This window comes from Amblyomma mixtum, chromosome 1, assembly GCF_055824585.1.
Source record: "Amblyomma mixtum isolate Tamu chromosome 1, ASM5582458v1, whole genome shotgun sequence".
NCBI lineage: Eukaryota > Metazoa > Arthropoda > Arachnida > Ixodida > Ixodidae > Amblyomma > Amblyomma mixtum.
Window position 1 is genome coordinate 15,573,374 of NC_143012.1, and position 144,179 is coordinate 15,717,552.

The 144,179-nt window shown below is 47.0% G+C and overlaps 2 protein-coding genes across 4 annotated transcripts; one reads left to right on the forward strand and one right to left on the reverse strand.

Annotated features, from left to right (window-relative positions):
- The first annotated feature begins 4,452 nt into the window (after nt 1–4,452).
- Nucleotides 4,453–62,103, forward strand: LOC149365553 (apolipophorins-like). 2 transcript variants are annotated; one of them, XM_089544148.1, is made up of 39 exons: nt 4,455–4,609; nt 14,922–14,960; nt 15,619–15,764; nt 17,199–17,420; nt 18,072–18,227; nt 20,923–21,124; nt 22,151–22,397; nt 23,503–23,665; nt 24,757–24,942; nt 25,822–25,968; nt 26,349–26,496; nt 27,530–27,813; nt 28,527–28,703; nt 28,851–28,994; nt 30,125–30,321; nt 31,095–31,277; nt 31,942–32,194; nt 32,945–33,101; nt 34,808–35,065; nt 36,124–36,392; nt 38,242–38,478; nt 39,724–41,072; nt 42,315–43,212; nt 44,967–45,138; nt 45,568–45,728; nt 46,122–46,290; nt 47,856–48,043; nt 48,770–48,972; nt 49,769–50,159; nt 50,830–51,118; nt 52,462–52,688; nt 53,367–53,606; nt 54,556–54,723; nt 55,747–55,894; nt 57,216–57,417; nt 58,219–58,489; nt 59,267–59,381; nt 59,968–60,308; nt 61,985–62,103. In XM_089544148.1, the coding sequence occupies exons 1-39, from the start codon at nt 4,558–4,560 to the stop codon at nt 62,003–62,005; spliced, it is 9,420 nt and encodes a 3,139-aa protein (XP_089400274.1). In that variant the 5' UTR covers nt 4,455–4,557; the 3' UTR covers nt 62,006–62,103. The 2 variants fall into 2 exon arrangements, with proteins under 2 accessions (XP_089400264.1, XP_089400274.1); XM_089544138.1 differs by lacking the exons at nt 54,556–54,723; nt 55,747–55,894; nt 57,216–57,417; ... (2 more) ...; nt 59,968–60,308; nt 61,985–62,103 and having other exon boundaries at nt 4,453–4,609; nt 50,827–51,118; nt 53,367–53,630.
- Nucleotides 62,104–78,741: 16,638 nt separating this feature from the next.
- Nucleotides 78,742–86,987, reverse strand: LOC149365554 (uncharacterized). Of its 2 annotated transcripts, none has more exons than XM_089544170.1 (3): nt 86,632–86,987; nt 81,580–81,871; nt 78,742–80,542 (listed from the first exon to the last, which is right to left on the reverse strand). In XM_089544170.1, exons 2-3 carry the CDS (start codon nt 81,836–81,838, stop codon nt 80,181–80,183), a joined length of 621 nt encoding a protein of 206 aa, XP_089400296.1. In that variant the 5' UTR covers nt 81,839–81,871; nt 86,632–86,987; the 3' UTR covers nt 78,742–80,180. The 2 variants fall into 2 exon arrangements, with proteins under 2 accessions (XP_089400296.1, XP_089400287.1); XM_089544161.1 differs by having other exon boundaries at nt 78,742–80,545; nt 86,632–86,976.
- Nucleotides 86,988–144,179: the final 57,192 nt, after the last annotated feature.

Below are 144,179 nucleotides of genomic sequence, written 5' to 3' on the forward strand. Positions count from 1 at the left end.
GGCCCTGCGCCGACAAGCGGTCACCGCTGCGTGCCCTGGTCAAGACAGCAAAAGCAGCAGCGAAGAAGTGTGAGGGAGGGGTGGCAGCGGACGCTTCTTTTGTCGGATGCCGGAGGACGGCGAACACTGTCCTCTCTGGTACCGCGCCTCACTCGCCTCTTCGAGTGGCGTCCCTTCCTCTCCCCGCATCCTTCTCGGCCTCGGCAGGAGGTAGTACAGCGGGTCTGCTCCAAGAAGGGGCATCGTAGCCGTGGCAGAGAAGACCTGATAAGATTCACCCTCCCTCCCTTCCTTCCTCCACCTCCTCTTTCCTTCCTCCACCTCCTCTTTCCTTCCCGCTCTTCCACTCTGTTCTGAGGTGGCTGAACGGGAGCCAAGGTCATTCTATCCTGGCACAAGCCACCGCCGTCTCCGCTGTGTCCCGTTTCGTTTCCTGACCGGAGTTGTCAGGCGCGTGTCAACCGCAGGCGAAGAGGTCTTGTGTACGGCTACGAAGCTGTGCGCCTGCCCCTGAGTCAGCTGCAGGCGACGAGACCCTGTTGCTCAATTCTTGTCTCTCTCGTACCCTTGTCTCTGGGACGTTCGGGGCGGAAGTGGGGTGTGGAGAGGTGTCTGTTTTTCTCGCATCTGTTCAGTGCCTCCCGACTTGTATGCAGGGTCGCACGCTGCTCGCAAATATGCAACGACGTCCCGGAAAAAAAAAATTTAGCGATGGCGAAAGTGCCTGGAGAGGACGAGACAGATTACAGCGGGTGCTTCGAGAGCCGTGGCAATGCCTTCCCAACGCTCTGTCACTGAGCAGTGCTTCGCTGAATAACCTCGTTTACTTGTACTTCATGGTATCACATTGTTCTCTGAGTAGCTGAAGCACAGTCAAGGATTTCCTTTTTTCTGTAGTCACTAAACGAAGTTACTGGGATAGCTGTTCTGACCCCCGTGAAAAAAGTCTTCTGAAACGGGTAGCACCAAATTTTTAATATGAGGCAATACGGTGAATTCAGCTAAATGAGGGTTTTTCTCCTTGGCCAGTTGTGTCCGTTGTCGGCTCGGTATGTTCAACCAAAATGGTCTCACGCTAACCTGCTAGTGAAGAAAGGATGAAACCTAGAAAGAAAATACTGGCTCAGTGAAGGACATACGCTTTGTAAGAGGAGGACTAAGAAGATCATTTATTTATTTTACTCTGTGCGTGTCTTACGGGCCAGAATCTTCCCCTTATAAATACTGCACCACTTACTCGTCCTGTTTCTTCTTACCGAGTGTGCCAGTGATGACTACGAGCGTGCACACGTTATACTTCTTTACTGTCAATAGGAAACTAGTAAATCGGGTTACAAGGCTGCAAAGTGTTCAGTTTGTTGTACATTTTGTAATTTGTAATAAAACAGCGCATGGGCACAGGACAAGAACGGAGAGAAGACACACACGGTTGTACATTGAGCACGCGCATACCCATCCAAATGGCAACTGGCATTTCACGGAAGCAGGACCTCCGCAGTGCAGTGACTTGCTACGAATAAAACTACGTGCAAATGCGGACAGTACTGTCAATGGCATCCGGGACTCTTGAAGCTGCGAGTTCAGTGTTTATCTTTACACGCTCAGAGGCCGCTCTGTGTACTCGCAGTGGGATGGGAAAGAAGTGGTGTCTAGAATGAGCCCTGTGTCGTCATGTGATCCTATCTGGATCCCGGCATGCCTTCCCTCCTCAGTCGGATCTTATTTCATTTCAGCAGCAGATGATATGCGAGGCCTGCTGCCGGACGGTGGCTAAAGGCTGTTTGTGACTGACGGGGGCTCTGACCCTGTGCACTTCAGCGGCACTGTTGCAAAACATACCTCTTTCAAAACACATATTCAAAAGGAATGTAAAGATGCACTTCCTGGAATGACGGGAGTTATATAAAGTGGCAGTAAATGCAGTCCTACTGTTAGGTGAACTTATTTATAATGAATCTTTTACAATACCTGCCTTTAATATGTTATATAATAACTCTTTTACTTACCTAAGGAGAAGAACGCACCTGGCACTTATGCAGTGTAAAAAGCTCTCACATGTTAGTTATCATTATTTGCTTGAACACAACAAGAAACAAAAGAAAATATTCAGTGCACTTACTGTACTCATAAATGCTCTTTTTATACATCAAAAGAAAAACAGGACAGTTAGAGAAACAAACGCCACGTTTTGATTGTGAATATATTTCAGTCTAGAGGAGAATAATACCTGCTTAATATGGTGTTTAAGTTTACCTGCAATATACTCAAAGTTCAGTTTTCTTTACAGTTTGTTTCGGGTGGCAATATCTGACACATGTAATTGTTTGTTTCCATAATTTGTCCTTGCTTTTTCCTCTCTGTTTTCGGTGTCTTAAAAAGTATTCAAGATTTTCGGTATCATTCGTTCCTTTAAATTTCTTCTGATAATGGCTTCGAACTGGTAGCCGCTTTCTTCCAGCACCGGTTCCTATCTTAGTGATCTGTTTGTCATTCAGTGATCGTTAGCTCTTGGAGTGGGGTGAATAAATCTTACAGCCGATTTTTGATGATCGATACAATCATAATGTAGGGTAGATACTGCGCTGTTGAGGCGCAAGACAGAGGAAGGACTCATACAGGAGGCGAGTACAATCTCGAAGTTGAGGAGGATAATGTTGACAACCTTTCAGGGACGTGTCGGTGTGTTGTGACAGATGCACAGGTCCTTGGCGTAAAATGAAATAGTGAAAGTGCAATGAAAAGGTGTAGAGACATTGACGGACCAAACAACCGATATGCTTGACGCAGGCTTAACAGACCTGGACGAACCAGGACGTGGTTTTCTGTAGCAGAACAAGGCTGGCGGCCATGATGAACTGTAAAGATAGACGAATTCTCCTTGATTTCTGCTGTAGTTCGGAAGCCGATGATGATGCGTACAACGGTGAAACAAACTGCCTGTGAGTCTGTGCGCAAAATCATTTCACTTCTTAAACGGTGTATGCAGTTATTAATGCTTGATGAATAACATATCAGCAGTTGTTTCATGCGCCAAAGCACGTTCTGACCGCGGCGCTCAGATGCACCAGCATCATTTTTCCCTCCATGGGTTTTTTTTCTCCGGAATCCTTCCTGATCGCGGTCGTAGCATGTCGCATTACGAAACTCCCGAGTTGATTTACTGTCAGATAACTGCTCGCTACATTTACATGAGTCATAAATAACGGTCGCAGAGAAGATGCTTCAGGAGTGGGCCATTTGGGGCCATGTCGGCCATATGAGTATGATAATGATTGCATGCTGGGTTGTCGGACCATACAGCCATCCCTATTCTTCTTCGTATCGAGAGAGGGTGATCTGTCTGGAAGATGCTTTGTTTGGCTCAACAGTGTACTTGCCAGAACGTGTTATGTACTATCTATTAAAAAAAAACAGCAACAGGGTTTGCTTCTCAGTAGTCTAGTGGGGCCCTTACGCTACCCCTAACAACCAAAAGGTCTAAAAAGGTGAGGACAAAGGTTTTCCTTAAGTTGCAGTGATATAGAGCTTAATGGGTACCATGAGTGCTCCGCCAGAGGGCTAAGAAGCAAACTCTGTTGACTGACAACTTTTGGAAAAGACGGTACACTCATATAGGCCTTAAAACGCTGGAATTACAACAGGAAGTTTCCCCTGATTTCACTTCAACCAACAAGTAGTAATGATTGTCGGAAGTTTCATCACACTTGTCTCCGCCAAACACATCCGCAACACATTACTCGAATGGGGAGTGGTGAGAAGTCGTTCTTGTTACTGAAGAGGGTACAAGACGCCACTCGTATCTGGAAAGGTCAAAGCAAGCCGTTCATCCAAACATCACGAAGATAACTTCAAACTACTGTCATTTGTCGCATGCCTGCGGTCGACATGTCTGTACATAGTTTCACTTTGAAGAAGGGTAAGCATGCTTGAACTCTATACATCTCTGCCTATTCGGTGGCATAAACTGCGGCTCCGGTGCCTGGTGTACGTAACAACGGAACACAAGGACTAAGGGTTGCAGTCAGACGATAAGATCACGAGCCAAGCATCGCGTAAACTCTAGGTTAGTGAACCCTCGTCGTTCCTGTCCAGAGATTCTTCCGAGGCCTCAGTGCGGGCCGCGAAGTCTTCGCCTCGCTATCTCAGCGTCTCTCCTATAGCGCAAAAATAAGGGGCGAGGCCATCTTCGGTCACGTCACTGACCAATCGCGTGAGACATCAGGGGCCACGTGGCCAGCGCAACTGGCCAATAGCGTCGAGCGTGTACGCGTCGCTCCAGCTCGGCGCGGTGCGGTGCCCGTTTTAAAAGGCGCCGCGTGCCGTCGGCGGGGGTGCCGTGATTGAATCGAGAGCATCCTTGTTTGGACATGCCCGAGTAAGCCGCGTTGCGCAAGACTCAGCCGACTACAGCAGCAGCGGGGCCGACGTGAGCGCCGTCTTCTCGCCTAGCGGCCGCTCCGTTCGACGTCGTCGCGGCGAGAGCTCGGGGGTGCGATAGCAGGGTGGGATAAGTGGCTGCGGGCCAGCCGCTTGGGCTCAGTGGACCTTTGAAGCGCCATGCTGATCAGGCTCCTCGCACTGTCCTGTGCAGTGGCTACCTGCTGGGCAGGTAAGTTCCAGACTATCATTGGGCGGGCTTTTTGCCCCTTGAATTGCCGAAGACGTACCAAGGTGGGGCAGAATGATGAATGAATGTTAGAATAGTAAGGGAAAAAATGTATACGAATGGGAATTTACTGGCGGTAACTTAGTCTCAGTTTTCACTGCCAGAAGAAGCTGAAAATTTGTTGACGGCTGAAGAAATATTACCCAAACCTTGTGCGGTCGACATAGATGAAAAGGAACAGAATAGACGAATCTGCAAAGGTTTCCGGCATTTTTTCACGGCAGCATACCTTTAGCTAGACACAGCCTTGAGTGCCATCGACTGTGGTAATTTAACTCGGGAGTGAGAATAGTTTACGATCGGTTGCAACGCGGGGACGACTTTCTTAACCTCGGACAGTTCTGCGAGAGGCTATGCAACAAGTCGCTTGGTTTCTCGAAAGCGTCAAACTTCAATTTTCAAGCATTGTCGTTGACACCATCCAAAGATAGGACCTACTTTTAGGCGTAATTGTTTTTAAAACTTTAATTGACGTTGTGATTTGATCTCTCTTGCCTGTTTCCCTTTTAGCTAACGTTGACTTAAAATTAGAGGAATTCTAAACGGAGATGCTGCCGACTGTAGATGTCGTGGCGATTAGTGCATGTTTTCTGTATGACGGTAGAAGATAGAAGATATACAATATTCACGAAAAGAAGCAAAATATAGGCGTCTTTTTCTCAGGTAACATGTATTTTGCAGCACAGACAACAAACAAACAATCATTATCCCCACTAAAATATTTCCTCAAACAGCCGCCAGGGAGGCGCTTTAACATCTGTTAAGCTAAGCTTTCATAGGACTGCTAGCATGTAGCAAAAAAAAGATTACGAAACTTACCACTGTTACTAAGGGTCCAGTCAATGACCAGAACTTGGCCTTACATGTCAGAGTGTGCAACGGGTGAATCGCTTCTCTAGTGGGCTAACATGGCTGTGGAGCTAAAACAATCGTGTCAGACCCCAGTGATCATCTCATTTCAGTCAATCTCGGTTGTATTAAATCGACCTACTTTCGACCACCCTCTTCGAAGAGAGAGCACGAAACGGACGCCTGAAGCTCAAGAAGTGCAATTTCAGAATGTCGCTGTTGTTTTCTACAATCGGGCAAATTTCGCTGCTGTTTTTTACGCACGACAACAAGCTTCGATTAAGCGTAATTGATCTTTCGCAGAAATCACTCATTTATTTGCTTTTTTCGACCTTTGTTGCGCATTATTCCTTAATCCAGTTCAGTGCATGGACGCGCTTGGTAGTGGTTGGGCCAGAAATATATCCTTTTCTAGTCTTAGTAGTTTGAGTATCAAAAAATAGAATTAAGACACGGTTACCACTTGGGCTTGTTAAATTTAAACGGATTACTCTGAGATAAGGCTACTATAGAGCTACAGTAAACTCACGTAGCTGTACTTGAGGTGTACAGACATGACGGATTATTCTGAGATAGGGCTACTATTGAGCTTAAGTTAAGGATTTTCACCATTATTGGAAAACGTTTGTTTGCGTGGGCACGCAGTTTCCTGTCAGCCTATAGAGCTACCAGTCTTTGTCAAAAGTAAACAGGCTGCGTGGTTTGATTCTAGCTCGTACAGTGGAGCCCTTACAGCTTCCCTGAAGCTGAAATGGTCGTTGAAGGTAAGGACTGGGGGTCTTCGTACCTTCCAACACGTTTTGATCTTTAGGAAAGCCACAAGGGCTCCACTATACAAGCTACAAGCAAACCATGCAGCCTGGTTACTTTTGACAAAGACGGTACGGTAAACTGAGGTAGCTGTACATGAAGTGTAGAGACATGACTTTTTACGCTTCAAAGGTCGCTGCACCATTCGCAGGGAAAAAAAAGAAATAGAAAAGGGTAGCTGAAGTTCGCATAACCTTGTATTCTCAGATAAGCCCACAAGACGCGAGCCCAACATTTTCTCGAGTATTCCTACAGGTCGCGAGTGTGAGGGGCCCCTTTTTATGCTCGCGGGCGCGATTTGTCTCTTCAACTGGATTGTTGTCATCGGGACACGGACGCCTGCGGACGCGACGCCAATTCTCGATGCTCTCGTGCCAAGTGCTGTCGTCGGCGGCGGACGTTTGATGGAGATAAGCGGCCCGACGATTGCCGGGTGCACCGAGTCCACTTGTCCTTTGCCGACACGAGCGCTGTCGACCCGGCGCGTGTGAAGAAATCGGTTCGTCTTCGACGATGACGACTGCAGGAAAGAAAGTAAAAGATAAAAGAAGGACACCTCTTCAATTGGATTTGGCGCGAGCCCTTATCGGACCCTTTGACGGCGCGTGCGCAAGACGATGTTGTTTGTGTCCTCTGCGCAGATTACCATATTATGCAAATGTTATGGCGCGTCCATGGGTGCGCGTTTGTAAGTAATTCTGCGTCCCGTTAGGCAAGTGTCACAGGCGGGCCCGTTCGCGCGGCTTACATGCTTACAGAGGGTGGAAAGCTGAAGAAAGCGTACGGGTTTGTCTGTGCATTCGCCCACGCTGTTGGCGCATGCGCATAGCGATGATGACGTTTGACGGCTGTGAATTGATGCGTAGGAAAGGTCCTGCTGAAGGACTTGCGGCCAGTACCGGTTTAAACTGGTTCTTGCTCTCTGCTTGCCCGTGACTACATACAATGGTTGGCTGTTGTTATTTGACCGGCTGCTCGCTGCAGGATCCTGGCGCCTCTAAGAAATTTATTAGACTATGAATAAAATTTTTTCATTCTCGCCCTATTGTCATAAACCGAAGGGTGAAGGGCGCTTCTTATGATCTCAAACTGCTCTTGCAATTTCAATATCATCCTGGCCCAACCAAATTTCTTAAATTCAATACTCTATATGCAAGTCTTATCTTGGAACTAATTTCTAAGTCATAGAATGCACATGGCTTGACTTAGGCTGATGTTATTTATTACGCGTATTAGGCGATTGGTTGGTTGGTTTATGGGGTTTAACGTCTCAAAGCGACTAAGGCTATGAGTGGCGATTGATCCTTCACCAAACTTTTGAGCAAATTTCATTTCGTTCATGATATATTTTAAGCCCTATAGTTGAACATTTAAGCTCCCGTTCCTTAAACACTTTAAAATTAAATTAAATTTTAATAAGATTTAATGATTAACTGATGAAGCTTGTCTGTGTCACTGACATCAATGAACGGTGGTCCGGAAAAGAAACATCAGACTGTTGTTCCATCGTTTGAGACGATTCTGGAATGTTTTCACACATCGAGAAATGCAGCTCTACGGCTTTGTTGCCTAACAGCGCTCGTTGACACCAGCATCACAAGGCGTCCTGCTCTTGATGGAGTGTTAAGCCTCATTAAAAATTCTTTAGCACTGCGGAATCGTTTTTGGGAATCTCAAGAAACATTTTCGACAAAAATTACGTCATTCTCAATTAGGAAAGCAAGAACCTAGCATTTATAGCCACTGAACAGGGCTGCTTTCAAAGCTGGGAACCCAGCAAGCACATATAAAATTGTTGTACTCAAATGTAGAATGCTGGGCTAACATCTGGTAAAAGCTCCTAAATAAAGTGCCGAATTAAGGCACTAACCGTGCTGAGATCCTGAAGACTGCAAAGGCAAAAAAAAGGTAATCAAAAACGCGAAAGGTGGAAAACAGTTTCTTAATTAAAGTAGAAAGCAGTAAAGTAGAAAGCAAATTTTCTTCCTGTCATTCAACTAAAGAGCTATTATTTGAAGTCTATTAACAAAAGCTCCCGACCCTTGACTGTACTGAGAAATTCTCGCAGTATCGGATTCCTTTCTTCCCTGTCTTAGTTGACAGTAATTTAGATGAGGCGAAGGGTTATCTTACCGGTACTCACCTACGGGACAGAGACGTGGAGGGTAACGAAAAGGATTCAGCTTAAGCGAAGGACAACGTAGCGATCTATGGAAAGAAAAATGATAGGTGTAACGTTAAGAGACCGGAAGCGGGCAGAGTGGGTGAGAGAACAAACGCGGGTTAATGACATCGTAGTCGAAATCAAGAGGAAGAAATGGGCTTGGGCAGGGCATGTAATGCGAAGGCAAGATAACCGCTGGACTTTAAGGGTAGCGGAGTGGATTCCAAGAGAGGGCAAGCGTAGCAGGGGGCGGCACGAAATTAGGTGGGTGGATGAGATTGAGAAGTTTGCGGGGATACGATGGCCGCAAACCGGCAAAGGACAGGGTTAATTGCAGAGGTATAAGACAGGCCTTTGCCCTGCAGTGGGCGTAGTCAGGCTGATGATGATGCCGATGGTGATGATGAATTAAAACGCCTATTCAATGATTGTTTCAATGTACAGTCTTTGTCAAAAGTAACCAGGCTACATGGTTTGCTTCTAGCTAATATAGTGGAGCCCTTGTGACTTTCCTAAAGACCAGAAGCTGTTGTAAGGTAAAAAGACCCTCAGTCCTTACCTTTAACGACCATTCCAGCTTCAGGGAAGCTGTAAGGGCTCCACTGTACGATCTAGAAGCAAACCATACAGCCTGGTTACTTTTGACAAAGACTGTACGTGTAGTAGAATGTGCAGAAGACGTGACTTTAAAATGAAGGCACAGCCTCGGGGCCTCTCCCATCATATGCACTGCCGCTTTGGGACGGAAAAACCCGCATTTACATTTGCTTTGTCTCGTGCGGCTCAGTGCGGCGTGGCGGGAACCACTCGTTACGAGTGCGCCAGGACTGCAAGTCATTCTGCGTCGCTGCTTCTCGTTAGAGGAACAGCGGCGGAACCATGCGGGCTGGGCTTCGCTGCCTAACCCGGCAGCGGTGCGCTCTATGCCTGCAGTTAAGTTATACCGCTTGCCACGTTAAGACGCGGAAGAAGCTGTGAGGGACATTAGAAGCGCGGGGAATTCCGGCTAACTCGCGCCGCAGGGAGTCCGTAATTAGAAAGCGGCGAACTCCTTAGTGTATATGCACTGGAGCGTGTCGTCAGCAGTCCATAGGCACGTGCCACCGCGGGCAGTCGAACTCGCGACCTCGTCAGGAACCACTGCAGAAAACACGCAGAGCAGTATCCTTCACGTGCTATTTGTCCAGCATTCATGGTGCGTTCCACAGGTTTTTCATTAGTATTTTTCGATTATTCATGCAGCGGCCGTATTTCCACGGAGGTGCAATCGAAAAAAAAAAAAGGCTGTTCGCTGCGCGATTTCAAAACATGTTAGAGAATCCCAGGTGGTTTTAATAAATTCGGAGTCCTCCAGTACGGCGTTCCTTATTGCCCATGTGTCGCTGCAGAAAAATAAGAACGTAACTTACAATTAAAAAAAAGATGAAAAATTTTTGCCTGGAACGTTTTTGCCTTGAACGCTGAAAAAAAAAAACAGTTTATTGATTTGCTTGTATTTGGGCTAGATTGTTTTAATTAAATGCACATAAGGGCTATTCAAACATTTTGCAAGCATTTTAGAGCGTTTGGAAGACGCATGCGGTGCCAGCAGTGATTTGCTAGGGGAGAGACAGTGCTGGGGAGAGGCTGAGAAGGAGGTAGAGAGAGTCCTCCCGAAAAAAAAAAAGTCCCTGATTCTAATAACACCAAAAAAGTACATGAAGTGCAACGAAATGAACGGTAGAGGATCAGCACCTATTACTTCCAAAAGTTGGCACACAGCGATACAAATACTGTTACAATGTGACAAGATGATCGAGGAGATTTGACACATCATCCATCATGCTGCAACCGTGGGATACGTCTTATTCGCTTAATAGTTACTCATGTTGTATTGCTATAGCAACAAAACTCGTTCTGAAAAAGTAGCTGATATCCATATTTCGAAATTATAGGAATACGTAGTTATATAGTTTACGAAAACCCTTATGCCTTTAGTACGTCTTTCGTATCACATGTTTTCCTTACAGTTTCCCGACGTTGTCAGCATGACGCGCATGACGATGCCATAAGGAGTCCGAATTAGTTGCTCGTATACAATCGGCATAAATTCCGCACGTTCTGAACAAGTCGTGCGGAAAACATGCGGACTTACGGGAGTCGTCTCACGGGATATTTTACAAGGGCAAAAGCTACAAAAAAAATACAGGGATGACACTGTGAATGTTTTCTGCAGACGTTATAAGGGCTACGGCTCATCAAGAAGGGGTACTATAGTCGGGTCCAACACTATCCGAGCCCCTTCAGCCAATGGCGTACACGGATTCTCTCTTGGCTGATTCTTCGCCTTTCCCCTTGACCGATCGTTTTGGACCCGCTAGCGGGCAATCACAGGGGGTGGCCTATGAATGGGGACTGACTACAGCGTCATGAAAATCGGCCGACGCCATTGGCTGGAGGGGCATCCGCTGCTTCGTTCTTGAGTCGTATCCTACTATAGTACAGAGCAACGCCTTGCACCATTTCTTCACCACTCTTTTGTTAGTTTTTGTTTGCCGAAGCATTGCACGATCAAGACACGTGCGGAAACAACATCCTTGCTGTGTCGTCGAATGCCGACTCTGCTAGTCCCGCCATACCTCACGTTCGTCGCGTAGACAACATTAGACTTGGAGATGGGCTCGCATGCGAGACGACCTTGCCGGCGGGCGAGTGAGCGAGCGATACCCCGTTCCCACTTTGCGCGACAGGCGTCAATAGAAGGGCCCGCGCGTTTCAAGGCTGCGGGGTTCTGCCGATCGCAGGGCCTTCTGGGAAAAAAAAGAAACCGCCTCAGTGGGCAGGCGCGCTCGGGTTGAATGGTCCCGCCGCTGCGACAGGATACGGGTGCGCGAGAAAGGCGCCTACGATCACGCGGTATAACGAACTCTCGATTGAGTGAATGATCCTTGAAACGAAACGCCGATTGGTGAGAAGTTGCGGAGGTCTGGGCAATAGTTGTCACGTGATCATCCCGGCGGAAAAAACTGGGAGGCGCTTTTCGAGGCGCCACCACCTTCTTCGTCAGAGATTCTGCCCGTTTGAATGGATCGCCAGCAGTTGCCACTACCATCGAGCTCAAGCTAAAGACATGCTGAAAACTAAACATGTCCAGATAATGGAACGCGTCAGCTTACCTTTACCGCGTTCGGGACGGTGCATGAGCAGGCAGCATCCGGAGGACTCCTAACGTCAGCAATGGTAGCAAATTTTATAAAGGAGTAAAAATTTCTCCTGGAACTTCCAGCGCTATTTGTTGACCTTTTCTTACCAATCGATACCTGTCCGTCATTTATTCTGCGATGTCAGCGCTCGCCAGCAGCTTACATACTCTTTCTCTTTCATCGTGCAGTGGTGTTAACATCTGTTCGTCGCTCAATTCGTTGCGTCTGCAGCTCAGCCAACAGTTTTCTCAGTTTCATTTTTAAATATGGCATTTCTTAAACTCTGACTGGCTAACATGCCTCGTTAAGAAAACGCAAGCAATGAAATGGGCGTTAGCCGCTTATGATGACGAAGTGAGTTCATGCGCAACGCTTCGCAGCTGTTACGCAAGTGTACACTGTTCAAGGTGCCAACGTCATGCTTATACAAAAGGAAAACCAGTAGCGAATAGTTTTGCTGCAAATGCTGCAAAAACAGTTGCAACTTAACAGAAACTAACACGTCTGAAAGGCTAGCGGCAGGTAACCAAAGGCTTGCTGTGATTTTGCAACAATACACCGACTTTTACCAGGGAACAGCATAACAATACACACACTTACAGCTTTGTATAGCATAGTAATTTACGTTAATGTGCAACGATGCATAACTTATGGAACAATGTACAACATCATAGTAGTGTACTCCGATGTACATCAATGTTGCACGTCACTGTACATCACTGGACAACGCTACTGCACTGTAGAGCACAAAAATGCACAGCTGCGCAGCAATGTAGATGGTTTATGGAGGTTTGACGCCCAAAAAGTGCCTCAGGCTATGAGGGACGCCACAGTGACCGGGCTCTGGAAATTTCGACGACCTGGGGTTCTTTAAAGGGCTCTTACATTGGACAGTACGCGGACCTCTATAATCCCGCCTCCATCGAAATTCGACCGCCGCGGCCGGTACTGAACCCGCGTCTTTCTGGTCATCAGCCGGGCTCCAGTGCCACTGTGCCACCGCGGTGGCTCAGCAGTGTAGAGTGTGCAGCAATGCAGACCACAGGAATGTAGAGAAGTGCAAAGCAATGTACAGCTTTGCAACTGTGCGTACATTTACGGCAACTTTGCAGCAATGATTCTCGGTGTATGAGAGCTCTGTTAATGATATACTGTATATGCCATAAGAAAACGGCATCCGAAAATCGGCGAATCGCCATATCGACGCGCTCAAGTTTCACGCGAGACGTGAGCTATCGTTACAACCTTTTTTCTTGCTTTCACTTTCGTCTTTCTTATACAAAACCGTGGTCGGTACCTCATGCGTGCAAGTCATCTCCTGCTTCTTGAAAGATAAAACAGGCGTCTAGAGATAGAAGCCAGAAAGCAGCGCTGCGAAATCACGTGCAGTCGGCGTGAATAATTTCGAGTGTGGGCAGGGCTCCCTCCCAAGAGTGGCTCTTCTCACTAAGCCTGCCAGACCTGCTTTCCTGCCTGCCTACCACTTAAGTTTCTCATGTTCTCGTGGCTTCCACTCTCTGTATCTTCGCCTTCGTATTTTTTCGTTTTGTTTTCTCGATTATCCAGATATTTTTCCTCCCTCTTGTCCATCTCAGCGGCTGACACGCGCCCCGATATCTTTGGCACTATCGTTTTTGCTATCTCGTCGCGGGTCGTGTGGAGGATGCGACGTCTTTAGTGGCACGGGGGGACGGGGGGGGGGGGGGGGGGGGGGGGGAGGTGTTGATGATGACACTTCTCAAATTCCGTTTTCTTTTCTTTCACGTTTTCTTCTGCTTCTCCTTCTGTTCTCTTCTCTTTTCCAGCTGTTTTTTTTAGTCCACTTGAGATTGTTCGCACCTTGTGACGCAGTATTTTTTTATCTTGTTATGCACTTTTTGCACTCCGGTTCCTCTCTCGCTGGCGTCCTGTCTCTTTTCGTTTCTTTCTGGCTTATTTTTTATTTTTATTGTTTTTCGTCTGCTAGTGTCAGAAGATTGGAGTCCCCTTCTGAAAAAACCGTATCTCTGGAATCCAAGAAGCCGTCCTCTCATGTTCCGTGTTTTCCCAGGCATGCATGTGATGTTGGTGAAGACCAGACGACGCACAAGACCATTACAAGAAAACTCGCAGACTTTTTTTGATATCCCCTGAGGCGCAAAAGCGACACCGATAACAGCGTCTCACCGCTGGTCTGCTTGGCTCGTAATTTTGGCACATACGGTTGATACATGTGTGTCTAGAAGTTGGCTGCTTCTAGGACAAGTGCCTAGGTTTAGGGTTAAGAACTGTTAGGAAAAAGGGTGATTTGGCACGGCGTAAACAGGCCGAAGAGCCCGAAAAAGAAACAGCTGCGTCGGCAGCCTTTCAAATAACTACAAAAGGATGTTTGGAAACAATAGTTTGCCGCATTCTATATAGACTTAGGTGTTCGCTGAAGCAGGCAGGTTGATGCATAAAAAAACAAAACTATTGCTGAGAGAAGGAACTCAATAAACTAATGATCAGTAAATGACTTTAGTGTTTTAAACATTTCAATGTTGAGTTCACGCTTGGTACCGTTTTTAATTTCTCAGAGTGGGCTACCTAGAGGGAGCTGGAGGCTAAGCATCCATTTCGCTGCAGTGCGTTACTGATATAACGGGATGCTACTGCTGTTCATGCCTAGGACAGAACGTGAAGATATCTTTCTTCGTGTTCAATTTGCGTCCAGTATTGCTTGATTATGGTTAAGGTAGGTTCTATCTTTAACGTCACGGTGCCGTCAGACCAAGGATTGCACATATATAACTCGACCCTCTTCGACCTTCTGTGCTGGCCAACAGACAAAAGCGAGACATCAACGCATTCATTATATTACCTACAAAGGCGCAAACCACATGTAGAGGTAGCGCAAGATTGACAGACCTCGGCTTGAAGTGTCCCAAAGGACACTGTCCCGAATGTCCCAAAAGGACATTTCAAATGTCCGAGCACTACCGAAGCCGACCTGAAGCCAGTTATAGCCTAATTTGTGGATGCTTTACCGAAGGAGCTATGCAGGAAAGGCGCATACCCATGCTGATTAATAGGTTTTGCTTTACGTATGTTCGCCTCCTTTCAAAATTTTCAAACCTGCGACAGTGCTCTTTAGCAGTATGGATAGCCATAAATACTGAATATAGTTGAGGCTACTAATATATAAGTAATTATTTCGTTAAGCTTTGCATCCTTGCCGCATTTTCAGTCGGATGACCGTAATCACCGCTCCACTGTTCTCTTTTCATCGCAGGGCCACTGCGTCAGGATGGCATCTCTTGGGACTGTAAATGTGAGTGCTTCTACTGACTATCAAACCAGTTGCGTTTATTAAACTGGCATCGCTTCCTCCCTTCGCGTACAACCGCTCTTCGAGATCGCTTGTTTTTTTTTTTTTGTAATTCCTTAACAAGCGGTTTTAACAGCACTCAAGAACAGCAAATAAAACGCTTACTTCATTGCTTGGGAACCAAATTTATATTTATGCGACTCAACTATAAACAAAAATTCTCTATAAACTAAACAGCTAACAACAAAATCTGCAAAAATCATAAGCATTAAATCACCAGAAAATCTGTAAACTTAACTGTAAACTTAACTTAATCTGTAATTAACTGAATTTATATAAACGAAATTTACCCTCAGTCTGTTACTTCATGGCAAGAGAACCATATTTTTCGTTTATGTGATTCATCTGTGAAGAAAAGCTCTATATAAACTAAACAGCTAATAAAGAAATTTGCGAATTATAAACCATAAATTATCTGTAAAATATAACAATTGCATTTATATAAACATCTATATGAGAAAGTTTAACCTCATTTCGCCAAACTTTCGAGGCAGCTAGTGGAAGGAGATAAGATATCCTTGGAATGTCCACGAAGTATTTTGTGTTGACGTAAGGCGCTGTAATGCGCTGCAGCAACTTATGCATTTTGTGCGCGTTGCAGCCCCATCACCCCTGACACCGCAACAGACAATCCTGTACACGTACGTTGGTGAGAACCGCATCGAGAACCAGGACGTGCAGCATCATGTCCAAGTGAGAGCCAACGTCGAACTCGGAGTGATCTCACCATGCCTCTTCTCGTTCAAGGTAAGGAGAAGGAGTCAGTGGGCGGCAAGAGCTGCCCCGCTTTATATATTGTGGTCGGATACAACATAACTACTCACTGAAGTTTCGCCTGCATACATGACTATCTCGGAGAATTCCTCCGCGACTAAGTCCGCTGTTGTAGTTTGTGACCAGAACCAAAAGCTTACCACAAGACAAAATTATAAGCTCAAGAATTTCGATGTCTCTGGTTTGTTTCATGTACTCAAACTTTAAAGCATGATTTAGTTTACTGTTGTGGTTGCTCCGTGGAGCAGACCCGGCGGGCCACGGCCCTGTGTTACCAACTGCTTTTTTTTTGGTTTTAATTGTAGCTTACTATAGCAAATTTGAATTCTGAGTCTATAACTTCCCATGGAAGTATCATAATCCGGCGCTCTGATTGGTTCAAAAATGGGACGTTAGCATAATGTCGCGGTACTTGCAGTAATTCAGTAAATTTTAAGATTAAAATGTCCCGTGGCTTTTTGGCGTCTCATTACCAGCACCCCTTATTGCTTTTCCCTTAACTGTGCGTATATGAGAGCGCAATCGACAATAGGTCAATCAATCAATCAATCAATCAATCAATCAATCAATCAATCAATCAATCAATCAATCAATCAATCAATCAATCAATCAATCAATCAATCAATCAATCAATCAATCAATCAATCGATAGATAAATCAATCAATCAATCAATCAATCAATCAATCAATCAATCAATCAATCAATCAATCAATCAATCAATCAATCAATCAATCAATTTTAGAGTAAATTAATCATACAGACAGCTACATAACTGTCCAATTAAATTGATATAAAACCTTATATTTTAAGAAGGGAGTAATTACTCATTGACATCCACCAGAGCGCAGCCATACGGCTACAAAGGAAAGCTATACAGCTTTCTCTGAAACTTCGGTAGCGCGACTTTGGTAGAGGGACTGCTCCAGTGAAGCGGTGGTCCCGGGTTTGAACCCCGGACCAGGAAGAATTTTTCTTTAACTACGAAGTTTCTGAGAAAACTGTATAGCTTTCCTTAGTAGCCGTATGGCTGCGCTCTGGTGGATGCCAATGAGTAATTACTCCCTTCTTACAAATCTACTCCACCTCGGGGGATTCCCCTAAACATTTGACCAACCTTATATTTTATACCTTGTTAATTATTGTTTCAGTAGTCCGCTCAGGGAGATAGTTATCTGCATTGTCACACTGTTCTCGGACGTATATGACTCAGCCATGACCCCGCCCCCTTATTGAGGAGTTGTTATTGGCGAATTAAAAGCTGCTACCTTTTGTTCTGGCAAGCATTGTCGCTATCCGTAACATCGCATGTTGGTCCCATGCTAACCCGTAACTTACAGCCCACTGCCCATCCAGTGTCTACGGTGGTCATACCCCTTCTGTTCTTGCTCCCCCTTTCTGGTGCGCAGCTGTCGGACGTGGACCTGCAAGGTGTGAGCGTGGCCAACCGGTACGCGTTCAAGGAGGCCCTGGAGCGGCACCCGCTGCTCTTCCACTCCGAGGACGGCATCGTGGGCGAGATGCGCCACGACCCGGCCGAGCTGCCCTGGGCGCTGAACGTGAAGCGGGCCATCATCTCCATGATGCAGATACCGCGCACCGCTCTCGACGCCAACAGCATCGTCTCCGAGGTGAGCGGGCTCTGCGTGGACGGGGTTCATAGCCCTGCTTTTGGCGAACTCGTTTCCGATTTCTTGGGGGGTTAGCAGAAAATACGAGTCGAGGGCCGTTCTTGTTTCTTCAATGAAGATGTTTAGAATGAGATGCGAAATGGCGGGGATATACTTTTTGCTGTTGTTTTCCCAACTTCACGCTGAAATGAATACACGCAGCCAATCATCTCAAGGCCTTGGATTGATCGCTTTTAAGTTAGCACGGGAAAGTTGGCACGAAGTGAGGAGGAAGCAGGGAAAGTTGGTTATGCTTTGCCGTTGATATAAAAGATGATCCCAGATTTTTGAGGTAGTGCAATAAATGACATATAGACACCGTACATACTTCTGCTGCGCTGCTTTTGACTTTAGAAGCCTATGATGTTGAGGCTCTGGAATAAATGGGGTGGATCACAACTTGCGACATTCGCCCAGCAAGAATAAAAAGAGCATTTCATATTTCTGTAATTGTTGGTGGGAAAATTTTGCCGTTTAGTTAAAAAAAAATAGGCGCGTCGTGAACTTTATTACCGCTCAGCTTTTTCCGTGTTAAACCTGTTGTAAGCAACTAACTGAACTAAAGGACATTGTTTTTCCAGAACACATTTGTCTTTCTCTTTATGCTCGCAGACCGACGTGTTCGGCACATGCGAGACTCGCTACACGCCTGGCAACGTTGGACGCAGCGGTGGCATTGTGACCAAGTCCAAGAACCTGGCCTCGTGCTTCGGTCGCTTCGGTAGCTCACTGCCCGTCATCTACACGCCGTACGAGTCCAAGGTCTCGGTGAGTACAACAGCCGACAAATTTCGCGTCCTTACTGCCTCTGAGAATTACGACGTTGCGGCAAGTAAAGGAAGCTGTAGAAGACAGGAGAGAGCAAGACGGATAGCCATGCGTGTTTTTGGTGTCATGCCATCGTCGCCACTGTCCAACATATCCTTTCATTTGGCTCAAATGAGCTGCATTGCGGCGTATGTACACATACGAGAAATATAAAAGGGAACGCTTCATTAGGATTCAGTCATCAACTCCTTTCTTTCTTTCTTTCTTTCTTTCTTTCTTTCTTTCTTTCTTTCTTTCTTTCTTTCTTTCTTTCTTTCTTTCTTTCTTTCTTTCTTTCTTTCTTTCTTTCTTTCTTTCTTTCTTTCTTTCTTTCTTTCTTTCTTTCTTTTTTTAATCTTTCCAGTTTTCCTTCCTTCCTTCTCCCTTTCTTCCTTTCTTTTCCTTCCTTCCTCAATTTCTTTCTTTCTTTCTCTCTTTCTTTCTTTCCTTCTTTCTTTCTTTCTTCCTTTCTTTCTTCTTTCTCTCTTTCTTCTTTCTCTCTTTCTTTTCCTTCCTTCCTCTTTCTTTTCCTTTTCCTTCCTTCCTCTCTCTTTCTCTTTTCATTTTCCCTCCTATTTCGATCTTTTCCTTCCTTCCACTTTCTTTTCCTTTCTTTCTTTCTTTCTTTCTTTCTTTCTTTCTTTCTTTCTTTCTTTCTTTCTTTCTTTCTTTCTTTCTTTCTTTCTTTCTTTCTCTCCTTCTTTCTTTCTTTCTTTCTTTCTTCCTTCCTTCCTTTCTTTCTTTCCTTCTTTTTCTTTCTTTCTTTCTTTCTTTCTTTCTTTCTTTCCTACTTTTTTTAATCTTTCCAGTTTTCCTTCCTTCCTTCCTTCCTTCCTTCCTTCCTTCCTGCTGCGACTCCAATCATACCATGGAACTTCCACTGCGCAGCCATTGCTGTAAAAGGCTCGTTACGAGATATAACTAAAAAAATGCCCCATGGGCTTGACGGTGGCTGCTGCTAGACGGGGCATCGAGCCCTGCACCGCACACGTTCCGTGTGCCATAGATAGCGGCGGCAGCTGCCAGCATGATGCTAGGGTCAACGGGCAGCGCAGCTCATCGGAAAAGCTTGGGCGCGGAGAAAACACGAACGAAGTTCAAGAGAGCCCGTCCGCTCCTCCAATGGAGTGTTTTCCTTCCGTTCGGGTATGCAGCCAGACAAACCGACGACCTTGTCACGGGCGCGACATTCCGATAACGCACCGAGCAGACCCCGCTCAGCTCCAGCTGACCGCTGGCATGGTGCAAGAAGACGTCGTTATCCTTCTTTTTTCTCCTTCCTTCACCGCTTATCGACGGGCGCTTTCAGAAGGAAGGAGTCGCCAACGATTGTTCGTTGCGCAAATGAACCTCCTTACGAGACAGGCGAATAGAATCCGAGTTTATCGCTTATCATTATTGTCATTTATCGCTTCAATGGAGTCATTTTGACTGTTTTTGTAAGGGTGAAATTTGTCTGTGACATGAACCGAGAGGGCAGTTTTTTATGTCGCATCTAGAACTTCCCACTGCTTGTTTTCAAACGATACTCGACTCATGTGCCAAGCAAAGAGTAGCTTCTCTGCTAGCCATCTTTTTCTCTTCGTAATTCTATTGCTTCTGTGGTCCAACACCTGAAATGGATCCTTTATTGACTAGCTGAGGTCTGTGTATTGTTTTATTTTGCAGATACCCCTTTCTCTGACCCTGCGCCCTTTCCATAGAAGGAGGGAGTTTAAACTTAGTCTTGACGCTAGCTGGTTATGCTTTCCACAGACTCTGAGAACAGCGCCGCTAGTATCGGCATAACCCATCATAATTTTTTTGCCTCCTTGCTTGATGTACCGCCTTCTCTGGAGAGCGAAGTGTTAGGACGGATTAGTTACGACTTATACGGTAACCACTCAACCGCGCCTCGGTAATAATATCTCTGAGAAGCTGGCCTTTCTGTTGAGGCTGCGTGTTGTGAGGTGAAGCATTTGCAAAGGGAGGCGTCAACGAGCGTACCGGGCCCTACCGACCCGATCTTTACATTGCGAGTAGGGGAGTGAAAGTCATTCACATAACACTCTGTTAAGCCATATTTGAGAACATTATTTGATTGAATACCTCAAATACTATCGGTAATATTTCTAATATTAGGTTACAGTAATGATGCACTACATAAAATGAAACACTCTGTATATATGAAAGCGCAGCTGTTTGCCGACTGAACCACTAAAGGGATAATGAGGAGAAACTGAGGTTGGCCTGAGTTCATAGGGTGTCGCGTTTTAATCTCAAAGATATCAATCGAGCCGTCAGTGGTACCTTTATGAGCAAGAAGAGTAAAAAAAACAAACGATATGCTGGTGTCGCCATCACCGCTGGATTTCGCAAGTAAAATGCGAGCATCGACACTGATTTTTAGGCTCGGATCCCAGAGGCTATGCTACACTGCCATTGACTTCAAAACGATGACAACTAGTTCTTTTTCTGAAACAACGTCATAGGTTTGAATCGACTGGTTGGAAGATCTTTTAATCCGATTTTCTAAGCGATATATGCGTATTTTGCTACCGGAGAGACGTTTACATACCCAGATGAAGCGTGATAATATATTTTTACTAAGGTCAACAGTTGGACGGAGGTGGACTCAGTGTCCCTTTAATTCTTTTTCCCGCTCTTCTTCGCACAGCCGTTCCAAACGATTCCGATGACGAACGGCAGCTTCGAATGCCAGCAAACGGTGGACGCTAACCGGTGGATCACCAAGGCCGAATGCAAGGAGAAGGAATATCTCCACCTGGCCGCCAGGGGTCTCGGCGAGCAGACCGCCATCACTTCCACCGGCGTGCTCATCATGCAGCAGATTTTTGGATCGGTCAAGCCCGTGCCGGGTGAGTTTATACTCTCCTGCTAAAGCTCAGCCCGCCAGTCCTAAAACATCATGCTTCTACAACACCGTCTGCGATGTCAAAAATGTCCAGTCCTTGTGAGAATTGCAACTCCTAAGGGGTTTGCGTCTAACCCGTGTAGTGGAGCTCCCGAGAAAACCTGTAAGTCCTAAGTTTCGCAGTGTCCAATTCGTTGGACATTCCTGAACGACGGAACGGCGGTCCTTCAATAAAAAATTTCTAGCGATCGCCCCTTTCCTTTTCCTCCCCCTCTTCCACCTCCCCACCCAAATTTACATTCAGCCATGACTGCAAGCCAAATGCCTTTCTTAATGCTCTTTAATCTGGTTCCACTTAGATCAAATGCCTCTTCCACCATCTGGGACACTGGACCACTAGGGCACTGTCTCCTTCAGTGCCCCAGCCCCATCGCAATCACTCATCACCTAACCACCACCCCTTTTATGTAGCGCTTGGCGTGGTGTGGTTCGGATCACAGAGCACATCAAGCATCCTTTATCCATCAGGCCCTCTACATCATCATCGTCACCAACAGTACCATAAGCAGCTGGAGCTGCCCAACTGCGTTCACAGCAGAACACAGAGTTTTGTCACTGGTCTCCAACTGACCCTGTCTTGTGCCATCAGCCCCCCCCCCCCCCCCCCCCCCCCCTTCCCCGTCCTAGCAAACTTCCTAACCTCATCTTTCCAGATTACCCTCTGCTACCCTCAGCTATGTTTAACTTCTCTTCGAATTCATGTAATCACCCTGGATGACCATCGATTATCTGCTTTTAGCTTTACATGTCCTGTCCTTACCCATTTTCGCTTGTTGACTTCAGACAGAATATCGTAGGACTTCAGCTGGATAATCATGGGAGGCACGTTACCCAAAAAATAATACAATGTCCAGCCCACAGCATTGCCTTGTGCCATTACAACCATTCCTGCCCAACCACCATAGATTTGAAGTGACATAAAATAAAGAGCAATTGCAAGACATGTCGGTGGTCTTTTTTCTTCTTGCAGAGACTGTGAACGTGAGGTCTACCATCAAGTTCGACCACAGCGTCACCCGAGCGGAGAAGACCGAGGCTCGGGAGGTGGTCGGCCTTCTGCGCGACCTTTGCCGCAGCACCGCCGAGGACATCCGGCCCGAGGCCAGCGGCGCCTTCGCTAAGCTCGTGGCTGCTATGAGAGGTCTGACGGCGCCCGCGCTGAGACAGGTCTACGGCAAGGTCTCCTCCGGCGAACTCTGCTTCGACAAGAAGATCGAGTGAGTCTGCAAGTGCAGATGTTATTTTAAAGCGATAGCGTTATGGAGCTCGTGTAGTAGAAAATCCGGCGTCATCGGTGCCGGTGTCGTAGACCGTGAGCGAAAAATCCTCTGAAAAGCAACCTAGGAGGCATCTGGGCCTCCTAGGTCAGATGACCTTGCGGCGGCATCATTACCTGTCCACCGGATAGAGATCGAACTGCCCACCGTGGCAGGTGGCAGGTAAATTAATGATTGGTTGCTCGGGAAGAGCAACCTAGCTCGCACAAGGCCCATCGGTGGCACCATCTGCACCACTGTGCAAGAAGTGGTGTGAGTACTGAAGTGGTGTGAGTACTGAAGTGGTGTGAGTACTGAAGTGGTGTGAGTACTGTAGTGGTGTGAGTACTGTAGTGGTGTGAGTACTGTAGTGGTGCTAGTACTGAAGTGGTGTGAGTAATGTAGAGAATGACCAATTCTGCATATATGGACATTAACTCACTAAGCTATAGCGTCATACTCTTAAGGCGGAGCTTAAGTGTCACCACTAGTTTTTTTAAATTTATTTTTGTCTGCCCACACAAATTTATTTAGTTATTTTTACTAATTTATTGATACCTCAAAGGCCCGTTTACGGGGTATTGCATGAGGAGGGCGTGGAGTACAGAAATACAGGTGATTTTACCGGAGATTTTCGATGGCGAGGTGGACGGGAATGTCGTTCCAGTCCTGGGCTGTTCGTAGGAAAAATGATTTCTGGAATGCTGTAGTGTGGGCGCGCCCACAGTGGGCATGGTGCTACCCTGAATCTTTTTCAGCAGAAGTTCGAGGAAGGGAGCAGCTTGTAAGGTCGCACGAAATGTGACACGGGTGCTCGGGCACATAGTGACTGGGCGATTTCGAAGCCAGGAGTCCGAAGAAGCGGGACCGTTCTGGGTAATGCCGTTGCCGCCACAATACAAAGCAAAATGTAAGACAGGAACAACAATGAACGAAACAGGACCGGTCCTGTTATGAATCGCTACTTTTTCTTCCAGACTTTTTTCTCGTTCTTTTTGAACACATAAGAGCACGAGTACGAGCTGGTTAACCTCCACTCCTTTCCTTCTGTTGTTCCTCTATGTAGGCATCTGTTCCTGGACGCTCTTCCTCTGGTTGGAACCGAGGCTTCCCTGAAGTTGACCGTCGACCTCATCAACAAGGCCGAACATGCGTCCCGCTCCACGGCGTGGATCGCCGGAATCAGCTCCATCAGCTACCCGACCGAAGGGATGATCTCCACCCTGCTTGTAAGTCCAGCGGGCATTCACTGACACAGTGTGCATAATCACTATTGGAATCACCATGAACGCTAGTTAGGGTGACGAAGATACAGCTGTTTGGAGACGAGCGACCAGCGCTCTTTTTCTGTTTTTCAAGCGCTGATTCAATGATAAGAAATTGAATGAAGGTTACGCCTCCATGCATAGTTCTAATAAGAGTTAAAATTTTTCTACTGCGGCATAAATTAACGAGTTTATACGACGGCTCTGAATGCTTTATTTCCGTCATATTTGGTGCACTGTTCGTACCGGGTGTATAGCCCAAAGTACTCAAATATGTTGAAAAAAATTTCTTAACAGGCTTCCTGCATTCGGAATATAGGCCACACCCGCTACATAAAATCGCATTGGATACTTCATGCTAGATGAGGCCATACTGAAAAAGAAAGAAGTGTTTAAATTGTCCGCGAAGCGCAAAATTGTGTTAACGTTTAAACATGAGCAGCCCGCGGACTGCAAACCGGAACTAACGGCATACGCGCCGAAGCAATGCCAGAGACATTAGGCAAGCTGCGATGGTGCGATTCTGATGAACTTTTGGATAATCTGGGACTGCATAACATACAGTAAAGTGTCAGCACAGTTACGATTTGGCAATTAGCGACATTCAAAACGCGGCCGCCGTGGGGCTTGTCCGTGCAGCAGAAAACGCCAAATGCATGATTTACCGCAGAAGGTACAGCAGCCCAGTTTGCTACGTGGAATGCACATCTCTTCGTGGAATAAAATTCGATTTGAGAACACAAGCCGATTGGTTGAAACAAAAGAGATAATGATGTATTGAATTACCTCGCTGACTTGGAATATATATGCATTTTCTAGACATGCATCCGAAGATAAAGAAAGAAGAAAAATCAGTTTGTTTTACCAAAAATAATTTCGGATTGGAGCCTAGCTCTTGTGGGATATGCTTGCGAGTTTTCGTTTAAAAGATTTCTTGCCATTGTTCAAGCGGTACATACTATTTAACGTCTCAAATTTCATTCGCTGCGAGTTACTTTGATTCTGTCTGTGTTTCTGGCGATGAAAGCGTATTGATTGTCTTGTCCGAATCGCAGCCCCTGGTGAAGAAGGGCAGCTCCCCAAGGAGCGCCATCTTGGCCGTGACGTCACTGGCTCACGTGTTCTGCCGCGGTTACCAAGGCAACTGCGACGAGGTTCCGGCTATCCGCGAACTCCAGGCCGCGCTCATGAAGCAGCTGGGTTTCAAGTGCAGGGCCGACAACCCGGACTCGAGGAACAAGGTGCGGCGACTGTCGAGCTTCGATCAAGCTCCTTCGACATCGTGCTTTATTGTGTTTCGTACGAAGACTTCATGGCGTCGAAATAGGGACGTTAAGGGGCTGTTCCCATGCTATTGGTGGTGGCTTAAAGGGACTGAAGACAAATAGAAGTTGGTCTGCATCGACTGGGTACTGCGTTCTAATCACAAAGAGAGCACTCTCACTGAAAACGGAGCTTCTATAGCCTAGAAAAGACCCCCACAAATGAAACACGGGTGTCGCTATCATCGGCCGATTTCGCAACTATAGTAAGTTGTCAATAAGTTTATTTTCCAGGTTGAACTGGATGGTTTCCTGGCTAAAATCTGGCTGGGCAGCTTGACTGGGTCCAGGAAACCCCTACAAGCAGTAGCACACGAGCGGCACAAGAAATTTGCCAAAACCAGTCACACATACAGTAGTAGATTAAATACAGAAAACACTCTACACATATATACACTGACTTGAATAGTGCAAAATAAAAAAGAGATTAGAACACTGAAATGGTCATAGATATGGTCGCACAGCACATGAGCGCCTCTGGCGTTTCGCCTCCATCGAAACGCGGCCGTCGGGTTCGAACGCGGGTACTCCTGCTCAGAAGTGAGTACAAACGTCAAATTATGGTACACGTAGGCCACGCTAAAACAGTCACTACAGTCAATACAGTCAATAAAATATGCCATCTATATCGACTCCTTTTGCAGAGTACATGGTTCCAACTATTCTCAAACAAATGACAAAGCGAGGTAAACATTCTGAATCGCATAAGCCTTTCATAACATCTTCCATCAGATCTTAGCACATACGGTATAAACGCAAAGCCAAACGTAAGTGAACCGATATACTTCTCCTTTTCAGGTGATAACTGCTCTCAAGGGATTCGGAAACCTGGGCTACTACGGCGACGCCATCGACACCATCATTGAGTGCGCGATTGCAGGAAGCAGCCCCATGCCCGTCCGAATTGCAGCCATCCAGGCGACCAGGAGGCAGTGTGCCCCCAAGGTATGGCCTCCGATGTACACTCGTTTTCGAGCCTAAAAATTGCTAATCAAGAGCTTCTCAGCCGTAGTTGATACGTACGTTTTTTTGTTAAGTACCAGATTACTTTTTGGAGCTAAATATTTTTGTTCAATGGGGCTAACCAAATGCTCCAGAAAGCTCATGGACTGTGAGCCTAGCTTTCTGCACCATGTACATATTCCATGTGATGACATCACAGGAAGGTTTCGAAATACCATTCGTTTTCGAAGTATAACTCCCGGAATGAACAAGCTTTGTACCTGGAAAACAGAAACAGCCTGGAAAACAGAATATAATTTTCGCTGTGTCCCAGCTGTTAATCACCTGGCAAGTCAATCATTCTTTGGGTTGTTATGTCGCAGATGCACCCGAAGCTTTCCGAACTCATGAGGAGCCCGAGCGACGACGTGGAAATCAGGATTGCCGCTTACCTCGGGATTATGCGCTGCCCCACGATGAAGGACATTATGGACATCAAGAATATGCTGGAGAAGGAGGAAATCAACCAGGGTAAGTGATGATCGCCAATACGAAGCCGACACTCCTTAAACAGAACATAGACATCAAAAGCATTTTAATGCAATGACATTAAAATCTTCATCGGAATAAAGGTGCGTTGTCGGTCATAAAATTCGCCCATTGGCTGGAAGGAAGTAAAGTCACCAGACCGAATAATTTCCATTGGCTGGAGGAAAGTGACGTCACCAGGCTGAATATTTCCCATTGGCTGGAGGAAGCTGACGTCACTATACCGAATAATTCTCATTAGCTGGAGGGAAGTAACGTCACCAGATTGAATAACTCCCATTGGGATGAAAGTGACATCGCCAGAGCGTATAACTCCAATTGGCTGAAGGGAAGTAATGTCGCTCCCAGTAAAGGTATCAATAACTTCTAATGCTATAACATTTCCAACACATGAGGTGGTTAGGTGTCCCTATGAATTCCTTTTAGCAACTAATTGTTAAGCGATTGACAGCATTGTCCGTGGCAGGTTTTTTGGCTAATGGGAATGTTCCATCATGGGCCACATGCTTGAAGCCTTTGATCTCTTGCTATGGTAAAGGGCATTCTTGGTGTCAGAGAGAAGAAGAGGTAACGGTGTGCTAGAGATGGCTCATGTTCACCTGTCCGACTTGCAGAAGGTTAAGAAGTCTGAGAGATTTTGAATTGATTAGTCTTCGAGGAAACGACATGGCGCAGTATCTGTCTCACATATCTCGGTGGACACCTGAACCGCGCCGTAAGAGAAGGAATAAAGGAGAGTGAAATAAGAAAGGAAGAAAGAGGGGCCGTAGTGGAGGTCTCCGGTATAATTTCGACCATCTGGGGATCTTCAACGTTCACTGACATTGCACAGCATGCGGGCACCTTTTGCGTTTCGTCTCCATCTAAACGTGGCCGCGCGCGGTCGGGTTGGAACCTGGGTACTCCGGCTCAGTAGACTTGCGCCTTAACCACTCAGCCACCGTAGCGGGGGAGAGATGTTGTAGATTTTGTTCTGTCTACGTGTGTTTTCATGTTGCGTCCGTTCTCCTTGCAGTGGGCTCGTTCATCTGGTCGCACATGAAGAACCTCCAGGACACAGACTCACCCACCAAGATGGCGCTGCGCTCGCTCGTCTCCGGCATCTACGTGCCTGGCAAGTTCGACAGCGACGCTCGCAAGTCCTCGCAGAACATCGAGTGGTCCAAGCTGTCCGAGAAGTACAACGTGGGTGGCAGCGTCGACGCCAACATCGTCTACAGCCCTAAGTCTTTCATCCCGAGGTCCATCGACCTCAACCTAACCATGGACCTCTTCTCACACTCCATCAACATCTTCGAGGTGGGCTCCTTTGAACATCTCTTCTCACTTGGTCTTCATTTAGTTTGGTTTATTGGAGTTTAACGTCCCAAAGCAACTGAGGCTATGAGGGACGCCGTAGTGAAGGGCTCCGGAAATTTCAACCGCCTGGGGTTCTTTAACGTGCACTGACATCGTACAGCACACGGGCCTCAAGAATTTGGCCTTCGAGAAATTCAGCCGCCGCGGCCGGGATCGAACCCGCGTCTTTCGGGTCAGCAGCCGAGCGCCATAACCACTGAGCCACCGCGGCGGGGCCTTCATTTAGTCTTGTCTACTTCGTGCGATGGGCCCAGAGTAGTCTCCATACAGAGCTCTTTCAGAATGCGCCCAACGAAGGTGTGTTATTCTGAAACGACTGAAATATTGTTGTACAAGCACCTTCAGTCTCGGAGGCCATACAGTAGCTTTTGCATATGCGTACTCTCGCGTATGAATAGGTATCCTTTCTCTGGCAATCCATTGTGCCAGTTTGTACCGTAATGAACCAACTATTATCTTCTCAGCACGTTACATGACCATCCAAATGCCCCCTTTTTTTCTCTTCACCTTAGCAGGTATATTAAGCTCGGCAAACAACGCTGTTCTTTTTCCGTTCTTTGACATTACGGCCATGAGTTTCATTTCCTGTTGTTAGAAGAATTTCCATTTATTTTCACTGTTTCAAAGACGGCTTCGTTCAAATTCCTCTTCAGATTGGCGGCCGCGCCGAGGGCTACGACCACATGCTCGAGAGCCTTCTCGCTCCGAAGTCACACCTAAGGAGGACGAACGAAGTCGACTCTTTCTGGGGTCGCCTGGGAGACAAGCTGAGCCGATCTCGCCGCGCTGCTTCAGCCAAGAACACTAAGGTCGACATCTTCGACGACAAGGTAAGCTTCCTCGGAAAGATTGTCTTCAGAAGTGGGTGCTAGTCTGGAATACGTTCGCCATATTAGCAGCTGTCGAGGCTTTCACGACGTTTCCTGTCAGGTCTCGGGTTTGCTGTCTCAACATGAGCACACTGCCTTCATATGCAGGTTAACATCGTGAAACCGAACGAGCCGAGCGGATCACTCTACTTCCGTATGTTCGGCAACGAACTGGCGTGGTTCGAGCTTCCCACCATGGATGACATCGCTAACTTCGCCAACGGCGTGCGAACGAACAGCTGGCTGGACCAGGTTAGTTTCGCGTGTTTTTCACTGACATGTTTGCATCTATTTTCCTAACATTTTGTTAACAGTGTAACGGTGGGGTTGTCAGTGTGGACGAGGCTGTTTTCAAATCGTAGCACTGAAGAGTCCATGGTAGCTTCGTGGGCTAAGAAGTGCCCTTGCGTGAAGTAAGAAACCGTAATGGTCTGCTCGCAGAGCAAATATATGGTCATCAGCTGATCCATTTCTGATTCACAACGTCAAAATCTTACAAATTTCACATGTGAGGTGGTGAGAAAAAAAAACATTTAAAAGCAGAACAGCTGGCCAGTCAGCTATGCATATGCATTGCTGCTGTCAAAGAAAAAAATTATTTTAGGCAATCTGAATACAGTTTTAAAGCGAGAATAAAAGAAACAAACTCCTAAAAAAGAATATACTCTCAACTGGCTACGCGTCAGCTGAACACTCCTACCGGCACTACAGCAGACCGACGACTGAAAAAAAAACAGCACTTGTCTGCAACAAATGAATAAAGCAATGCTATGCGAAATACCTTTTTTTATTCGAGTGACTTTTGCCTCTCAACTACAAAATTCGTCTTGGCCAGTTCAGGTCTGAGAACATTATTCTTGTATTTGCCTTCCAAAGTTTCATAAGTTTCATTACAAGTTTGCATATAAACAGTTTGAGACTACGGCTAAACGAGGATTGTGCCTTGTTCCTTTAGCTTTCATTTATTTACATGTCTATACTGCCTTGTTCCTTTTGATTGGTCGAACCCGTCGTAACAGGACTATACTGTCACATATTTGACAAAAAACGCATAGCAGTAGGACCATCAGCTTAAAAAATGATTTGAATGTGTTCATGCCCGTCTTGTGTATGCCTTTTTGCAACTTGTTTTGATAGCTCTGGTTTGCACTTAAGGAAATGAGGGCTAATAATACTGCCACCCTGACTTTAGAAAGGCAGAGTTCTTTGGATGGGGGCTATTCCAGGTTAGTTTCGTGTGAGCTGACGAGCCTGGAGCACCATTTATTGAACTGAGGTTCATCAGAACTACTCCTTTCAATAATAAGTGTGGCAAGGTTCTTCCTTCTTTTATGTGATGGAAAAGTTGACTTGTTCTTTGTTATCTTTCTCCTTTGGTGCAGATCATGAGCAACAAGCAGAACGACATTGCCCGCAGCGCTATGCTGGTGGACACTACGGTGACCGTCCCTACGATGACCGGTTTCCCCTTCAGGGTCGACCTCAAGGCGACCGTCACTGGTGGTCTGAAGACCGACGGCCAGATAAACATGGCCGGAGCGCCCCAGGATATGCTCATCGAAGGATTCATCAAGCCAAGGTGATGGGGCTGAATTTAATTTGTGCAGTCTTTGCTGCTCAAAACATTACTTCGTTAAAAAATTTTCACCCTCTGCTTCTTCTGTGTTCATTACCGGGCATTAAGCTGTTCTTCATTATCGCTTTCTACTTGCTGACCGTTTGAACAGTTTTGGCTGCGAAAAATGCACTTGGTCAGAGAGGCCAAATTCTGCATGCTGTACACGCTTCTGCGAAGAACCCAAAAAGCAGTTACTGGCAGTCTTCTTAACACTCTTAGACCACTGGCCTTTTCTACAGCGGCTGATTTATGCAGGTGGCCAGACGCATCAGGGGTTGAGGGCATTTGTGGATTACTTTTACATGATAGCAGGTTGGGCTTGAGGGTGCAAAAAATGCCTCTACTCAGCGTGCGAACGAACTCCTTGATCTTTGATTAACCCGTCATTGCTCTAAAGACCGTCTACCGAGTATTGGTAAATGAAGGACAAAAGCCCCCCTCGCAAATCTCTAGTTAATCTTATACTGCGTTAACTGTGTCCCACGTACCTAACTTCGACGTACCAGATATCAATATGACATTCCTGAAAATATACTTGCCTAACCTTCTCTCCCAGCCATTCCCCGAATGCCCTATACCTGAGCAGCTTCCCAACGCTTGATAAACCTGATTCAACACCTCATTTTAATAAACTCTCTACCTATCATTATTACACATGTGCTGGTGAGAGCAGCATGATCATCACAGATTTGTAATAAAGTTGACTCATCTTTCTTCTTTTTTTCTTTATTTAGCGCTTCGATCGACATGAGTGGCCTGATGTCCATCGACGCCGGTGTCGCCAAGCGTGGCATTCGCATATCCTCCACCATGCACACGTCGACCGCTCTGGACGGAAAGATCGAGATTAAGCCGACCGGAGAGATGAACTTCAAGTACAACATCCGTAACAACAAGCAGGAGATCCTCAACATGAAGTAAGCTTCAATGCACGCCACGCAGTCGGGCGCTGTCTGCGTGATATGCTTGAACAACCAGAGCACCATGCTTCGTGAAAGACACGCTCGAAACAATGCTAAACATATCGGATACGGGCTACTCTGATTGTCACTTTTCATTCATTCATGTTAGCTGAACGGATGTGGGGGCAAACAAAGAAGGCTATTTTTATTGCGAAAGCAATACTGTTCACAGTTTGAGCCCTTCAGCGTAGCGCGGCGGTGGACACGTTTGACCTTTAGCGTGACCTTAGACGTGACGTCATACTAGCTGCGAAAAACCAGGGCCCCAGCTCGGCTCGTCAGTGTAGAGCGGCGGTAGACACGGCGAGCGGTGAGCCTCTCGCTTCTCCCACTAGAGGCGCTGCGGTAGAAGTGACGTCACACCATCTGTGGAAGAGAAGGGCCCCAACTCGTGCCGTCGGCGGAGAGTGGCGGTAGACACGGCGGATGCGGGCTGAAGAAACGGATGAAGTTGCTTTCGCAATTTCCGGGCTTAACCAAGCTGAGCCTCTCCCAATTTTGTTTCTAATCGCAAGAGATAAAATACAGCAATTAAACTTAGTGCTATCTTCTGATTGATGAGGGAGCTCCCTGCTTGCAAAACTGCTTGCCTGAGTGCATTTCAAAATTTTTTTTTAAGGACGGAGATCTACTCGGTGGACGCGGAGACAGAGCAGCCCCTGATGGCTCCGGCGACCAAGGAGTTCAACGGCTGCACCCAGACCTTCTCAAAGGCTCTCGGTATGAGCCTCTGCGCCAAGGGCAAGGTGCCCAAGCCCTTCTACAACAGCCGTGGAATCAACCTTCCTTTCGACTTCAGCCTCATCCTGCAGAAGAACGACCTCGCGATGGAGGGATACGAACTCAAGCTCAAGTACCCCACGGACAATGAGGTGAGGCCTCCACGGAAAAGCAGGCGAAGCGATCTCTGTGAGAATACGTGAAATGCCACCAGTACTTCCTGCCGTGGGGGATACATTCTTATTATAACGCGGAACCGACGTCATCTAAGCTTAGCGAACGTGAACGATTATGCTCAGTTCGATTGCCCTGCGGCAACTCTGCATAAAAAAAAAACATGTGACAGCCCATTAAGATTGTTTTGCATGTGTATTGTAGCTGAATTTTATACAGCTCGATAGAAGAGAAAAAAGAAAAGGTGTTTTGGAACCGATTGCCCACGAGGGCATTTATGGAATATTTAAGAAGTCTAGCGTAGAACTGCTGTATTTCACTGCATCACCATCATGATACGAGTGGCTGAAATTGCGCCACTTTCTAGAGGCATTTGCTTGTGAAAAATGCACCAACAACAGAACTATTATTTGTTCTTGGGTAAAATATGGTGACGTGCGACCAGAAGACTACGCTCGATCTATGTGAACCCTCAAATTTGCACTTTCTGCTGATTGCTAGAGTAGAGATACGTTAGCTGGCGAGCGGAACTAAAAATTAAAGGGCCGAACAAGTCAAGTCAGTTACCTTGCTTTCCTGATATGATATGGTCCGTTTACTGATCATATACTCTAAAAAAAAAAACCTTCACGCTAGATTACCAGATGACTTCGTTTTTCATAAGTCTACCTGGGGCAAATATTTTTTGTGGAGTGGCTTAATAGTTTCGCGGGTTTTTTCTTCCGCAGAGGAGTGACAACCTCTTCTACCAGCTCATCTTCGACACTCCCGGCTCCACGATCAAGCGCAGGCACCTCATCGAGCTCAACATCAACAACCCTCCCGAAGGCGAGAAGACCATGCACTTCCTCTACCACTGCCCTATGAAGAAGTTCGAACTGTCCAGTGAGTGTCGACAGCTTTGTCGCAGACGACGGTTTTTATGCTGTTTATGGCTCTTGCTTGAAGCAACAAACGAGGCCAGAATACTATCGGCTATTGCCTGAGCGCAGGCCATGACCGAAAAAGATGACCGAGAATGGGCGTATGGGAAGGGCCGGAGAGCTTCAGATGCTTTTGCTTAACTAACTGCGTCATGTGACCTGCAGTGATAACGTGAAGACGAGTGTGTTGCGGCTGTGGGCGGGATGGCAGAATTGCACGTAACCTGTTCGAGGTCACAGCCATTATTTAGAAGCAACTGCCGAGAGCGAAAGCTCACCAAGGAAGCTATGACCAGCTTTAGTCTCAATGAATCAGCACAGAAGCTATATTTTGGATTGGCATGTGTATGAAACCCTGCTTATAACCCAGCGCCTGTACCCGACCTAAGGCAATCGTGGTCTTCTTTTCGAACTATTGCTTGAAATCCACCAAAGCTCCAGAGGTGAATTTCCGGAGATAAGCATCCTGGCTTTCGTCGTGACGGGGAAAATTTGATCGGAAGCTGTGCTGTGTGGTGCCGTTTAGTTTAGAGTGTCAAATAGCACAGCAATATGGTCTAAAACTTGTAGGTAATTCTGTCATCCATCTCTGCCGCAGAACTCAAGCTTTGGTATGATTTATGAGCGTATAACGTCCGAAGGCGACTCAGGCTATGAGGGACGCCATAGTGAAGAGCTCCGATTATTTCGACCACCTGGGGATCTTTTGCTAAACTTATTGAGTTATTTTGTTACAAAGGAGAGGGAACTGGACAAGGTAGATGCATCGAGACATTTGTACCACTATTATAGAGGTTATCAGAGCAGCGTCATCGGGAACTCGATGTTCGAGTGTTATATGGACAAATTACACACAGTACAAATGCAGTGCAAAAGAGTACAATTGCAGGGCAGTATCCTGGCAGTTGGAAGGAAGGTGCGTTCTTCTCAGGTAATCTGTGTGAGTGTAACGGCTTAAAAATTAAATGTAAACGTGACGATTCACAGTTCGTACCTATTCAGGGCAGCTGCACGCTTCGCCGAAAAAAAAAAAGCACTCTCAGAATGATAATGACACAGCGCATGAATCGTTTCCCTGCTGCAGTAAAACCAGTGCCGTATAACGAAATGATTGCTGTCTGTATCGACATACAGCCTTTGTCAAAAGTTTAGAACCTGGAGGGGTTGCTTCTAAGTTGTGCAGTGGAGTTACCGTATAGTGTCAGTGGAAGTACTAACCTACGGAAGTAGTAGTACCAGAGATCTTATTGTCGTTAGTGGCTATTTATTAATAGAAGTAAAAATGGAAGGAAAAGATGTTTCTAGCCGCGGCATCTGCCATTGAAACCTGAAGCGCCCGAGCTGCGGCTAGCGGGATTAAAAGGACAGGGAGAGGACAGGAAGAGGGAAAGAAATGTATGTGTACACAATGTACACATACAGGATAAACACATGTGGGGTGGTGCGCCGCACATGATTGCCAAGTGTACTCGGTGCGCGGGCGTGCGAATGAGAGATCCTATTACCTTCAAGAGATTTGGAACGCTGGGGGTGCATAAGGAATCACAAGGCATTCGCTATGAACAAACTCCTCTGGTCTGTAAGCTTTTGACGGAGGTGCACTTGTGAGTGGTAACATACTGGAAACAGAAAATGACGCAATGTTTTCTTTATTCTACTGTCGTGCAGCCGCTTTGACGATTGATAGCTCCCCGGCCCTCGCCATGCTGGAAGCCAAAGTGGACGACGCCCGCCGCTACTTTATCAAGTTGCATGTGCCCTACGGGGAGGAGGCCGGCGCCGTGGTGTTCCTGGAGCCCCGGCTGGAGATGAGCTGCCCCCATACGCCTCCCGTCATAGTGCAGGGACGAATCGAGGTGGGCCCGTCCGAGGCATCCATCACCCTCCAGTCCAACATGCCCAGGGAAAAGCCCGCCTACCTGAGGGGTGAGCCTCATAGGAGCCCTTTCAGTCTAATGGAACGGAGACGCAGAATGCAAACCGACGTACACCCGTGCTTACTTCTGATTTTACTTCGAAGGAATTGAAATTTATATGGTGTAACCATGACCAACTTGTGAGAAGAAAACAGCCGTCAAGACATTACTCACACATGAAGCGTAGATGAAAAAGGCGAAAAAATCTGGAGAAAAAGCGCGGGGCCCTCAACTAGTCGAAAGCATTTGTTATCGATTAGTGTTTCCCAGTTGAGATACATTATTCCGCGCGATCTTAAAACTTCGCGCAAAAGAAAAGCATGCAGCTTGGGGTGCGTCTCGCGTGCATCAAGACATCCTACAGTTGTCGAGTTCGCACTGCCTTGTGATCGAAATTTCCGGAGCCCTCCACTACGGCGTCTCTCATAGCCTTAGTCGCTTTGGGACGTTAAACCCCATAAACCAAACCAAACCAAACCAAACCATTTGTCGATCACCAGGACCGAGTGGTGACCGCTAATAATTAGCAAGCTGAACTGAGCAGTTGGTGTTGAGGAGTTCTCGTAGGGGCTCTCACCATAAACATCGGCTGCTCTGCATGCCTTACTGGAGTTTCTTGTGAGGCCTTTAGCAGCCGCATTTAGGGTGCGGCAATTACGTGTGGCTTCTTGTTACCTGCAATGCGTTAAAATAAAAAAAAAAAGCTCAAACGCTCATAATATCACCGAACATGATCATGATTTGACCGGAAGTTCAAATTTTGATGACAAATTAAAAATGAAAGAAAGGGCCTTCAGGGTCGCATTAAGATTTATTTCAGCTTTCGGACGAAGTTACAGCGATCAAAATTCAGTCGTTCAGATTATGAGCACAAATTTTAGACTGTAAAATGCGTCGAAAAATTGCGCTTAACCGCATTTTTTCCTTCGGTATTCCTATTGAATTATCTATTATTGCAATTACGTGTCCAAACTTGCATATTACTCTTTGTGTCCAAACTTGCATATTACTCTTTGTTGTTCTACTTTGTCAAATAGCTGACTGCTTTCTTTTCCTCTTGAAACGCAGCCAAGATGACAGTGGACCAGAACAAGAGGATGCAGATGGACATGTCAGCGAGCGTGCCGTCCCTGGATGTTTCCTTCACCGCACTGTCGACCAAGCCGCAGGAGCGTAGCTCCGGGACGACCGCCACGCTGGAGTACCAGTGGCAGGGACAGCGGAAGCACACTGCCAAGTTCAACTCCAAGGTGCAGAACCTCAGCACCCAGCACATCGCCAAGGGAGCCATGAACGCCGAGATGCTGTACAGCCAGTACCCAGAATACAACTGGAAGGTACGCCACTCTGGAATATGCACTAGCCAACGTGTAGAATGGCATTAATAAGCAGCTGCCTTGTGAATGTGGGCGGCCAGTTAAGCGTAATTTTGAGTATATGGTGTGTGGAAGTACACCTAGAAATTCATAGCCAGTGTGTAGAAAGGCTTTACTAAGCAACTGCCAGGCCTAGTAAAAAAATCTGTGGCTCCCGGTAATTGCGAAAGCAATATCCGTACGTACGCCATGGTACAGCTGGTAGTGTAGCTGGTGGTGGTGCTTGTGGTTAGACTTGTGGTGATGCATCGGTTATACAACCCAATCCAATTCAATCCAATGGAATCAAAACCAATCCAATGGAATCCATTCCAATCCAATCCAATCCATTCCAATCCAATCCAATGCAATTCAATCCACTCCAATCCACTCCAATCCAATCCACTCCAATGCAATCCATTCCAATCCAATCCACTCCTATCTAATCCGAACCAATGTAATGTAATATAATCTAATCTAATCTATTCCAATCCAATCCAAACCAATCTAGTCCAGTCCAGTCCAATACAATCTAATCCAATCTAATTCAATCTAATCCAATGTAATGCAATCAAGGTCAAATGAAGTTCAATGGTGGTCACCGCCACGGCGCGATGGTGGCCACCGGCCGCGGCGCGATGGTGGCCACCGGCCGCGGCACGATGGTGGTCACCGGCCGCGGCACGCAACGGCGTGAAAGTGCAAGTAGTATTTCTTTCGCAATAAAAAATACGACACAACCGGTCCCAAAATACAACAAATTTTTGTCGTCCTGTCGTTACGACAGATTTTTCTGTAGTACTGCTAAGTTGTCTGTAGTTGCGACACAAATGGCTCTGCCGTTACATCAGACTGCTCAATAGTACAGAAAATGCTGATGTTACAACAGGAATTTCTGTTGTCATGTCCCAGAAATACTACAGGAAAATGTGTTGTGACAACAGAAAATTTTCTGTTGTGTTTTTCGATAGCTGTCAACTCTGGCGAGCTGTTAAGCATAATGTTAGCATTTAAGCGCCTTAGGGGGAGTAATGTTCTGACGCTTTCGAATGTAATGGTAGTGGGGATTAGCAGCGAATTGTCTAACTTCATGACCACAGGCCACGTCACATGTTAAGAAGCACTGAGCCTAAACCTGGAACAAAACTTTGTGCACTATGGCAGCCGTGGGAAATAACCTTTCTTTTTGTGTTTAAGCGCAGGATGTATGCATATGCTTCTAGAAGCAGGCCAAAACTGCTAGGAAGTCCAGTTTTTTTCTTCTCACCTGCCATGGTCAGGTGTCCTTCGAGTTTAGTTTATGTTCGCCCCGATAGGACAACCCTGTACCGTCGCCATCTTTGCTGAACAGTAATAGAGGCAAAAGTAGTTTATGTCACGAACTGCCTCCGCGAGTGAACAGAACACAACACTAAATATATTGTAAAGAGGGAAAGTTTTCATGTTAGCCGATTCTGTCAGACTGTATAGACTTCGGTGCTAGCAGATATTACGATTGCTTGTTCAGACTTGTTAAGGTGAACCAGGTCGTAAAAAAACGATCGAATCATGTCAGAATTGCGACCGAATATTTTGTCGTTTTGTCGTAACGGCAGATTTTTTTGTTGTATTGCATTTTTTGTTACGCCGCAGTTTTTTTTATCGTAATTTTCTGTAGTCTGTAGTTCTGTAGTACTTTCCTGTAGCAACAACACTAAATTCTGTCGTTACTACAAAAATTTCTTTTTTTACTACAAGTTCATCACCAAAAGCATTACAGAAGATCTGTTGTGACCACAGAAATTTTGTCGGCAATCCGTAGATGTTTCATGCCCTCCCTCTCTCCGAACAGGTGACCGCTGATGTGCAGAGGGCTCCTGGAGCACAGCACAACGAGTACGACGTGAAACTCTGGTGGGGCGAAAACCTCGCTGACGACCAGCGACACATCCACGTCCTGGCTATCTCCAAGAAGAACGGCGAATACGGGGAGGGCAACAAGGGTAGCAGTGAGGGCCGACTCGTCATCTTCGCCCCTGTCTGGGACATTGACTTCATTGGATTCTTTAACGCCATGCTGGACATGCAGGTGAGCAGGGGTGAATTTTGGTAGAGTTCAGAGCTCTTTGATCATAACACCTGCCAAAGTCGCCATGTGGCACACGGTTTAAACTCCGGTGGTCTGATTGGGCCATAACTGGCAGGTTAGCAGTTTGTCATGCCATCTGCAGCGCTGAGACAAACTGCTCAGCGCTGCTCAAAACACCATTGTATTAGAGTAACACAAGTTGCAAGATGCCACCGATAGCTTACATCCCAGCTCATAGGTGGCGCAACCATCTGTTAACGGCTGTGAAGTGGCAGCAAGTAACAGCCGGGTTTCGAAGCGGGGTCTCGAAATCAGTATAATTACAAGGCTCTGGGTACGGTTTACAACCAAGAGCTTGACGAAAGTTTGTTCGATTAGAAGAGGTTTTATAAATGAAATTCAGATGGATAACCAGGCCACCCCAAGAGGTCAAGATCGGCTTCCAATGTATTATTTTCTAAAGCATGGTAATCCGAGGGATGATGAGCGGTGGCGCTGTGGGCATCTAAGAACAAATTTAAGTATATTTAGTCCTATGGGATCACTGAGACGCTTTTAAATCAAGGGTGACTTCAAGTGTGAAGCGTGATGGTTTCTATGCTTTTCGCGTATTTCTGAGTATTTTGCGAACCGTGCATGATTCAACCCCGTGCATAATGCACTGAGAGTCTGGCGCTCCCATAATAGCTTTTCATTGATTGATGACTGTCATTAATGATTATTAAGCGCTCACGTGCAGATAAAACCAGTGCGCATGACATGAGAGGCACGTTGGCAACGAGCATGGAATTGGCCATATGTAAAGGTTGGAATCAGCAACAGTCATATTGGTGAGGACCTGACCTAAGGAACGAACGTAAGCCTGGGCGCCCGTACAACGCTACGGGTATGATCAAAACAGCAGAAAGAAGGGAGCTTTTCTTTTTTTCGCCTGATATATTCATGCCTGTAAAGTGGTGTTGACGCCAAGAAACAAACTAGTGGGCGAAAAAATGCAATACATAGCTCTGCCTGGAAAATAGCCACTCACAAAACAAGCTGTTAACTCTTATGCTCCGCATCTTAATTCTGCGCTGTTATTTTAGGCCCCTTCGTAAGGTATTTTTGTTAGTGAATTTAGAGGGGTTTAAAAAGGATAATATGAACGAATCAGGGGGCGCACCTCAGACATTTCAATAATATTTTCGGTTTATGCTTTGTGGTTTCTTTCCACTTAGTCAGTGTTCTAAAACTTTGCTTTCCTAGGACACCTCCAAGGGAACTTTCAACGGCGAAATCCAGAGCCACGGCGAACGGGTGATGCAAGTCGAGATGAACCACAACCTCGAGTCCCGCTCTCCTCTACGAATGTTCTTGAACGCGCGGGTCGAGACACGTCACTTCCGCTTCCTCTACACGGACCAGCTGGAAGAGCGCAACCCGAACCAGTACGTGGGGCGTACCAACGTCGAATGGGGCCGTGAGGGCAAGAGCATCGCGACAGAATACGTCATCATGAGTAGCCAGACACGAGGGAGCAGCCTGCACGACATCGAGTACAAGATTAGCTATCCTGGAATGAGGACACCGGCCGTCCACAGGACCAAGATCAGGATCACCCGAGAAGCCATGGAAGCATCGTCGTCGACCGAAGTGGACGGCCAGAACTACTTGATGGTCTCCATCCAGAACACCCCTAGGCTCAAGGAGTTCCGCTTCGACTCGCCCCTCTTTCAGACCAAGCTCTCCAAGGCGATCAAGACCAACAGCCTCATCTACACCGCCGAGTTGAGACCCCATGCGTTCATGGTAAACTCCTTTGTCACGACGATGCAGATTAAAGGAAGCCTGCAGAACTCCATGGAGATCCAGGCTGAGCTGCTGTGGGACGCAGACAGAGACGTCAACCGGAAGCTTCGCTTCACGTCTAGCGTGGTCAAGACCGCAACGGACGGGCGGCCTGGATACCGGTACAGCGCAACTTACCAGAGGAGCACCGACATGAGCATCACCGCTAACGGTATTTACACCGAGGATATCATTCGCGGTCCCCACTCCATCGAGTTTGGCATTGGAGGCACAGGCCTCCCTCCAAGGACCGTCTCCTTGTCGTACACCCGCGGAGAGACCACGGCCAACGTCATGTTCGGTTACACCTTGAACGGAGCCGATCAGATCAGGATCGTGTACGACCGCAGCGAAGACCATGCTGTCCAGCAGTTCGACATCGCCGTCACGTCGGTCTACCCCGAACTGAACGGCAAGCGCTTGAACATCCAGCGCAGCTTCGAAGGGCCCGTCTCTTTCAAGATTCAGTACGACCACGCGGCGAACGAAATCTACGGCCTCGAACTTGCCGATTCGTCGGGAGGAAACCGAATCGACACCAACATGAAGATTCGCACTCCGTTCCCGCGCTACGCGACGCAGGAGTTTAGGATTACGGGTGACTACTCTCCGGCGGTGACGAATATAATAATCGAGGCCATCTCCTCGACGAACAAACTTTACCGATTTACTTACAATCACGAGCTTAGGGGAAGCAGCTCGTTCGTGGCTACCCTCGCCATGCAAACACCACACGAGAACGCTCGCAACGGAAAGATTACAATCAGGTACGTTCCTCCACTTTTTGTTATGGCAGCAATGCATCAATTAAGCATATACTGCACAATGCTCAGCAAGCTAGGGGACAGTTTAGAGTTAGGGCCGCTTCATAAGGCAAAAGAAGTCGTGTTTTTAATTAAAAACAAAACACTTAGCGCCTTGTGAATGGTGCAATTTGCAAGAAGAGGGAGTGAGGTCTCTGAGGAAATCGCCATCATCATCACCAGTCTAACTACACCCACCGCAGGACAGAAGTCTTTCCATACCTCTCCAATTAACCCGGTCCTAAGCCAGCCGCAACAAACTTCTGCAAACCTCCTGATCTCACCCGTACACCTAGCTTTCTGCCACCCCTGATTACGCTTGCCAACTATTAGAATCCACTCCATTAACCTTAAGTACCCATCGATTATCATGTCCTCGCATTGCATTCCCTCCCCATGCCCATTTCGTCTTGATTCTAGAAATTAACTCGCATTTGTTTCTTGACCCACTCTGCTCTTTTCCTTTCGTAACGTTACACTTACCATTTTCTTTTCTACAGATCGCTGCGTTGTTCTCAGAAACTAGCGAGGACGGCCTAGCTCGGTCTATAGTGCATTTTCATTACATTTTTTCCATGTGTAACCTACTTTTTATTGTACCTTAACTACTGCGACATAATTTAGCACACACTGTGGGAACGCATATAGCGTATTTTTGTGCCTCAGTTTCTTGCGCACCTTAGCTTATTTTACCTAATGAAGAACCAGGTGTCAAAAGCTGGGCCTTATTATATAGAGTGTGCAATTTTATTCAATACAGATGGTTTATGAAAACGGCATAACAGGTACAGTACATCGCTTTTGAAGTTGGTTTACGCTGCCAGGCGGGTGCTTCTCTGAAGCATATTTTTGAATATTAGTGAATTATTCACTTGTCTTCTGCTAACGTCTTCAAAGTTTGTTTTAGGGGGAGTTTATTTGAATAAAGTGGCACCCCTGAATACTTGCTGGCTAGTCTAGGCGTCGCAAAGCCAATATTTCTTGTTTCAGAATTATCCTGCGGTCTTGTTCTGAATTACGTGTTAACAACGTAAACTGGAAGCTAAGCTCCTGGTTAGGGCTTTGAGTGTTTTTTTTCCCTTACGCCTGTCTCTGTCCTTAGACCGGTGCTTTCTCCATATATCAATATGGTTCTCTGTGTGAAGGTGCCTGAAGTCTGACGTTGTCCACCGTGACGGCAATTAAGGTTTAAACAAAATATTTCAGGTTCAACAACAACGAGATTACGGACGGACAGATCACTATCGAATTCAACGACCGCACCCCCTTCGATCTCACGGGCAACGTCCGCGTGCGGTCCCCGTACAACTTCGAAGGCCGCATGTCCCTCAAGGCCGCTGCAACCCCTGACCTGGAAGCCATCATCTCAAGCCGCGCGAGCTCACCTCTGAACGGGGTCTACCTGCTTAAGTTCATCAAGGGGAGCGAAGAAATGCTGGCCTCCACCGTAACCCTCACCAGTCAGCCTCGCGAGTTCACGGGCAGGCTTGATCTCTCTGGAGCCATGTTAGACAGCAGCGCGTTCATTTTAGTCGAGAGGAAACTTCCCGAACGGGAGCACCACATCTACTCGATGACCCTTGGTGGAACTGAACCGGAGCTTAAGTGTGAGATCGAGAGCCAGAAACGAGGCGACATGCGCGTCACCAAGTTCAAGTACCAGCCGCTGAGGAGGCCTCAAGACTTCGAGGCGTTGACCATCGAGAACAACGACTGGACCGACAATGACCAGAAGCTCATCGTCACCATCGAGCCGAGACCCAACGTCAAGATCGGCTTCGACTACCTACACTACATGTCCAAGGACACTGTCAAGAGCAAGCTTATCTGGTCGCTGGACGAGAACAGGCTCGGCTACGAGCTGAAGAGCAGGACCGAGGGACAGCACGCATACAACGCGCTTCTCAAGATTATTTACCTGAGGCGCGAGATCGACATCCAGAACAACTTCGCTGAGACGCCCAACTCCATGGACTTCTCGATGAAGATTCTCCTGAACGCCGTCATGATGCCAGATCGCGCCCTCGAGATGTCGTACAGGCAGAACAGGATCCAGAACGGCTGGGAGGCCATGGCTACGCTCAGACACCCGACGTTCTCGAAGGTTGGTGGCTCTAACAAAAAGATTGGAAATCGATGAACCAGGTCTTGTTCGCGTTGAGCTTCTAAAGTAAATCAAATAAAGATTTCTTCGGTACAAGTGGGATGAGTACATAGACCTTAGTGTACAGGCGTGGGTACCAAAGTCAGCGGACTGTAACGGGATTCTCGGTAGATTAACAGTGAACTAGTTACTAAGAAGCAGCAGCATATTAAGGCAGAAGCTTAGGCTAGTTGGAAAGCGTTTGGAATCTTATTTGCTAGCGCTTAGTGAACACACGGGACACGAACACAAATACACCGGACAGACGCTAGTCTTCAACTGCCGTTTATTAAAAAAAATCGATATAAGACATCTAAAAAATGCCGAACTCACACACGAGAAGTAGCATAGCAGGTATTTATAAAATAGTAAAAATGCTAATTTACTTAGAGGAACATTATAACTGATCATAATAAAACAACTTAATAGATTACTAGGCCGAAAAATAAATATGCAGAACAAGAGTAACCGGTTAATAAAGCATGGTTTGCTGAAGAGAAAAAAGGTGTCCAGAATTAACGGACTATAGGAAGTTCAGGAAAAAAAGCTGTTAAGCCGTCTATTGTAGGAAAACAAAAAATGCAAAGTTAATTTACGGATATACTATGATATATTGGTGTTTTGAAACTCAGGGTAAAATTATTTCGTGTAGAAATACACGAGAAATAAGAACTATTTCCTCAATTAGTTAAGTCTTGTCAAAGCTAGTGAAAATCAGAAATAGTGAATATATGAGTCCAAGAGGCAGAGTCTAGTTGATTCATCTTCTTTCACCTAGCGACCCGCGAATTACGAAAAGAATGACGCTAAATGAGCTAAGTGCTTTGCTAAAAAGAACAAAAAACGCAAGATTGAAAAGGGCCCACTGTTTGCTTTCGGTCAGTATGCGTGCAGATGTGTTTTATTTCTTTATGTTACTCGGGAGATAAGAGGAATAATATTTTGCATTAAAGTTCTCATCTCCGTATTTGTATAGAGTCAAAATAGGAACCTGTCGTGCAATGTAAAGGTACATTGTTATGTAACTTCGGTTCCAAGCGCAAAAGGCCGATTAAATGCGGTGCTAATATATACCTGGTGTGTCTAGGCTGCCTATATGCATTTATAACTAGTTTGTCTATACATATTATGCACTGATAGATAGTCTATCTGGTTTGTAGGGAACTTCCCCGGTGGCTTAAAAGAACCTCAAAGCTTTTACTTCTTTAATGATACTTCACAAGTTTCTTGCATCTATTCGGAGTATTCGGAGCGGGAAAGACAAAAAGTACCATGGCGGTATATGGCCTTATTTGTGAAATGCACACGTTATTAAATAATTTTTTCGGTCCATTTTTCAGACCACATCTATGACGCTAAATAAACAAAATATTTAGAAAAGTGTTCTCATTGAGAAAAGTGATTTCTTTAGTCGGTGTGTCACAACCACGTCACTGAACAAAATGTGTTTAAAGGTGAGCTCTTCTTGCCTGATACCAGGCGCTCTTTTTGAACATCTGTTGCATAGCGCCCGCATGCTCACTCTGTTCACGACAGAGAAACGCCTGCTGCCGGAGACAATAGTTGAATATAGACTTTAAGCGTTTGTTTGTGAAAACCTGGTCCATGCGTTGAGAAAGAAATGATTATTTTCCCACCTGAAGGTTTGAAGCGTATTCCTTACGGACTGAACAGTGATAATCCTGGTTTATACATTGTTTTCAATTTGCCCGCAGGACATCGTCTTTACCGGCCGAATTCAGACGGGCATGGAATCCACTCCCCTCCTGGTGTCCGCCCAGCTGCAGCCTGGTGACGCCATGAACCGAATCTACTTCAACCTTGCCGAGAAGCTCGACGACATTACCGCTACCAACAGGTCGCTCCACATTCACATCCACCACGAAGGTAAATGCACTGGCGTTGCAGCCGTCGTTCTTAAGCTGCGTGCGCGCGCGATCAAGACATTACTTTGTCATCGCAATGGCAGTGCCACTCTAAAGCTGGAGTTTCTGAAATAATAATTTTCATTATTCTGCGTTGTACAACTGAATTTCTTTGTTTTATTGCATTTAATTTCAAGAATCCGGATTTCTGAAAGTGAACGGCATCGAAGTCATTGGCAAGGGGTGAACATTAAGTGTTGGTAAAGGCCTTCTCTTTCGCACAACTTGCTAAGCGCAACTCTGACCTGTTTAGGTGTTTCCGTACGGTGACACACTTTTTGTACCCCTCAGCGGCGTGGTCTCTGAACCCTCAGCACTGTATCCTCAGCGGTGGGGTTTCTGGATAAAAGAGTCAAGACATAACATTTTCGGTCATGTTGCCTTGGCTCAGATCGCAACCTGTTCGACGCAAGCATGACTATGTACCACACCATGACTCCCGCACGACCCATCTTTGCTGGTTACTACTGGTCCTGGACTACCCCGAGGTTGGGACCGAAGCGAGGACACGTCACATTCTTCATTGGCCGCAACGGAGTCGCACAACTCGAAGTAAGTACTTATTGGTAAACTAAAATTATAATCTCATGATTGTCTCGGTGTCGAGCTAGTTTCCTCAGCGGGATTAACATTCTCAGCTGGGCCAACCACGGAACAAGAAAACGCTGACTTGGACGGAGCCTTTGGCTTACAAAGAAAAGGCGTTTATAAAAACTCTCGTCAGAAATACATTCGTTTGTGTTTCCTAACATGGACAGCCCTCTTTGTGTAAACAATTTGTCTCGGATTCAAAGTTGTCATTACTCTGCCATTTGTTTGTTTGTCCTGTGGTTGATCCAGCTGTAAATTTCACTTATAGTCCCAACTGTAATGGGGTGGGATTTAGAGCTTCTTACCTGTGTGAATAACTTCAAATTTGTTTTCCATTGCGGCTTCTCGACACAGTACGACTCCTTCCTGGGCAAGTGGACCGCCTCCGGTCAGTCTCAGCGGGCCGCCAACGGTGATGAAACGGTTGACGTTATGGTGCAAGGCGAGAGGGACCAGTTCCGCGGACGCATCATCTACAATCTCAGGAAATACCGCTTCGAGGGCCTCACGTTCGACAGCGAAGGTAGTCATGGCGACGTATCTCAATGTCAAATTCAGCGGCAGGTGTAGTGCCTGCGCACTGTGTAGCAGGTCAGGCGCCGTTCGGGTGGAACTACCTATTTGTGTATAAATTGGACACTGAAGACAAATTTGAAGTTGGCCTACGCTGATGCTCTATACTTTTTAATCACAACAAGGCTACCTTCACAAAAAATGGAGCCCTTATAAGACATAGAAAAAACAAAATGGGAACTGAAGGACCGGCCTAGCCACGGCCAGCCGAACCCTTCCGCAAGTGCACTGCAATGGTGACATCGGCAGTGGAACTTTTGGGTAGATTTCGCTATGCTACAACTACAGCATATTTGGTAGCAATAAGATTAGATAACAAAGGAGGAGCGCATTAATTTAAAAGAGAAAGACATACTATTGGCGTCATCGTCATGAGTTTATCCGGATTTTTAACTAATTAACGCTGCTTTTGCTGCCAAGTAAACATTAGCAAGAGTGACGAAAGTCCTGTTTTTTTTTTGGACTGTTTTAACGAAGAAAGCTTGCAGAAGTGTTCACTTAAGTCCCTTGAAAGGAAAGCACGGAAATAGCGGTTACGGAAAGCAGTTGACGTGAGACCCCGATACATTCGAAAAGGAACTTGTGCTTCTCTGTATAAAGAGAGAGAGAGAGAATGGTGAACGGAAAGGCAGAAAAGGTTAACGAGGTGACACCCAGTATGCTACCCTACGTGCTGCTCTGTAGAAAAGACACGTGGTGCATAAGATCTAAGGAGGGGCTACCAAGAGAAGAAAAATGGGGTCAAAGGTGATGTAGATCAAGGGGGTTGACGAAATGGAACGATGTTTTGGAGAATAGTGAGGCTGCTCTAGACTTTTTGGCGACCAGTGGGGGAATAGACTGAGCGTCATGATGATGTTTGGTAAAAAGCGACGGACTAAACTGGACTACGAGTTTTTTATTATTCTGGATGTTTGCCGTTAGGCTTAATGAGAAATGGAAAGTTAGCAGAAGGAGTGTAAACAACTCGCTTAAAAAGAGGCAGAAGTTCTCGACACAGCGATTATCATGTGTCCACTTAAAATATTCAGAGAGAGCCGTGACGTCACTCTATTTTCTGCCTCTTTTTCTCTTCCTTCTTTGTTGATCTTTAGCTTTTTCACTTCTCTCTTCGCTTGGCTTGGCGTCTGTCTTCATCTTCGCTGTTTCTTTCCTTCTTCTCTTTTCTTACTTTTTTTTGTACTTTCTTTCTTGTCTTGGCTCTTGGGTTGCCTCGGCTTGCGGATTTATGCAACTACTACAATGGGCTTCAGTTACATGGACACTCGGAGTGGGGTCCCACTTACGGTTCTTGCCGCAAAAACAGCTGCAGGGGGCAAGTTTCGTAGGCGTAGCTGTGGTATGCTATCGATGCACGCCGAAAGCATTCCTTGAGTGCTATGCGCTCCAACTGTGGGCGTTGAAAGCGTTGTCCAAGAGACGTTTAACTCGTCTTGGACATGGCCATGTGCCCATTATCACCAGCCATTCGTCACCGTCTCCGTCACCGCTCTCCATTTTGCTGTTCTCCCGCAGGCAAAGTGTCCAGGAGCTTGGAACTGTCCGCTTCCAACAGCACCCGCAATGCGGCGCTTAAGGTCGAAGTGAGCCACTACGAGGGCAACAACAAGATCACCGACTTCAGCTACGGCTTCGAGAAACGCGGCGACAGGGCCTACCGAACCAAGATCTACTTCCCTCCGGAGAAGATCAGGGCCATCCAGGTACTACAGTGTGGCCCGAACTCTACCACAGACAGCAGATCATTGCTGCACGCGAAAACGGCTTGCAGTTTTTTTAGAGGTTCAGAAAGTGTGCTCGTTACAAATAGGTTTCAGGCGATGGTTGTAATTGTGTTAATACACCCTGTTTATGGCTAAGTTAATCGTTGTTTTAAAAGCTCGCCTAGGGACCAGCTTGCGACATCATGCAGTTGTACAGTCTAATGCAATTTGAAGGCGATTACTTCAAGCTTAACCTGCTCAGATTAATCGACTCTAACACAGCTTCTATTCATAATATTGGTGCCACAAGTAAATGAGCTTAGCTAGCCGAAGGATTCCTTTTCCTACACCGTCATATTTCTTGCAGACTAAGTGACTGTCACGCAAGGAAAATTTTCTTGTTTCGTTTCGGCCGGAACGAATGTGACAACATTGAAATCCCGCTAGACTGTATATAACGCCACATCCGTTTCTGTCCATGCAATAGTTAATTTTGCTATCTTCTTCACAAATATTTCTTCCTAGACATTGATGTAGTTTTTACGAGCTTCTATTTAACCGACAGTGCACCCAGCAGAACCATCTTCCAAACCAATACGGCATCCAGTCTCCGGGGATAATGCCATATAGAAATGGACAATGCCATAAAGAAAAAAATAGTTTAACGCAACAATGCTGCTATTTATTCTATTGCATTGTAACTCTCTACCCCTTTCTCATTCTCAGGCGATGCTGGACCAGAACATTGAGAAGCTCGCCGAAATCGACCTCGGCGCCCTCCTCATAGACATTCAGAACATGTTTTTCGATTCTTGGGCCTTCATGGACAAGAACTTCGCCAGTCCCTTCCTTAACATGCTGCTGGACGAATTCGGCGAGATCATGGGCGAGGCAGTGATCGCCCTCAGCGACATCCTCTACGAGAGTCCGTAAGTGCTATTCTTGGAACAAAAAATTCGATGTGCTCTGTACATACCGGCAAAAGTTTATTCTGGACTACTGCCCTGGTGAGGGCAGAACTGGAAAATCATGGGGCTGCATAATGCAAACGCTTTGTCAAGATACGAAAGACGCGGTAGCTGCCTCGTTCTGGGTGGATACATGAACGGCGCCATGAGGGAAGGGACAACGGAGAGATTGAAAGGAGGCAGAGAGAGTTCTGCGCAGCAGTTGAAGCCTGCGGAATAATTCACACCATGTGGGTGTTCTCTAAGCGGGACTGACATGAAAAGCGCTCAAACGCTGCAAAATTTCCCGAAAAAGATGCGAAGCTTCAGAAGAGGAAGAACGGAGCGCGAGTTTTAAAAAACAAATTGAGACTGTCTGGCTTCTGGACTCATTGCTTAGAATGCCTTCCCCATGGGTGCAGTTGGAGGGAAAAAGTTTATTGTATGAAAGTTACTGATGAGTCTTCGCCCGCAAGAACTCCGCATTCAAGCAGACCTCTAGCCGTTCCTTCCGCTGAATGAACTGAGGTAGAACAGTGTTGAATCGGCGTTTATCTACCTGCGTACCTTGAGAAGAGCACAATCGTCTGTTCTACCCATTGTTCGTGCTTACCAACTTCAGTTCTTTCGTTCAATTGAGCCTAAACAACATCAACTCGGGTTTATTGCCTAGCAAGCCCAGCCAGCTCGTTGCGAACGGTTCTTAGTACCCAGGCCTGTCAGTTGTTAGAACTGGCCCAGGAAGTAACTACCTTCTTCCATCCTTCCTTTGCGCCAGGTTCGGAGAGCTGCTGGCCCACTGGCAAAGGCGCTTTGACGAAGTCATGAGGGAACTGGCCGAAGCCATCAAGAACCTGATCGACGCGTTCGCACAGTCGGCGCAGTCCGTCGCGTCCTTTGGCGGCGGACACAGGAGACGCCGCCGAGATGTTTCTGAGAACTGGAACGAGCTGGGACGGTACTTGTCCAACATGTTCGAGGAGATGTGGAACGCACCGCTTGTGAAGCAGGTCGTCAGGAAGATGGACGAAGCGGCCGACTACGTGACGGATAAGTTCCGCGAGATGATGTACCGCATGCGGAGGTCAATCAGCGACGGCGTCGACGCCATCATGGAGAACCCAGACTACAAGGCACTGGAATCGACAATCGCCGAGCTTTACGAACCGGTGAGCTGAGCAAACTTCCGTGGTGTGATGTTTGCAAAGCAAATTGAATGTTTTGAGCTGCAATCAACGAATTTAAGTGATGGTCTTGAACAGGGCATTTAATTCCGGCATAGATTTCAGGTCGGCAATTTTTTAGATGTTGCATATCGAGGGGCAGGGACACGAGAGAAAACATTGAGCTACGTTGATTGATTATAACATGTATTTTATTGTACCTTTATTTTGATTTATCGCACGTAACACATCCTTTATCTGATTTTCACCTTTGCTAACTCGACTTGCTGCTGCCTGTTCGAGGCAAACCGTCAATGATGAGAAAAAGGATCCGGTGACTTGCTCGTGGGAGACTCCTTTGTTGACTCACAAACATCGAGTTTTTTCCCCCTCGAAATAACGTTTTTTCTCCAAATCTCACTCTTAAAACCTCAGAATTGCTTACAGTGTCACTGCGAGTCTTTAATTCAGTGCCGGCTGAACTAACTGAGCGAGTGTAGCCCATCTTTTGTTTGGGCCTGCACCAAACTCTGGCCGATATCCCGCCTTGGGTATGTGCCATTTCAACTGAGGCAATAACAACTGCTTCTCCCAGCTCTTGCTCCGTAATTCTGAAGGCGTCAGCAAGCCGCGACTATAGTTTTCTCTCTTCCTGTCCCAACCTGCGCACAAGCAGGGCAAGTACGAAGGCAACTACGACTTCTGGAACAACCTCAAGGCGAGCCTTCAGAGCAGCTACAAGACTAGCGAAATGGCCGTGGTGCGCGAGGCGGACCGCAAGAATGGCAAGTACATCCTGGACTTGAACCTCCCGGCCGACCTGGACTCGATCCGGCAGAACTGGCACGAGTGGCTAGCCGAGGATGACGACGACGGCAGGCCCAAGGAGGGCATGGACCTCGATCCCGACATGTTCGGCTATCTCAGCTCCATGTTCCAGCGAAAGTGGATGCCGCCCTTCGACGGTGAGTAGCACACGGAGAGCATTGAAAATGAGGAACAGATGGCAATGTGTATTTGAAATATCCCGTGGTTGTTTCAATGGCGTCCTAATCGAAAAAAAGAGGAAGAAATGGGCTTGGGCACGGCATGAATTTCGAAGGCAAGATAACCGATGATCCCTAAGGGTAACGGAATGGATTCCATGAGAATTCAAACGTAGCAGGGGGCGGCAGAAAGTTAGATGGGCGGATGAGATTAAGATGTTTGAGGGGATACGCTGGCCGCAACTGACCAATGACAGGGTTAATTGGAGAGACAGGGGAGTGGCCTTTGCCCTGAAGTGGGTTTAGTCAGGTTTCAGAAGAGATGAGGTTTGGGCATGTTGGTAAGACATGCTTAAGGAAAAAAAAATAGCGCACACAAGAAGACGGGACAAGCGAGGAGACACAGACAAGCGCTAACTTTCAACAGGCGGTTTATTGCAAAATCTGGAGCATATATACACATGTCCAGAAAGGCAACAAAGAACAGGAACGAAGATAACATCAACAAGACACACACCCCCTCGGCAGCCATCTGCTTATCGTGCCAGATATGCAAGCTCTTTTTCTGACAAATTAACGGAAGGTTCACTGACACAATCCGGTCCAGAAGGCACGATGTTCGACGCTTCAACAATCTCCCTGGTAAGTTGGTCCCGGTGATGGTAGAAGATTACAGTATCTTCAAAAATTGGACGGCAAGGAGGGTCACAGTCACATGTCTTGCAATGCAAGGCCAGATGCCCGTCAACACCACCTCTGACTTTCTTCGCATGCTCTTTTAGGCGTACGTTGAGGCATCTGCCCGTTTGCCCGATGTAGTATCTACCGCATGACAATCTGCATATCTGGCACGATAAGCAGATGGCTGCCGAGGGGGTGTGTGTCTTGTTGATGTTATCTTCGTTCCTGTTCTTTGTTGCCTTTCTGGACATGTGTATATATGCTCCCGATTTCGCAATAAACCGTCTGTTGAAAGTTAGCGCTTGTCTGTGTCTCCTCGCTTGTCCCGTCTTCTCGTGTGCGCTATTTTTTTCCCCTTAAATTAGTCAGGTTGATGACGATTGCGCTTTCGTGCTGACATTCTGTGTAAATTTTGATATATCTGCTGAGGAGTTGATTACGTGCAGAATATCTGTTTTACTTCTTGTATCCATTTTAGACTTTTTTCTTCTAGAGTATTGTGTAGATCATATATTCAAAAGCCCTGGGACTTCAAAGATTTTGTTAAGTTGCTTTTTCGTGAGTTGGTTTGGCAATCTTTGCCTGTGAAGCAATTTCTCGAGTAGTAAATTCTCTTGTGTTCCCTGCTTTCCTTATTCCAGGCCAGGCCATGATCATCGGACACCAACACTTTATCACCTTCGACGGCACAATGTACTCGGCCACCGGCGACTGCACCTACCTGCTGGCCAGGGACTTCGTCGACGGAAACTTCACCGTCCTGCTCAAGTACTATCCGGAGAATTCCCGTGTCCCAGGCCGAGTAGCCAAGTCCATGATCATCCAGCTCGGACAGAGCTACATTGAGATCTTCCCTGACGATGGCTCTGTGAGTTCCGCGCCGCTATTATCGCAGAAAGAAAAATGCATTTCATACATTGCCTCTCAATTTGACTCAACTCGTTACTGCTAAGGTATCGGTATATTGAATCGGTATATTAAGGTATATTGAAAGCGCTAGTGTGCACATGTGGCCTTAGGCATGTCGGCTGTTGTGTAATGCCTTCGGGGAGTGTTTTCGATGAAAGGAAGATGGAAAATTAAATCCTGATAGAGCGCTTAATCTGTTTGCATGTTTTTGAGCGTTTCCTCAGTGATGCGTCTGCCTCTGGGATACGAGGTCATTACCGCTTTCGAAGTTGAGAAAACGGTCATAGGAAGGACATGCAATGCAAAGCACAGGTAACCAACGGGCCTACAAGGTAACTAAGCGGAGTAAACAAACAACAACATTAAAATAGCAGGTGGCTGTACAGTGCCAGGTGTACAGATGGGATAAGGAAGTTTGAGGGGATAAGGTGCCAGCGGCTGGCATAGGGCAGGGCTAATTTGGGGTCAATGAACGCTGATGTGTGGACGTAGCTGATTTGCTCCTGCTTAAGATAAGCCGAAACCATACCCTGCTTGCATTAAAATCCAGAACGCAGTCCACTTGCTGGAGCCTTTATGCTCCAGTTTCTCTTGTTCTTTTCCTTTTCGGTTAAAGACGCCTTTCCTACTCGTTCAGGTGTTCTTGAACGGCCAGGCCGTGGATCTTCCGCTGATCCTGGAAGGAGGCGAGGTCATTGCTCGCCGCGTCGATGACGTCATCACCGTGGAGGACGAGAAGGCGCTGCGCGTCTCGTGCCACCTGTACTACGACGTGTGCACCGTCAAGATCAACGGCTGGTACTTCGGCAACACCGCCGGACTGCTGGGCACCTACAACAACGAGCCAGGGGACGACCTCATGAAGCCCAGGGGACAGGCAAGCTGACGCACCTCCCTTCACTCGCTTACATGCATTCATTCATTGCGCTAGCTTATTCGATTGCGACACTTATTACTAACTTGCTCACTACATCAATATGAAGAAATTTCTAATGACAACCTGAATATTATAGCAGAAAATGGGAAAAAAGGGATAGGCTGCCGCTGGGCCACCACTGACTGCCATAAAAGGGAGAGGAAAGAGAACGGAGATAAAAGAGGTAGCAAGAAAGAAGGCAATAAGACACTAGGCGAGGATGCCCACGACAGCAAAAACAGAAAAACAAGGCGCACAAAACAAAAAAAATGTAGGAATAATATGCTATGTGAAGGCACTCAGGATGCGAATACTCACAAATCAGGGTGCAAGAAAAAAATGAAAGACCCCGAAATGTACAAGAGAGGCGTAACTGTAACGCTAGATTATGGTGTATACTCTAAAAGATTGAAATCCACAGGACAGATTCGCTGGGCAAAGGGTTCCTTCATAACGGCTCAATTTATCTATGAAGTTGTCTGTGTTTTCTTCTAACTTAATCGCGTATTTAGTGATGCGTTTACTTAAAATATTTTATTTACCTTGACAGAAATGCCGTTGAGAACGCTCAAACAATTTTTTGAGGTCATGGTAGGGACTTGTATACGTTGATGAGCCCAGAGGACAGGACTTCTCAGCAAGACTACCTCATTTCGTTAACAATTGATCGTTTGATAGATTATTAACAAAGTAATCAACTCGTTACTGCCCCATCGTTAATTTATCTAAAATTTTGTTGTTTAATTGCTAATTCCGAAAAAAATTATTTTCTTCAAACGGCGATAAAGCCTTCTTGATCAACAATCTTTTAGCAAGGTACTTATCCTACGCACAGTCCGTAGTTGCTTTTGAAACGCAGTTGTCCTGGTGTTGGAAACTCGCTGACTAAGCTTTTGTTCTTGCCTTGCAGGTTACCAGCAATGTGGCTCAGTTCATGAAGAAATGGGAGACGACTCGTGGCTGCAAGGCCCCGGTTAAAGTGCATAGCGAACAGGCTGCCGTCGACAGCGAAGGCTACAAGATGTGCGAGACCTACTTCAAGGATGACGACTCTCCGCTCGCCGAAGGATTCTGGCAGGTGCGTCTGCACACTTTCTTTTGAACTGGACGCACATTCGCTTATCCTGTGTCAAGAAGGAATGTGTGTCATAGCACGGCGTGTAATGATAATAAAACAAAGGGCTAACCGATGAGAATGAGCCCTGTCTTGTAGTATTAGGTCATCTGTGACCAAAACGAGCAACGGAATTTTGTGTTAGAAGTCTGCATTCATCCAGCCCGAGAATACACGCAAATCAAAACTTCTGGTCATCTTCACCGCCTGTCAGAATTGATCTAATGCTTAAAATGAATGAACTCTCCCGGTTCACTTCACCCTAGAAGTGTGGCCACAGCAGAATTTATTTGTGATGGCTGCTATAGTTGCATATTAAGAGCACATTGGCAAATTTCTTTTAACATTAATTACACAAGACAGCATGCACCTATCATGTTCTTTTTTTGTGTGCGCTTTAATGCTGTGACGATGCACTGTACTCCTTCCCGTTGAAGGAGACCGACCAGGAGCGTACCTTCAGCAAAATTTTGAGGATAGTCTACTGGGGGCCAAGAAAAATTATTTTGAAAGTTGACTTGCTTGTCCCTAAATGTTTTCGTCGTCGGATGTGTGTAAAGTTCGTACTCTGAGACTCTGAGGCCATGATAATAGGCGCAAGGCAGCAACGTGGTCGTGAGTCCTGAGCGCTTCCGGGGTATCGATGGTTCGAAGGTGATGCCATAGACTTCACTTTGCGCTCTTTCGATCTGCGGGAGCTATTTTCTACTAAAGGGAAGTACGTGGCATGTCTTTATCGTCATCCGCCGCGGTGACTTCGTGACTATGCCGTGAAGATGAAAAGTACAATTTCCGGGTTCGATAAGACGATGTGCAAGGGTGCCCTTGCACTGAGCTCCTTGTGCATGTTAACGATTTTGAAATGGTCATAATTAAACTCAACTGTTCCAACACGACGTGACTCACATCTTATGAGTTGCTTTTTGTCGCGCAAAAGTTCATTCACCAGGTGGCTTAGCCGTGCTGCATTCGCCGTTCATATCGCAGGAGCAACCAGAGCCGTACTTCGACCTCTGTCTACGTCACATGGCAACACCCGGCATTGAACCACGCCAGGCCATCTGCAACGTCTCCATGGCTTACCTGATGCAGCTGAAGAAGTACTCCATCACTGCAAAGCTCCCATCTGAATGCTGTGAGTGCCTGACGCTGCTCGTATTAAAGTGCTGCCGCGTAAACTAACGCAGTTCTACGTACTGCAATCCGTCGCCACGACAAATCTGGTATTGATTCCCTTCTTCTAGAGTCGTTAGTGGCAATGCTTTTAGAATAAATCACGGCTCATTTTTTATCCACTTTTATCCAGCATCTAGCCAGGCAGGGGGTCGATACTGCGTAGCATATACCCCCGCACCATAGCAAACTGCTCTCTGAACGGGGACTTCGGTGAACGTGGTGGCTCTGCATGGCGATCTTAGCTAGGGCTCTTTAGCCTCTGGCTAAGCTATCGCCACAGCCGATCACGCATGATGATGATGATGATGATGATGTACTCAGGCTTAATGGCACCCACGGCGGGGGATTGGCCAGGGTGCATTGTGTTAAACTGCAACACACTTTCGCGCTGTGCATTGCACACAGTCGTCTTCATCAACTAGTACTGCTATCGGAATAATGGCGTCGCCAGACGGCCCGACCTCCCAGCAAAACAAAGCCATGTGCCAACCAGGCTAAGCACATGCTTTCTCAAGTCTATTCACTTTAACTACGTTAAAACCCTACTACTTTTTTTACTCGTGATCTTGTGTTGGCGCTGTTCGCCAAAAATATGCTGCTGATGACAGATGGGGTGCGGCTACAGCACCGATGGTCTTAAACTGAAGGAGAGGACAGCGCAGAGTCGATTCTCATAGCGTCTGTGGCGCACCAATATGCAGTAACATTTACTCTAATCTGAAAAGGCTTCCCAGGGCGCTGCCCATAATTACTGGCTACGTGCTAGAGGAATTACACTTACCGTTTCCGACTATGAGTGAGTAAAAAACATTTATTGTCCAACAGAATGAGACTACCTCACCCAGACCTCCCCTGTCCCATACCCTCAGTTGAGGGAGGAGGATCAGGAGAGATCCGGCCGCATAGGGTAGTCGCGTCAGATGCTGGCCGGCATCTCTTGTATCCCGGCGGCCTCTTCAGCCAGTCGGACGGCGGTGAGCTGGAGCTCAGGGTCCGAGCTCCGGAGCAAGGTCTCCCAGGCGTCTCTACTATTAATGTGCTTCGCCCTGCCTGGGGATTGGCTACACTCACATATTATGTGGTCGAGGGACCCTCTCGCTCCCTCCCGCCTAGCATAACACTCAACAATCAACAGGCGGTGGCGTGGAGGCGTCTACAAACAGATGTCTACCCACACCCAATTCTATGCAAACATATAATTCCGACTATGAAAAATAAATGCTCATGAAGTTGTTTTGTGTCACAAGATTATAACCCTTCCTGGCTCCATATCTCGGCAGACACGTGCGCTGTGCCCGGAGGCGCGACTCTCATGCCTGGCGAATTCGGTGACGTGATGCCCTCGGAACCTAGCCGCAGCAGCATGGACATTGTGCTGGTCGTCGAGGAGGATGCCTGCCACGCGGACGTGGTTCGCGAGCTGGACAGCACCATGAGACTCGTCGACAAGGAGCTGGTCAGCGCTGGATTCAGCAACAACCGGTGAGCTCAGAAACTGTGACTCCCACATCTTAAGCCATTTCAACTGGCTTCGTATGTGCTCTTGTAACCTTTGCACATAGGCCACACTCAACCCACACCATTGAGCTCTTCACGGTATACGCTCCTGAACATTGGCCCAGTCAACGTTCATAATTGTGCCTTCTGTTGAGGTTAAAAGAAATTGTAATGCAACCACAGAAAAGCTCTGCAGAGACTTAAGGTCGCTTGCGTGTGAAAATATGAAAGAATTAAAGTACTGAGTCATGCTACATTGCACACTGGTTATGGGCCATGAACCATGGCTGTGCATTGTTCGTACAAGCTCTATACACTTTACATTGCGTAACTTGTAAAGTGCTGAGTCATGCTACGTTGCAAATGATTATGAGTCATTAGTCATGGCTATGATTACGTGCCATGACTACGCATACTTTGTAAGAACACTGTACACCGTACCTCACGTTACTTGTGCTGAATCGTGCTACCTGACGAAGGCCGGTCTCGCGGCCGAAACGTCATAAAATTGATGACTATGAGTCGTAGCTGCGATTACGAGTTATGACTTTCATAAGCATGTTACATTTCATCCTTCATGACTATGCATCTTCGCTTACATGTGTTGTGACATCGTACACCGGTTACTGCATCATCCAAATTTCGTGCCATGGACAGCGGTGGACGCCATTTGTACGAATAGGACCTGTAATGGTTTCGCATTAAAACACGTAAAAGTGCTTCAGCTTCATCACGGAGCTGCTCTAAGTGAGCTGACACGTCCGCCCTCTATTCCATGCTTTTCAGATTCGCCCTGGTTGGATTCGGCCACGGCAGCGGATACAACAGCATGCCGCACGTGCGCACTGCTCGCGGCAACATCTTCTTCGAGTCGCACAGTCTGCCGCTGGCAACTCAGAAGATGCGTCTCGACACTCCGACAAACCCCGAGGGCCGCGAAGTGAAGAAGGACGTATTCGACGCCATCCGCTACGCATCGGTGCTGCCTTTCCGCCCATATGTGCACAAGGCCATCATTGTTGTTGCCTGCGCCGACTGCAAGGAAGAAGAGAGTGAGGTGAGGGGTCGATCATCGTTCCTTCTGCAACCGTTCACTAATGCACGGCAGCTCCTCACACGGAGGCGTGCATTTCCTGAAGATAGATTTTGTGGACATCCAGCAATGGCGCCGCTCAGCTGTATGGCTTGATGAAGTTGCTAAGAGTTGGACATGGCCATCTTCCCAAATCTTTAGCTTCGAATTTCAGTGATGGCGTAGGCTGATGATATAAACGCGAACTCATTCTTGTAGTTGCCTCGGTGAAGCAGACCAGAGGTCGTATTCTGTAACGATCTATTATCCATTTCGGATGCATTTGATCCCCTGAAATTGGTCATTGCTGTTCAGTGACGCAGGCGCGGCAGTCAAGTCATTGGCTCATTGGTGACCGGGCCTCCCCAATGATGAGCCGGTGCGCGCAGCGAGTGGCTGAGGCTATCGTAGACGGGGGCATCCGTTACCTTGTGATTTCCGTGACTGGCCGCTTGCTGCTTTAGTCTGATGCTGCCGCCACGCTCACGTCACCCCAAATGAAATGAAAAATTAGTAATGGATGGTTATAGAATACGGTCCCAGCTCTTTCAGAGTCTCTTTCAGGCGCAACTTGCACGATACCCTTGATGCACGCGCACATTTTAGCCCTCTCAGTGTTAAATCAGGATATGACAGGTTTGTCTCAGTACTCAACCATGACCAACTGTTCGCACTTCTTTGCGTTGCCAACCAACCCTTGTGAGTACCAAATAAGCACTGGAAAGGAAGTTGTGATATTAAGGGCCATGCTTTGTCTTGCAGCTGTCGTACTCGGACATCCAGACCCAGCTTCTCGACCAGGGAATCACTCTTCACTTTGTGTCTGACAAGCGCATTGAAGTCCGCAAGAGCATCATCAAGGGCAAGGGCATCTACGGTAAGATGAATTGGAGGGCACGGTTCACCTTTGTGTCAGCGCAGAAATAACTGCTGCCACTATAGTTGTTCGGAACGAGAGAAATAAAACACACTGTAATTCGATAGCTATGTATTTTCTCTATTGTTTAGTTGCTAGGACAGGAACTTCGCCTTTGCGTACCTAAAACGAATTATTTGAACGTTGGACGTTAACAATGGCTCTTAACACGGTACAACATGAACTGAAGCAATGAATTCAGCCTGCGACTAAAGGTCTTTTGTCGATTACCCTTTTTCGGGAGAATATGACAGATTGTTCCTAAGGGTAGCGGCGTGTACACCAAGGGGAGGTAGATGTAGCAGGTAGTGGCAGAGTCAGGTGGGTGGATGTGATTAGAAAGTTTGCGGGGATAGGGCTGCCGCAGATGACGCAGGAAACTATTAAAAGGAGATATTTGAGAGATGGCTTTGTTGTGCAGTGTGCGTAGTTGGGCTAATGATGATTATCTTGAATTTTCGGTGCTCAAGTCACTCACCTTACCACGACTTTACCGAGCCTTGACGGTCCTGTCATCCGCATTCTGCTCTTTGACGGAATCCTACAGGATTGGACGCCGACTCCGTGTACGGCAGCAAGGACGTGAGCCAGAAGCTGCTTCTGGGTCAGCCCGACCTTCGGCCACAGGTGGCCGTGGCCAAGGACATCTGTATCGCGCTCGCCCAGGAAGTTCACGGGAGCTTCTTCAGCTCGGCCATGCTGCGCTCGGATGCCAAGAACTGGAAGACGGTGTTCGCCCGGCGCGTTGTCAAGTCCCTCAACACTCCGCAGCAGTTGGGCGGAGCGCACGACTACTGCAAGCGCTGCGAATGCACGCACGGTCCGGATGTCCGGCCACACGTTGTGTGCCGGCCCTGCAGGCCCCTGCCGCCTAAGGTGCCGCTCGCGGTGAGTACACGCACCTGACTTTAGAAGAACGAAACGATGTACCGAGAATTTAGTTCAGAAGAACTGCGCACACACAAGACTGGACACGAAAAGGGACACACACAGGCGCAATGTACAGGCGCGGCCATAAGTAAACGGAGCACGCTATTGCGTTCGAAGTGCAATCACGCTTTATCAATTATTACAAATGAAGAACTGTTGTTTGTCTACAAGAAAGACCACTAACCTCCTCTACCAGCATGCGCGTACCACTGCTGGAAATTTCAATTAGGTGACGCGTGAAAAATATTCGAAGACAGTTGCGTGCTCCGTTTATTTTGTCCGCGCCTGTATGTGTCCCTTTTCAATCCCTGTCTTGCGTGGGTGCAATAATTTTCCGAAAAGTGCCGAGAAAGGACGCGTGCAAATTTCTTAATTTAGAGTTGATATAGGGCTATTGTGCCGAAGGCTATGGAGCGAAATAGACAACAAAGTCGGCTCTACTGGTAAGAGCACGCGACTAGCGCTTCTTTGGGGCGTAGCTTCGCAGCGCGTCCGACAGATGGCGTAGAAACGTAATCGTGGCTAAAGCCCCTCAATGAAACAGTTTATTTAGGGGCTTTAATCGTGGCCTCGGTAGAAACCTTCGCCGCTGTATTTCGTTTCGGAGCATTGTCGACAGGTGGCGCGTTCGCGCAATCGGGTCTGCGCGGAGTGTGGTAAAAGGCAGGAAGCGCGCATAAAGGCTTGTCAGCGAACGAAGGGGAACGGAGGGTTAGAGCGCGGGGAAACACTGAGTGAATGAAGTCAGCTTGGCATTATCAGCGTGTATCGAATGCATTGCAGAACGTTCGAGTCAGCACACCTACTTATCCTACTCCGTGTATAAAGCTAGCTGCCATTCGCAAAAATGAAAATTGCTAGATTTATTTCTCAGCTATCATGGCAATTTATTGTTGCCGGAGTGAGCTAGGCTCGGAGTTTTCTGGGTCAGTTGTCCTGTAGACCTGGCCCTGGAATGACGCTTCCTGATATTCCTGACTGCTGCTACGGTCAGTTGGTCTTACTAATGGCATTCCATTGGTAAGGTCGCTCTTATGTATTACCAAAGTGAGCTCAGGATTCATACGCTGTCAGAAGCTTCTTATGACTCAAAGTTCCAGTGAAGTGTTGAAGGTGGAGTGTTTAGTTATTATAGCGATTAAGAAGCAGTTGAACTGCCTTGAAGCAGCGGCTGAAGTTAATGAAGGCCCACGCTTTCCTTTGTACAATGAGAAAGGAACTTCCAGTCGAACAAAAGCCATTCTAAAGGAAACACTAGTAGGAGGTTCCAGCCTTCACGAATGGGCTGCAGAGTAGTTGGTTAAATCTGATGTCTCATGTCACCTTCATGATCTGGGCGAATTAATCATTTAGCGGTAGGAAATGATGCAACAACCGCTTCACGTATATCATTTGTGAAATGATAAGTTTAGCTTATATGGTGGTGGTATTATTAGCGTTGCGGTGACCACTCAAGTCTTTAACTTTGCGTATATACAGAATTCGTGTTTCCTTTAACCCATATCGTTTTAGCGCTCCTCTGTACATCACCCGCGAACAGAAAACAGAAAATAAAAAGGCTTAGAATACAGTCAGTGTCAGCGCTGTGACTGAAGTGATGTGAATGCTAACTCACGCTTTATTTTATTTTTCAGCTCTACACAGCCGAAGACTGAACATTCACATCGCATTTAATTCAAGGTCATTCAAGAGGGATGACCAAAAAGTGCATTTTTTTTCGCAGTTAATAAAGTGTATAGCAATGTTTTTTTAATGTTGACTAGTTGTGTCTATACTTTTTCCGTCCTACACACACGCACAGTTTTACACTGAATGCGGAACGTTAAAGCGAAATCATTGGTAGTTTCAAAAGCTACGCGAGGTTATCTTACCGTTTGGCATTAGGAAAATCAATTTATTTAAGCACAGGAAAAGTTGTGTCGCCCAAACCAACTTGTCAGATAAAAAATTCAAAATACGAAGGAAACGTCCTTCAAATTTTAACTAAGAACTGAACGGAATAATTTGAAATGAAAGGAGAGAAAAATAATAAAATCCTTTTGGAGTTAAGTAGGTAGAAAATGACCTGGGCGTGACCTAGAAAGTACGACGGAAAGATAACTGGTGGTCTATTGGGCAACACAAAATATATTAGGCAGCAACAGAAGGACAGGTGCACAGATTAGGTTAGGAAGTTTGTTGGGTTAAAGTGACAGCTACTGGTGAGCGGTTAGCAGAGGTATTTTCCCTGCTGTGGACGAGGCAAAAGCACCGAAGTTTGGGCCAGTTGGTATTGATCCACCTTGAAAACGTAGCAGCACGAAAAAACGGGGACTAAATAGACACAAGTTCGTGCTTGTGTCTATTTTGTCCCCGTTTTTTCGTGCTGCTACGTTTTCAAGGTGGACGAGGCTGGACTGACGATGATAATGAGTACAATGTCAAGCAGACGAGCTTTCGACCACCACGTTTTATACTCCTATTTGCCCTTTCAAAGCGAACTGGGTGTATGCACAATGCTTTTGCGATCGCATCAAGTTCGCTTTAGCTTCCGTGGAAGCCGCTGGCATATGCTCCTGCTGTTTTCAGAGGAGGATGCCATGCCGCAAAGTGCATTCGAATCACTGGGTTGCCGCATCCTGATTGAGCCAATGCCCCTTATTGACCTTGGCGTCACACCGCACTGATTTCTCGATGAACAAAGCGCCTGAACAGACGTGCAAGATGTTGATAGGAGCACGGGACCGCGTTGCCAATTCAACATGCAGCTCCATCTCGTGATAGCCACCTGCATTGCCGGGGAAGTAAAGCTCACAAGCAAAATGGGCTGGTCGGGTTCTGGAAACAATGTCCCGGAAAAAAGTTCCCTGAGAAAACATCCCCATTTGCAAAGTAGGAAAAAATGCCTCCAAACGGGTGTAATCAAACGTCGCGGTATCCGCACAGATTTGAGCATCCGCCTCGCATGCGAGCGGTTCCACTAGTGGGAGGCGCCCCATGAGGCGGATTTAAGTTGTTTGACAATGGAGCGAATCACTGACCCGTAAACGCAACTCTATGATCAGCGCAACGCAAGTGTGGCAGTGGTTTATCGTAACGACGTTTATTGCTGAGCATCGCCATCATCATCAGCCAGACTACACGCACTGCAGGGCAAAGGCCTCTCCCATACGCTCCACATAACCATGTCCGATTGTATGTCTTATGCATTAAGAGCAGAAAACATGCGACTAAAATTAGGTATATGGAGTTCTTTAATACATTTTCGCCTTACAGAACTCGACCCGTCGGTACGTATCCACTTTTTCGTATAGCAGCTGCATGCGTGGGGGCATGCAGCCCCTCCTGCTTGGGCCTACTGTAGGCCTGCAGTATGTTCTAAATAAATAAATAAATAAATAAAAAGCTATGTTCAGGTAAGTATACACGCTGCCCCACGTGAGAATAACACTTGCTCTGGGCCTGGCCTAGGGTCACGTTCTTAAGAACAGAGCATGCGGGAAAGACTGCGTGTACTTGGGCAGCGATAACAGACACCGGCGGGAGCTATCATTCCAGTGAGATAGCCATAATATTTTCCGTCTTAAAGGTTAATGGGTTTATGCCCAAGACTTGTCTTGAGAAACTCGGCAACCGACGTGACTTACCTTCAAGCCCCTCCTAACTGGGACAGGAGAAGCAGCAGCAGCAACTACCGCGTAAGTTGATCGTTAATGTTATATGAAGGAACTCACAGAGCAGAATACACAGGCTTCGACAAGGGATGACAGAACATGTCACAGAGGCTTCAGAGAACAGCAGGGCAGGGTTTGTCATTTCTTGTCGAAGCCTGCATGTTTTTCATTCTGCGTTTCTTAAGATGTAACCATCCTGCCTGGAACGTTCCACATGAGAGACGTGGAAAAAGTTGTGGAACTAAGGACTCCTTGTGAAATCGCAAGTACAGCATTAGCCAAACTCTCAAGGCCAAAGGCTTTTCGCTTCAGCCGCATAACACAGCCATTACGACACTAGTGAGACCGAACGACCTTGAAATGATAGCAGAAGGTTTCTTCTTGTGGCAGAGAAGCTTCCTGCTTGACTTGTGTGTTGAATGATCCGCTCAACGGAGCATACTAGTAACATACACTGCGCTGCAGCTGAACGCTGCAGCCTTAAGAATTTTGACCAAAACGGTATATTAAAATCCAATGGCTTAATGTATGCTTTTCGAATTGTTTTCATGTGATATTGTGAAGTTGTAGTGACGGCAGTCCAGTGGTCAGGAAGACACCAGCCAGTCTTGGAAACGAAGCTCTTTATTTGGGCTGACTTGCGCCCGCAAAATAACTGAATCACTCGGCGGCGGCGTAAGCAACAAACGTGCTCGTCGGTCGTCGAACTACGAATGTCCGCCGCTCGCGGCATCGCTCAATTTAAAGGCGGCAAGGAAACTTCCAGATAACAGGACAAGATCATCTACAGTAATCTAGAAAAACCTAGATGCAGCCTTTCATGGCTGCGATCAATCGAGATTAGTCTGGTCGCTTCTCGCGTCACAAACAAAATTGATAACGACCCTTTCCTGCTGTCTTGAGCGTGAACGAACACACACTGCAATGATACGTGGCATTACCCCCCTTCCAAAGAAGCATCGTCTCGATGCTTTAAAATGAGAATAAACACTGACAATGAAAACTTCCAGTCCTTTAGCGTTCATAAAATGGCTTTAGGCGTACGACATGTACGACTTCCGGGCGTGTGCGGCGTCGCTGAGATGCTGTAGTGCCGTCTGGGATGACTTCGTAGTCGAGGTCACCGATGCGACGGAGAACCTTGTACGGGCCAAAGTAGCGTCGCCGCAACTTTTCACTCAATCCACGGCGTCGAACTGGCGTCCATATCCAAACACGATCACCTGGCTTGTAATGCGTGTCTCGTCGGCGCAGATTGTAGCGTCGGGCGTCGGTGTGCTGCTGGTCTTGAATGCGAAGCCGCGCAAGTCTTCGGGCTTCCTCGGCGCGATGAAGGTAGGCGGCGACGTCGAGGTTGTCTTCGTCAGAAACGTGCGGGAGCATTGCGTCGAGTATTGTCGTGGGCTTCCTGCCGTATACCAGCTGGAATGGTGTAAACCTGGTTGTCTCCTGGACGGCAGTATTGTACGCGAAGATCACGTAGGGCAGAATGGAGTCCCACGTCTTGTGTTCGGCGTCGATGTACATGGAGAGCATGTCTGCGATGGTCTTGTTCAGACGCTCTGTGAGTTCGTTGGTTTGTGGATGATAGGCAGTTGTCCTCCGATGGCTTGTCTGGCTGTAGTTTAAAATGGCTTGCGTCAGCTCCGCTGTAAATGCCGTCCCTCTGTCTGTGATGAGCACTTCGGGGGCGCCGTGTCGCAGGAGAATTTGCTCGACAAAAAATTTTGCGACTTCTGTTGCGGTACCATTAGGCAACGCTTTTGCTTCGGCGTATCGGGTCATGTAGTCGGTGGCCACGATGATCCACTTGTTACCTGATGATGAAGTCGGAAAGGGGCCGAGGAGGTCCATTCCTATTTGCTGAAAGGGCTTAGTTGCAGGTGGTATGGGGTTGAGGAGTCCGGCTGGTCTAGTCGGAGGCGTTTTGCGTCGCTGACACTCACGGCACGTTTTCACGTAATGGGAAACGTCGGTAGCTAGCCGCGGCCAATAGTACTTCTGCTGGATGCGGTGCAACGTGCGAGCAGTCCCGAGATGCCCTGCAGTCGGCTCATCATGACATGCCTGCATAATTTCTTGCCTAAGATTCTTGGGCACGACAAAAAGATGTACTGTCCTGTTGGGCGCGAAGTTCTTCTTCAGGAGGACATTATTGTGAAGGACAAAGGACGACAGTTGGCGCTTGAACTCCCGGGGAGGCGATGCGGTCTTGCCTTTCAAATAATCAACTAGGCTTTGCAACTCAGGATCCGAGCGCTGCTGCTGCACGAAACTGCTGGCGCTTACCGGTGCAGTCTGCATCGGAATGTTTGCGGCCAGATTTGTAGACTACAGTTATATCGAATTCTTGAAGACGCAGGCTCCATCGAGCAAGGCGGCCGGAGGGATCTTTCAAATTGGCCAGCCAGCAGAGAGCATGGTGATCGCTCACAACCTTGAATGGTCGTCCGTATAGGTAGGGGCGAAATTTCGACGTGGCCCAAATAATGGCGAGACATTCTTTCTCGGTCGTCGAATAGTTGGCTTCGGCTCTCGACAGTGAACGGCTAGCGTACGCGATAACTTTCTCCTCTCTGCCATTTTTCTGCCATTTGCCGAGGACCGCTCCTAAGCCCACACTGCTTGCATCGGTATGAACTTCGGCTTCGGCGTTTTCATCAAAGTGCCCGAGCACAGGAGGGGACTGTAAGCGGCGCTTCAGCTCGTTGAAAGCTTCCTCTTGCGGCCTGTCCCATTTAAAAGGCACGCCAGCCTTGGTAAGTTGGGTCAAAGGTTCAGCGATGCGCGAAAAGTTCTTGACGAATCGCCGGTAATAAGCGCACAATCCAAGGAATCTGCGTATAGCTTTCTTGTCATTAGGCTGTGGAAACTCTGCGATCGCAGCCGTCTTCTGGGGGTCTGGGCGAACTCCATCCTTGCTTACGACGTGACCAAGGAACAGCAGCTCCTCGTAGGCGAAGTGACAGTTCTCTGGTTTCAGTGTCAGGCCTGAAGACTTGATCGTTTCCAGCACTATCCGAAGCCTTCTGAGGTGGTCTTCAAAGTTTGAGAAGACAACAACGTCATCTAAGTAGACGAGGCAAATCTGCCACTTCAAGCATGCGAGCACCGTATCCATTACTCGCTGGAGCGTTGCTGGTGCAGAGCAGAGGCCGAATGGCATCACCTTGAACTCGAAGAGTCCGTCTGGCGTGATGAACGCAGTCTTCTCGCGATCTCTTTCGTCGACTTCAATTTGCCTGTAGCCGCTCTTCAGGTCCATCGATGAGAAGTACTTAGCGTTGCATAGCCGATCCAGTGTGTCGTCGATGCGGGGGAGGGGGTAGACATCCTTCTTCGTAATGCTGTTCAGGCGGCGGTAATCGACGCAGAAGCGAAGGGTGCCGTCTTTCTTTTTCACTAGGACAACTGGTGCTGCCCAGGGGCTCCGTGATGGCTGGATGACGTCGTCATGTAGCATTTCCTCAACTTGCTTGCGAATAGCTTGGCGTTCTAGCGGCGATACGCGGTAGGGACTCTGTCGCAGTGGTCGGGCGTGTTCGTGTGAGACAATGCGGTGCTTGGCAAGCCGGGTTCTTCGCACATTCGATGCTGATGAGAAGCAATCGCTGTACTTTTGAAGAAGAATGCGTATTTGTTCTTGTCTGCTCCGTGGTAATGCCGGGTTGATATCAAACGTTGGTTGATGGCCTTGGTTAGAAGGTTCTACGGGTTGGTCGGGTAGGGCAAATATGTCTCTGATGTCTGCCAGCTCGTCGAGGAAAGCGACCGTCGTACCTTTGTTTAGATGCCGGTATTCTTCGGTGAAGTTGGTAAGCAGCACCTGGGCTTGGCCATTTCGGATTTGGGCGACTCCCCTTGCGACGCCCAGTCCTCGATCAAGGAGTAACTGGGTGTTCCCTTCTATGACGCCTTCGGCAGTTTCGACGTCTCCAGTACCTATGCAGGCGAAGACACTTGATCGGGGCGGCACGCTCAGTACTTCGTCAAGGACGTTTAAGGCAACGCGATGAGTCGCTGTCGTCGCTGCAGATATGGCTTTGTCCGTGGAAAGCTTGATCGACTTGGATCGAAGGTCGATGATCGCCCGATGTTCATTCAGGAAGTCCATTCCTAAAATCACGTCTCGCGAGCATTGCTGTAGGATCAGGAAGGTTGTCGCGTAGGTTCTCCCATTTACAGTCCTGACGGCGTAATCAGGTTACCACCTGCGGTGCGGATCAGCGGGCCATCCCAAGTTGTTGTTACCTTCCTGAGTCGGACAGCGAGTGGCCCACTCATGACGGAGTAGTCAGCTCCGGTGTCCACCAAGGCAGTAACCGCGTGATCGTCGATCATAACTTCAAGGTCACTTGTTCGCGTTTTCGCATTGCACGTTGTCTTCGGTGTACGATCTCGGCTTCGTCGAGTAGTGAGGCTGCGGTGGGCGTACTGCGACGTTACTTCACTGGGCAACGGTAAAAGTTTCAAGTCTGGCCGCGTCGTCGTCGGAGCTGTCGTCGTCGGTGTTGTCGTCGTCGGTGTTGTCGTCGTCGGTGTTGTCGTCGTCGGTGTTGTCGTCGTCGGTGTTGTCGTCGTCGGTGTTGTCGTCGTCGGTGTTGTCGTAGTTGAGGCATGGTCTTGAGTACTCGTCGATGGAGGATCTTTATCATTGCGCTTAGAAGCAACCTCACCTCCAGAGGCTGCTTTATTTAGTTTAACCTTCGGGGGCTGGGGGAGCGTCCACGCATGGCGTAACCTCGGCTAGGAGATATAAAGCGCGGGGACGATGGCGACGGGGAACGTGATAGGCGGCTCGGCGATGAGTATTCTTCCCGACGCAAAAACTCCTCGATTCCGGCTGGTCGCTGGCCGGGTCGGGGTCGTGGAGCGTCGTAAGAGAACCCTCGGATGCCCAGTCTTCTGTATGGGCAGTGCCGGAGGACGTGACCGGCTTCGCCACAGTGGAAGCATAGTGGGCGGCGCTGGTCGGGAGTTCTCCACTCGTCGCATTTCCTCGGCTGTGTGCGACGCTCGTAGGACGGGCGGGTTGTGGCGAGAGGGCGGCGGTCCAACGCAGCTGGCTGAGGGCGATAGGGGCTTGGGTCCCGTCGTCGAGGTGCAGGACGGCGCACAGCTGCGGCGTAAGTCATGACTGTGGGCTGCAGAGGCTGCGTGGTTGTCGGCGCCACACCCAAGGACTGTTGAACCTCATCCCGGATGACGTCTGTGAGCGATGAAAGGTGCGAATGCGCTCCCGTTGGCAGCAATCGTCGGAGCTCTTCTCGCACAATTTCACGTATAACCTGCCGCAGGTTATCGTTGTTAGCGGTGTCCATGCAGCTTGCTGACAAAAAGTGCTGCTGGCGGTCATACTGGCGGGCTCTGGCATCAAGAGTTTTTTCCATGGTGGATGCCTCTTCGACGAATTCCGCGACGGTTTTGAGTGGGTTCCGTACGAGGCCCGCAAATAGTTGCTATTTAACTCCTCGCATAAGCAGCTTGACCTTTTCTTCTTCCTTCATGTTCGAGTCGGCACGCCGGAAGAGACGCTTCATCTCCTCAGTGTACACTGCAACGGTCTCGTTTGGGTGTTGTATGCGAGACTGTAGCAGCTGCTGGGCTCTTTCCTTTCTCACGACGTTTGTGAAGGTCTTAAGAAGCTGCTCTTTGAAGGTTTCCCAATTCGCGAGGCTGGCTTTCTCATTCTCAAACCAGACTCTTGCTGGTCCCTCCAGGGCGAAGAAGACGTACCTAAATTTCATGGCATCGTCCCAGTTGTTTGAAGACAGCCACACGATCGAACTGTTCCAGCCATTCTTCGGGGTCGGCGCCAGGCGAAACGTCGAAGGTTGGTGGCACCCGGGGTTGCTGCAGAATGATTGGAGTCGTCGTCTGGGGCAAGCTCATGGCGGACGTTGCTGCTGGCTTTCGCTTCCGGGTAGGGTCCGGCAGAGTCCCAAACTCAGGCGCGTCCCCTAGCAGACGTCGGCTTGCGCGGTGGACTGGAGTCAGGTCCTCCGGTGAATGACTCAGAGGGCTGGCGTCACGACTTGCTGGGGGTGTCCGGTACGTAGAAGGCTACCCAGCACTTCCACCAGATGCCACGTTGTAGCGACGGCAATCCAGCAGTCAGGAAGACAGCAACAAAACTTGCAAACGAAGCTCTTTATTTGGGCTGACTTGTGCCCGCAAAAGAACTGAATCACTCGGCGGCGGCGTAAGCAACAAACGTGCTCGTCAGTCGTCGAACTACGAATGCCCGCCGCTCGCGGCAATATGTAGAGTAATAGACCGGCTGTTTCAACTAAGACTTTCCACAATTTTTAAACATGCCCTTATGAGATAGAAGACCGCTTTTTTTAGGCATAGCCTTGTCAATGGTGTACTGCATCAGAATACGGCTAAAACGTGGTGACTAGCAAGCTGGTTAATTATTATTGAATAGTTGACGTTAAACTATTACTCTTAGGCTCCTTAATTAACTAGAAGCGTGTAGCCCAACGTGAGTAATATAAATATCAGTTTTTAAAATTTCGAAAACTTATTTTTGGCTCTGTGGACCAACAAATTATAAGCTACATTGCGCCAAAATACATGAGCTTTCGAGAAGCTTGCAGTCATAACAACGTCTGTAGTGCTGTAACTCGTCGAAATAGCTCAAGTTCGTTCAGTTACAGCGCCGACTGTAACCGCGTTTTCGAAATTGTCAAAGCTAACATGTCAGCTTAACTCTAATCATTAAAAAGTTAACTATTCGATATTAATTGATCAGCCTGCTAGTTTGCATGTCTTTTCTATATTCTGATGTACTACACCGCTGACAATGCTATTCCGAAAAAAAACACGCTTCAAACTGGAAAAGCCCACTTTTAGTTTAGTTTATGGGGTTTAACGTCCCAAAGCGACACAGGCTATGAGGGACGCCGTAGTAAAGGTCTCCGGAAATTTCAACTACCTGGGATTCTTTAACGTGCACTGACATCACACGGTACACGGGCCTCTGGAATTTCGCCTGTATTAAAATTCGACCGGCGCGACGTGTATCGAACCCGCGTCTTTAGGGTCAGCTGCCGAGCGCCATAACCACTTTGCCGCCGCGGCGGTTAAAAGCCGATTTTTAAAAGTTTTGGAAAGTCTTGGGTGAAACATCCGGAGATGTGTTGCTGTTCGTGCTTCCATAATAATTGGACCGAATATAATTTTGAATATTTTTATTTGCAGTGCCAATTCTTGCTTAATGAAACTACGTTTTAGTCCGGTTTGATTGAATCCTGATGTCACATGAAAACAAAAACTGATGACAATCTACCTTAAGTAAAACTCTTGCTTGGACTAGTTGATTCATGCTTCGTGTCTGGAATCTTGATTGCTGGTTTGATTTACTACACCAGCAATGATTCCTTGAGATGACGATATAATGTTGTATTTTACTTCTGGTGCTTTTGTGAATCGGCTTTGGTATGATTTACTACGCCAGCAGTGATTCCTTGAGATTGCGACAGGTTGTTGTATATTACTTCTGATGCTTTTGTGAGTCAGCTTGGTTGTCCTACAGAACTCAGGCTTGATGCGAAAATAAATTCAGTTGCGGGGAGTGCTGGTCTTATTGCTTGTGTTATACTTTTGTCCTTGTTTGTCGTGCCGTTTTCATTACGTCTTCAGTCAACTTTTTTTGGCATTAAACACGATGAGGCAAGTCTGTATCTAATGTTCAATTTGTTGTCATCTAACTTTTCAGTCGAATCTATTCACATGCGCAAAAACACATGAACCCATCCTCAGGGAGTTTTCGGCGCAAGTCCATTGTCAGCGGCAGACGAATGCGTAGCACCCATTTTTAATGGCATTCACTATTTGCAACCGTAGCTTCACGATATTGACTTGCTCTTGAGATTTTAATGACACTCGAGTCCTAATGCTTCTGACAACAAAGCAGACACTGCGTTTTCTCTAAACCACGAGGTTTAGATGATTATATATAATCCACAACGACTGGCTACCATTACCAATAGGCACGCGGCTGGAAGCATGAAACTGTATAATAAATAGCGCTCCACTGTCGACAAGGCGCGTGACAGGAGTCTTTGCTTGGGAGGAGAGTCGGGCGTCCGCATCGAAGTCGAAAGTCACTTGCGCGTCAGTGCTACTTTGAAAAGTTTGTGAAGAAGCACATCAAGCTCCTAGCAAAACCGAATGAGTACGCATGCACGAACGATACAGCACCTGCAGTGCTAACGATCACCCGGTGGTTGCTTCCATCATCTCGATCCATGGGCCCCCTTCGCTATCTCCAAGATGTGTCACAGGTGTGTAATGATTCATGCATGACTGCGTGCACTTGGCACTTGGCAGAGGCGGCAGCTGTACATACTGTTGTCGAGACTGGCGCTGCATCACTCTGCTAGAGATAGGCGCACGCCAGAGCGCCTATCTCGATACTAGAAGCGCTTCGTCAGGAGGCGCCCGCATGCAGTTCGGCCCGGTTCGGCAAGCGCTGACTTGTAAGTAAATGAAGGACTTAAAAACAGGCCGTCTTCTATCTTGCAGCGTTCACTACGTTTTCACTGGCATGAAGCATGGCGGATGAGCTCGGTTCGTTGTTCACGGCGTGATAATTCAAGCCACAGCTATAGCTGCACAAAACTATCGACGGATGACAAGCAAAGCTGCACCGGCTCCCGGCTGACCTCGCTGCCCGTTATTGGCTGCTGAATATGGCGTCATATTCACCGAGTCTTCTTCGCCACTATCGCTGCTTCCCGTGCGACAGTTGCACTTTGGCAGCCGCGAGAGCTGGACGCACGTAATTCAAGGTCCTAAAGAAAAAAAGGTCCCCTTTTTTCTAAGGTTGGTGCTTTTTCTATTCCCTTCGCATATCCGCTGCTGCTGGCGGTTGTAACTGAATTAGGGATGGGTTCTGAGACTTGCTTGGTTTACAGTCAGGGTTTCAAAAAAAAAATTTCTTAAGCCAATAAAAATTGCAGACGTGTACACCCTCCTAATTTTTTAATGAAATCACGCGAGCGTCGATGGTCCGGCGGGGCGGCGCTCAGATAAAGCAGAGCGGAAATCATTTGAGGGAACTAACATGTGCTCCGATCATGCCGCTGGAGCTAGCGTAGTATGTTTGGCTGTTCTGCGCGAAGTTCTGAAAGCGTTTCGTGTTCTATCTGCTGTGTGTTTGTGGCTTTACACTGGTGCAAACGTGTAACAAGCCCGACGGCGGGCCCCGATTGCGTTACCAGGTAGCGTCTCGAGAGAGTTTGATTTACCAAAGTTAATGCTCTAACACAGAGGGTCATCCGCAATCAGTTTTGATGAGTAGCGAAAGCAACTGGTATCTTGGGCATACTAGGCTGCTATCGCAAATGTGTTCTCATTTCAGTATCACCTGCGCGATATTCAGCGTATGAAATCAGTTAGTTACTTCTCACTAATCAGAACAGCCTAGCAGACGAAACACAATCGAGCAGCAGGAATTGTGGGCATGCTCGCATGATTTCTCCTCTCCTTGTCCTTCCAGTCGGCGCTCGCGAGATGTTATTAAAAATTAGGAGGGTGTACGCTTGGAAGTGATCGTGCTGACCACGTGACCACTCGACTGGCTTCAGCGCGTGAGCAGGACTTAGCGGCGGAAGTAAACACTATGCATGAAAAATTGCGAATCATTATGTCCATGGCAGAAAAGATTGACTCTCATCTCAAAGTGAAGGAAATTGTGCTTGGTTTCTAAGCTTCCGTCCAACATATTTCTCATATGATGAGGTTCTAGGCAAACTGACTAAGCAAGACCAAGATATCTCTAATATAAGGACGAGTATTGAGCGTGTGGAAAAAGCTGCGCCCGAAAAAGGAGTTTTACAAGGAATAACTCAATAACCTAGAACAAAATGGAAGAAATAACTCAGAGATTCATGTTCTTCAGTTTCAAGGTAACGGGAATCTTTTAGCCAAGGTGAATGAGTTGGCGGCAACCATTGGTGTTCCTTCTTTTAAGAACTGGACGTTATGCACTGCCTTCCATCAAAGGCTGAACGTGGGCGTGCCGTTTTATTTCGCTTTGTCGCGCGAAAAACTAAGAAATATAGGAAACGGAAAGAAAAGCAGAATCAGCAAAGCAGCTCAGAACTAAGCTTGTACAGTCGCGTGCAAAAAATATTAGCACAGATCACTGGCGATTAGAATTCGTATATCTCACCACGCGGCGCTGCGGTACGCTGACCTGCCTAACGGGCCGCTTCCATGTTTGCAGCCTAGGGGGGGACGGCAGGAAGTAAGCTTTATCAAACGTGCACCGCCCGAGCGTTGAAGTGCCGACCCTACGTGACTGTGCTTGCGGCATTTATATTGGCTCGGTTATCATCAGCAAAGATTGCTTCTTTTTATTACTGCGCTTTTTTATGTCCGCGATGGTTTGTCAAAAGGAACTCGCGGGAACAATAGATGATAGCGCTGCTTTTAGCCAGTAATTCTGCTGTCCGTGGCAGTCCGCTGAACCCCCCTAATACTGTAGAATGGGAACGGCCCGGCACTCTCGTTATCAGCCTCTTCGCCACCCGCAGCGCCACGCGTTGTCATTCCGGCGCTCTGGTGTTCCGTCGTGTGTGCTAACCTTTTTTACCCGCGACTGTACGATACCTTGACGCCGCAAGACAAGTGCCTCATTTTGTTAAATGAGTTCTTGCGTAACGCCAGCGAAGCTGATTTTATCAAAGATACGTGAACCTTCGGTACCTGCTGACAAAGCACAGAACAACGGAAGAGTTGCTGAGGACATGTGTTGAATTTTAATCCGTTCTTGAACAGAGCGGAAATGCTCCATGATAGTCCACCTCTCGATGGTAGATATTATTGATGCGTAGCTTTGTAATGATCATTTATTAATCCTTAAAAGCTGACGCGCTCGTCCAGAAGGCGTGCATGTGATTGATTTTGCTTTCTCATTGTTTACCTTCGCCCACATTGCTTTTCGTTGCAAAGCATCGGATCGATGCTTCTTTATAATAAGAGCAATAACGCGAAGCTTTGTGATGGTTTGTTCGCTCATTCTTCAAAACTCCCGGCATGCGGTTTTATCGTTTTTAGTGTGATGCAAGACGTGACCAGATTTATTTCGATTGATTGCAGCTAAATAGAGTCGATTCTATGTTGTCGAAGGCGGTTGTGGCTACTTTCGTTGTCAGCTTTAAACCGAGCACGACCGAGAGCGGCGGGTAATCTGTTCGACGGCCGTCGCCGCCGAGTCACTCAGTTCTTTGCGGGCGATAGTTAGCACGGTAGTTTCTTTTAGAAGCCATTTTCGCTGTCTTCCTGGCTGCCGGACTGGCGCCACCATTACATTACATTAAAATAATGCTGAATACAGCTTGTTTACAGAAGGTATTCAAACGCTTAAATTGGGAGCAGTTGGGAATCTGCTATTCGCTGATGACATTGCCTAGTTAAGTCACTCAGGACATGAACTGCAAAGCATGATCAATGAGTTAGACAGGAAGAGAAGAACGGTGGGTCTAAAAATAGAATGTTCAACAGTCTCGCAAAGGAACAGCGGTTCACAGTTGGTAGCGAGGTGGTGGAAATGGTAAGAGATTACTTCTACTTAGGGCAGGTAGTGACTGCTGATCCGGATCATGAGAGGGAACTAACTAGAAATAAGATGGGGCGGACCATATATGGCATGTTATCTGAGATCATGAACGGCACTTTAACAGTGTCCCTCATGAAAGAATTATACAACAGCTATATCTCGCCGGTTCTTACCTATTGGACAGATACTTGGAGGCTAACGAAAAGGGTTCAGTTTAAGACTATGCAAGGAGCTATGGAAAGAAAAATGATAGGCTTAACGTTAAGGGACGCGAAGCGGTCAAAGTGGGTGAGGGACCGAAAGAGCGTTAATGACATCCTAGTCGAAATCAAGAGGAAGAAATGGTCTTATGCAGGATATGTTATGCGAAGGCAAGATAACCGCTGGTCGTTAAGGGTACTGGAGAGGATTCCAAGAGAAGGCAACCGTATAGGAGGGGCGGCAGAAAGTATGGTGGGTGGATGAGAATAATAATTTTTCTGGGATCCGGTGGTTACAGCTGGGAAAGGACTGGGTTAATTGGAGAGACACGGGAGAGGCCTTTGCCTCGCAGTGGGCATAGTCAGGCTTATGATGATGATGGTAAGCCATTTCTAAAATTTTGGTCATTTGTATCACTGAGTAGTGCGAAATAACTTTTGGGCCCTTTACAACACCGTTGTTTCACACTTCATTATAAAATTCTACACAAACAATTTTTCAATACCTTGATCTTGGTGCATGTTAGGCTTAGATGCTTATGCGCCACTAAACCCAACGCAACACAACGCAGTATTTTGTTAATATGAAAGCTAGTTTTTGCTCCTTTCGTGAATATTGCCTGTTTCGGTGCACTTCTGTGTTTGGGAATTATAACTGGCCACTGGCGACGGGTTCAAACTCTGTCCAGTAAATTTTTGTGTTGATTGAGGTAACAATACTTTGATATAATTCTATTCGAACTATTCGAATTCTACGACTGCAAAACTGATGCATTTAAAAAAGAACAACTATGGAAGACAGATGTGCTTTTTCTGTTCGATGGTGGCTGTGAAAAGTCAGTTCTCTTTTTTTTTTTCACTTTACAGAATTCGACCCGTTGATGCGTACGATTCCACTCTTTCATATAGACGATGCGTGGGGGCTAAGCCCGCAGCATGGAATATTTCGGTGAGTACCCTTACTCTGGCCTTGGCCCAGAAACACGTGGTGGCGAGCTGAGCATCCGCGAAAGGCTGCATAGACTTGTGTGGTGATAAGAAACACCGGAAGGAGCCATCATTCCGGTGAGATAGCCATAACGGTCTCCGTCTGAAAGGTTAATAGGTTTACGTGCAGTGCTCGTTTTGAGAAACGGGGAAACCGGTGCGCCTCAAGCTCCACCTCACTAGGATAGCAACAGCAGCGGCAGATACGGCGTAAGGGGAGTGTTAAAGTAAGGGGGGAAAGTTGTCTGAAGGAAGCCATAGCAAACGGCAACGTGTGACAGAATGAGGTCACAAGCATCTCTGCAGGAAGCGCCAGCGCAGATTCTCCCGTTTCTTGCCGAAACCTACGTCTTTCTCGCTGTGTTTCTTAATGTGTTGTTGTTGTTTTGACTGAGAGAAGAATTAAAAGGAAATTGAACGGGCCGACCTACTGGCTCGAGCCGAGCCACCGCCGCTGCCGCGTGCAGATAGAGGAGAATTAAAAGGTCAGAGGAAAAAGAAAAAGAAAAGAAAAGAAAAGCGCGCGTCGCAGCTGCTGAAACAGCGGCCGAAGCCGCGACCGCTCCACCACCTCCCCCCTCTTAAGATGTGACCTACGTTTCTAGAACACTCCATATGAGCCTAGCATATAAAGTTGGGTAAGTACGGCGTCCGTGTGACCTGGCATACCAAAATAGCAAAAATGTATAGAGAAATCCGTTCTTTTTGTGTGTTTTTCTGCGGTCTCCGCGTGATTTTTGTAAAATGTATATGACGTCGTACCCATTCCGTATATGCGTTAGCCCTTTTACTTGAACTGAAATTGGTTTTTGAGGAAATGAAATGGCGCAGTTATTGTCTCACATCTCGGCGGACACCTGAACCGTGCGGTAATATAAGGGAGTAAGGTGGGAGTGAAAGAAGCAAGAGAGAAAGAGGTGCCGTAGAGGAGGTCTCCGGAAAAATTTCGATCACCTGGGGATCTTTAACGCGCACTGATATCGCACAGCACACGGATGCCTTGTGCGTTTCGCTTCGCAAAGGCGTTGCGTTGTCTGTTCAGTATGTTTTGACTCCGTGTACTCCATATGGCTTCCATATGAACCATAGGCGAAACAACGGAACTATGAGGTTGTTAATATAGAAAAATTTCACTTGGGATACCGAATCACCCAGTTGTCTCTACTCATACAGTAAAAGAACGCAACCTAGAGGTAGTCAGGAGGCTTTGACGGCTATGGATCACAAGGGAAGTGATAAGAAGGAGTATGTTCAGTGTCTAAATCAGGCAACCTTATCGAAAACTGGAGGACGCTTAAGCTTCGCCTTAAGGAATGAAAAGCGACAGCGTGTTGCAGCGCTGCCAGGGAGTCCACGGAACGCCACCACCCGTTTGGCGCGACGCCTTGCCCGTTGGAAACACCTCTGAACGCATTTTTAATTTTTTAATTGTTTAATTGATCAATTACACATTCTACATTTTATTAATTGCCATAATCAAGCGTTGGCTTCTTCATTCTGAGTATTTCGACACTTTTGAACCCGGTTTAATTTTCTTAGTTAATAAATTAATTACGATAATTTCATTAACTTCACATCGCCTATCACACACCCATCAATAATCAATCACTAGAACTTCAAATTACCATAATACGATTTTTTTACGTAGCTCCCGGTTATTTCCGACAAGCGGAGCCGACTACGCAGAAGGCTTTTCGACCGAACGAGCTCTATAAGCTGTCGCGTAATATAATATACTGATGCTGCTGTTCATGCGTTCAAAATAATTGGTCCGGTTTTAACTTTGGTTGCGCTTTTATTTACAGTACCACTTCTTGCTTAATAGAAACGATGGTTGTGTCCCGTTTGATGACGTCTTGATGACACATGAAAACAAACTAAAAATGTACGACAGTCTACTTTGGCATTGAACACGATGAGACAAAGCCTTATCTAATGGTCCATTTGTTGTCATCTAGCTTCTGGGTCGTGTCTATTCACAGGCGCAAGCACACATGATCACGTCCACAGGGAGTTTTTGGCACAAGTCGATGAAGTGTCCGCAGCAGCTGAGCGGGTGGCACCCGTTTTTCATGGCACGCAGTTGTTGCAACCGTAGTTTCACGATGCTCACTTGCTCTTGAGATTTTCCTTGTACTCGACACTTAATGCTTTCAACACGACCAAGCGAACGCTTCGTTTTCTCTAAACTACGCCCCTTTATAAATAGTCCACAACTACTAGCGCCCATTTCGCAGACGCTCACGGCCTGCAGCGTGCGACTGCATAACAGCACTCCACAATCGACAAGGCGCTGTGACAGGTGTCCTTGCATAGGAGGAGAATCGAGCGTCCGTATCAAAGTCGAAAGCAAGTTGGCGCGTCAGTGGTGCTTTGAGAAAAAGCTTTGGGAAGAAGAAGTTTGGGAAGAAGCACACTTAGACTTCTCTTGGCAACAAACGTATGAGTATACATGCACGAACGACAAGACACTGTCAGTACTACTAATTCTCCGGTCGTCGCTTCTAGTTCCTTGCACCATAGGAGCCTTGCATAGCAGTTCTCATCTCCAAGAGGTATCACAGGCGTGTAATCATGCATGCATCTCTCGCCAGCTCTTCTCGGGTTGCCACCATAGGTAACACAGCTTTAAGGAAGAAGATAGCTTGCTGAGGCTGCTGAAGTAACTTGTACAACATGAACTGGTGGGCGAGTTGGTCTGTCTAGTAACTTGTCCAAGGACCATGGCCCTTATCACTACACTCCATAGGAGGCGCTTGGTTCGTCTCATACCTGTGATAAAGCGTAATCTACAGTTCCCTGAGTAGCCATTTAACTATTTACAAGCCTTTCTTAGATAAATGAGATTGATATTTCATCAACTGGCATATAGCGATCCCACGTAGATCAGCATGAAAAATCATGGGGATTAATAACTACAATGATACGTCAAACCACGACGCATTGTGATTTTTTTTCGGGCTGGGAGGACAAGCTGTATTCATTTACATCAACTACGTTGATGATTCCTGTAGTGTAGCGCTGCGGTCAAGCCCCAACGTATGATGTATACTCTTCCCTGTTTTCTTTGGTCTTTGTCATATATGGCTGGGGATTTCATATCCCACTCCTCCAGGCAGGCAGTATGTTTGAGCAGACCAGATATATACCCCAGATCTATCTTCATTTCATCGCTACTGATGTCCAAACAACCTTGCTAAGCAAGTCTTTCTTGCTTCACTCTAACTCCCCATCTGCCGGCTTCACACCCAAACGCAGCTGGCGAGAATTTACGCGTCATCCACACGTCTTGCAGCTTCTTCAACGTAAGGATGGTGTGTGTGGCCGTTCTGAGGGCCGGACTTGGCGAGTTCGATGACAGTGACATGTAGCGTTTCTTCCTCAATGCTTCCATCCTCAGTTCCTACGAGTCGCCGCTTCACTCAGGGAACGGGAATGTCCTCCGGGCGTCTTCGTACGAAGGAGGGGGCGTGGCGCCAGTGCCCTGGGTAAAGGCTCCCTGTTGAGTCGCCGCCCAGATGGTCCAGGGAACCTTGATGACGTCTTCGTAGGACGGTGGCAGCGACGGGTACCCGGACCCGTCTGTGCCTCCTTCGGTGTCCTGCTCGAAGGCACCGTTGTGTCGCGACGCGGCGCTGCCGTCTCGCGACTGCCTCGGGGCGTCCTCGGGGTCTCCAGGGTCCGTCTTACGCGTCACGTAGGCGAAGCCCAACAGCAAGACTAGAAGAGCGCTGACGACCAGGGCCACCAACAGGAACGGATTCACCGATTTCGCGGGGCCTGCTGGGGGAGAGAGGAGGCGGAGAAGGAGAAAGTGCGAGAGATGCATTTGTGAATTCCCTCGTGGCTTTGAAACGAGCATGTGAAAAAAAGAAACACGAATAGCCGTGCTACATGATTTATTGATAATGGTTATGATGGTAATGTTCCCATGGTTACTAGGGGCATGCCATCGTGTGCAGCGTAACGTAAACAGATAGATTATGAAGCAGAAGAGAAGAATCGCTGATTAATTGGACCACAAGTGTAGATGCTTGAGCTTATGGTTTGGATTCTTGAAACAAAGCATGCAGAAGAAACACATACACAGAATAGCAGAGAAAAGGACAGTATGCAGAACCAACTACCAGTCACTATGTTTTGAGCAAAAGGACACCCCTCAGAAGGTGTGTTTGTCCAGCCCTGCTACCCGCCCACGTAATCTGTATATTGCTATTGGACCGTTTTGAGCCCCGCTTGAAAGAGTAGTACCGGTGTGTGCTCCCAGCGGAGCAGAAAGCCGATTTCGCGGCGCCATCTTTCGAGCTGCTTCTGAAGAACGCTAGAGGCATATTTGGTTCCTGTGTGAGTATCTCGTTGAAAAACACTAGGGATCCATGGCGAAAATTTCCACAGTATCTACTTTAGTACTAGGACCTATCAAATACTAAAATTAAAAAAGGGGCGAGGTGTTATTGCATACTAAATAATGTGTTAGAGTACACGAAGTTTTTTTTTTCTCTGGACTATGCTCAGCTCACTAAACACTAAAGAACGAAAGGAGTATTGCTCTCGTCCTGTGATATGTCATTCCTTTTATTTGTTTGGAAGATGCCCCTTTCAAGGTCATTTCAGAAACTCGTACGTGGCACATGTATTTCCCGCTATTTCTGAAAAAAAAAAACAACAACAACATGAAGCTCGGCCTATCGACAATAAAAGTATGCGCTTTTGTGTGCTGTCCAGAGCTCTTGGGCTCGTTGCTTCGAGGCTGTCAGATGTCCTCAAGTATGTATCGTTTGAACCCCAATAAGTGCCTGGAACATTTCGGGACTTACGAGGCAGAGTTAGCGTGGTCGTATTGGTCACCATCATCTCTGGAGCCTGGCGCTGATCGGCGTCGTAAGAACCCGTCACGACCTCCAGCAGCAGAGGCGCCGAGTCCAGTGAAGGTCGCCCCAAGGCGCCGCCATGTTGGCCCACCGCGGCAGACGCTGGCGCCGTCTCGCCTATGGTCATGCACGACGCTTGATGCGCAGACCACAGAAGAAGGGGAACAGCCCACGGAGCAATTGCAGCGATGCTTAGCGCGCCCATGGCTTCTTGATCAGCTTGCAACTGGATGATGCTCTGTAATGCAAAATAGTGCACGAGCATATAAATAAAGACGTTTCGTGATTGGTGGAAAAAAAGCCAAGCTGTAGTGATATATTCCCGCTGTCATAATTTCCTAAGTGTCCTGTGCGGTCTTGCGGAATCGCACATGGATTTCATGCTTTCCCGTGTAGCTCGTCGTACGCAACATACTGCATCTAGACGGAGTGTACGGACAGCACAAAAGGAAGGTACGGTACAGGTGCCGAGTCCGTACGCCGTCGTTCCTACAATTTGGGGACCACAGTGACAACACAAGCAAACCGAGCGAAAAAAAAACGCGGATTTCTGCATATTTTCTGCCTTAAATGCACTTCGTACTGTTGTAACTGCATACATATACTAGCTCACACGGGTCTTTTGTCAGTAGGAATTGCCGAAGCACTTCCTAATGTTTTGTACCGAGTTGCTCAAATCTGCCCTCGCCAGCTATGATATGGTGACTTTAACCAGCCGAAGGTGAAACTGAGGCCTGAGAGGCCTTAATCTACCTAAGGGGGAAAACTTGCCAATCGGTGTTTCTTCCACCGTCATGGTGCAACTCCTCCGGCGTTACTCAAAACATGCTGTCACATGAAGCGCAATCTGCACGGCACTGCTCGTAAGAGAGTTTCAGCCATTTGTAGGAGGGGGAGTCACGATGCAAGCCCCTCTGATAATGCCACTCCATGGCCGATGGAATGACTGTACTTTTTCTTTACATGATATCTTTGGGAAGGCATCGGTCGATGGCCGGTGGTGGGTTTCGAACCGAACACATTCCGCACGGAGGCAGGAAAGAAAAAAAAACCTTTTGTAGCGCGTTGGTGGAATTTCTTTCTCAACACGATTCAATCAATAGCGAAAAGAAAACGACAATCACAGCATGCAGTGATTCCTGTGCCTATCCTACCTACGCTGTTTTGTATCCACCGCGTACAGCAGAGTGCTACACTTCTTCGAAGCCTTGAATAAAGTGTTCGCTCATAAAAACGAGGTGCCTACTGCCTTACTTCATGCTCGCAGCACCTGCTATTGCATTCTAACAGGGAATGAAAACCGATGCCAAGTCGACGTTCCTCAGTTCAGGTTACATGTGCACAGTTCACCGAATCAAACGAAACCACATTGATTGCGATAAAGCACGCAATGCCTCGAAACCGATCTGTGCAGAGGTTGTGCTATCTTGTCATCGGTTTCAAGAGCACACGTAATATTTCGCGCATCAATTTATTCATATACTTTTTTGTCTTTCCGGCTCTTGTAGCTGCAGGACTGCTGCACCTTTACGGAACCTTTAGTGATGGACGTCCGGGTCGGCGCCTCAGTGTCTGCCATGTCATGTTTGTATCAGATACTGATAACCTGTTCTTGGTTTCGAAGCCGGGAAGGTTGCAACCGCTCGACCGAGGACGGGTGCGAACCGAAGGGAGAACCGAAAACGAAATCTTCCAAAACGAACGCATATGGGATACCACGGTTGTGTTTAATAAACAAAGAGAGGTCAATGGGTTTCATGCGTGAAAACAAACGACGCCGTAATGTAAAGTAGGACTAGCCATTCTTTTCTACTACTGTGCTGGCGTTTCTTCATTTGAGCTTGGCTTATCAGCGATAGTGAGCGAGTTGTTTGAAGAGTTGAGAACCGGCCTGCGCAGAGTCTGTCTCAGGTGAATGACACTTTCGGAATCCTTCGGCTCGAGTGTGACAGGCGTCTTCCAGGGTTCACCCAGAACTGCTAACCCGTGCAGCAAAAAAAAAAAAAGAACTAATCTATGTCCTAATCCTCGTATACCACTTGCGCAAGGCGTGCAGGGTGGTGATTGGTCGCAATATCCCTTCGAACACATTCATCATCATCGTCATTCATAATCATCATCAGTTACTCTGTAGGATCAAGGTTTCTCCTAATGACACCCAGTTGTGCATGTTTTGTGTCAGCCGAGAGCAAGCCAATTTGACTATCAGTCATTCCGTATCAATTTTTCCTTCTCTCGGTATCCACTATTACTTTAACTTTCACTTTTGAACGCCTTTGACTCAATCATTCGTGTTTATTCACGTGCTTAGTTACTTACAATGGCAACGTCATGGGAAAATCGGAGGATAATTGAGGGGTTCTCCGCTTACCATTATACTACTCCAAATTAAAGGTATTACGCCTGCAGCCGTTACCTCATATTCCCTGCACGACGTCTTTGTCACCGTCAGACCTGGCCCGGCTCCCTACACTCAAGCGGCGTATGAAATGACACTTCCACAATGCCGACGCTGCTATGACCCCTGTTCGTAAAGATTTGAAGTCCGTTCCCTTTAATGAAGTGTTCTCTCACTCCTCTCTAGAAAAAAAAAATCAAGTTCACCGGGATCTAACAACGCTGCCAAAAGTGCCGCGCTCGAACGTGTTACGCAGAGAAGCCGTGAAGTGCCACATACTTTGAAAAGTTTCTTAACATGCATGCTAGAATATTTTAAAATTTCTCTTTTGCATTCGTCCATATATCTGACAAAAATGTATTTCATAGAGAAAGCCATTATCCACGTTTATATAAGCACTTTTTCATGGCTCTAATTAGAAGTGGGCGCATTGGAACAGGATACCGACAACATTTTTTATAATGCTGGATCGCGTACTGTGCGTCAGGTATCCTGAAATAAGCACGCGGATGTTTTCGCTCGAGTGAGAGCCGTGTATAATAAATAGTAGGCGCGATGCCAGGCGCACGCGTAAAAGAGGGAGAAGATTCTTTAAGCTGGGCTAGTGACGCAGTTCGTTCCGATTTGTTTTTGAATTATGAAAAAAAATGATCAATGAAAGAAAAGAATGCCGTCGATTGTCGAAGAGCTATATTCAGCCGAAAAAAGTTTGAAGCCACATTTCATCTTCTCACAGTTTCTTTCAGAGGTTTAAATTGAGACAACAATGATAGATCTTAATATGAACTTCGACTCACTAAAATAGCGATTGGCGCAGAGAACTTGTATGGAAAAATAAAATAAAAACGCCGCTATCTTCCACAAAAAAGCACGATGGATAACTGTGCAGGAGAAATACTGGAAGAGGGCCGATGTGAAGGGAGTAGCGATGAAGTATTTCGCGAGAAGTTTGCAATCCTGTCGTTTTCAGATCTTGTCTCCCGCCTTCTTGCACCGTCCATTGTTACCTTACTGTAACGCTGTCCATACGGGTGGGTATGAAGAGAAGGCTTCGCAAGCGGAAAACAGCCTTTTGTCCCGACTTTGCGAAAGATACCTACTCTGTTACAGTATGACGATTCATCTCATTTGCGTTACGAAAAGGTGTTATAAGTGCCTGTAACGCCCGCATTATGTGGCAAGTCGTAGTCGCCGTGGCCGTTAGTTGTTATCAGGTCGCAAAGTTCCGATTGCTGCCAACGCGTGATTCCCTGAGGGGCGTTTCGGTCACGCCCTACCTTTGTGATCTCGTCTTGTGCTGATGTGGAAGGACGATCGACGACCTGATGCTTTGCTCTCGTTGCGCCGCGAAGGTGAAATGGGGAATCATCGATGAAGTCTCTCCGGTGCAATCATTTGCTGTTTAGCGGAGTTGCCTGGCCGGCGGCAATGCCTTCAATTTGCCTCTGCAGCAAGTCAATGGAACCGCGTTCATCAAAACCTGTCGGGCTTGTTGGCGCTTCGATGCATGCAGAAACATCGACGCACGCCTCACGGACGTTCCCGTGAAAGATCGGTAGGGAAGCACGGCTAGCCGGTGCTTCGAATGATGAGCTGTCAGAAGCGGTTGCTTAAGGGGACTATTAAGTTTGCCCAAGCGATCTGAAATCACTTTTTAGTTTGTGAAGGCGGGCACTACCACCTTGAAGGCTAGATAGATAAAAAAGTAACCCGGACTTTTCAGCGTCCTCGTGTACAAATAAATGGCAGTGAAAGTTAGCCGAGCAGTCCTAACCAATGGAAAGTCCCGTGCAGCTCTAACCACGTGGAAAACCTGAGGCAAGGACATTGGTTAACGATGATAGAACACTGTAGCGCCTGTGTAGTACTGACAGGAACCTCTCTCAGCTAAGCCTAAAGTAATGGTTCTCTCAATAAAACTTATCGGCCTAACTAAGTACAGTCTAGCCGATGAACATGTGGGATAAAAGCGCTCAGGTTCGAGCATTTGTTGGTACTGATGCCAGTGAAGTATAATAGTGAAAAAAATTCGAAATTGATCGGGAAGATTATTATTCTGTAAAATATCAAACGAGAAAATCTGGCTAATTTTCAGACGTTACTCACTTTCTTTCAGCTTTGAGAAATCTATTGGGAAATGTATATATAGAAAACTGTGAGAATTCGAAACACTTTCGCAGCAAGAACCGTTGGATGTCGCAGACTCTGTTGCGTGCATAACGTATTACTTCAAAAGGTAAAGAGTTAGTTGCTTGCAAGCCATACTGGATGAAGTTTGCAGTTCACTTACCGTCGTTAAAACGAAACTCGACTTTTCGGGAGCGCTACTGCTTCCTTGTTAACACAGACGCCAGAGTGACCGAGGAAGCTGTAGCGCTCCAGAAACCTCGTTTCCTTTTCGACCATGGTCAGTGACCTGTGAGCTTCATCCGCTATGCTTCATGACCTCACAGTGTGCCGTCAAACCATCGACTACATGCGAGTCCTACGTTTTCACAATTTAGGCGGCTACAAAACGCCGCAAGTTCCAAGCCGATTAAATGCCCTGATAGCTGATGTACATACAGGGGTAGGCACGCAGAATAGAGAAACAAGCTTACCCAGTAAGAATCTACATCAAGCACATTCTCTCTTCGAACGTAGTCTCACAATGTTAATCCGTGTTTGCACAATCCTTCGGCCTGTTCTTTCTCTCTAGCGCAGAAATGTGCATCTACCTTATTTTTAACCTAGTTCCTGTACAGCGTGCGCCAGCTCTTTACGAGGATTATAACGAACGCACGAGTCGCCCCTACACGCAGCTGGTCGGGCAGCTGCCCGTCAAACATTTTCCCCCAACGAGGCCGGCGCGAGCACTATGTCACACGGCGGCGTAATTTCGTCACTCGTGTGACGTCACGCAGGCGGACCCCACGTGCGGCTCTTTTCCTCTTACGTTTTAGTTTCGTCACTCCCTAGTTGCCGAGCCTTCGATCATTTTACGTCCCGGGAGTTTTTCTTCTTTTTTTTTCGTACTAATCGCTGTTGCGAAATTTCCCTTGTACGAACACGTTCGCGGGCGAAGTCGCTATGCGTTCAGGCCGGAAGTGGTCGGAATAGCACCTCTATCAATGCGGAAGGATGCACCGCTACTGACGCATTTTCTTCTCGTTCTGTCGAGGAAAGGTAGCATATTTCTACGATGAGACTTACTTCTTTATTTCTACGCGTTCTCAGATATTGTCCCATCTCCTCGGAGTCGCCATCCGAAGTCATCTTTCTTCGCAGTCACAGTTTTTGTTATTCCCTGTCGCTTGTCTTCCTAATGTACGAGTACTTTTCTCTTTCTAGACACCCTTAACCTATGCGCAGTAGCATGCCGGCGGAAAAACAAAATTTCATAAATTTTTTTTCAGTTCAACTTAATATAATCTTTCTCGGCTAAAACCTCAGAAAGCCTTCTATGCGGGCATATAGGGCTTTCCGTGACTGCGCTGCTGTAGCATAACTGCAGTAACTTTCAATTTTCTTCTCATGCCAAGGTAAAAATTTCGTTGGGTCGGTTTGTCAGCTCAACGCTCCATCTCAACATGTTCCAGTGTGATTTCGTTCTTGTCCTCTTTTTTGTCTCAACGTCTGCCAGAACTACACTGCAGTGACGTTGCATAATAATGCACCTTTGTAAGCTGGGTAGGAGGGTGTACGCATTCAAGTAAAGAAACCGTCTAAACGAACTGCAGTTGAGCCACCTGTTATTACGGGAGCTAAAACAGAGTGTCGAGGTATGCTTGCGAGCGCTCTTTTCAGTTTTCTTTTTTTGCCCGTAAACGACCATATGTGTTGGGCTTGCGTCCCGGCTACACATATTACAATCTCACAGAGCCTATCATGCCTGGGCTGGAAGGGAGGCATGATAAATTGTTCAACAGCATCTGGCGTGCTGCTATGTGCTCCTGGAAGTTCTAGAGCGCCTAGAACGGAGACGCTAAGCTATTATTTTATTTCGCTTGGCGTTGTGAAAAGTCGTCCTGCCCTTTCGACAACTGCATGTCTTCTGCTAATGATGTGATCACTAGCATTTTTTGATAAATGAGACACGATTATCATAATTTGGTAGCCTGTGCTGGTACTAATAGTTTATTCAATTAATCTCTCATCTGACCTTGCGCAGTGAAATTCAAATGCAAAAAAAAAAACTTATTTTTCTTCATGTATCTCATATCATACCGTTTTGTTCATTATTGTTCGACAGACGAAACTGTCAAAAAATATGTAGCAAACATATTAAACAGCTATTTATAAACACTAGCGTTAGCATCAGCTCAATGCATAGGGGTGCAATTACTCAGTATCGTTGTCCGATTTTGCGCAACTGCCTACTGATTACATGCAGGCAAGAAACCTTGCAAGGCTCTGTCACAGAGTACTTCTGGTCACTTGCCTTATTTACTTATCAAATGCGTAAATTCCCGTGGAGAGCCTAATAAATGCAGAAACAAATGGGCAGGTGCGAATACACGTATGTAGAGCGAACAAAAATACTTTAAGTAAGTACTGGTGCTCAAATATTGCATTTTTCAGCCTATCGCTATGTAGCGGTGTTGTCGGCTTGAACACTGCATTTTGTGTCTCTCGATGGCTGGTGACCTAGAGTAGTTTTCGATCGTCTGAATCGTACCTTACCAAGTATTGAGAGGACATAGTAGTAGCGCTAAAAAAACAAGGGTGACAGGGTAGAGAAAGATAACACAGGCGCCAACTAGCCCAGCTTTCTGCCTTAAATGCCTTACCAAGTAGCCTGAAATTTACGTGCAGACAGAGTGAAAGCTGGCACAGTAAAACATGTCTGAAAGGAACCATGCGAAAGTGCGGAACACATAGTGAGAAACAGGCGTCTATTCTAACTTCTGTGCGTTCCTCTGTAAGGTGTTTCCTTTAAATTCGGTCGTCGATGTGCCATTTATTACTATTCACGATGTCAGTTTGCTTCACCAGTTCAAACTATCTGCGCATCTAAAAGAATAACGGCGGCAAAGATTAAAACCAAATGGTTTCAAGGTCAGCGCCGTCATCATCGCGCATTAAGAAACGCAGCTACCTGAATCCCAGACACCAGGCGACGAGGAAGTGACGCGTCAACAGCATTCGTTTCGTAATGGCCGGCTGACCTTTGGCTACTCGGGAATTTACGAGCCTCGGTAGGATCGCCGCTGGCGCAGAAACCAGCTTTGGCGACCTTCACAAGGACGCCCGGCGCAAAGGGGCGGACGGTGGTTTTGCCTCCGTAAACACTGCCACGCGTTTCGTGTTCGCTGTGCTGAGGTTTTGGCGGCGACCCGTGCTCTTCGGCAGGCATTGTTTTAGCCCACAGCATATTCTGTACATACTTTGGGCATGCATTTCTAGCAGTAGTGAGATTAGAAGCAAAGCCATCTTTAATACACGGCCACAATTGCAGTATATCAAGCTTTCACGTTTGTTCGAAAGAGGGGTGAATGCAATAGGACATACTAAAATACTTTTTACATACACTACTTTTACATACACTACTTTTACATTGGACCCACCAAGAAGCATTACAGTAAGTGAGACGCTCATGCAGTGCAATCTCGTTAATTGTAATTTTCTGTTTATTCAAATTGACTCGCTGATCCCCGTCATCATTGCGTCAGATTAAAACCCTATCGTGCTGCCCTCAATTTGAAGCTCGTATAATTACAGCAGATTTTCAGCCGCTTTCCTGTTTGAATTGACGAGATTAGAATGTACTTTATAGTGCACGCCACTCAGTAGCACAGCAGGAGTCTCATAATGAGCATTCTGAACATTTATTCCGATTTTTTCGCACTGTGCTCTTGTTTAATCATGAGCTAACGTGCCCTTTTGTAAATTCTAAAAAAAAGATCAGCGCGCACACTTAGGGGCATGAGAACAGTTTACTTAAACAACACAATGCATGCGCTGATCACTTTGAAAGGCTAAACAAGGTCGCTAAGTGATTTCTATCGACATTTATGGCATGAAATGTAGGTGTAGTACCTAGGTACTGTCAACTCCTGATCTCTCAATATATTCCTTTTTTTTTACGGCGGTTTACGTTGACGCATATAAGTGATGGCCGCCTGTCGGCAGCTACGTTCCATTTGATAGCACACGGCTCTCACTTCTCGCTCGAGAGGAGCATCGGCTCAAGTGTTGTTTTCAAGGCGCAAGTTGACCAGAAAAAAAAAAAAAAGTTTGTGTCGATGCCCGTTGATCCGCTACCTTCCGAGAGCTCTCACGAACTGCACGCGAAAATATGTTTTCCGCCGTCTAAAGAATGACAGCAGCGTGTATTTTGTGAGGGGATCGAGTGAGTTTGAGCCAAACATTTTTCGTTTTCTCTACTTCTTTTTTTTTTTTCTGAAACGAACTGAGAGCTCTGAACGGTTTTCGAACCCAGTACAAATCACTTACGCTGTACACAAGCTTATCGGTTCTACGTGGGAGATGTATTAGAGAGTTTTTTTTTTGATAGATACTGCTATATTTATTACAAGAACTTGACAGGAACGGTGCACAAAATATAAAAGTAAACTCTATATGTTGGAAACAAAACAGTTCAGAAACGCTCTACAAGAAGTTTGGCATGAAGTCGTAACGAATAGAAACGGAAATGTAAAAAGAACAACAAGTACAACACAGAGATCCAATGCAGTCTGGTTTGGTTTATGGCGCTTAACGTCCCAAAGCGACTAAGGCTATGAGAGACGCCGTAGTGGAGGGCTTTGGAAATTACGACCACCTGGGGTTCTTTAACGTGCACTGACATCGCACAGTACACGGGCCTCTAGAATTTCTCCGCCAAAGAAATTCAACCGCCGCGGCCGGGATCGAACCCGCGTCTTTCGGGTCAGCAGCCGAGCACCATAACGACATAGCCACCGCGGCCACAACGCAGTCTAAAGATGCCAATGAAAATTCTTAATATACTTCGACCAGCTGCAATATATCGCTAATAAAGGTGCCAACAAAAAGTTCAGGTCACGCCAATAAAAAGAAATTGAAATGCAGGATTCAAATATTTTTAGGAATATTTGTATTACTGCATCATTAGTAACACTATTCTAGTCTGTGATTGTTTTAAGGAATTAAGGATACTTATACGAGTTCATTTTCGCGTTTAATTGTGTTACTGTATAAACGTGCCGTTGTCTTGTGTTACTTGCGGGCTTTTTGCTCAGCTTGCCGCGTATGTTATTCCTGAATGTAGCGCTCCCAATTGTGTGCGTGTGTGTGTGTTGCGTTCAGCCAGTGATAGGACTCCCCTCCTCCCCCGCGCCGTCACCAAGCCGTCTGGCAGAAAACAATGGAAACAATAGATTTGGTCCGACTCCACTGCACACGACGAGAACAAGCTTTTGCTGGTAATGAGTCATTCGCTATACCGCTTAGCTCCGATCAGGTGATGCTCTTGTTTACATTCTTAACGACGCGGTCAATGGACAGACTGAGGGTGATGCCGTGCGCTCAGGAGGATGTAGGATGACACCATAAGAACCAAGCAGTAGCCTGGTCATGTGTGTGCGCCTCAGTGTCCCCTTTTCGTCTGTTACACTCATACTGAAATCAAAATATGTCTGCTGGCGGTTTGTTTTTGTGAACAATGTTTGTTTGTACATCAATAGAATGTGATCGCTCCCACCGCAGGCTGGACGCGACACGAAGCGTTGGAAAGGGCGCTGGTTTTGGGCTTCAGCATACTGTCAACGATTCCTCTCTGATACGCATGAGAGACATACGTTTTGCTTTTTTCTTTGAAGTTGTCCAACTCTACATCGACTACAACGCGTTTTCAAGTTATGCACCAAACTAAAGATGAATTCCGTTGTTGAATGCTGACCATGTGTTCTAGTTAAAATTGATATTGCATGTAAACTCGCTGTTGCATGTATCGTACTATTTCAAATTTGTTCATGCTAGTAAGATACTCTGGCGTTCATGCTGCCGGCATGCTATACTTCTTCGTCTGTGGTATATCTGGTGTCGCGTTGCCGTACGCGCCATTGGCAAATAGGGGATATAGGAAGAGGTTCAAAACGCTGGTGAGTCAAGAAGCAAATGACTAATGGTTGCCATTTCGTTCCCACTGTCGAACACAGAGCCATAAGTGATTGCATTCTTCGTACGTGATATGAAAAACTGGACACGAGAGCATTTTCAATGTCGCATAAGGCTCTTAATAAAGTAAGAACCCTCTCTTTACCAAGTACGGAGCAGGCGATAAGAATGACTCAAGACATTCCTGACTGTTTCTTGTTATCACACTTTCTTACTCACCGGCTTTGCAAAGGAATATGTTTGCGCATGCCTCGACGTGTTAATCTCCGTGTAGCGAGGAAAATGCAGTGCATGTCACGCCGGCTCCGCATTACAGCAAAACAGGTTGCGCTCTGAAGAGGAAAGTTGGGCGCTTTCGTCAGCTTCTGATCAGTTCCGTTTAATTATTGAATTCTAGTCGCTCCACATCGTGCTTTCCATACATAGACCGCTCTGCCATTCCGGCGTGTCGCGGCGGCCGCATGTCCTTTCAGAACGGAAAATAAACGCAGTGCATGCATATGTTGAGGAGAAGTGGGAGGGCAGGTGGTTCTGGTGTCTCCAATAAAAAAAAACCCAAAAGATTAAAGTTGAACGCGGGTCTTCTACTTTAAGGCGGACCTCGTAACCCGTGACGTCGCTTTGGCGCATGAGGGTCATATCAGTCATTGCTATGAAGCGACTCTTTTGCTCCCAAGACAAGCATCATGATTTCATTTAATCACATTGTTCGTCAGAAGCCCATCCGACAGGGGAGCGGGCAAAAATGTCCCCAGAAAAAACGCCCCCGGAGGAATCGTCCCCGGAAAAAAATGTCCCCGAAACATACATCCCCGGAAAAAACATCCCGATTTGCGAAACGGGTGACACCAAAAATATCGTAAGCCGCCGTAATTTGAGCATCTGGCTGCCTCTCATGTGCCGCCGCGATGGCTCAGTGGTTATGGTGCTCGGCTGCTGACCCGAAAGACGCGGGTTCGATCCCGGCCGCGGCGGTTGAATTTCTTTGGAGGAGAAATTCTAGAGGCCCGTATACTGTGCGATGTTAGTGCACGTTAAAGAACCCCTGGTGGTAGAAATTTCCGGAGTCCTCCACTACGGCGTCTCTCATAGGCTTAGTCGCTTTGGGTCGTTAAACCCCATAAACCAGCCTGTCATATGTACATGAATGCAACTCGCATGCTTGCGCCTCGCGTGCATATACGGCTCGCATGAAGCGGACACAAGTTAGCGCAAGCGGACACAAGTTAAGACACAAGCGGACACAGAGCAACGCAAATGTCGCAGTGGTTGATCGCTCAACGATATGCACCTTGCTAATAGTGGCAGCTAAAACGATGTTTCGAAAGCCTCTTTGGCGGCCTCCGGATGTTTAAAGACATCCAGCCTGAACCTCCCATAGGCGCTTCGTTGTAGTTGACACGGGAAACATTTCAATCGTGGCTCATTAAGAAAAAAGAAATATAGTTACTCATTTCCTGAACTCATATTTAAAGTAAAACACAACAAGAACAAATAAAGTCTTGGTCTTTGACGCAATCCCACCATTTCGCGACGATGCCGAGGAATGTCGCGATATGGTACGGGCTCGGGCAGAAAGCGGACTGATATAGCGACAAAACGGAGAACATGGAAGGAAAGCAATTACTTCGTGGCAGGGCATTCTGCACCGCTGTTGTCAAAAGGTCAGAGGAGTAGTGAAACCGATAAGCGAAATCGGACACCAACTGCCCCATTGTCAGTATCGTTATTTTGATTGTGGGTAAGCGTAGTGGGTTTTTGGTGATTGTTGTTGTTGGGGAGGGGGCATACTATGTAGCGACAGCGACTGCTATCATGTAGCTACTTCTGTCATTTTTTCCTGTCTTGTCTGTTTACTATGCGTTCTATCTTTGCAGTCCTTCCGAGCAGAGCCTTAGAGTCAGCTTTCGCTCAAGCCGAGGCGACTAGGCCGCGAGAGCACATCTTTTTCGAATGTTCTACGCCATGTTGTTGAGCATGCGGAGGAGTTGGACGCTCGTTATTCCATTGTTTTCGCGCATAATTCTTGCAAAACGTTGCAGACATTTCTTCCACTCTGCTCTCTTCCATACAAGGAGGTATACCTCTTGGCACTGCACTGAAATTGTTCGAATTCCGGGGCTAAACTTGACGCAAGGAAGTACTTTATACGGACTTTATACACCCAGATATTTTTACGCGCTGTTGGCGATTGGTGTGGCCAATAAGACAAAATTTTGCGTGGAAAAAGTGAATTAAAGGCATGGTTGAAACAGTGAAGGAATGCACAGAAAGTACTAAGAAACACTTCACTGTATCGGTTGTAAAGATGAACTGCATTTAGTGTTAAAGCGAGAAATGCCGACACGGAGTAACAAGTGTTGTGTTTGTATTTGGTTGCATAAACGTTTAACGAAGTGTATTTTTCAAATACAAAGTTTAGCTAGACAGAGAGGAAGAGGCAAGGAAAGCAGCGTAAGCTGATGGTGTGCAAATAATTGACAGGTTGCATCCCAGGATGTTTCGGCACCTGCCGTGGAAGTCACTAGAAGCCGTGTGTTTGTGTGACACGTTCCAGCCAGAAGAGCTCAAGCGCACTTTCTTTCACTCTGTAGTTGCCCGAAAAAAATATAAAGGCTCCCCATTTTGAGGCTGGTCTTTGACAGCGATTGCAGTTCACATTATGTACGGTTGTTCAGAAACAGTGGTTGAAGATGAAAATGACTGCTTCGGGAAGACCATTGAATACCTAACTCCAATACCACATTTCCTCGAACGCGTCGCGCGAGATCAATGTCTTACCGGCTCCTGTATATGAACTTCGCAAGATTCTTTACGTAGAAACATCCGCTAGTTTGTTGCTCGTATCTAGGCGTGGAAATGTTAAATATTGTGTCAGTAGCATCCAAATTTTGATCGTCATACATTTCGCGCTTCCTGGTGAAAATACAACGGTTGTGTTTCGTTAGTGTTTTGCAAATTGTCGATGAATCTGCTAACTCCCATTCCGCTGAAGCCACGTCTCTCACTCCTGTTACTTGGGGTTTGTCATTGCGAGTACGTTCGCAATTACAAAAATGCCAGCTTTCAGTATCTCCTTAATAAGGTCAACAGGCTTGCTACTCACCTTATCTTAGCTGTTTTCGAGCCGAGCAGCGCCGACTTGCCGGAATAATACACGGAGCTCGGAAGGTACGGCCCGTGCCACAGACGACTTCACACCTCACTGAAGATTTGATGAAGGCTCCGCGTGGACTAGTGTGACGTTTCAGCCGCTGAGCAACACTGAACGTTGTTGCTTATGTAGTACGCCAAGACACGTGGGAAGATTGTTGGCGACCCGTTCGAAGTCCTGACGCGCTCGAAGTTTCCCTCGATGTCTTCCGCGATGCGGACAGATGTGGATGACTCTTCGCACTGACACGTGTTCTCAGAACAACAGCAACATTAAACATTACGGTGAGGGAATGCGCCTACTTGGTCGTTCTTCCGCGTTCTCTGCGGTAGTTTTGAGTTGGGCGGGAAGGTGAAGGGCGGTCGGTCATTCAATCCTAGCTGCTGGAAGCCGTGTTACACTTCCGCAATAGGATTGCACACTTAAGCGAAGGGCTTTGAGCAAGTGCCAACTTTCGCTCGCTTATTTCAGTGGAATCCACGTCAGGATGCAAGGGTGCACACAAAACTGAACGTACAGCTTCACTGAGCTATGTTTGAAGGATTCTCGTGGTTCGCAGACAGAGCACCTGTTTTCTTCGTCTCTAGGGTCCGCTCGCTGAAGAAATAGACTTCAGGGCAAGAAGAACACTTGGAATCTTCGCCTGCTGTCACCAGAACAGTAGGTTGGCTTCTTCCGCTCTTGTCGGTGTGGTTGCAGTCAAAAGTCGCCGCTCACAAGTATGCCGTCCTAGAAGCACTATGTCTTCCTAGCGTAAAAGAAAATAAATTTATGCAGCAGCCTTTCAGTTTCTCGGCAATTAAAAGTTATTTCTTTGCAAGCCTCTCCCTAAAACGTTTCTATCCAAGATGAATGAGTCGCTCACTGCCGTTCGCCCAATCCTCCCGGAGTCAGTGTCCGCCAACAGGGTTCAGGTCCTCAGTGATGCACGAAGGGGACAACGATGTTCGCAGTCGACTCAGTCGGTTCTTCAGCGTTCTTTCGGCGCTGCGTTGTCGCGGGGGATCAGCGTATTACGTACAGCGCGCAGCGCGCAAAGCGGCCAGGAAGCTGCCCACTGCCGTAAAGTAGTACTACTAAGCCTTGGGGGAAGCCTCGCGCTGCTGCCGGCGGCGCTTTTCGTGCACGCGTGAATGTCAGCGCGTATCCCTTCTCCGCCTGACGTCGCGCTTCGCGCCAAGCCAGGAAATAACTGGGGACGTTTGCCGCTCGGCGCGGATAAGATATAGGCGCCCGCGGCGCTCACGTCCTCTGCCACGCCTTCCTGCTCACTCTCTTTCCTCTCTTCCTTCGCCCCTTCGTCCTCCTCGCAGCGACGACCCATCCGTCGGTGCGTCCGCCGGCAGGGAACACGAAGCCACGCGAGCGCACGACAGACAATCCCCGGTTGTCGTAAACCGAGTGTTTGGCGACGTTATTGACGTCGCTGCAGCCTGAACGGGCCTGGCTCTAAGCGTCCGCTTTTTTGTTTGCCTGTTTTTTTTTTCGCTGGCTCCCGCCCCACCCTGCGCGGGCTTCTTGTCAACATATCCTTGTTGGATCCGGTGTTACTTTGACGAGCAGACAAGAAGGCGTTTTGTTCTCGGGAAACAAGCAGTAGTCGTTCTTTTGGTTACTCTAAAACAACCACAAGCGACGGCATGAATGGGCGTGGGGTTGTTCTGAGTACTCATCATCGCTTTTGCATATGGAAGCAATGAACGCGAGTTTGCAGGCTTTTTTTTTTTCCAAAATTGGCTTTCCTTTCAAATTTGCCCCCTAAAACGTTGCTCCTTTTGTATTAATTCTTTTGAGCCCACTAAGAGAACGCCAACACGATCTTTGTACTACGCTTACTTAAGTTTCTTTTGCATCGATTATAGTGAACCATTATGTGGGGACGTAGTTGGGCAGCTTGGCTTGCAGGACCTTTACGGTGCAAAGAAAAAAGACTGAGAAAGGCTGCAAATGGACTTGCAGTGTATTTAGTGTTTGCGTGAAGGTCTCTCGCGTATCTTCTTTTAGATGCGATAGCGAAAAGAGTCATCGTCGTATTCTAATTCTGAGTTGGTTCCACGAAAACGTATTCGGGTTCTCTTAGCAGATTGAGCTAAATCGAAGCTTGCAGCGCACGTGTCAGACCGAGCGGTACCGACCACGTGCTCATGGCGCATCTTCAATCTCGCGTCGCCTGACGTAACATGTTTCGTCATCTTGTGCGTGGGGTGAGGATACTTCCGCGCCGAGGAATTCTGGAGTGAAATAAACGATAAGAAGGCCTACTTAATTTGCGTGCTCTAAGCGAGAGGTAAGAAGCGCTTCTTGTATTGCACACTTTCGAAACGATCGCAGATATCATTTGCTCGTGTCCTCACGCGACACTCCTCGTGCATTTGAATTACTTTTATCACGCTTTGGCAATGAACGAACAAATCAAGGACGTCACTGTCAAGCTCACCACCTTCAGCCTCGTCGAAGGTCACGGCAGCGATTAGAAATTGAGCAACGCGACAACCGTCTGCGTATAGGCTTTGAAGTGGCCAAATTGGTTTCTTCTTTTTTTTCATTTTGTTAACGAAGACGGCTCGCAGCCAATTTCACCTTCGGCGACTTAGCCCAGACTTTTTATTTCCTTCAAATGGCACAGAACGTTTCGCAAAAAAAAAAAAAAATGAGTCGTCTTGCGTTATAATGAGGTCGTTCTGATAACGCCGACGATATTGGGCAACTGATTCGCGTAGGGATTTCTCAACGCCCGCTTTCTCCACATCCCCCCTACCCCGCCGTGAAATCGAGCTCTATAATCTATTTTTTTTTTTCAGATTGAAGAAACTGAATCCCACTCCCCCGAGGCGAACGTTGTCAGCCGTTAAAGATTTCCGATATCTACACTCCTTGCTTGCAAGTGTAGGGTGTTGCTTCTGCAGTTAAGATGTTTTACCACGATTACATACAACGTATTTAGTTTCAGCCATAGCAGGACGTGGATGGAATGTTACTGGAGAAAACGTTGTTACTGCCTTCCGCCTTCTTGGAAGAGAATTGGGCTCTAATCGCGAGATGGTGGGTGCGAGTGATGTAAAAGAGAATAAAGCAAAGAGAAGACAAAGCTTCACAGGAATGAGAGATGCGACCTGTCCTGACATCCGACAGGATCTCTTATATCACTGGAAAATTCCGCATTTTCTATGGCGTTCCCTGCGTGCAAAAGAGTGGTAGGAATTTAACGTGGTTAAATCAAGTAGAAGTTAAATCAAGATACACAAAACCGATGTTCTAATGAGGCCTATCGTAGATTACACCCGTTCACTCCTTACCCTTACCAGTCAACGCTGTGGAACGCAAACTGTTGCGACCCCCGCGATCTGACAGTGTCCCAGCCGCCAAAAAACATGCACCTGTGCCATATGTGCCCGGGATCAGCGAAACCTTGGCGCGCATCCTGCGTTCTTACGACGTCGAGGTGTCATGTGCCGGCGAAAAAGTTGCGGCAAACTCTCGTCAATGTAAAAGACTGCCTGCCAAAGGAAACGTTTCAGGGCGTACTGTACAGTATACCATGTAGAGACTGTCACCATGTAGAGACTGTCACCATGTGTATGTGGGTGAAAGTGGAAACTTTGTTAAAAGATTGAAACAACACCAGTACGATGTTGAAAACAAGGAAGCTTCGTCAAATGGACTCGCCGAACATTCTGAAAGCGGGCAGCATGACATAGATTGGAGCAATGCGCGCATTTTAAAAACAGAAAAGAATCTCAAAAGCCGTCTATATCTGGAATCCTTAATCATTCAGACAACCGAACACACTCTTAATCGCACTGACGGGGCACTTCCTAGTGCCTACGCCCGCTGCCTAGGGCACATTTTCAAGCATAAATAGCCAGCCTTTTCACGTCTGTACCTTTTTGTGAACAAGGCTCCCGTGTGGAAGCCGAAACGTCGTTTAAAGTATTCATTTTTGTTTTGGTCGGTGTTCTGCCTTCTTCTTCATGTACACCCCCGACCAGACGGGTTTCCGTCCAACCCTCGACTTCATCAAGTAGACGTTCAAAAGAATGTGTTTAGCCTGGTTAGACTCAGCGCCCGTGTCGTCTTTTCTTTCCTTTGTCCTTTGTCCGTTTTGCGCTGGTCCACAATATGAATTACTTCCAACTTGCCCAGCAAAACGTTTTGTAAGTTAGACTCAGGATGAGCTCTTATCGAGGTTCAAGCTTATCTAATCTCTTCGCGCCGCAGATGAAAGTTGATGAAGACGACGATGCGCAGTGCGCAGCGCGAGAGTGTGTTGCAGTTTAACACGAGGCGTGATCGGCTGCGTTGATAGCATAGGGCCCTCGTGCAGTGGCCAGCGAAGCTGATCTATCTGTTCGCTCCACCGCAGGTTCGAAACGCAGTCGAACCCGCATTTCTACATTTATTTCTACATGGGCTCCTACTGAGCTAGGTTTGGCCAAGGTAATCCTCCCGTTGGTTACAGCTGGCCCGACGCTGTTACCAACTAATCCAAGCTTACCCGAGTTATTCTGGGGCTTCACACAAGATTCTTGCTTGGGACCGTGTTAAGTAATGCTTTCGCGATAAAAAGCAAAAGCAACATCGATCTCTTGGTTTTTAAGCCCCTCTAATTGTAGCATTTTGTTGCTAATCAGCAGTGTGAAGTTAAATTCAGCAGTGTGAAGTTAAATTTATCGAGTTTAAACTGTGGCTTTATATGAAATAATAATGGTGGAAAACGTTTCTTCCCTTCCAGAGGAAGTTGTTTAAAGCGTTTGATTTTCTTCAAATTTGTAATATATTAACTTCCAAGCATGCAGAAGGCTATTCGCGCTTGGATCGAATTTTAGTTTTATTTGAAACGAATGACATGCAACGAATCGAATGTCATAGCAATGATTTTGTTATTCGCGAATGAAAGCAATGCGACAACCGCTGAAGAACCAAGCGTAGGTTAAAGTAAACTCTTTGCCGTAGTAAATCATCATCAGCAGCAGCAGCAGCCTTACTACGCCCTCTGCAGGGCAAAGACCTCTCACATGACTCTCCAATTAACCCTGCTGCTTACCAGCTGCGGCCACCGTATCCCCGCAAACTTCTTAATCTCATCCGCCCACCTAGTAAATCAATCAATATTTATTCCATCGAAGTAAAATGCGGAGGACTGCAAATGCATCCGATATGCTTGAGTGGGTTCTGGGCCGTATGCAGGAAGGACAGAATACCAATCTACAGTATATGGTTGAAGTTGAAATCTCGAGCTGCTAAATTATTAATAAAAATCACGAAGTGTTGTTGAGCCTGACGAATACATTTAACAGCCCTACATTTCAGCAGTATCTATCAGCCATAAGTCAAGACAGAACAGAAGACAAACAGGAGTCCAATGAATACATTAGGTGCAAACTATAGTGAAAATAGAGGCCCCACACCCATTCGCATCATATCTTTTTTTCTCAAACCATGACTGAAGCAATTTTTGTAACGCCTCCTGTAAGGCAGCCATCAATCGGCCGACGAAATACGGAACATACTAATCTGGAGCATTGATCTTTTCAGATGCCAGTATTCTCACCAGTACCATGATGGTTGCCATTACCATAAGCCCAAAGCTTACAGACAGCCTTTATGGAAGATTTTTATGGTTAGGGAGATTAGAATGTGAACACACATGACAAGGAAAGACCTGTATAGCATCAACGCACACTACACGACCATATTAGGATGACAAAACCACGCATACATAGTACGACATCGCACCACTGTTATATGGCCACCAATGAATGATACAGCCAAGCTGATCAGTACACTCATTTTGCAGAATGCTTACTCCAATGGCCCTTTTATGGTCCAGACATACGCGCATGACTTTATTGCTGGTCAGGAAATAAACAGTTTGCTTTTTAACGAAGCACAGTGACAACGTTGGTTAGACCATTTGTACTAGAGTAAATGGCTTGCACATTTATCGTTTCAACAATAAAATTTTTTTCCTTTCATGCTATGAAGGTAATACCCTTGCTTTGTTTGTATTACTGGTGATGTGTACTGAGAGCAAACCAGGCTGTCAATTAAGTGGTAATGTCCGGAACACCTTCGGTTGCAAATACCATTCGATTCTAATGTCAGTAATTATCTCCGTTTGAAAGGATATTTGTTGCCATCGGAGATGTTTAATTAATTCACTGTAAATATCATCAGTAACTCTTTCCTCCTGACAGGGTTATTAGCCTTCTTAGTTCGTGCCTCTGAAATCGAGCAGACGACTGCTACCTAGGAGAGTCTTGTTTGGATAGCGCTGGCGTTGAAACAATAGTTTCAAGACGGTACTGACGTATTCGTCTGAAATGACAGCCGTGACGTGCCAAGCTCCGCTTTGGTGTGTTTTCCTCCATCCATACCGAGGCAGTTGCCCTTTCAGGCATCACAACAGAAGCGCATTGTAGTGGCGTGGCCAGTGTGTATAGCTATTATGACGACATGGACAGGAGACGAAAGATACCGGGACTGATAAGAAGACAGACCGCAATGCATAGCTCGTTTCTTTCGAGCAGGATGCCAGTGTTATCTCCGCTGCCGTGCGTTGCCTTTTTAGAAGCAAACCAAGAGGACTTTGTATCTAGAATAGTGGCGATAATCTGATGAATGAGTTTGTTGGCGCTTTGCTTACGGTTAGCTGGCTGTCGTTTCTTGCATTTCTGCCTCGACGTGCAAAATCTTTTGTATTCATTGAATTGATAGCGTAGTCCTTTACTCCATGGACTGTTTTTTATTAGTGTGTGAATTTCCCAGCAAAATATTTACAGGGGTTGCGGAAGCTTTATATGTATCGCTATGTTCTTTTTACTGCGCAAAAGACCCTTGGTCTGAACGCAACTCGGCAAAAAAGGGGAAAAAAATCAGAGGATGGTTACGAGTGTGAAACACGTATGCTTGAGCGTTAGCTTTGGTGTGGCAGCAAATAATTTTTCACCGACGTGTTGTGTTCCACAGCGATGGCTGTTAGGCACCTATTCCTGGATTTCGCATTGTAGTAGTAGTTGTAGTAGTCGGCATAAACGATGGGTGCGTTTGCGTGTTAACTATTCGTTGGGTGATTAGCGTGGATGGAGGAGAGCATGAGGGGAGCGCAGGAATGCGTAAAACAGTGGATGGTTACCACTCAGCCATCCGGAGGGGGGTTACCGTAGAAAGGAGACGGTATATAGAGAGCGGATAATCCCCAACCGGAAGGTGATTACCGCGCAAGGAGGAGGCTATGACGAGAACGTAAAGAGGCGCAACCGGTGGGCGGATGCCATGGGAAAAACCTGGAAAGTAGTTGGCCTGGAAGGAGAGTTACAGTGGTAGGAAGAGGGCATGGCGAGCGAAGGTGTGATGACGATTCTAGTCTGTGCCCGTGCACTGTCTAGTGCGCGTGCACAGACTAGCATCATCATCATGTCTGCGCCGCTGTTGGAACCTTTATCGAAAAGTAATGTTCCAAGGGATGAACTCCTGTGTGAAGGAGAACATTCCCAACTTTAACTTTGGTAATGCCATAGCCTAATAATAAGGTTGCAGCCGCAAAACATAAAACTCACTAAACACTCCTAGCAGCTGCAGCGCAATATGAGAATAGCGAAGATATCTTGGGAGAAATGGGCACATAAAAGAAAAGCAAAACTTTTGTCACAGGCATTCCATGCACTATCCCTTTATTACAAAAGAACAAATAACGTGATTACGTCTAAAGGTTGCAGATTATCAGATACTCAGCACCTTTCCTGGAATATCAGGAGGGCCGATCCGCACTTTACTTTTTTCAATTTTAACTTCATTTACCCTCAGTCGCATTAAATCATTACGGAGAAGAGTTTGAGGAAAAAATACAAAAGCATACAAAGCACGAAACCAAACTCAGTGCGAACAAAATATGGGATTCTAATCTAAAATAAGCACGCTAATAAAAAAGCATAAAAAGCACGAGGCATAACGGAATATAACCCGACATATTATCCTAATCTAAAACGTGTTACCGCAGAAGCGGTGACATGGCCAGTTCTCAAAAAGAACAGCATGTGGCAGGGAGACTTGTGGAAGGCGGTTCTGCTCAGCTTATGTGCGCGGGATGAATGAATTATTCGCCTTCTGAACACAAGTGCGGAAGATCGAATCCTTGCCGAGGCGGCCTCATTTAGATGGAGGCGACATGCGAAAAGGCGCCCGTGTGCCGTACGATGCCAGTGCACTCAAAAGAACCCTGGCCGGTTGAACTTAGTCCGCAGTCCTCCCTTACGGGGCCCTGCGGCATGTCGCGGGTGTCAGATACAACTCAAGAAAAAAGCGGCTATTCTCCAATGAACACTAAAACTACTATGGACGTATTTCGCATGTTTAGGACATCCACAAGACGTCCAAGGGAGCTCAGTGCCCATAGGGTCGCTGTCAAAGGACCCCCTTCCAGCCAGTAGTGTCGGTCGATTGTCATGACCCTGCTATTGTGACAATGTATGGAGTGGCATGACAATGAAAGAAGGGGCTGTCCCATGCGATGCAGGGAGCGTAATATCTCCTCTCAACTACCACTCCATGCATTGTCACGTTAGCGGGCTCATGAAAATCGACCGATGCCATTAGCTGGAAGGGGGTTTTTTGACGGGGACAAGCCGCTTTTTTTCTTTACTTATATATCCGACTATAGTTCTCGCTCACTGCGTATGTGCAGTACTACATAGGCTAAGAAATGGAGGACCGGCCGAGTACCATGGTTGGCACAGAGATCAAGGACGTCTTGAGGATGCACATTTTCCGCTCTTCAGAGTATTCAAGCAGCAGAGTACACCTGCGCGTTTCATGTTTAGGGTCTATATTGTGTAACATATGCCAAACTCTTGTTCTTTGTGTACCTTAAAATGGACACGTACACTGCCTAGGAACAATGTGCGGTATCTGCGGCTGTCCCAACAACTGCAAACAGTGTTTCAGGAGCAGCTATGTAGATGTGGGGGCGAGGCGAGGCTGCAGGACGCAGCGATAGAGCAGTGTGTTCACTAACAGTCAGATAAGAAATGCTTCCTGATAGCACCATCTATAGCCTTCTCTTCTTGAAGCACTGACTTATTTTCGGCTGTTTAGCGCACTGTATGCAACCAACGGAAATCCGGGTGATAGTGTGTGCAGTTGATGTAACACGCTTGTAATCGCGGCGGTATCGCGCGCTATCACCTTTTTTTTTTATTTCACTCTTCCTGCGGCTAGATTTCCGTTAGACCAACGTGGTTAGGAGAACACCGTAAGGTGGAGTAGATTTGAGATAAGGGAGTTCTTACTGATTAGAAGACACCTAAGTGCAGCCATGCAGCTGCCAAAGTTTGCAGCTGTTGTAGAAACCTCGTTATTCGAAGAAACATTCGTCTTGGTCCGGTGATCGGACCAGGGACTCCAACTGTCCGGGGTACTCCATTTGTATGCTGAGTGTACAGAAAAATTCCCAGAGACACCTAATTCTAATTCCATTATGTGTTGGCAATGCTATATAGCATTAGCAGCTGATGATGCTTTTAAGGCTAGTCGCGTCACGTCTGGTTTAGCGACGTAACTTTTCTTCATGCAATAGAAATGCTGTGATCTGGTGACGTCATTCCCCCCCATCTGGTGACTCAACTTCCTCTGGCCAATGGGTGAATTTCATGACCGACGATACATTTGGCCCCATGGGGTTTTAGTGCTATCACGTTAATAATTGCGGTGCACTGGGGCTCGAAGCGCAAGACATGCGAAAATAAAACTGCTATCCCGGTAGCAGAAAACAACCAGCCGACGATGTTTTGGCTCTGCATTTTCTGTTTTTTTTTTTGTTATTGAGGCGAAAGCCTTTAATGCCTCATCGTCGTCGACAGAAGGTTGTCAGCAGAGGTGTCATGCTTTTTCTAGTCACATTAGAAAAGAAATCTTTGAGCACGATGGGATTCGAACCACCACTCTTCCGTGTCGCAGCCGAGCGTGTTAATGGCTACGCTACTTCCCGCCAATGCATATATAGTTCTCCTTGTCCAGGACGCTGGAGATTGTTTGCAGAAAGGCGTCGAATCAGACGGGTGCCTCCCAAACGCCCTCCAGTGTCTCCGGCATTTAAGATTCACAAACAATTGTGTACTTAATTAACATCTTAACCACACATCAGTGACACAAGCAGCAACATCGCGCTAAAGGCTTTCGCCTCACCGCACTTAGGTCAACAAAATGCCCCCCTGGAGATTTGTTTTATTGGAGAATATTTTCACATCGGTACTTCTGTGCAGGGCATTTCCCAGGTGTTTGCAGTCTTGGAGACAGGAAAAATCTTTGTAATAAAAAGTGAACATTGCCAGCAGCGCATACCATTCGAGTTAGCCACTGACGCGTCCGCTGCAGAGTTCATTATCTGCCATATCATCGGCATCATCATCGACCTGACTACGCTCACTGTAGGGCAAAGGCCTTCCTCTTATTTTATTTAATACAAAAACGCCTTTAGTATTTCGGACGTCACTATGTATAAACAAGGTCAAGATGTAACTCTGCCGTGGACCCACTTCTAACTTTTGTGAGGGCCGTACAGTTGGTTCGAACGAGTCGCATCCTTTTGTCAACTGTGACGTTTGAAAAGGAAGTGTCTTCTTTGAATACGCCGTCGGTTTGCCGTACTGCCTCGTTGCATCACACTAGCGCTTCTTAGATGCACCAGTTGCAAAACACTGAAATAATTTTATATGCTTCCTAGTTTGTGCGTTTGCCACGGACATCGCGCCTGCTCGTACAGATGTTTATTAGCATATTCACGGCGTTTTGACCTCATTCATAATGATATGTTTGTCTGCTGGAGGCAGTCATTGGCGAGTTGCCTGAGCCTTCTTCGACACGGACAATAACTGAGGATCAATGTCAGGACTGGAATAAAAAGGTAGCACAATAAAAAGACCACAGGAGGGTGACACCACAAACACGAACGCCTTCTTTTTTTTGCACTACCTTTTTTCAAGTATGTGTCATCAACTAGCCCAGCAACAAGTTTTACTGGACCGTCAGGGACTTCTGAAATGATGAAATTCGGAACTTGAACATTATTTGATGGCCTTCTCACTTATCTCATTACCCTGACATCATTAACATTTGCATCCCTCAGTTCTTACATGATTAACCTCCAGTCCCTTCGGCCAGCACGATAAAAGGTGTTTACAAGACCAAGAAAAGGAGCATCTGTTTCAAACCCTGGAATTTCGTATTTAGTGCAGAGATAGCAGCCGGGGCTGCTAGCTCTGAGGTGAACAATCCGTGACTACGTCACAGATGTGCCGGCTTTCAGGATGATAATCTTGCCTATGGGACACAATGAAAGTTCAGTCTCCTCGAACCGTTTCGCAAGAAATAATAAATGATAAGTAGGGATAGCGGTTCCAAACAGTTTTGAAAAGAGCATTGAAGGAAAGCGAACAGATAGCATTGAAGGAAGCTATCAGGACGAAGCAAAAAGCAAATTTTGTGCTTAAGCAGTTTGTACATGCCAAAGGATCGGAAAGCTGAGACACTATGGCGTACAGTCTTGGGGAAAAGTAATCAGTCAAAAGGTTTTCTCTTGAAGGACTCTTGAATCAACTTTGATACTATAAATGTTGGTAGAGTGAGGAGAACTGTCATCCCCATCTTTCAAGACGGGTTGGGCTTTATCGTTGCCGTAAAGGGTTTCACTCTATAACTCTCAAAACGAAACCGTGTGGTCCAAAAACGTTTGGCCAAGGCTACAAATTTAGGCAGGAGAATGCTCGTAATTAAGTTCGATCGTCCAAAGTCGTTTACCGTGCTCTCAAATCTAAGTGCAAAAGTGCCCTCGCGTCTCTTGGGCATCGAAACGCGATAACCTTAGCACGAAAACGAATACTCGTGCTTTTTTATGGCCGATGGGAGGAACACTGAAACACTTCAGCCTTTGACGTGGGTTTGAAGGATATCTGGAATGGAGTTACGAGGCAGTACACTTATGAGAACGCCGGATATGAGGGCGAAAAGAAATAATATCTGCTTAGCGAAATGCTGGGGCTGACGAGGTTCGCTTTAACGCAAAAATGAACACCAGCTGTGAGCAACATATGTGGGAGGCTCCCCTCGTCCTTTTGTTACTACGGTACCCTTGGTAGCCTTCGTGCTGCTGCTGGAAGTGGGTTACACAGCGAAGCTGTTATCTGCAGCACAGGTGTTCTCGGTCTAGGTTTAAATGAAACAAAAAAAAAATGTGGCCTCTTTCGAAACGAAACCCTTACTTTTCCTCGGTTTCGGTAAACTCGTACGAAGGCACGTGGAGTTCCGGTATTCCGGTTAATCTGCGTGCACCTGTAGTGCTTGCTTCCCCCTCAACAATAAAATCGAAAAATGAGGAAAGAAAGTGGAAACAGATGACGTGTCGCTGCGCCAAGTGTGCAGCTAATAGTATGTTTTTCTTTCATTTATTTTTTAAGCAATGCAAAACATATTCGTGTGCGCATGTGTTTAACTTGGAGAGCATGGTACGCTGCACTGCTGCGATTAGGGGTCAACAAGGGTCTTTTTTGGGCTAGTTGGTAGTTGATTTTGAAGAAACCGTAAGCGCACAAGACGACAGGGACATGGGAGAGAACCAGGACACAGAGGTAACTTGCAACTGAATTTTGTTGACGACACGGAAGTATATACGGAATACGACACGGAATTCACATGTGGAAAATATCTGCTCGTCCGCGTTTCGCAAATTATGTTTTTTTTAAAGAAATAAACTTTCCAAAGCTCTCCCTCAGGTTAAACTGCTTACGTTTTATTCACTAATCAGGCCGAAGCTCGAATATGCATGCGTGGTGTGTGATCCTTATACTAATACCAATATTAAGAAAATTGAAAGAATCCAAAGAAAAGCCGTAAGATTTATTTATTCTAAATTTTCACCTTTTGATTCTCCGTCTGAGCTAATGAAATCTAACCGTATCCAACCTCTTGAGGCAGGAAGAAAAAATGTTCGACGGGAATTTCTTTCCTTGCTCATCAATAACAAATTGGCGTTTGATCCTGCGCCCTATTTATCGTTTTTAGCAACACACATCACACGTCACCATCATCCCGGTTCACTTACCCCGTACTTTGCTAGAACTGACGCATTTAAATTTTCCTTTTTCCCGCGTACCAACAGCGAGTGGAATTCTCTGACACGATAAAATATAAGCGCATAGTCATCCTGCATGCCTTTTTATTTTTAGTTTTTATTTTTATTATACTTGTTGCCCGTGTATCTGCGTTATCTAATATGTATTTGTTCTGCTTGGATCTGTAACATGATCTTCAGTATGAAATAAATAAAAAAAATATAAATGCTGAAGCATGTTTAGCAGAACAAAGAGAGGAAGATCTCAGCGCATGCGCGAGCGATTTCTGTCTAGGAAAGCCGTTTTCTTATCCGAGAGATTAACTGACGCTATCCTGACACACTCGGCTGCTTTCTAAGAAACTTAAGCGCACATGAAGACGGGGGCATGAGAGAGACACTGTACACATCTCTAACTTGCAACTGAATTTGCAACTGATTAACTTGCAACTGATGGCGTGCTGACGCACTCGGCTTCCTTCTTGCAAAAAGGCAGCCAAGTGCGTCAGTACACAGTCAGTTAATCTTTTAGATAGCGAAATGGCTCGCGCATGATTAGAGTTCTTCTTATCTTTGATTTGTTTCACTCGCATCAGTATTTGTATGCTTCCATGTCGTCAACAAAATTCGTTTGAAAGTTAGCACTGTGTTCCGTGTCTATTTCATGTCCCCGTCTTCTTGTGCGCTTACGTATTCGTCAAAAAAAAAAAAACGATAGGGATGCCTCGGTTTCTAACGAGCGTTGCTTGCAGCGAGGGGCAGTCGTCTTCCACGTCTAAGTCTAGAAACTTTGGCAATGCTTCTCAAAACCAGTACTGAAGTTAAGTGATACATTCATCCGAGCCTCACCATTGAGTCCAGGCTGGTATTCAAGAGTTAGCCCCGCAGCCGAATGTCACATGCACAGAGCCGCAGTAGCGGGTGCTGCGACGAATAAGATTAAACAACTAGTAGGACGTTTTTGCGTGCTAGTTAGTTCATCTTCGAGGAAGGTTAGAAACTGCAAAAAAGGAAAATGACAGGAGGTAAAGAAACGAATACGACACCACGGGCTTCATTCAAGGAAGCGAAAGCAGATTTCTATTTCAGGCGGGTACCCAAACGCGAGACCACCTTTCTCACTCGCGCACGTAGAGATAAACCCAGGGGAAGGAAATCTACAATATGACTGGGAACAGTATGTAGCGCCCGGCGACGCTATAAAGCGCAGGCGCTGCGATCGGCGTTCCCGCGACAGAAGAAAATAAAGAACGACAGCGCGTGCTCGGAGCGCACGCCCGGCACGCGCAGTCCGGAACTAGAAGCCTGCCACGCTGGTCGTCACGGCTCTCTGGTGCCCCGCTGCGACCCCGCTAATACCACAACAGTGGCGACCTGGCGAACCGTGCCTTCTATCTCAGCGGCGTTCCAGCATGGCGTACTGGCAGCACCCAAGTTTCGACCCGCCGCTCCCGGCGTTCCGGCCTGCAGGCGTCGGCGGGTGGTTCGCCCAACTGGAGGCTGCGATGTACCTGAACGGCATCACCATCCAGCCGTTCAAACACGAAGTCCTTTGCGACATCCTCCCAGCCGACCTCCTGCGTCGGCTCACCTACTCTGCTTTCGGCGGCCGGCCATACGATGAGCTGCGTGCGGCCGTCTTGGCGTACTTCGGCGCCTACTACGTTCCGCCGCCGCTCTACGACGCAGCGGACCCGTTTTCGCCGCCGCCAGCCTCTGGCCCTGCACCGGCCTCGCTCGCGCCCACGCAGCCTTCATCAGAACCCGGCCCGCCTCAGCAGCCCCTCGCCGCATCGCCGCCACTCCCGTCCAGCGTCTCCAGCCCGGCTGTCTCTTTCGACGCCACACCAGGTGGGATCCGCACGAGCTCCACCTCGCGTCCTGCTCCCACTACTATCCGACCCGCGTCTCTGGCTCTGCCTCCTTGCGCTTCAGTGGCGTTGTCGCCAGAGCCTCCTGCAGCCAAGGACGACTCTGCGGCAGCAGCCGTGCCGAGGCTTCCGGCATCCCCATCTACCTCGTCACTACCGCCAACAGCTCTGCAGACCTCTGCTGTGAGGGTGCCGCCGCCACCGCAGCATATGCCACATACCAGCCCCACTACCCTGGCCACCACACCGCCTGCCCAAGAGGCCCCACCCCAAGCCCTCAGTCCGATCAACTGCTTCTCGGATTCTGACCCTGGCAGCTCGACACCGCTGCAGCAAGCGTCTGCTTTAGTGCCTGACTTGAGCCACCCTCGGCACCGAATGGTCGAGCTACCCACACCGAGTAGTGCAGCAACTGTCCAACCACCAGCTGTGCCTGTTGCTGTCAGCCAGCCGTCTGATGTAGCAGTCTCAGCTCCACGGCATGTCACTGCCACAACCTCCTGGCAGCCACCTACAGCCAACCGTGCCCACACGCGCCTCAGCACTGGCCAGTCGCTCCGGACTGTCACTCCCGCTTCGCCCAAGCACCTGGCATTGAGCCCAGCAACTTGCTCCGGCATCGTCACAGCTGTCGCCGCTATGTCGATGGTCAAAACACAGCTGCTGTCAGGCCACGGAGCCGTTTCGCCCACTCCAGCGCTTGTGCCGACGTACTCGGCGCGCCGGATTCCCACCGACACCAGCTCCAACGTCCCCACACCGACGCCACTTGTGTCCGCGGGCAGCACTACAGTCGGTGACGGCCCGACCATGGCCTCCCCTGCTCCCATGTCCGTTGTCAGCTCGGCACCCTGCATCATTCGCCCCTTGCGCAGCAGCCAGGCTCGTCCACCTGAGCCGGCGCACTCCACCCGACTGCTCTTCCCGGCCTCTGACCTGAACTTACCGGACCTTGTAGCGACCCCGTGGGGACACTGTTACTCCAGCTGCCTGCTTGCCTGCCGTGGCTACTCCATCTCTGCCCCGTCGGCGCGTATATTTCGACGTTCCGTCTAGGCGGGGGGCCCTGTAGCGCCCGGCGACGCTATAAAGCGCAGGCGCTGCGATCGGCGTTCCCGCGACAGAAGAAAATAAAGAACGACAGCGCGTGCTTGGAGCGCACGCCCGGCACGCGCAGTCCGGAACTAGAAGCCTGCCACGCTGGTCGTCACGGCTCTCTGGTGCCCCGCTGCGACCCCGCACAACAAGTACTTGAGGCCAGGTTAATTTACAAGGAAATCTGAAATCGCACCACACAGCAGACAAATATGTAAAGATGGCAAATTGTATCTTAACAGATAACTGGAGTAAAGGCTAAAAGCGACGGCATAAAAGCATGCGCTATGGGAACCTAGATGGCAAAATGTAAGTGTTGAAGGTAACGTAAAAGGTAATTTAGGTGTCAATGTAGTATGGTGTCGTATTTGCTTTATCTCCTTTGCGCGGTTTCTAACCTTATTCTTTAGTCAGCTAATAAATTACTATGAAATGAATGGAAAAGCTTGAATGTGAATATAGGTAAACACGCAGAATATTAATATCGCGTGAATACCAAGCAAACAGAGAAATAGTGTCTGAAGAACGCTGACGTCAGACTACAAATATGTACGCCTCTCCAGATTTTCAAGGTGGCGCCAGCAGTGGAAGCGTTCCACTTTCGTTTGAACTCTTTGACGTCACCACCTGCGTGTCTGCCTCTCTACGAAAGGTCATGCGAGCAAGTAATGTAAGCAGAGCTCCAGTCCTCGGAGCCATCTATAGTGCACTCTCTGCACTTGGGCCGCGTATAATGGACTGATAAGATGAGCTGGCTTATCGAAACCAGCATTTACTCGATGACCTTCCTCTTCGCTTCGCTCTAATAGACCTTACTTTCGCTCTAAAGAAAGTTCTTCCACAGTTCCTGTTTTAAGCCCGGTGTCGGTAAACATTTTGTTGTCTATCTCGTCGCCCAGAGTCAATTGCAAGCTTGGAATCCATTACGCTGGCGGCTTTCACGGCTTGAGGGGCCGCCGCCACCTGCTGCTTTCCTTAGATGCGCGCAAGGTTTACTTCGGCGTTTTTCGCCCTTTACACTGCGCCGCGTTCAGCAGCTTCTTTTTCGTGCTGAGCAGAACGCTCAGCTTCCTTCCCCGCTGTCGCTGTTTAATGTGCCACAGAGCTCGTCCCGGCTATTACAGAGGGCCGCCTTCTAACCTTCGTGTACGCGGCGGCATAACGCTGCTGTTGTCGACGTGAACGATCCTTGGGATTTCTTTACTCAAGAGTCTGCATTGTACGGCCATGGCGGTTGGCATTTGGGAGCGCTGAACGAACGTATGCAAGATGGCGAAAACGGACGTTTGAAAACACGTAGTTCGACCACCTGGGGATCTTTAACATGGGCTGACATCGCACAACGCACAGGTTATTTTGCGCTTCGCCTCCATCGAAACACGGCTGCCAAGAACTAAAGTATGCGACACACATTTGCACTGCTGTATAGTCGGATGCAAAGAAGCGGCCCCTACAAATGACCCCTTCGAGCCAATGGCATCGGTCGATTCTCATAAGCCTGCTAGCGTCACAATCCGCCCTGTATTGTTACGCCGCTCCCAGGATTGTTTTGTATATGCCTGGTTTTGTATATGCGCAATGTGTGGTTTTCTTTTGCTAGTAGTCAAGGGTCTATTGCAAACCTAACCGAACTTCGTTAGTAGAAATCGGCCTGAGGCACTTTTCTTCTTCAGCACGGTTATTTTTGTCTGTGAAGTTGACCTCATTCCAATCATCTCCGACCTTCAGCGCGTAGTTGATATCTGCAGTGCGCGTGTCGTCGAAGAGCTTGTCCACATGATGAATAGGAGGTCAAGTTGAAGAGCGAGTAATTTTTCGCTTTGAATCAAAGCTATACCGCGACTTTTCTATGCTCTAATTCATGATTGTGATTTTTTTTCGCTTGTGAACCGCAACTATTTGGTTATTAGTGTCCTCTCAAGCGCAGCCATAAAACTACAAAAGAAGACTTACACTGCTTTCTCAGAACTTCACAGTTTGAAAAATTCTTCGTAGTAAGGGTATCGAACCTGGGACCATCACCTGTCCGAAACAGTCACTTCACCAAGTGAACTATTCCTTCTTCAAAGACAAGAAAAAAGCGAATGTTTCGACATTGAGAACGGCACTAGTTAACATCATCCTGTTCTTTTCGTACGGCTGACCGAGTGTTGCTCGCCTTCTGTCCCTTCAGCCGGAGTTCACGGTTTTTACTATGCGTTCGCTGAATCTTACGCGATACTGCTTTACTTACCCGGTTAGTGCTACCGTATACGGTGCTACTGCATCCCTAGTTTACAGAATTGTTTCTATTAAGTGTGCCATTCATTAAAGGGACCCTTAAATGATTTTGGTCGCTCTATTCTAGTGCGGCAGATCGGTAAAGATGCTATTTGTGCATATTCGTGTCAAATTTAAGGGCTCTGCCCAGACCCTACCCCGATGACGTCAGTACGCAGTCTAGACACGCCTTCTTGCTAGGCGTGCCCGGGCAGCATGGGCGGACTGGAACTAGGTGCGGCTCGGAAGGCTGCAGGGTGGGTTTTTCCGGTGCGTCGGCGTATTTGATTTGAGGCCAGCGAGGAGGAGCAACACTTTCAAAAACACTCCCTTGATTTTGATCGACAATATGATCGGTGTTAATGAAGCTGGCTTAAGAATTTTTTCAGTGCGCTGACGAGTGATGGACTGCCATCACTCGTGCGCTTTCCCTTACCTCAACATAGTATGCCATTTCATTGTCCGTTTTATAGTTTCGCAAGAAGCCATTAGGTGGCGTTCTCTTCTTGTTGCTATGGCAGTTGCAACTGGAAATTCACATGGCACAGAGACACTTCACTGCTATGTTCCTTGCGCAGCGACACTATAGCGCAGAGACTGAAGCAGCTGTAAGTTCTCAGAAAAGAGCTTATTCTTCGCCCTTCAATATTTTCCCACCTTATCAGCAGCTCACTCTCCCGGTTCGCTTATCTCAGACTCCAGAAACCCTGAAAAGGAACACTGAGGAAGAAAAAAAATTACCGACGATTACGTTACTTCCTAATGCGAAATTTGAGCGCAGCAAATAAGCTGTTTCACCTTTTCGATAGATTGAGGCAAAGAAATCGAGCAACACATGTATGCGCTATCACAGAATTTTTTATTTATTTTTCACACGTATTCCTTTAACAAAGACTCCACTAACAGTTCTTGACAGTCATGAAGGAAGCTTTGTGGTCGGAGAAATAGAGTGATATATGTTCGAATTGGTACACCAATGCTTGATTCTCAAAGACGAGATCTATACAAGTGCCTCGCGAGGTTGTCACAGCCGTGGGACGCGTTACGAGCGAGAGGAACGGGATGTTCTCCCGCATAAGTGTTAGGAAATTGCTGTTTGTCTTTATGTCAACATTAAAGTCCCCCACTACTAACATCGGTGTGGATCGATGGACGGTTAATGCGAGTTGCAGGAAGTGCACGACGTCTTTCGTGAGTGCGGTAGGGGCGAAGTAGGCAGCTACTACCAGCAAGCCGTTGGGCAACTTTGCGGCGCACAGTTCGCCAACTTCATGTGACGTGCCAAACATTTCGACTGGTATTGCAGAGAGACCTGTGCGCAAGTAGATAGCGACTCCCGCCGCTCTGTTGTGGTCTCTGCGAGCACCACAGCAGTATAGGAAATCAATGATTTCGAGAGGCTCTTCGGGATCCATCCAGGTTTCAGCAAAGCAAAGTACAGAGGAATGGCGCAGAATGTGATCGTGGTGTACGTCCTTGGCATGTGCGGCAAGGGAGCGTACGTTAAGAATGTGGTTGTGAATGATGAATCAAGTGCTGCCAGCGAATGACGCGTCCATTGGCTGTCTGCGTGTGTTACTGATGTGTGGTTAACATGTTAAGCTTCGCCTGTAAGAGTGGAACGCGACAGCGTCTTGCAACGCTGCCAGGGAGTCCACAGAACGCCATCGCCAATTCGGCTGTACGCCTTGCTGGACGGTAAATTTATTTTTTGAGGAAAGGAAATGTATCTCTCTCGCATATCTGGGTGGACACCTGCACCTCGCCGTAAGGAAAAGGGGGAAGATGGGAGTGAACGAAGACGCCGTATTAGCTAGACGCGCCTTTGTTCATTCCAAACCATTCAGCTGGCATTACGGAGTGGCTAGCGTGCTCGTATCGCACTCCGGAGACCCTGGTTCGATTCCCCAACTCGACCAATTTCGTTCTCGGTTTTATTGATTTATGCGGTCTAACTAGAAAGGTTAATTAGGCTATTTCATATTTGTATTAATGTATTTCTATCCATCGTGTTCTGTCATTAACCTGTCAATTGTTGGAACTGTCTAGGATGTTCGACACAACGTATATGAAACGAGCAACGTCTTACTGAGTGGGGAAGTGCGTGGTGGTGGAGGGAACGCGGCTTCGTACTTATCTGTTTTTTTTAAGCAGCGTCTCCTTCAGCGGACGCTGTTGTCGCTGCGGTGCGCGTCTTTCTTTTCTTTTCTTCTGACCTCTTCATTCTCCTCTATATTAATTAGGCTAATTGATTAATTAAGCAATTAACTAAACTCAGTCCAACTTAGTTGCAGCATCACTGTACGATCCCATTGATTGGTTGCATGGTTACTAGCCAAAGTACAATTGGCCCCATTTGAAATTCGCGCACTGTGACGTCACGAGCATTTCGACCAATTGAAAAGCGTGACATTGGGGGCGGAGCTGGTTACGAGGCCGACGACGACGCGAAACCCAGGAACGGACGCCAAAGAGCTGCGCTCTAAAAATAGTGCTATTTCTTCGCCTTAAAGCGACAATGACCAAAGATATTGCTCAACGAATAATTTCGAACCCCTGTTTGGCCGAAGACCCTTTTACCACGCGCCAAATTCAGCAAAAACCCAGCAGCAGGCAAAGGCAAAGTTTGTGCCCATTGAAAAACCGGCGGGTATTCTGCGGTGCTAGGGTCTACCCCAGCGACGGCCCCATACGAGGCGGGAACTTTTACCACTACGGCATCGCTGTGATCCTAAGGACTTTTCCAACTTTTCCGTCACCGTATTTCTCGTTGTACTCCTGTGTTGCAGGCAAGGCACTGTTTTCATTTCGTTTTGTCTTTCGCAACCTAGCCAATGTACTGCAGTGTAGACCATTGTGCTATGTTGCTCAGCCTGCACCGCCCTAGGCGGTGCAGGCAGAGCAACATTATTTTAAGGCGGAAGCCTTTAATGTCTCATCGTTGTAAGCAGCAGTTGTCGACAGAAATGTCACGCTTTTCAGTTGGTCAAAACGGTCTTGACGTCACAGTGCGCCAATTTCAAACGGGGCCAATTGTACTTTGGCTAGTAACATGCATGCAACCAATTGAAGGGATCGTATAGTGATGCTCCAAGTAAGTGGGATAGAGCTTAGTTAATTGCATAATTACCCAAATAGCCTAATTAACTTTTCTAGTCAGGCCATATAAACAAATAAAACCGAGTAAGAAATCGGTCGAGCTCGGGAATCGAACCCCCGGTCTTCGGAGTGCGAGACGAGCATGCTATCCACTCCGCCATGCCCGCTCGATGGTTTGAAATGAACAAAGGAGCGTCTAGTGAATACGGTGTCTTCGCTCACTGCCATTCTGCTCCCTTCCCTTCCGACGAGGTTTAGGTGTCCACCAAGATATGAGAGAGGAATACATTTCCTTTCCTCAAAAACCAATTCACCGACGAGTGAGGCGTAGAACCGAAAGGGCGATGGCGTTCTATGGACTCCCTGGCAGCGTTGTAAGAAGCTCTCGCGTTTCACTCTTGGAGGCGAAGCTTAACATCTTAACCACACATCAGTGACCGCACTTTAGGTCGAAAAGGTGAACCCCCCCCCCCCCCCCCCCCCCCCCCGAATTTTGACGGGTGTCCGCCGAGATATGTGAGACAGTTGCTGCGTAATTTTCTTTCCTCAAAAACAGTTTTCATTTTCTTAATTACGGGCCATCTTTGTCTTTCTTCTTTCACTCCCACTTCCTCCCTTCCTCTACGGTGCGGTTCAGGTGTCCACCGAGATGACAGAGAATTACTGCGCCATTTCCTTTCCTCAAAAAGCGTTGCTGCGTTCAAACGGCAAGGCATCGCGCCGAACGGGTGGTGGCGTTCCGTGGACTCCCTGGCAGCACTACAACACGCTGTCGCGTTCCACTCCTAAAGGCGAAGCTTAAGCTTCATTAATTAGCAGTTAATTAGTATTCAGGTATTAATCAGTAATTAACCATTAATTAGTGATTTGTCATCTCTTGGTAATTAGTACTAAATTGCATGTGACGCCACCAGTGCCACAGAAGCAGTGAAAGTGGTGCAGAAAACGCTTTCGCCTCTACCCACTTTAGACAGTCAAAGTGCCCCCTGAATTTTTTTATTCCTTTTTTGAGTGCCGACTCTAATTTATGTACTGGTGAGTGCTCCTGGTTTAAGTGTATTACCAAGCTTTCCCTAGGCGTCGCTTCATTGCTCCCGGCTTGCTCTGTGCTTCTGGCGCAAGAACAGTGGATGTCGAAGTGCTAGATGTGAAAAGCAGCCTAACAATCAGAACGGTAAACTGGGATAGTTGGTAGGAATTCATACTGAAAACTGCGCAAAAAATGAAGACACAGAACGAGAAGGCACCCGTGTCGTGCGCCCGTGTCGTGCCTTCTCGTTCTGTCTTCGTTTTTTGCGCAGTTTTCAGTACTAACGATCAGGTTGGAAAGGTCTGCAAGTAGAAATGTTTAAGAGGCGATGTTTAAAACTGATATTGTGTTTAACTATCAGGTAAAAGTTCATCAAAGTGGGACATTGATTTGTGACACCCTTTCAAATTCTGTAAGATGAAGGAGAAAATCTCTTCGTCAATCCGTACGAACGGCAATAGGAATAGAACCGAATAGAATAAAAAGATTCGTTATAGAGCACTGGCACTGTTGTCTACGTGCTGTTTGTCAGGCAGCTCATGATGTGAGTGCAGGCTGACGGCGGGTCGAATTCTCGGCGTTCTTTAGCGGAGATATGAATATGTATAACACTACAACATGACTCTTTAGGAGGTTAGTGTTTCGTATTCCTACAAGGCACGAGCCAGGCAGGAGAAAGAAAAGTTAGCACACTTTAGTACTTTTTGTCGACATTCTGCATGATTCCAAGGTGTCGATTTTACTGAATAAAACCACCCTAACAGTTGGCAGTACGCGTACTACATGGTTAATATGGGCTTTCCTGGGACTTCCTATCTACGTTGGCGACCACAATGAGTTGAGAGCTAAGGAAGACTTGTTGCGCTTCCGGAACAACGCAGTTATATCTGTAACACGAAGCATTTCAGGTAATATCGCAATCAGAACGACCACATGTCGTTCCTGCATAACTTCCTGCATAACTCGACAAACAACCGAAGGCCTCCCTACGCGCCCTCACGGAGCTGTCGCCGTTGACGCTTCTCGAAAGGTACTGAAACAGGTTCTATTCAGAATGCTAGGAGAAGTATATTGCGATGTGCTGGTTACGTCACCAGAGACACTTGCAAAGGAGGCTTCTCACTGGGGATGTCGTTTGCCTGTCATACATACGCCTTGCAGCTACCCCGAAGTAGCGTGGGGTATATCATGCAGTTCATGAAAAATGTTCGATATTCGCAGGCTCGTATAAAGCGGGAAAAGGCTGCAGGATTATATTTTACAATGTCTTTGTACTCTGCAACGACAACGACGACAAAGGGATTGGTACGCATTCGCGACATCAGAAATTTTTTCCCCCAGAAAAAAAAAAAAGGTCAGGTCGTGTATAGAAGAGGCACTTTATACCTTGCCTCGTCAAACGAACACGGTCTTCTTTACCTGTTAGAGATATTGTGCAAAGAGCCATTATGCTTGGCAAATGAGAGGACAATAAAAGTTTTTTATCCGATTTTAATACCAATGTTGCAAGGTTCATGACTGCGTTATGCCCAAAACAGGTATAGAGCTGGGTTGGCCATCGAGGAAGTTCTTAGCAGGTCTCAGTGGTTGCTTTTTCTTTGAAAGATACTTATGTCTTGCATCTCGTTACGGGTTACTAGTGAGTGAGCAATGATTCAGAATACATGTTGTTCGTTTAGAATTACAAGCGAAAAAGAGCACAATTATGCTTTGTGACAGAGCAGAACTATGTGTGGCAGTGTTGCTGAACTTGATGTAGATGCTATGACCTTCATTGTCAATGTTTCCGATATCAACCAAGTAGTGGGATGCGGAGGTTGCGGACCTTGCTGTGAAAAAGCAGAGATATCAGCTGCCAACGCATGAACAGCGTCTCTCTGTTTACTTGATATCGCAATCACAACACATATTGCGGTCAGAAGGCATGGCGAGTCTGACCTATCGATGCTAGAGTGCTTTGCTCCGCGATATCTTTCGCCTGTCTGCCAGATACTCGTTGAGAAGTGCTAGTCAGATAATTTGATGTCTCTATACAGGCATGTTATCATCATCAGCAGCAGCAACAGTAGCATATGCAGCGATAAAAAAAATGCCGATGGCCTGTTGTCTGTGAGCTGTCATGTCTTTTTTTTTTTCGGTGACATGAGCCTTGGTGACATCCTTGTATCGGGTATCGCCGAGACATAAATTCTTGCTGGTGCTGCCCATCAAACCAGCGATAAAATCGTCATGCCATTTCGTCTGCCAGATTTCGTTATCTACAAAACATGAAGGCACACCTGACACGTCTTGACACGTCAAACGATATCAGCCGCTCCACATCCGAAACAACAAAGGATGTTCCTCTTTTCCATTAGTCGGTCAGTTACACAGTCACTCACATCAGTCTCTCCCACCCTCGACATGACTGCCCCCCCCAAACCGGGTCATTAGCTTTTCTTTTGTTCATTCGGCTACTTATTCATTCATACCACGGAGCGAGTTTCCTAGCCTCTACTCAACCAGTGTGAAAAGCTTCAGTTTTCATTCACTCACTGGCCAGTCCATTGTTCATTCATGTTCACAAAACATTATGCCCCATTCATAAAACCTTCGATTTTTCTCCCGAGCCTGATGAAACATAGATTTTTCTTTTGGGATGCTGCAAGTGAGCACAGCGCAAGAACTCAGTTTTTTAACTGCTTTATAACGACATTAATAGACATGACAAAATGCATGTGGATGGTGAAAAGTCTTATAACTCCGTATTTCTCGCTGAAATTATGACCAATTCGCTAATTTTAGTTTGAATTTTATACGACTCAGTGCTAAGTGTAAAAATTTGTATGTTAGTTTGCGTGAGGGATGGTCAGCTTGAGACTTGATTTAACGTTGCATTTTATGGCATAGCCAGGACACGTCTCTCGGAATGCAGTGAATCGTAGGGAGCGTACTTACTAACGTTTTATTTGACCGAGAACACACACTTCTGCAGCACACAAAACACCCGCAAATCTCTCGTACACATCCCCACTACAGCAAGAGCGTATAGGCAGAGTACTCTGAACAGAAAGGTGTAAAAAGGGAGTAAAATTGTCCTCTAGCGCACACCCTTGAAGAAAGAGTGCGCTAGAAGACAACTTACTTCCATTTTACTCCTATATTGGTGCATTCTTGTTTAGAGTGTACAAGAGAGTAGCTCTGTCGCGGGACAAGCGTCGAGTAACGCAAGGGAGGTGCACAGGTGGCCGAAGTGCAGTGAAGGGTTGCCCCACTAGCTGCCTTGCGAAGGTCTCATCCTTTCGGACAACCACTGAAGACGGAAGAGACCGGGCTTCTAGAGCAAGGTCTGCCGAGCCAGTGTTACCAGCGACTACAACGTGGTAGTGTAGCCACTGGAAACACACTGTAAATCCTTTTAAGGGTAGCTTCCTCAGCCAGGCGAGAGCCTAGAGGCAAAATTTATCATCTGGAGTCTCTCGTTGCAGGCGCTCTAGTGCAGACTTGGAGGCAGACAGAATCACTGCTCTGTGTTGCTTGCAGAAAGACAGACGTTTAACTACCTTGCGATGGCCAATCATTCAGCTGAAGTAGACAACACTACTCTTTGCAGGCTCTCAGCCCAATATATTTCGTGGTCAGACACTACATATGCTCGTAAGCGCATGAAGTTGGGCTAGTTGGTTTTCCATTTATGTGAATTTAGCTAAACACTTAAAAGTGCTATCTGAAAATTAACAATTTTTGAGTACACATATAGAAAATAAAATACGGTCGCTACAGATAACCACGCATAAAGGGTTCGGTGTCACCGCTACTTTCTTATTAGCCTCATATTGTAGGGCACCTCAAAGACAGTAATGATACCAGCTCTCTGGACAGGCTGCTTGCGACTTTGAAGATAACCTCCGCGAGCAATCTATGCGAGTCAAGACACTCTTCTACTGCCAGACTGCACCGCCGTGCGTCTTATTTACTGTTTCCAATTTATGCACAGCAGTGGCGCTGAACTTGCGGTAACAATGGTCAACACTGGTATCTCCGTTAATGCCTGCAAAGTTTCAACAGCGCTTTCCTCCAATCTTCAGCAATGAAAAAAAAAAAAATGCGGTGATTTCGGAAAATAAAGGGCACTTACTCAATAAGGGGACAATAGCGGGGGGTCGTCGTATGAAGAGAATGTGCTCTAAAAAGTTGCGCCTAAATGAAAAAAAGAAACATATACGTTATTCTTTAATAGCATATGCTTAGGGATATCGCTCTTGTCAGTTATTCTTCTGCCCTCCACACTGTTATCAGACAGAGAAGGGGTGCAGTGCACGACAAAACCCTCTCTCAGTTACATATAAGTGCAGTCTGCTTATCATCTCTCGCAACCTCGTTGTTCCAGCTCTTAATCTCGTCAGTTCACCTGAATATTGGTCTCTACGAACATGTTTCCCGTCCTGTAGTATCCATGCAATCTGACACTTTATGCATTCTCGATTTTAGGTTATGGCCTTCACATTTGTGCCACTTATGCATTTTCTCTCTTTAATACCGGCTAACATATCCAAGGTAGGCGCTTGCTTTCTTACTCATGTTCAGTGCTTGCTCTCGGCCTCTTGACATTGTGTACCTATCCTGACTGAAGCAACCTCTGTACCCGTGAAGACTGCCCCGACCGTTCCCTCCTGTGGTGGTTGTGAAAATTCAGAATGATTTCCTGTGCATAGCTTTTAGTTTGTCTTGTTTAAGGCAGGATCATACTGTCGGCTATAGACCTGAGGTGGTGATCAGATTTTGTAAAAGCCAGTGATCACCGTAGACTGGGGGGTTACTATTGCTAATACTGCTAATACGACTACGCAGTGAAACAAAAAGTGGCCAAAGGTAGACTGGGAGGTAGGGGGGGGGGGGGGGTACTGTTGCTAATACTGCTAATACGGCTACGCAGTAAAAAAAAGTGGCCAAATCATGCCTATTATACGACAGAATGGTTTGTCGTTTCTGTAGGATTCCAGTATTCTTCTGTTGCACTCTAGTAGTTCTATATCTGCGATAAGGGGGATCGAAATGGTACAGAAAGTTTTGTTATAAATACAAAACTTTATATTTAACTACACGTTCATGGCCGAAAGACTACAGGTAATCTGCTATGACAACAGGGAATTTTCTTTAGTGTTTTTAGACTGAGTGCTACTACTGTTGCTAAAACCGCAAGTACTTTTGCTTCTACGTGGCTGCTAGGCGTTGTGCTGAGAGACGTTTGCATAGACCTATCTGACATAGACATTGCGCTCACTATTGAGAGTGGACGGTAACAATTTGGAAACTTGCAAAATAATCCATGTGCATTTAGAACAATTTTCTTTGGAAAAATGTTGCAAAATAGAGCACAAAAGCTGCTGTTATGGAAACTTGTAAAATAATCTATGGAGTTAGAGCAATCTTCTTGGGAGAAACGTTGGAAATAAAGCACCGCAGTTGCTATTAAAAAAAAAAAAACTTTTATGTCTTTTTTATCCCATCGAGTTTCTCCGCAAACCCTATCCATACCTGCGTATTCAGTTAGCTTCTTCCATGCAATCCTCACACAACCCAGTCGAAAGAAACAAATTCGTGCCCAGAATACAACAAAATTCCTTCTCTTTCCTAACAGATTTTTCTGATGTTCTGTGGTATTCTGAATCAGTTTTTTGTCTTTTCTGTTGCGCTGTCATTACGAGAAGGGACAGTACAACACTACAGGAAATTCGCTGTCACTACGAGCATTACTGTTATTACTACAACATAGTGGCCAAAAATAGTACAGGAAATTTGTTGTGACGACAGAATGTTTTCTGTTGTGTTGTTTGGCCATGAAGTTGTAGAAAAATACTACAAAAAATCTGCTGTGACGACTGACAATTTTCTGTTGTGTTTTTCGACTGAGAAGATATAGGGAATCGGCTACTGGAATAGCTGAGCGGCGCACGTGGCAGCAGTCAATCCCTGCATTCGAATACGAACAGAATGAACAATGAGGTGGCCACCGCAGGATAATCTTTCTTGGCGCAACGTACGAGGTACTGCGTCTGTACGGCGCATGTGCCGGCAGCTCATTCTTTACGAGCGCTCCTGTATCACCGCGCGCGCTCTCCCCACGAGTCTCTTTAGTAGCCGGTCGTTTCGCCCGACAATCGCGACCTCGCGCCGGTTACGAGTCCGCAGGGCAGGCACTTAGCCCCACGCGCTCTGGGGGCGTTACAATTTTAACGGCTGCATACCCGGAGATGCAAAAGTCTCACAAGCAGCCTATGTCTCATGGCACTCTCCGCTAGGTACATATCCCTCTAGCGCGGGATCAGATGAACAGGACCTAAGACGTCACTCTTTATGTACTCTGAGAGCGTATATTTGCCGTGTCACGGCGTGCGATGTGCCGTCGTGATTGCGCCATATCCCAGGGGTAGTCGGCAAACAGCCTTTAACCTTTAACGCTCCTGCCTTTATCTTTATGCCTGTGCTGTTGGCGAAAAGGCAGGATGGGAGAAGTGGCGAAGCGGAGGGTGGGGGGGGGGGGGGGGGGGGGGAGGGTCAGGGTTGGCGTCATATGGGGACGCGCATGGTGTTAGGGGTTCCCTTCCATGTTCACGTAACCGACAGATGCGCATTGTTCGGCAAGCAACACCTGGTCGACAAGCTTGCTGGCGCAGCCCAGTCGACAAGGACGAGAGAACTGTGTCAGAAATGGAGCAAAATGTTTTGTAGTTTTGTCCTAATGACCGAGTTTTTGTGTTGTTTCGTGGCATTTTTTTGTAGTGCTATACTTATTTTGGAAAAAACTACACAAAATTGTTCTTACTACCAAAATTTCCTTTCATACTACATGTTTTTCAAGTAGAGAACGAACAAATCGGCATGCATGCACATTAACCTACTCTGGCTATCTCAACCCGCTGCCTTGGCTCAGCGCTCGGCTGCTGCACCGTAAGACGCGGGTTCGATCCCGGCTGCGGCGGCTGAATTTTGGTGGAGGCAAAATTATACAGGCCCGTGTACTGTGCGATGTCAGTGCACGTTAAAGAACCCCAGGTGGTCGAAATTTCCGGAGCCTTCAATACGGCGTCCCTCATAGCCTGAGTCGCTTTAGGACGTTAAACCCCCACAAACCATACCAAACTAAAGCTGTCTCGTCATACCCTTAGGGCGGAGCTTATGTGCCTCTCCACTTTTTTCTAGGGAGTTTTGTGTGCACAAATATGTTCAGCCAAACACGATAATCATGTACTGTCGTGGCTCTAACACCCACGCGTAGCAGTTCCCTGGAGAGCACTGCATTCTCAGAACAGAAACTAGGTTTCTGACAGCGAGAAGAATGCGGGTAGATTTCACCAGCGCGGATTTCTTAATCATCTCGTCTTCACTGCGCTTTTGTCCGTAGTCAGGCAATTGTTTCAGAAAAGACGGGCTTTCTAGTTCCAAACGCTTTTTCTTTTCCGCCTGCCTGTTTCTCCGACAGAGAAAAGGCATCGATATCGCGGTCAGAATGTTTACCCCGTTCCAGATACGCCTAGGCCTAACAATGAAGAGCTAATCGCGACGTTCTCCATATTTGTCTCAGGGCAGCGACACCTCTCCCTGCGACCTCTTCCACTTCATCTGCCTGAAACCTGCCGGTACCGGACCTTGAAACAAAGGGATGAAAAAAACAACGGCGATTTTAATCGTTTTGTAGACATCGGCATGTAGTCGTTGATTGGCGGCACGATGGAAGCTCGATCGATTGCTGATACATCAATATTAGAAAGCTCAGAATACATACACAGCCGAACAATGCTTCCTATAGAATTATGTTGAGCTAAGTGAAAGGGCAGAGCTGTTTTGAAAAACATCAATCTCGAATTTTTTAAGCCAGTGCGCATGCGCGTGAGATGCGCAGCCGGGCAAGGTTCCGAGATGTGTGGTTTTACGGCGCAAGCAGATTCTTCGCCCGTCTGCGGTGTGAACAAGGACATCAAAGAAAACAATAATGCGCTTTGACGTAAGCGATAGCGGACCGGACGGGACCGGTGCTTTACCACCGTTCTCTGCCGGACCGGTTTTCTAGCCACAGCGCGCGGCCTTTTTGCAAGCGTGTGAGTTTTTCGGGTAGACTCGGGACATGTTGTGCGCAGTTGTTTTGTCGAGTGTCAGTGATACGGATGCCTGGTATATCTCCTTGAAGGAAAAAACAAATTGTTTTACAGCAAGCAAGCTTTGTCGGCGTTTCGAGAGGTGTTACCGAATGCTATGTTGGGATAGATGTACCCGTCGCAGTTATTTGTACGTTCCAGCTCTGAAAATAGCATTTACAGCCTCGTTCATGCCGACCTCGAGGATCATGTGATTCGGTTTAACAATTCAGCCTGCTAGGGCACCTATGTGTGGTAGAGTCATGGGAAAAGTCGAAACTCAAGCCCTTACCGACCAGTGAATAACAAAGAGATGCTTTGTGGACATACCCGTGCCTGGAGGATGTTAGACTAGTTTTCGAATTCTTCTTTATGCGCTCATATTGTTCGAGCGCCACACGAGTGACACAGAGAAAGCAGTAAAGACATAACCGGGTATTCACCCGGAACTCAGGAGGTTAGAAGGGGGGGGGGGGGGGGGGGGGGGCGGGGAGCTAGTGAAAAAAGCTGTATGATGCAATAACCTCATACAGGCTTGTCACAACAATGTCGTACATTTATTTTACAAATGTCATCCACATGTCATATATGTGTGCAAAATCATGCATTTGTCCGAAATTGGGAACAATATCGCACAAATTGCATGTCATCTACATGTATGACAACGCTTGTATGTGCTTATTGCATCATAGAGCTTTTTTCATTGAAGGGGGAGGCAAAAACGATTAACCTTTGCAGCCTCCCCATACGTTTCTCGAAGGGGTCATGGCCCCTCCCACTCCCTCTCCAACCGTTGGCACCAGGATCACATTTGTGGCTTTATCGCTCTAAGTATAGGACGTTATCAATATAAAAGAAAGTATCCGTCCTTAATTATTGATTAACATCCAGCCTAGCCCAGCCTTATGTCGTAGGAAGGCTACACAGCTTTTTCAAATGCATCGTGGTTGAAGAAAACTTTGTCCTGCTGCAAAAATCGAGCCCAGGACGATCGCTTTTCCGCGGCAGCCGCAATAGGAACTATGCTAACAGGACCTCCAGCCTATGGTAGTGCGGAGCCGAATTAATCAACGACTTTTAGCGGAAACGTAAAAATAAAATTGTAAGTTGATGTGTTTCACATCCTGAAGCGACGCATGGGCACCGAGGGACACCGCAGTGGAGGGCTCCGAATTAGTTTAGACAACCTAGGTTCGTTAACGTGCCCTCACATCGCACAACATATGGGCGTTTTTGTATTAAAGCGAAAGCTTTACTACTTGCACTTTCAGCCTTTGCCGTGGCGCGGCGGTGCCACCATTGACCTTTAGTTGACCTCTGTGTGACGTCATGTGTGACATCACGCCGAAGAGAAGGGCGACCGACTCGCGCCGTCGCAAGCCGCGGCGGTGCCACCACCGGCGCCTAACTCCTGCCCTCTCCGCTAGGAGCGCGATTGTGGCGTTGCGCTGAAGAGATTACGCTCGACTCACGTCGCTAGAAAGCAGTAGCTGTTGCCAACCACCAGCGGCTTAACATTGCTTCGCGATCTCGCGCCGTCCGTGTGCGACGGCGGTGCGGTGCACATGAACGGCGGCCTGACTGGACGGGATTGGATTGGATTAGAATAGAATAGATTAGATTACATTAAATTACATTGGATTGGATTGTATTGTATAACAGATGCATCGCCACAAGTCTAACCACAAGCACCACCACCAGCTACACTACCAGCTGTACCATGGCGTAGGTACGGATATTGCTTTCGCAATTACCGGGCTTAACCAAGCTAAGCCACACCGAATTTTTCTATTTCATTGAAATACGGTCGCAGCACGAGAGTCGATTCCGCTACCTTGAGACCAGCAGCAGCATTTGTGTTGCTTGCACTGCGCAATAGAACCCTCAGCCTGCTCCCGCAGTCCCCTCTAAGTGCTGCCCATAAATGCGCCTCTGGCTCTCGCTGTTAACAGAAAAGATTTATGAATTAACAAGTGTGTTTTGTAGAAGCACAAGGAAAAAACGGCACGAGCGTTCATAGAGGGGCAACAAAAAGTATGCACATCGTTGTGAAAGCAAGCCATTGTTCGCACTCTTGGATACGGAATTTGCTTCTCCCTCTCTAATGATATTCAGTGTGCGTCACACTGATTTCTCCTGCCGACACCTGTAGTGGAGAAAGACAAAGAGAGAATTATTTGCTTTATTCAACGCATAAACCATACATCAAAATCTGATGGGCCTATAGCAAAGCTAGTTTGGGCCCATAGTCACGCACTCTTGGCAGCATAGTAAGAGACTAGAAATCGGAACAGTGCAAATGCATGCCAGTCATAACACGAAAAAAAGAAAAGAAAGACAAACAAAAAGTACAAACAGTGCTTGTAACTACTACATATAATGAAAAAATCTTTTTACATAGCATTCAAAGTTGCTAGATATTTTGACCTCAAAGGGGATATCATTCCAAATTTTAGCAGCGTGGAAATGCAGCAATTGTTGACCCTAAAGGTTGCGTGTTAGAGGGAGATCCAAGTTTAAATGGCTTGCATTCCTGGTGTTACTGGTAGGCATAGTAAAAATATGGATTGTGAGTGGGTGGTTGTTAGACAATGTTGTAGACCGTATTTGACGCCTTGACTTCAAACAGAAGCATGAATGAAAACATGAAGTATTTTAAGTTCTTGATAAAATGCACGGCTTGGCTGGTATCTGTTGGATAGTATCATAATGCGTAACGCCCTTTTCTGAAGGCGTACAATGGGATCCAAGTATGTTTTAAACGTGGAAGCCCATGAGTTGTAACCATAAGCGAAACGGGAATGGAATGTGGCCTAGGAAATGATTTTCAGAACAGATATATCAAAGTGCACTCTGCTTCTAAGTAGAGAGTAACATGATGTTGTTAATTTGGAACACACATGCTCAATGTGTGGTTTCCGGTTCAGGCCATAGTCGAACACAACGCCTAGGTATTTATACTGTAAGCTTCTTCTAACAGACAATTGTTGGCTTTGCGCTGTCGGTTTCCATTTTTTGTTTAAAGCGCAGTTCTTAGGCGCCGATTCCTGGCTTCTGCGTCGTAGTCGTCTATGTAACAGGTAGTCCTAGAAGGTAGCTGCCACGAGAAGATCGCGGAGTGTGTCTAGCAGCGTAATACGCCACCTGCCAACCGCTAAAAGCCGCGCTCAAATTTTGCACTGCCAGCTATCGTAATTGTCTGTAAATCGTCTGTCTGTCAAATACTCATGCTGACGATGATGGATGATGGATTGTGGCTGTTCCCTTTGTATCAGGCGGGCACCGCGCACGCACCGTAGTAGGTCGAAAAAAAATTAATATACAAAATAATAAAAAGGAAGTACAGAGGGAACGGATGTGGCAGGGGCCATAAAGATTGGTAGCGCCATCTCTTTTGAACGATACAAGTCACGCTCTTTATTTTTAGTATTTAGAACAAACGTGTCATAAAATTGCGTGTTTATATGGTACAAAAGTTTCAACGTTCATATGGACTATAGGACAAAACAACTGGGACAAAACAACCACTCAGCACGAGGGCAGTAGGTGGACCAGTGGACTTCCGACAGCAGTCGAGCGCTAAACGGCGCGGAATGGTCGGCTCCTCTGCAATGTAGGAATCCTTTGAAACAATATGACCGCGTTTGGCCGATAGAGGAAGAAGCGGCACATTGAAAACAAACACGGAACTCTGAATTCCGTTCAGAGCCTATACAGTAGCTCTAATGCCTTATTAGCTTAAATAAACACCACACTATAATCAGATACAACTCAAGAACTAAGCGGCAGGCGCCCCTCAAATGAGGCCCTCCAGCCAATGGCGTCGACGGATTTTTATGACGTCACGGTTAATCCTGTCAAGTCGTGGTTACTTGCCATTGATCTGCAACGCCCTGCCTTTTCACGCTATAGCAGGTCCAAGGGGATCGGTCAAGGGGGAGAATCGGTTGAAGCAATTATCTTGAGGGGCTCCTTTGTGGGGCGTTTGTCGCTTTGTTCTTGAGTTGTACCTGACTATCGTACGTCTGCTTCTGGTATTAAAGTTGTATTTAAGCAGATCACAGTTCACAACGCTGTCTCTTCTTCCACTGCAACCTCCGGCGCACTCCTGACATCTCCTCCGTTCGGTGTGGCGCCAACGTCATCAACATACGAAGTTCTGGCCAGGAAAGTGCTTAGCGAGGGTCGCTGGCTTCCCTGGCGTCTCGTGGTTGGCAGGACGAAAGGCAGCGCACTCTGGGCGATGGGCTCAGCCGGAGCTTCTGGGTCGGCTTTGCTGGGAAAGTTGCTGCCTGCTTTGCTTGGATCTGATTGGTGGTCTTCGTGACACAGCATGACCCACGAGTTGGCCCGCGTTGTACCGGTGGTGGCAGTGCGCTTCCTCGTCGCTTGTAACTACGTCAGATGATAAAATTGCGGTTTTAATTGTAGCGTGGGCGAGGCGTTGAGTTACGTCCCTAATGAAGTAAATCACTTCCACTACCTTCTGTGTACAGTCGGCGAAAAAAGTCTCTGGACCGCGTGATCCGCAAACAAAGCAAATAGCTCTATTATCAGCCACCGGTTGCCGACCACACTAGTGGAGGTGAAAATAAAAATCCTCTTCTTTCTCCTCCAAAAGTTTCGACTCTAGCCGGCGGCTAATAACAGAGCTATCGGCTTCGTTTGTGGATCACATGGTCCAGAGACTTTTCTCCCCAACTGTACATATAATAACATTCAGCATTGTAACCTTAATACGGAGACACCTCTCCATAAAGAAGGGACGCAATTTGCTTATTTCAAAATAATGCAAACGAGTATTCTGGCACTAGAAAAAGGGGCATACATGAATTTGGCACACAAGCAAGACACTGAAAATGGCACAAGTTACCACCAAACGAAGCTAACGGGCAGTGTAACGGCCGGAATTCAGTAGGCGAAGAACCGGAGAAGGCAAAAAAACAAAGAAAAGTGGGTAATACTTCAAAGTAATCATTACATCGATAAAAAGGAGTGCAATCACAGAAAGACTGGGTAAAACTCTCAGCCAAATAAATATTCCTGTAGTACCTAGCCTGTGTTTTAGGATTCAACTACGCTTTCTGGAAATGAATTGCAATCAGAAATCGTCTGTGGATAAAAACTGTGCATAAAAAGTTTGCTTTTCCGAAGATTGCTGTAGGAGTGTTTGTGGTGATTGCGTTTAGTGCTGATATCTTTCACACACGGCGGAGAGAAAAAGGAAGATTGGATTTTCTTTCTTCCTTCCTTTCTTTCTTTTTTCTTTCTTTCTTTCTTTCTTTCTTTCTTTCTTTCTTTCTTTCTTTCTTTCTTTCTTTCTTTCTTTCTTTCTTTCTTTCTTTCTTTCTTTCTTTCTTTCTTTCTTTCTTTCTTTCTTTTTCTTTCTTTCTTTCTTTCTTTCTTCCTTTCTTTCTTTATTTCTTTCTTTCTCTCTTTATTTCTTTCTATCTCTCTTTCTTTCTTTCTCTCTTCCTTTTTGTCTTCCTTTCTCTCTTTCTTCTAACCCACATCGACATAGCGTTGAGCGGCACACGGTCACATAAAACAGGAAACAAAATCAACTTCTGTGTGTCATCATTGTTTTGCTGTTATATTGTCAGGCCTGCACAAGGAAGTAGGCCCACGACCTACTTCCGTGTGCAGGCCTGACAATATAACCGCAAAGCACAATGATGACTAAACCATCCCACATATGTACCACAATGAAGCATGTGGCTAGACATTTAGCTATTGAGTCCGAATTTAGTGATTTAATACCGCCTTGATTTTCATGGAGGCAAATTACAAAGTGTTCGTTGGCTGAGATTTCGGCACAGGTTAAACCATTGCAACTTGTACAAATATGATCCGCAGACCTCCATTGCAGTGTGCGTCATACGCGATGCCTTGGCTAGAGCATGTTGTGAAAACTTAACAATAAATGACAACCTTCAGAATATCAATTTTGTGGTGATGGTTGTGAGTCAGTACGGCTGATTACATAAGCTTCGAAGCATGATCCTACTGCCATAACTACTACTTGCGCACCAGCTGCTCTAATGATTTAATGCCTGAATTTAGCAATTCGAAGTTCGCTGAATTATCGTCACAACGAGTGTTTGGCGCCATCTGGCGAAGTTTTGTGGAATCGAACAACTACGCCATGAGAATTTTGCCGCCATCTCACAGCGAGGCGCTCACACAATCTGCAAAGCAGCCTTGTGCATTTTGTTGGAAACTCACTAGGTTGCACTACTAGCGCAGCGATTGTCCACTTCCCTGTAGCTGGTGACAAAACAAGCCGTGAGCGCCAGAATGATACTCCCCTTTAAGGTCATTATTTTACAACCGCCATAAAAATTACTCGCTCAATTACATGCGCAGCTGCCGTCATTTCTTGCACTACCATAACTGCTGCTATACCGGCCAGTGTCCGTGAGAGTTGAGGCACTCAACTAGAATCTTCCCTATAAAAGGATTCTTCGCTTCATTGCCTTCAGCACTGAGCCGCCTACCTTTCAGCCAAAGTAATGACGTATTCATGCAGTATTACCCCTAATTTAGATCGACTTTTTGCCGATAATTACATTCTGGAAGTGCTCCTAATTCTTGCCCTATTCGAATCTTACACGCCCTGAAAAAGTGATCTGCACGAGAAAGTGACTAAGTTATAGTACAGCTGGCTTTATATAAAGACGGTCGACGGATTTCGTGCCAGTCGTATACTAAGGTAAATACGCTGGCATTGGGCACAGAAACGTATCTCAAGAGCTCCTCCACTACAGAGGGTGAAAACAATACTTTGAACCCTAAAAAGGGCCTAATTTGTTTTCTCAGCCTATGCGGATGTCTACCAGGAAGTTCAAAGCGCATCCAGTGAGTAGAACGTGACATAATAGTTTTCAATACTCCTATAATCGAGTACAGCTCAAGAAAGCGCAGATTCCCCTCAAATGATCCCCTAGAGCCAATGGCATCTATCGATTCTCCCCCTTTACCGATTCTCCCACTATACCCTTCGACAGCTCCCCTTGGACCTGCTGCTGTGAAATCGCAGTAGGTGGCAGATTAATGGGGGATCACCATGGCTTACTCGAACTAACCGCCTCGTCATGAAAATCGGTCGACGCAGTCGGCTAAAGGGACTTCTTTGACGGGCACATGCTGCTTCGTTATTGAGCTGTATCCGACTATAGGCGAGCAACTTCTACACCTCCGTTCGCACGGTAGTTAACCTCGGGTGACGTGTAATGTGGGCAGAACAAAATATCATCACGTCTCTGAGTCAGTCGGTACGTCTATCAACTTCGGCACTACATATTGGTGTTCTGACAGAACTTTTGTTGATTTGTAGTGATTTTATTTTTAGTGTTCGTATTCGTGCGGTCTTTGCTGGAGTGCCCTGGATTTGGTATGGATGGAAACAACTTTATGGGGCAAGAGAGAGGCCGCCTGGGTGGTCTCCTTTCGGTCCAGGAGTCCACGGGCGTGAGCTTCACGTAGGTCCCAGTCCATAAGACATTTCTGGCCGGTGGGCTGAGCGATCCGCAAAGCACCCTTTCAAGAGGAATGAGCGGGATGGGGGATACTGCCTGTGGGGAATGGCATTCCCATAGGTACTGGAAGATTGTGGATTTGGGCATGTCACGGATCTTACAATGTGGGGAGGGGGAGGGGGGAGTGTGGTGAAAGCATGAGTGGAAATAAGGTGTAATGAAGCATCGTCTAGTGTCGCCATGGGATGCTGGACAAGTTACAGTGATGGGGAGGGGGAAGGGGGGGGGGTTAACGTCCTTCAGCTCTGTTTGTGAAATATGATGCTCTGATGATATTGTTACGCGGCGGCCAGCCGAAGAATGAGGCGTGGTGAACGATGGCTATGAGATGGTTTAATGGCCGCTGGCCTAGCGCGAGCGCTCCGTCCCGCGCCACTGCCAGCTTCGTCTTCGTCACACTACCCGGGGCCTCCGAGCGATCGTCCCGATCGGTGACGAACAGACGGCGAAATGGCGATGGTCTTGAGTAAAGGATCGAACAATATGTAGAAGATGGTGCAGTGCTGGCCGCCACGATGAAAAAGATGAGAGAATGAGTCCCGGTCGACGAAGCATCCGGGCCGGAGGGTGCCAGGAGCTGACGGCCGAGGTCTCTGGACGCACCGAACGGCAGAGGCAGGGGGACGGCGTCTTCACGTTTGGGTCAGTGGGGTCTTGGGTCGGTGGGGTCTTGGGTCCGTCTGGTCTTAGGCCCGTCGGGTCTTGGGTCGTCGTGTAGTGTGGTCCGGGCGGGGGACGGGGCTGGGGTGAGCGTCGAGGTCGGTTCAGGTCGGGCGGGCTGGGGCACGGCCGTGCGGCGCTGACCAGGTACTCACGGCCGACGTCTACGGCAGGCGCAGGACGCCGAAGCTCCGTGACCAGGATGGCGATGAAGGGACCCCCGCACCTCACACCAAATGTTACGCGGCGGCCAGCCGAAGAATGAGGCGTGGTGAACGATGGCTATGAGATGGTTTAATGGCCGCTGGCCTAGCGCGAGCGCTCCGTCCCGCGCCACTGCCAGCTTCGTCTTCGTCACAATATGTAGAAAGGACCGATGTGGCCTCTTGCGTGGGGTTAGGTCTAAGCCTGATCGTCCGGGGCCCAGGAGGAGTGTTCTCGAACTACCGCATGAACGCGCTCATTGTCGGGGATCTATGCCTGCCCAGGGATCCACGTCAGAGTGACCATTCAGTCGAGAGAGAGGGCAGTGGATAGAATGTGTTGGGCAGCCGGTGACGCCGCGCCTTGTAGGTAGTGGCGGTATGCGGCCTGAGAATCTGTAAATTTTGGTGACTTCCTCGTCAATGGTGGAATGTGCCAGCGGAAACGCGATGGCGGTTTCCTCCGCCTCTGCTGAGGAATGTGTTCTGATAGTGTCGCTGGAGTCACCAGGCGCGAGTGAGCACGCAACCATGATTTGTGCGAACGCGAGACATCCTAGTATGACCAATGCATTAAATCGATTCCATATCTTGTACTTACTCAAGCCAAACACAGCAAGCGGACATTCCGATACGCATGACCGTAACCTCCGCCCATTAAGTTAACATACAATTGCAGAATGTCAAAGGAACATTCTGCACAAATTGAAGTCCGCCTATATTGATGAATTACCGGGTTCTAGTGACAGGAACAGTACATTAACAAAAACGGCACTTTATCAGACAAAAAGAGTAAAAAAATTACATATAGATATACTTGTATCGCCACCACCGGTCCTTTTCGCAGGCAAACTGCGATGACGTCAAGGTTGGCGCGGATCCCTCAGGGTAGTCTACACTATCATTTACTTCCAGGCATTAATCACGGAGTCATTTTCTGTGTTGACGTCAGGAGCATGAATCTAGTGGCGGGAAAATTTTCAAATACAATTTCCTTAGGACTGAATATGTATTTTGCTGCCGAATAAAACATTAACATAAACAGGAAGGGCCACGATCGGATGGAATTGTTCCCAGAGCCTCTTCAAACGCATGGAAAGTAGTGGTTTCTAGACCGTGGCGGGCAACCTTGTTGTCCAGTCACCTCAAGCATAGTTTGCAATTCGTTTTCCTTCCTTAACAAACCTTAGTATCTTGCGTCTAAAATTCTCGCTATGCAAGTCTTGCTGGGCTAGCTTGCCTTCTGCAAGGCCACTCACCCGTTTCTTAATTGTGTGCACCGCAGTTGCTATGGCCACGAGTGACAGGAACATCACCAAAAGGGCGCCGATAACTCCGTAGATGATGTACATGTCCACGGACGTACCGGGTTGTCCGGTGTCGACTTCGGTGACGTCATGATCGAGTGGCCCGGCTGGAAGACATCGAAACCATGGTACGAGTTATGACGAGGCGTGACCTCGAGAAGCAGGTTACTCGAAACACAGTAAAGAAAGCGGATTGAAAATGAAACTTATAAGGTAATTTTATCAAGTCAAATACAAAAAAAATTGACTGGTTGACACTGCCAAATTTTGTGGCTGTCATGTGCTAGACTAAATAACTGCATACCTCTTCATACGGTGGTGACGCATATTTAAACACATAGTAAATACGATGTACTTGAAAAAAATATAAAATATAAATTAAATCTCAAAGTTAACTTTCCTTGCTTTTGAAGTTTCTAGGGTTTAATGAGGAATGCTTTCTTAAATTCGTGTTAAAGAATTTAGAACCAGCGCATTGATCATCTGCTCCTGACGCAATATGCATTTCAAATGCCGAATGATAATTTTTTAGTGAAATGACAATGCGGCGCTGTGGCGTAGTGGAAGGCGTTTTTATTTCCGAAACATACGCATGAATAAACTCGATTCAGAACTTTTCTGCCGTGTAAAACGGTGTACAATTTCGAAAATGCAAACTTTCATACACTCACGCACTGCATGCTATAAGAGGAAGTCCTGTACTTTTCACGTGGGCAAAGGCAGGTGATTACGCTTGCAAGACTGCATTTCGAGTTTTAAAAATCTGTTTCCAAATCAAAGGCTAAACCCACTCTTCAGCATGCTCCGGTGCTCCACGGAGCAGACTATAAACAGAAAGAAGTAAAAAAAGAGTAGAAGTAAAAAAAAAAGAGTAGAAGTAAAGAGTAGAAGTAGAAGTAGAAGTAAAGAGTAGAAGTAAAGAAGTAAAAGAAGTAAAGAAGACCGCGTACTCTTTTCACTCCCTTATAGGTGTATTGCAGAGCGTTCTGCCGAATCAGCCATGCGTTGGTCGAGGTTAGACACTCAACAAATAAACCCCTGGGGGACGTTGTCTATCTAAACCGGATGCGATCTCAGCCCTGCTTGCCGTACTGTATGAAAACATGACGAAACTCTTCGGGCTTGTGTGGACAATGGCAATATTCGTGGCGTTTACTCGGCTATGACGCCCATGATGCTGTTTCACCAAAAAAAAAAAAACATTGCCATAGCGTTTATCGTTCCTCAGAGAGCAGCGAACACGCACTTGCAGGGCACGAGGCGTATTAATGCTACTTTGCCTTCAATAGAAAAAAGAAGTATTTTTTTTTTCTGATTTAATCAGGTGAAAGTAACCCTGGTGTGTTTATAGCTGGTGTCCTGTCAGACTTGTAGTATTATACAGCAATGCTAATTTAAACCTACGCCACTTACACCAGTATACAGGCACATGCTTATGAAGCTGCGCCACTCGGTATGGAGCGATCGGATTAGGCACCGCATGTAAACAGTACTATCGAACGGTGGGAGATCGATGAGTAACATTTTGGCCAACAGGCAGATTCTGAGTGGCTTGCCCGCTCTATGACACTGCGTCCGGTTGTGGCATGAAGCACGCCACCTCTAACGCACACTGACGGGGAAAGCATAATTGCGCATGCGCCGTGCATTGGCGGTCGCTCCACAAAAAATTCTGCTTCGATTGATGCGTGAGGGTGCACTGGTGACGCCGCAGCGACTGTGTTTCGATGCAGGCGAAATAAAAGCGGGTCGCGCCGGCGCCGCGCATAGAACGCATGTTTACGTGTTCGCTTCTGCCGTTTTGTGCTCCATCAGCTAACGTATGAGGGTGTGTGCTGTGCGTCACTACTCACATTTTCCCTCTTCCAGACAGTGCTGCGGTTATCTTGTGCGCAGTTACTCGTTAACGTGACATCCGAGGGTAGTCGACCAGGTAGCGTACGGACTGGAAACCGGCACTTCGAAGCAGATTTCTGCGCTGTCGTGTAGTTTGTTGTCGCCTTTTACGTGCGATATCATCTATGATAATATTATGCATTAGAATGTAGATCTATTGACTTGACTCAGTGGAGTAGTAACTGGATAGGCGAGCTGCAGACTGAAGGTTGTCCCGACGGAGCGCGTGTTTTCGATCACCAGTACGTGTTCAGCATCCTTGCGCTGAGCTTGCTCTTGTTCCCATTCAGAACATTTCATGCACAGGATTGTAAGCACGACCGCTACCGATTTCAGCTGCTTTTTCCGCACACATGTCAGAGGTATCTGGGGGGTAAAGGTTTATCTATAGTATCTTTCTGCTGTTGGTATCTACCTTAGCTTGGTTTGGTTTATTAAGGTTTTACGTTCCAAAGCGACTCAGGCTATGAGGGACGCCGTAGTGAAGGGCTCCGGAAATTTCGACCACCTGGGGTTCTTTAACGTGCACTGACATCGCACAGTACACGGGCCTCTAGAATTTCGCCTCCTTCGAAATTCGGCCGCCGCGGCCGGGATCGAATCCGCGTCTTTTGGGCCAGAGCAGAGAGCCGTAACCACTCAGCCACCGCAGCGGTGCGGTATCTACATTATTCATAGGAAAATATGCGCGATTTCATTACATTTTCCACCCTTAGCCAAACGCCTACGCAACGCTATCACACGCGGCGAGAGCTCCTGAATAACATAACGCGACTTCGGACCTCAGAATTAGTGAAAGCTGGATTAGCTGCTCATATCTATTCAAGCTTTTATAAATTAAGCGAAAGTACGTTTTTATGCACAAGGTTGCATAAACCATGACAAAATTTGTTTTCTGTTGGCGCTGCGACTCAGTTGAGCTCACAGCGGTAATTTGTTGATAAACTGGCGCGGCGACAAGAAAGCCGTTTGTGGAAGGGGGGGGCGGGGGGGCTTTATGGCCGGCAGGAAGGAATAAGAGTGCATGGGAATTGGAACTGCATACTAGCCGCACACCTAATTCTTGATATTGAATAAAAAGTTTCTTTGCGGTGGAGCACCAAGACGGAATTCGATTAAGCACGAGCGCGTTCTAAGCGCCGGCACAATTAACCTGAATTTCAAACTAAATGTCATTAAAACGCGTCAATGTTATCGCTTTGATAACGTAAATACTTCCTGCAACACAGCCACGCAGCGGAAGTATGCTCGACAATGTTTTTTTAGCGCCCGAAGCGCGGCTATATGCAGGCGCGGCCGCGGAACTGCCGCAGCCCCGCAGTCCCGAAAGAAACGCGCGCACCGCGGCGCGCCAGTCGGTGCAAAATGGCCGCGCCCAGGAGAGGCTCAAAAATCTGGTCTATAAGCACTGAGCCACCCCGGGGGGCAGGCGTCTGCAGAGCGTGGTCGTATGGCGGCACAAATAGGCAGGATTCATATACACGTGGCCAACACCGAGCGTAGTCTATTCATACTCATTCTTATATCTTTCTAATTCTTTCACTGCTAAAACTTGCTGCTCCTCCAGGCTGAGAAAAACGAGCATGATGCACGATGCCAGTACATGTTAATGAACTACGTTAACGGACCTTCACTTTGGCTTCTCTATCTCTGTTCTTTATTTCAATCCCTCCTCCGTGATTGTTATAACGAAAGAGGCCGCATCTGTCTCAATCCTGGGGATCTTTAACGTGCACTGCCATTGCAAACCCCACAGTGTCCTCCACCCGCTCCCTCACAGCGTGTTTGACGTGTGCAGCATATAATGACAGTTATGGCAGTTTTCCATTCGTGTTAACCCATTTTCCTCGTTCTACCAAGGCCGGCGGAAAAAAAATATACTAGTAGCTACTCAAACGTGCTTTTGGGAACGTGTTAATCAACAGATGTTCACTGTATGTGTAGACCGAATTTAACACTCAGTGAAAGCTCATGAAGGCTGACTGGTATTAGCAGCTAGTTAAACGCAAGCGTAGTCAAACATTCGACGAAGATTCGTCTGGTTACATCCGGTGTCGTCGCTTCAGCGGACGCGGTTGTTGCGACGCGCGTTTGTTCTTTGAACCTCTCCTCTCACATTTTTCAACTCTCCTCTATCTGCACGTGGCAGCGATTGGGGCCCAGCTCTACACAATGGACAGGCCTTGCAATTTCCTTTTCATCTTTCCTTCAGTCCCAACAACAACAGAATGCATGATGACATGGATAAAACAAAAGTTTGCCCAATGGAGGGAAAAAAAATGAGCAATTTTTTTTCTTCCATCTGGCCGGTTTGTTTTATCCATTACGTCATCAATACAAACCTGCGTATAATTTAAACACATCTACGTATAATGTGGCACGAAAAAGCGCGTCTCAACACAAGTTATACTTGCATAGACGTCCAGGTCATATACACAAGGCGTAAGTTATTAAGAACATTCCGCTTACGGATCGTCGTCGTTGTTACCACAGGCGATGATGACCATATCGTATCGTTTGAAGAGTTCATTTTTGTCTTCAAAAGCTTTCAACTTCTTTTTTTGTTGCACGGAAAACTGAACGTTGGATAAATATATACTGCGGGAATCCAGCACGATGCGTTCCATGGGCACAAATGACGTGCGCGATCCTGAAACACTTTTATAATTGCCCTTTGTTTGGCTGCGCAAGTTGCCATGCCTCACCAGTTGACAGCGTAATCGGCACACGTGGCCGGGACAGCAATGTGTGACGACTCTGGGGGTGATATTCGTGTATGCGTGAGTGTGAAGGGGAGGGGGGAGAGGAACAGCTAGGTGTCCACAAGATAAGCTAATGGTCCCCGTACGCAAGCACTCGATACGTTTAATTACACGGTAGCGCTGATCTCCAATCTCTAACGCTGTGGTCCAGTATCAGCACGGCGACTTCCGCTGCACAGATCCAATATTGGGTTCTGCTGGATGCTTCAAAATTTCCGCACGTAGTGTAGTGAATACTGGAACTCGACACCGATATGCTGCTGTTCGCGAATTACTGAAACAGTAAATGATCACCTCAGTGAAAAATATAGACCCAACAGTGTTTTCTGCAACCGCAATACCTATTAACTGGATTGTTCGATATACTTTAGTATTGGCATGTATAGTGCTTGCTGCTTGTCACGAAGTACGTTGTTTCTAAAGTCTCGTATACCTTTGTATGCTCTTATTAATAGAACAAACACCACTATCGCCTTAATTTGCTGTTGAGTAGAGTACTCATTTTATTCAGCCAACAGCCCTGTCTGCCTGATAAGGAGAGAATTTCGAATAAGCTTTTTCTCTTGTTTTTCGTTTGACTTTTTGCTGCAGCCGATTTCTACAATGACCTGTACAAGGACAAAGTCCACGGACAAGGTTGTCCAAGGACAACGAATGGATTAGGCTGAGACCGGTGGCTACCGTGAGTCATGATTGGTTGTTGTCCCCTCGTTATGATTGGGAACGAAATGCGAAATTACAAAGACACGAAGAAGAGACGCTCTCCATAATAACGCAAAATAATTACACCATTCTATCAAGCAAATATTGAGTATTATTCCAAACTTGCAGGGAAAAACCTATCTGGAAACGGAAAAAAAAATGCATTGGCATTGCTACCAACATGTTTAGGACATCAACTTCCTTGAATCTAAAATCAACTCTAAAACCGCAGACACTCACGAACGCAAAGGCAGTCACCCTCTGTCGTGTATTCTAAAGGTGCATTATGTAGTCTGCAGCAGCTGTGGTGCTGAAGCTGACCCCGGCTTGTCACAGGACATAAAGAAGCGTTTTTCAGCGCGCTGTTACGATGGACCTGCCACTGCGTAATTCTTTGGGTCGCGTCCCTTTCCTAGATCCGCTGTATGGGCTTTTTTTCCAGCTACTGCCAGGAAAAACGGTTTTCTTTGTCTTCAAAGCCATATGTGCGGTCCATTCAGTTTAGAAGGCGCTTGAAATCTACAAAACTCGAAGAAAGCTCGACAGAAGTTTTGCCAGGGATGCCATTTGCGCCTGATATTCCTGGTAAATATCATTGATTGAATGATTGAGTGATGGATTGAAAAAAAATCGGCAGAGTCACTTACGAATGCTTACGTGTGGTAGTGGTCCTAAAATGCTTTGACGCATTTAGGAGGTCTTGACGGGCGGGGTCCTCATTCTATAACTCCGTTTGCGAAGTCTGTTGCCCTGGATCTTGTGACGAGGTCTCTCTGGTCTGTACCGTCGGAGCTGGACATAGCTGCCTCCCATTCCTCCTGTTTTTCTAAGCTCTTTATGCCCCTATTTTCTTGATAGGCCCATACCATGTGATATGTCTGCCTTCTCCCCGCAGAACTTACATTTCGACTCGAACGACTTCGTGTTTATGGCGTGTAGCCTATATGGAGTACCAAGGGTGTGTGTGATTTTAATAAACGACATCTCCTGGACTTTTTGTAAAGTTTTGTCCGGCCTGGGTATACCCTTTGGTACAGTGCTGTAGTATGTCTTTGAAGGTTAGCAGTAGTGTAGGGGCTCCGCAGCATCCCTGAAGGATGTCCGCTGGAGAAATCCTCGGGCTGAGGTGCGCTCTCTTCTTCCTTGTGATGCCTTGTTGGCCATCATCCGAGGCCGATGTCGTGGCTAAGAGCAGAATTGGAAGCACACAGGCAGAATTTGCAGGGACGTCGTCAGCAAGAAACCGGTGAAAAATTACAGTTGTAATCGGATGCGATGGATGCTTACCAAAAGCGAAAGTCAGCAGAACATTTAGCTGAAAATGCTGCCGCGAGGAAAATCTTCATTCGTGGATTGCTGGAAAATCCCTTTGGGTTTTCGTGCTTTGTGAGTGAGATACCTTGGCATCAACGTGACTTAGAAACTGTGACGCGAAAGTTTAATCATTGAGACACAACAAGCAAAATCATGTGAGAACGAGGTGTTTCTGCACGATATTCCGTGATTAACCGAGTTAAACCACCTGCAATTTTCTTGGTTACAAAGTAATAGATCTGCATAGACGACAGCTACTCTCTGAATTACCAGCAATATCCATCATGTTCATAACTCTCTTAACATCTCAAAAACTGACCGGCAAGGCAGGGATCAGATTTTTTAATTCGCACATTTTTTCTAACGGACGCCAACGTTACACAATAAGGGGTGTTGTTAAAGTTCAGAATAGAGTCGAGCCCACTTATAACGAACCTGCCAGTCTCGAAGAGTGCTTTCGTTGTATCCTAGGTTTGTAGAGAGCGGACTTCCCATATTACAGCAGAATATATTCAAACAGAATGGGTGTTTATTGCGTCTGATGCACGTCTAGTTCGTAAAGAAGAACCCACTGCGCTTTCTGAACTCGCCAGTACGGTCAATGGCTCCTCGCCGAGACACTAGCTGTTCACAAGCTGCTCTGGGGATGCGAAACAACTAACCGCGGGTGAAGCTTTCACGGCAGCTGGTGGTAGGTCGGAATCCTCGTCATCATCTTTATGATATTCTTGGGAGTCGAGGAGTGCTTATACTTCGGCGTCATCATTCACACAAACTAAGTCAGCATAAACGTGTTCATATCCTGCTAACTTTGAATAAATGAAACACTGCCACAATTAAAAGTACGTCTGAGCTCGAAGGTGTTCTACCGCGTCCTTCGTCGCTCCCGGGTCCATAGCTGAAGCAGTTCGGGGTGGGCTGCACAGTGAGATCTGTCCAAGCAACGTTAATCATTTTCATGGCAGCGAACAGAGAGATCCTAACCGGGACGTCGGCATCTGGTCTCTCAGTTACTCTCAGCATAAGCTGTGTCGCACCTCCAATATAGGACACCTAGAGCGCGCCAATGATGTCCATGTAGAGTGACTGGTTCTTCGCACCGCAGTCATAGAGGACAGCACGTGCTGCTCCCCAAACTATTTGAGCACAAACAGGAACTTCCGTTTTCTTTTTTAACCATGTAGAACTTGAAATGAACAAACCCCTCAAAGAACAGCCGCACGTGATACCTAACCCCCCTCTCAAATAATTCCTACTGGCACACTCATCGAATAAAGAAAAGCCGCCTGTCATTTAGGCCTTAGTGTCGTGCCTGTAGCACCTCGGCCTTCTAGACTTGTCGATAACAAACGGCAGCCGTCGGTCCTCGTCATCGATGCTCGTGTACCGAACGGTAACGCGAAACTTGCTCCTTCCAACTCATACAGTTTGACGGCCACATCTGGTAAACAGTTTTTTCTGCATTGTTTACGTCCCACCTTTATTACTGCTTTATTGAGTCTCCACATTCTTTCCAAAGAATGTTTGCGCCATGAGGACTAGGAGACGCTCTTCGGTCACTGCCGCAGCAGGAAGCGCGAGGTTTTCGACTGCGGGGCGGAGTTGGTGCATCACATCGTTCGCTATACCCGAGTTGTGCGGCCAAGCTTGTTCGTTATACTGCGACGTAATGCCATTGCACTAATACAGATTTTGACAGTAGCATCGCCCTCATTCGCAATAAGTGAGCGTTAAATGCGGCCGTTATAAGTGTGCTGAACTTATAGGTATGTATACGTGCACATCTTTATCTTCACAGTCATAATTACTCCAACTATGTCCACTGCAAGACAGGGCCTCTCACACTCACCTCCAATTAGCTGTACTCTTAGCCAGCCGCGGGTACCCCATGCTTGCAACTTTTATGATTTAATTCCACCTGACTCTGTGTCGTCCTCCCCTACGCTTCATTTGCCTGGAATCC

Coding starts and splice junctions, on each gene's coding strand:
- LOC149365554 (XM_089544161.1), bottom strand. CDS start 81,838: ATGGGCGCGCTAAGCATCGCTGCAATTGCTCCGTGGGCTGTTCCCCTT. Junction 80,546..81,579: donor GACCACGCTAACTCTGCCTC/GTAAGTCCCGAA, acceptor TCTCTCCCCCAG/CAGGCCCCGCGAAATCGGTG.
- LOC149365553 (XM_089544148.1), top strand. CDS start 4,558: ATGCTGATCAGGCTCCTCGCACTGTCCTGTGCAGTGGCTACCTGCTGG. Junction 27,814..28,526: donor ACTCCATCAACATCTTCGAG/GTGGGCTCCTTT, acceptor ATTCCTCTTCAG/ATTGGCGGCCGCGCCGAGGG. Junction 57,418..58,218: donor GCTGGATTCAGCAACAACCG/GTGAGCTCAGAA, acceptor CATGCTTTTCAG/ATTCGCCCTGGTTGGATTCG.